The sequence below is a fragment of the Pelophylax lessonae genome (genome assembly GCF_965119305.1).
Source record: "Pelophylax lessonae genome assembly, chromosome: 4".
Lineage (NCBI taxonomy): Eukaryota > Metazoa > Chordata > Amphibia > Anura > Ranidae > Pelophylax > Pelophylax lessonae.
Window position 1 is genome coordinate 568,970,514 of NC_138771.1, and position 144,179 is coordinate 569,114,692.

The 144,179-nt window shown below is 44.4% G+C and overlaps 1 protein-coding gene across 3 annotated transcripts; it reads left to right on the top strand.

Moving 5' to 3' along the window:
• Window positions 1–21,778: 21,778 nt before the first annotated feature.
• On the top strand, window positions 21,779–106,778 carry RHOBTB2 (Rho related BTB domain containing 2). Of its 3 annotated transcripts, XM_082254559.1 has the most exons (11): window positions 21,779–21,898; window positions 21,984–22,047; window positions 72,952–73,153; window positions 73,272–73,375; window positions 75,807–75,992; window positions 76,204–77,108; window positions 82,669–82,787; window positions 86,533–86,683; window positions 92,163–92,251; window positions 95,531–95,636; window positions 106,106–106,778. In XM_082254559.1, exons 2-11 carry the CDS (start codon window positions 21,995–21,997, stop codon window positions 106,309–106,311), a joined length of 2,121 nt encoding a protein of 706 aa, XP_082110685.1. In that variant the 5' UTR covers window positions 21,779–21,898; window positions 21,984–21,994; the 3' UTR covers window positions 106,312–106,778. The 3 variants fall into 3 exon arrangements, with proteins under 3 accessions (XP_082110685.1, XP_082110686.1, XP_082110687.1); XM_082254560.1 differs by lacking the exons at window positions 21,779–21,898; window positions 21,984–22,047 and adding an exon at window positions 64,385–65,015; XM_082254561.1 differs by lacking the exons at window positions 21,779–21,898; window positions 21,984–22,047 and adding an exon at window positions 64,386–64,993.
• Window positions 106,779–144,179: the final 37,401 nt, after the last annotated feature.

Here is a 144,179-nt window from a genome sequence, read left to right on the forward strand (position 1 = left end):
CACTGCTCCTCCACTCTGTTAACCCCGCGCTGGAGCCGCCCGAGCAGTAGCACACGATCATCTCCAGTACCTGACATGTGCAGCTCTGCGCTGCCAGCACAGCGGCCCATTTACAGGGAATCCAGGCGGCCCAGGGGGAAATTGCCACCTTTCCCCCCAGGCCAGTCCGCCCCTGCCTCCACCCCAGATATGGGTGAGTGTGCCCCTTTATGCAGAAGAATTTTTGTCTGCACGAATGGAAGATCAGACAAAGCCTTCTTATGGGCCATACACACTATAAGATTTTCTGAATACTTTTTCCTTTAGATTTACCAAAACCATATAATATGAGGTCAAACCTAAACACTTTCAATTTGTATGCAATCTGGCAGGCCCTTGCACTACATAGAAAAGGTAAATCTGAAGGAAAAAGTCTTCAGAAAATCTTATAGTGTGTATGGCCCTTTAGAAGCCTGGTCCACAGACCAGCATTTCAGCCAGATAATGCGCTGCAGGACCACTGCTGAGACAGTCTAGAAAGCAGAGAACGGCATCCAAAGAGGCATCAGACAAACTGTAGCCCTTGGACCAATGGATCTGCCAGCTCCACCAAGGCAGGGGGCAGCTGCTTCTCCTCCAGGTCCTGGGCTAAAAGTTTAGCCAACTCAGTCAGATTTTGCGACACCATGGCAATAGTAATTACGGAAACAGCCACATATGGCGGGCCAGAGCCTCCACTCTCTCATTACCTGGACCTGCAAAGACCGGGGACTCCTCAACCAGAATGAAGGTAGCTCAATTTAACCTGGAAACTGGCAAATTCACTATAGATGGAACCGTCCACCTGTAACGCAGTTAATCCTCATAAGGATACTACAAAAACGCTTAGCAACCACTGCATTTTGGATAACCCCACTGTTTGGTGACAATATTGTGAGGGTAAGCGGAAAGAGGAACACCCTTGCAGCTTTGAAGGGCCTGTGGGTGCCAAAAGGAACTGGTTCCTCTGTCGCGGCATCAGCTGCAACCTCCATTTTTAAAGTTTCACGCACTGACACAAACAGTGCATCTATCCGCTCCAATTTAAGCGCGACTAGAGGCGCAGAGGAATCATCCTCACTATCTGAGCACACGGGGTGCGTGGACGCAGACCCAGTAGGGTCGCTATATACTAAGCTTACTCCCGAAAAAACATAATCGGGGGAGGTCGCCAACTGCGATCCCGCAAAGAGGACGCCGGCCAAAGGCCCTTAACGGCAGCGCCCGACTTGGCCGCATGGCCTAGGAGGCCACAAGCCGGGGCCTAAATTTTTGAAGGCGCCCAGCCCCCAGGACAGGAGCCCCAGTGGAGCCGACCACCCAGGGGCAGCAGAGGGGAAGGCGAATGCCCAAATGGGAGGCAGTGGCATTAGCCACCCTCACAGGGGCCACCTCATAGTTTCCAGCGAGTAGGCCGCAAAGCCCAAATGTTTGCCCGGATGCGGCCGTGTGAGGCGCGTACTTGTGGATGCTAAAACATCTGCTTTCCCAGCCCAACAACCACCGCAGGGAGCCCGGAGGACATCCCTTCCCTAGTCATCAACCCCCAGGGTGGCTCGGTCAGCCCAGTCAGCAACAACTTCAACCAGCCTCCCTTAAGAGCATGTGGCAACAGCCAGCTCATAACCTCACCCAGGGAGGGGAGGTGGGGGGCCCAAAGACCCACAGTGACTGAAATTTCAAAGGGGCTGGGGGGAAGGATGGGAACCCAGGGGTCCCACCATGCCAGAGAAGCCCACATCCACCTCAAAACACTGAGAACCCTCCAGGGGTAGTGGGTTGATAGGTGCCTTCCACACCAGGAGCAGGATGGGCACGGCTCCCTACAGGACACTGCTGCATCGCAATGTGGGTGCTGTCGGCAAGGAGGAAACGCTGCGACTCAGGCAGAAGCTAGTTCATATGCGCCCTCACAAGATGTTTAACTCACAGGCCAGCCCCTATCCAGTGGGGCTATGTCGCGGCCGATCTATTTTATCCAGTTCATCGCCCAGTCTAGCACTTGATTGTAGCTCTCACAGAAACAAAATAATAAAAAGAGGAAAAGATTCCATATAAAAAGGAAAAATTGCCAGGACCAGAGATCCCAGCAAGGGACTAGGCCCTTACTCCTGGCTAGGCAGAAAAAAAAACTGAATACCTATAGCAGGAAGTGGGAGTATACCTCCAGGGACTGCCCCATAGGCGTGTTCAAGCTTTTTCTCTGCCTAGTGTCCTACTCCTATAGGGGGCAGTATAACCCTACTGTCAAGAAGATGAAGGGCAGTGTCCGTCAATGAACGAAAGAGAAATTAAGTTTTGGGGTAACCCTTTAAGTGATGATAATAATACCTCAAAAGTCTAATGTGGATTCCCATGGCCCCTTATGTTTTTCCTTTATAACCCGTTTTATCCATCCATTATATTGGCTACCCTACTCACTATGTGGGGCAAAAAAAAAAAAATGTTTAAAGGCTATTTGATACCCGGTTGTGGTATTTAGGTTGTTTTTACATTGTCAATTTTATTGGTGAAAGATGAGGGCTTTTTTTTTTTTTTTTTTGAATATAGAGAACTATTTTTTTTTCATTATAAATTAACAAATTTATATTTTTTTTGCTAAATTGTGAGTGGATATGTGTCATTAACCTCCCTAACCGTATTCCCGAGTGTGGCTCGGGGTTAATTTTCAGTACCAAAAGCGGTAACCCCCAGCCACACTCGGGATACCCCACAATCATCACCTTCCCTACGATTCCCCCGCCGTCCTCCCCGCCATTATCCAGCCATCCTTACACTCTCTCCCCGCTGTATGCTCGTCAGATGCCGGCACTTGCCTTCCGGTTCCCTTCCCTGCGAGCGTTGCGACGAAGGGGGGTGGAACCGGCTGCAAATTCAAAAATGTAAATACACTAAATGACATGATACAAAGCTGTGATCCTAACGGATTACACTGTATGAGGCCATTTCACCACAGGATTGTACCTGGTGACTTTACCAGTGCCCTGCCTGTGCTTTTCCAGTTCTTTGTGCCTCGAAAATTGGGAACGATCATGGCATCCAAAAAGCGTTCTTTTTGCGCAAAAGCGCTTTTAGATGAACTGTAAAACAGCGACAGTGAAATGTAGTTACTTGAAGAACTGAGCGATATCGATTTGTGGGAAAATTTGTCATCAGGTACGGAAAGTAACGACAGCGACGATTCTGATGTCTCTTTCTGGGACATCGCTGAGTTGGAAATTCTGAAGAATCATTTGATATACTTCCAAAATTCCACAAGCTATGTGCCAGAAAGAGACCTCAGAATCGTTGCTGTTGTCACTTTCCATACCTGATGATGAATTTTCCCACAAATCGCTATCGCTCAGTTCTTCGAGTAACTCTGTTTCGCTGTCGCTGTTTTCCAGTTCGTCTAAAAGCGCTTTTGCGCAAAAAGAACGCTTTTTGGGCGCCATCATCGTCCTCTATTTTCCAGGCACAAAGAACTGGAAAAGCACAGGCAGGGCACTGGAAGAGTCACCAGGTGAAATCCTGTGGTGAAATGGCATCATACAGTGTAATCCGATCACAGCTTTGTATCATGTCATTTGGTTTTTTTACATTTTTGAAATTGCCGCCGGTTCCACCCCCTGCGTCATAACCTCTCAGGGAGGGGACTCAAAGGCAAGTGCCGGCATTGGCCGAGCACACAGCAGGAGGACAGCAGGAGGATGGCTGGAGAACGGCGGGGGGAGGATGGCAGGGGATCGCAGGGGATGGTGAGTTTTAAATAATAAAACAACAGATTTCCATGCAAAACAATGTACCGCTTTTAGCACAGAAATCCTGACATAATCAGACCGCCAGGGAGGTTAAGATAACCTTCTAATTTGCTACAGTGGGTTTGCTGCAGCAAAAAGTTTATTTGTTATGTCTGCTTGCTGCACCTTATAAGGTGAGTTTGCATTCCCCCCTTGGTTGTTTTATTTTTCTTTAGTTAGTACAAAAGTCATAGCAGCTTTAAGTGATTGCCATTTTTGTTAAATGGGCAAATTTTTGGAGTTATGCACATTTGTGGTTAGACCAGACCTAACCAGATCTGACTGATCACATGTATGTCTGTACTGTAGATTGGGACCCCTAACCTTTGCTTGCTGCAAATGTGAGATAAATGTGGAAAACATGCAGGCACTCTAGTATGGTATGTGCTCATTAATTATACAGAATGTACCTTGGGGGAACTTGTCACTTCAGGTGTTTAATGACTTCTGAGGGTGAAAAAGGGATGCTAGAGACTGATGACAGTTTAAGGAAGGGTATATACTATACCGTATTATCATACAAGGCTAGAATAGTTTTAGGGCAGGTCATTAGGCAAGCCAAATTGATTCAAAATGTTGACACCACAGCACTAATGTGTAACAGAGAATGGAGACCCTCCTCAATATGAGGGCCAAACCCTAAGTCTTCAAACCTTGGCCAGATCTGTGCCTTGCCACAATTCTGTCTTTGAGCTCTTCAAGCAGTTCCTTTGACCTCATGATTCTCATTTGCTCTGACATGCATTGTGATCTGGAAGGTCTTATATAGACAGGTGTGTGGCTTTCCTAATCAAGTCCAATCAGTATAATCAAACACAGCTGGACTCAAATGAAGGTGTAGAACCATCTCAAGGATGATCAGAAGAAATGGAAAGCACCTGAGTTAAATATATGAGTGTCACAGCAAAGGGTCTGAATACTTAGGACCATGTGATATTTCAGTTTTTCTTTTTTAATAAATCTGCAACAATGTCAACAATTCTGTGTTTTTCTGTCAGTATGGGGTGCTATGTGTACATTCATGAGGAAGAAGAATGAACTTAAATGATTTTAGCAAATGGCTGCAATATAACAAAGAGTGAAAAATTTAAGGGGGTCTGAATACTTTCCGTACCCACTGTATATATACACACACACACACACACACACACACACACACACACACACACACACATACATATATATATATATATATATATATATATATATATATATATATATAATGCATGAATTATATAATGCATGAATTATAATCTAATCAATAATATAATTTTATTATATATATTATATAATAAAATTATATTATTGATTCGATTATAATTCATGCGTTTGTGTTTCAAATTTATCACATCTGGGATGTCTACTAGACTCTTGTTTTGGTCAGGTTTAAGTCAGTAATTACTAAGAATTGTAGGCCTATAATACATAACGCCAAATTTCCATGAAAACAATTGTACCTCTTTTGGTATGTAATTCCTGACATAATCATACCGCCAGGAGGTTAACTGATCTGACATGTGACATGTGCTCCTAAAGCCCTCCTGGTGTATGTTACGGTGTGTGCAATGTTATCAATGCAAAATTTATTGGAAAAAGAAAAACAGCGTGAGTTCTACCCAAAATCCATACCAGGCCCTTTGGGTTTGGTATGGATCTTGAGGGATAAACCATGCCAAATTGTAAAAAAAAAAAAAAAAACAAAACCACTTGGGGCCCCCCCAAATCCATACCAGACCCTTTATCAGAGCATGCAGCCCGGCAGGTCAGCAAAGGGGTAGGGAAGAAATCAAGCCCTTCTTCTCCTAAACCATACCAGGCCACATGCCCTCAACATTGGAGGGGTGCTTTGGGGCAGGCTCTGCCCCCCTCCACTCCAAAGCACCTTGTCCCCATGTTGACAGAGACAAGGGCATCTTCCCCACAACCCTGGGCAGTGGTTGTTAGGGGCTGCAACCACAGGGGTTATCGGCTTCAGCAAGGGGGCTCCCAGATTCCACCCCCCATGTGAATGAGTATGGGGTACATAATACCCCTACCCATTCACCCACAAAAAAAAAAAAAAACTGTATAGTGTAAAATAATACAGGAGGTAGTTTTTGACAAGTCCTTTATTATAAATTAATAATGTTCCCGTGGAAGGTCCAACATCAACCACGATGGCCGTCGTCACCGAAAAAGAAAAAAAAATCCTCTCCCCCGACTAAGACTCCCACAGTTATGGCAGCTAAAGGGTCAGGGACTGACAATTTCTTGTATAATTATGGGGCTTGGCCATCAGGTGATGTCACCAAGAGACCCCGCCCCCTTGTGACATCCTGGACCCATCATGCCTGGGGCAATGATGCAAAAAGGGGGCAGGGTCTCTGGGTGACATTACCTGATGGCCACGCCCCATAGTTATATAGGAACTGTCAGAAACTTAAGCTTCCAGAACGACGGAAGCATTGGTTTGTGAGGAACATTTTTTTTTTTTTTTTATTATCGGGTTGGCGGCAGCCATTGTGATTGACATTGACACTGGACATACCACGGGAGACATTATTAATTTATATTAAAGGACTTTTCAAATACTACCTCCTGTTTTTTTTTTCTTTATTGGGTGAATGGATAGGAGTACTACCCTATACGCATTTACATAGAGGAGGCCAAGATCTGGGGGCCCCCCTTGTTAAAGAGGGCTTCCAGATGCTGATAAGCTTCCTGGCCACAGACCCCCAAAATCACTGCCCAGGGTTGTGGGGAAGAGGCCCTTGTCCCCATCAACGGGGACAAGGTGCTATAGGGTGGGGTTTGGAGCCCCCCCTGCTCCAAAGCACCCCCCATTTAGAGGGAATGTGGCCTGGTATGGTTCGCTCCCCCCCCCCCCCCATTTTTTGACCTGTCAGGCTGCATGCTCGGACAAAGGGTCTGGTATGGATTTTGGGTTGGACCCCACGCTGTTTTTCTTTTGGCGTGGGGTTTCTTCTCAAAATCCATACCAGACCCAAAGGTATTGTTTTGATTGGTCAAAGGACAAGTCGCACTTATCTCAAAAGTCGGATCAAAAACGGAGCATTAAAGTCGGATCAATGTCGGACCGAAGTCGCAGGGCAAAGTCAGATCGACAGTCATGCGACTTTCGTGTCACACCAGTGTGAACTGGGCCTCAACATAGCTGTAGCTTCTGAAGAATCTAAAGAGTAAAAGAATCTGGCATTGAATTGTAAGTATACATTTTTTTGCATTGGAACTCACTATATACCCAGTGTAATAGAACAATCTTCTGAATAATTCCAATGATGGCCTTCATGTCAGTGAAGCCACACAATTGCTAGCAGGCAATTGAACACCTATTGACTAGGTAAAAGTTCATGTTTATCCCTATGAAGAAAGAGAGGATAATGTAAGAGGACTGCCAGTGTAGAGTTTGCATTTAAAAGCCCCTTATGGGGAGATTTACTAAAAATGGCACAGAGAATCTGGTGCAGCTGTGCAAAGCAAACAATCAGCTCCTAACTTCAGCTTGTTCAATTAAGCAATTAAGGCCCGATTCATACTGGTGCGACATACTCTCCGACTTGTGTCCGACTTGTGGGACACAAGTCGGTCCGACTTTGAAAAAAGGTTCCTGCACTACTTTGGTCCGAATTCAGCCCATTTAATATCATTGAAGTCGGATCAAAGTCGGATCATTATCTAAACTGACCTGACTTGTGGCATGCACCCCCAATCCCAAAGCACCTTGCCCCCATGTTGATGGGAACAAGGGCCTCTTCCTAACAACCCTGGCCAGTGGTTGTGGGGGTCTGCGGGCAGAGGGCTTATTGGAATCTGGAAGCCCATTTTTACAAGGGAGCCCCCAGAATCCAGCCCCCCCCCATGTGAATGGGTATGGGGTATTGTACCCCTACTCACTCACCCAAAAAAGTGTCAAAAATGAAAATAAAAACAGTACACAGGTTTTTGACAAAGTCCTTTATTAAAGTAGATCCAAAGTGTCTTATTTTTTCGGTGATGTCTCCTCCCTTATAGAGCCATGGGGCGTAGCCATCTGGTGATGTAATTCAGAGATCCGCCCCCCTTGTGATGTCACAGCCCTTCATGCCTCGGATGGTGATGTCACAAGGAGGCGGGGTCCCTGAAGTCGTAGAGCAAAGTCAGAAGTTGTCCAATGTCTGAGAACCTGGCCTTAAAACCTAGCAGCTGATTTTTTACCATGCACAGCTAAACCAGATTCTATGTGCACCTGTTTTAGAAAATCTCCTCCATAGTGTCAACAGATATATGGTTGATATTCATCTTAATTGTTAGCATCATGTCAATTTATTAATTTATTTATTCATCAGTTATTCCATGGCAGTGTTATTTTAACAGAACAATACTTGGAATATAATCCATCCTGCTGTATTTGTTTCTGGAAATCTGTGGGATGAAAGTGTCTGCTGAGATGTGAAGTACCCACAGATGTCTTTGTCATCCTCTCATTCTGTCACCATGGACAGTCGGGTGTCAGTGTCTTTAAGTATATCTTTTCTGTACTACAATGTGATTTCATTTTAGAGATTAGTTGTTTATACTGCAAAAATGTCGGTGTGCATTTTTGACATGTTGCATCTTTGGCAGATAGTTTTTAATGTGATATCAGCTCTGGTTTTGGTGTGATATTATACAGCTGGTAATGGTTCAGTTTGAGAGTTAGGGTCTCGATTACAGGTAAAGTGTACAGATAGGTTCAGGTTTTAGAGATAAAGTAATGTGAATGTTAAAAGAATTACATTAATTTGCTAAAGAACTGTGCATCATGAATATTTGCCATTTTTTAATGAGATACTCTTTTAACCTTTTGTCATCCTTTGTTGTATATTGGTGCTGCAATCTTCTTCTCCTCCTCCTCCTCCTCCTCCTCCTCCTCCCCTCCTCTCCCTTCCTCCTCCCTCCTCTCCCTCCTCTTCCCTCCTCTCCCTTCTCCTCCCTCCTCTCCAGAGATCCTGTGGTATCCTCACCCAAGCGAATTCTTGAATTGGTGTTCAGGTGCTGGCACAGCCATCTTGGGAAAGGGAAAGGGCAGAGAAGCCTTGAGGCTTCACAGCCGGTTTCCTACTGCGCAGGCTCGATTCGTGCTGCGCTTTCCCAATGGGCTGGCTGAGGCAAAGGATGAACTCCTGGCTGAATTGACTCCGCAGGAAGTGGGAGTGAGTACTTCTCAAAACCAGGTACCCGTTACCCCCCTCCCCCCCACAAGGTGCCAAATGTGGCACTGGGGGGGGCAGACCAGCGGAGCTTCCCCTTTGGTGGAGCTCCGCTTTAACAGAGCCAAGGTAGCAGTAAAACGTTAGTTCTTACCTTTGCCACTCTACAAACAAAAAAAAGCTAGTCATACACTTTAAATGCATAATTGATTTCTACCAACCAACATAGATGCCAACTGTCCCAGTGTCCCAGATTTGCCTGGACAGTCCCACATGTTGGACCTCAGTCTTGATTCTGTGTCACAGATGATGTCCCTCATACCTGCCAACTGTCCCATTTTTGCAGGGACAGTGCCGGCAAATACGACCCTGTCCTGAGTAATTTAATTTGTCCCAGCTGTCTGTAAATGTCCGTTACAGGCAGCCGGTGCCCGTAAAAAAATGGTTGCGGCCCAACATTGTAACTGCACATGCGTCGTTCCGACGCCTGCCGAGCTTGGGAAAGCTCGTACAAGCTCGGCCAGGCGGGCGAGTGCGCAGTTACGTAATGGCGCCGCCTGGTGCCATTTTTACATCAAAGGCATTCTTTCTCGGCAGCGCCTCACCAGTGCAAGCCGCCACAGTCAGCTGCAGAGCGAGTGAAGGACCGTCACCCGGGAGTGCTGCTGGAAACTACTTGCCCCTTGTAGGGGACGAACATATTCTGTGGAAGGTGAGAAAACCTTTAATTTTTAATGGGTTTGGGGGCCAAACTCTGACAAGTAGAAGCATTCAAAGGAGAAAATGTAAGAGATAGGCAGAGGCACTTCCTGGAATTAAACAACAGGACTACAAGGACCATTGGAAACCTATTCTGCACCTACTACCCTTCATCAAAAATAAACATAGGATTTATGTGTGCAAGGTTTCGCTTACAAAAATAATGGTATGCATTAAAACTTGGAAAAACATATATTGAAAGAACCAGTTTAAATTACAATTTCAGCCTTAAGGGAGGGCAAATGTAACCAAAGTGTTTTCAATGAGCATGTGTCACTTATGATATAATTAATTTTATGTGCACCTCCCTTTTCAATTTCCTGTAATTCTCTCTTTATTGAGTAGGCGTAGATTAACTATGTGGAGTGGGCCGAGCTTCAGGGAAGTGGGTGTTGTAAGTAAGTGATAGCTGTGCTGCAAAGTGTCCCTTGAAATTTTTTTCAAATGTTGGCAACTATGGTGCCTGGATCACAGTGTCACCCTTATTTGAGTTACTGTGTATGCATAATACATCTACAATAAAATACAAAGCACCAGCATTGAAGAACCTGCAGCAGTGAAACTGATCTAAATGCCTGTGTGTATAAGCTCCGAGAGTCTGTGGAATAATCACAGACATGGGAATTGAAGGCTAATAGTCAACCATATTCTTGTGTCTCCAAATGTCCAGGATATCCGGCTTTGTGCTGACTGGATGTGGCCTGGGAATTTATGTAGCATAGGTAGTCAGATTTTTGTTTAGTGCTGCCCAAAGCCACAAATCAAGGATCTTCTTTGAATTAATTAAAGGGTATTTAAAGTCAAAACTTTTTTTGGATACAGTGGTGGGGTTTTTATTGCTGTATTTTGCCCCACTGGGGAGATTCCTCTCTTTATTTATCCTGGTGGCTCCTCTCTGGACCTTGACAGTAAAGCAGTACATACATTATGCATTTTTTTTTTTCTTCAACCAGCAGGTTGAATAAAAGAAAATGCTTAAATTCCCCCACCTACACATTCAGTGTGAATGGGAAAATCCCTCTTTCCTGCCATTAGAAGACAATGATCACTGTTGCCGGCCATAGCCGGCGGCACTGACCTTCCAGGAAAAACCCAACAGGCTGCCCATACGTGAATCAAAATTCGGATGGTCCTAGATGAACCAGCCCAATTCAGATCCATGTATGCCCAGCTTAAGGGAAAATGCAAAATGTATCACCAGAACAGGAACAGAGGAAACATTTTCCACCTTTCCCGGGCATTGCTGCCTAATAGGGGATGTACTTTTTTTTTTTTTTTATATATTTTTATAGTTTATTAATACATCATTACCCTGGTCTTTAAACATTCATGAATAAATACTACATCAAAGATATCTGGTACTAATAAAACTAGATTTATCTTTTGTCATACCAATTACAATGTTATAGTTTTTTTAAATAGGCAATCCCGTATCCCTTCCCCTTTTCTTTGTTCTGTATCCCCAACTTTAAGTGAATCACATTTTTTCACTAAAAACAGATTGAGTAAAAAAATGTTAATTTTCAGGCAGATAGAAGATGTTACAAATTCCATAGTGTTAAATTCCTGTGTTGTGAAAGGTTTGAGTGATTAGGATAACAACTCCCATGCCCGAGGCTCTAAAGTGACAGACATATTCTACTATACTGCAAGTTTTTCTTTTTTTGTTATTGGAACATTGACATGCCATTTAGTCACTTGATTGTTGTATTTTTACATTTTAGTATTTTTTTTTTTTTCTTTTTTTTTCCCCCTACTTTACCCAAGATGGTTACATAACATTAAGGCTTCATTCACGCGTCTGTAACAAAAAAACTTATATGCAGGTGAATTTTAATTACAGATCTGAATGCGACTGCATTGTTTTTAATGGAGCCATTCACACAGGTACGTAAACATGAGCTGCTTTAAGAACTGTAATACAGAATCAAAAAATCTGCGTCCAAGAACATGCACTTTACGCGTTTATGCGTAGAAACGCCTATATATGCGTTTGTAGGTGCAAAAAATAAGTGATTGTAAACCTTCCTTTTCTTTTTTTTTAAATAAAAGTAACAAACATGCCTATACTTACCTGCGTTGTGCAATAGTAATGCACAGAGCAGCTCTGACCCTCTTCTGGGGCCCCTCTGCCAGTGAATCAGGCCCCTTCTCATTATTGGGTGCCCCCACGGAAAGGGAGAAAACAAATGCAAATTATTCACACATATAAATCTTATTGTGTTTAAATTCATCTATACACAAATAATTTAATGATCATAACGCGGGAACTTTTATCCTAAAAAACACCGGTAGTACCATTAGAAAAATGTTTACAGCCATGTGAATATGGCCTAAAAGGCAAATAACAAGGCATCACAACTAACAGAAAGATTCAGATCTGATGAATGACAGCCATGTAAGTTTTAAAAAAGTTTAAGAAAGTGTACAGTGACAGTAGGAGCACTTAAAGGGTAAGTTCGCCTTTCTAAAAAAAAAAAAAAAAAAACCCCAATATGCACCCATACAACATGGTTATGCCATTCTTTCCCGAGAACCAGGCAAACGCCCAGTGTGAATGAGGCCTTATAGTTTGGGTCTTTAATGTTAAAGTGTTATAATTGTCCATGCTATTGTAACTGCCATTTTGCGTAGTCTGCATATAAATGTAGATAAATATAAATAAAGACATAAAATACTACAGGCTGCCTGCAGAAAACTACTGGAGGGGGCAGAGACAAGACCAGTCGCCCTGAACAAGGAGAGAGAGACGCAGTGACTAGTCTTCTTTATTACAGGAATCTCCTGCACAGAGGGAAAGCTTCACATTGGATTCCTACACAGATCTGGAAGAAATACACAAAGCACACCAAGAATCAAGTAAGAGAATACACGACTCTTGTGTTTAGACAAAATTTGCATATTCTGGAGTTCAGCTTTAAGACTTGGTAGATGTTGGAATTCCATGCCAAGCAGTCAATTTTGTCCATGTGAAACTAGCCTTAAAAAAAAAATCATATCTTGTAAACATTGCTGTCATGTGATCACAAGAATGTTTGCAAGGTCTACAATCACAGAACGTTCTTCTCTGGGATCTGTAGATCTGTATCGGTCATTCTCAGGTGAAATAATAACTCAGATGCAGCAAGACACAGAAGGAATGCCTTATTTACATAACCAGCAGCATTACATAAATGCATTTTGCATTACAGGGATGCTTTGTTCATACCTGTAAATCAGACTGCATAGGGAGTTATGGTAGGATATGGGGCCTATTCTGTAGAGGAAATACAACTCCCAACATATCATACAAACACAGTCTGGGGGAACTCGTAATTCACCAGACAGGTTTCTTTTGGAAGGTGTAAGGTTTTAGGGACTTATTTATCAATGTTTCAATCTTTCCGAAACCTTATGACATGATATCTGTGTAAAAAATGCCTCGGAAACAGGTAAAGTCGCAGTAGAATTTAAAATAAACTCTGTGGCATGAGTACAGTAAACCCCCCTCCATTGCGGGGGTTACGTTCCGGACCCAGCCGCAAAAAAAGTGAAAATCCGTGAAATAGAAAAACTCTATTAAAATGCATTGTAGGCATGTTTTTCTTACTGTCACTGTACGTGTAAAATCATTTTAAGGTCTTTAAACACACTTTTAAAACAATAGAAACTCATTTAAACACATAAAAGATACGGAGAGACATAGCAAGAGCTATGGAAAACACAAACATATTTCATTTTTAATGATTTATATAGTAAAATAACATTACAAAAAAAACGCAATATACCGGGACCGCAAAAACTGAACCGCGATGGAGCTGGGGTTTACTGTATATTAAAAGTGACATGAAGGTTAACCTGTCCATTGTCTTACAGTCAGTTCATTGTGCCAGGGAAGGACCATGTGCCCAGCCTTTATACAATGCCTCAGCTTCTCTCCAAATGGAGATTACCCACCATGACCTCATTACGCTAAGCCTTCAATATGTTAAAGCATGAGAACCTCCACTGACCATAGGGGCACTGGCATTTGAAAGCTAAATTCAAGTCAAGGTCCTGTATATAGCCTGAGTCTAGTATCCTGGGTCCTCCCCCGACACAAAGAACGGATGTGAAGACATTGGCATGTACTTGATTGCCCCAAAAAGTGTTACAGTTAATATTACTTTATACACTTTGATGGACATGATGGGTTGCTTTAAACACTAATAACCACTATAAAGCTATCAATAGACTGGAGTAACTGCCATTCATTGCCCTGAATGGATTCCCTTATCCACACAAGCAAGGTGGATAGGGGAGTCTTTCCCGCTGCACTTTTGTATTTTGACAGCGGGGACTCCTCTGCTGTTAGAATACATTGATTAGTGCTGCAGCCAATTGGTTGCACACATTTTCCTACAGGCCCTATCATTAGATCAACTTCTCATGAATAGGCCAGCTAAAATGTTTAATATTGATGATAATATTTTCACATTAATAAATATTGATGATTTTATCTCGTGTGACACTGAGAGTGTCATATATTTATTGCAATAGTCTCGCTGGGATTTATACTCCACCACCAGGAGATGGATGTCTTTCTATTCACTATCTTTTGGCATTAGTTTGATATGGTCAGCACATGTACTACTCAGTTCGTGGGTAGTAGACACTGGGGGTGAGCTCAGGCGTGTTCGGACACGAGTGAGAACCTGTCAAAGTGGTCAGCCAATCATAAGCAGTGGAGGCATTCCGTGCTCCATAGCTGCATGTATGGAAGGGGTTAGTATATGTGTAGCTTTGGGGCAGGAAACGTCTTGAACTGCCGCTTTGACAGTTTCCTAGCAGGATAGTTCAGGTGGGTTTGGGTTTGGGAGACACTGGCTGTAGACCTTTTATAATTTTAAGGTCTAACACATCAGGTGAGAGTGTGTCCACTAGGGAGTATTTTGTGTTTTCCATAGCTCTTGCTATGTCTCTCAGTATCTTTTATGTGTTTAAATGAGTTTCTATTATTTTAAAAGTGTATTTAAAAACCTTAAAATGCTTTTACACGTACAGTGACAGTAAAAAAATCATGCCTACAATGTATTTTAATAGGGTTTTTCTATTTCGCGGATTTTCACTTTTCGCGGCTGGGTCCGGAACGTAACCCCCGCAATGGAGGGGGGTTTACTGTATTTGTGGTAACACTCAATATCGTTATTATACAGCATTGTACATTATTATACATTATTATTATTATACATTATTATTATAATTATTATACAGCACTCCTGAATTAAGAAAATTGTGGATTGATTTTTTGCAAATTTTGGAACTTTTATTGTATTCTTTGCTTGTTTATAATATGAGCACTTTGCACATGTCTGTAATAATAATAATGTTGCAGTGTTTTTAAGAATTTGAAGCAAGACTTCTAGCTGCATCCATACTGCCAGAAATGTATTTCAAATGCCTTATGAATCGCCCGCATTGTCGTTCGATATGCGCTGGCGGCACATGCTGTTTTGGTAGGAATAAAGATAAAATGGGCTCAATAGCCCATTTTGTTTATGGGGCTGTGGCAGGCGTAGAGTTAAAACAGTCATGGCTTTTAGCTTGAGCTTGTTGTCAGGCAGTTTCAATGATAGATATGAATTTAAAATGATTGGCTGTTAACATAACATTATATGTCACAGTATCTGGGGAGAATAACTTCTTTACTTGCCTAAACCGGTTTCTCCCGCCGGGAGGCCAGGATTTCGATTGGCCGGGGGTCTCCAGCCAGGTCATTTAAGGAGTCTCCTCAGGAACAGATCTTCACACATCGCCTACAGAAGAAGAAAAGAAGACTTCTCAACTTTCCCCAGAGAGGACATCGGTGTCGGTCAAGCCTGCGGGATTCCGGTCTGCACCTACAGCGATATCGGTCAGGCCATACAGTCCTCGGTCAAGTCAGCGGTGTCGATCAAGCCATCCAGTCCCCAGTCGGGTCAGCGGTGTCGGTCAAGCCTCCCCCTTTCTGATTCGGGTCATCGGTATCGGCTAATTGGAGTCGGGTGGATCTGCGGCATCGGTCAAGACTCGGAGTTCTTCGGGAAGACTGCAGTCCTTACCTGTCGGCGTGCGAAGATGAGCCTCCTCAGGAGATTGATCGAGCGTGCAGGTGAAGCGGGAAGCGAGGAGTGGCTCCGGAGGTGCCTCGAGCTGCCGCTCGCCGCGGAGGACGGAGTATCGTCGGGCGGAGACCGGACCGGGATGACATCGCGCGAAGAAGCCGGCGGAAGCGGAGGACGCGGACCGGGTGACGCGACGGTTGGAGCCGGAAGTTCGTCATCGGCTGCGGGACCGGAGAACGTCAGCGGACGGGGTGTGCGCACGCGCGTCACACCCGGAAGAGCCGGTACGGACGCAAGACCGGCGAAGAGGAGGCGCACTCCGCGCCGTCGGTACTCGCCCCCGGCGGACACCGGGCGCACCGGGGAAGCTCATGTTGCCCCCGCTTCGAATCGTGCGGCCAGGAGGCCGGCACCGGCAGCTGCATCCGGGTCGCAGGCGGCGACCGACCGGAAGATCCCGGACCAGAGGGACCAGGGGACAGGTGAGAGCGATGTGTGTCACCCTGTCCCGGCCCATTCAATTGTTATTCAGCCCTCTGTAACCTCCCTAGGAGGTCCCCCTCTTATTCAGGATCTAGCTTTGGAGGGTGGGCAGCCAGCTGAGAGCTCCCGAAGGGGGGATTCATTGTTTTCTGCTCAACCCACTGAGATCCCCCAAAGGGGCCCCCCTATGTTAACTGATGAGAGCAGATTGAGTGGCACAGCTGTTGCTGAGGCTGCACTCCAGCCATTAGCTGGATTGCTCCATGGTTTCCTTCATGAGTTTAAATCCTTGTTTGATAGACATGCTGTTGCCACTCAACCTGCTCCTCCGCCTGATGTGTGTACCAATGTTCATAATACTGCTATTCATCTTTCTCCTTCCCCAAGAGATGTGTGGGCCCCCGCTGTTGATGTTCTGGAAGTTCAAAACCCCACTAGGCCTCAGAGCTTGAAATCGCAGAATCTTCCTGAAACTTCTTTGCGGGAGGCGATTGCTTGTGAAGTCTCCCCTTTGGGGTTTCATTTGTCTGAGTCCGTCAAAGAGAGGATTTGGCAGGGCAACTTTGTTGACCTGTTGTCTCTTTTGCCCTCTGTTAAAGACTTTATGGCTAAGTCAGACAAAAAGGATGAGGATGAGAGGAAACGCCCTATCTCCAGATCAATTAACAATTGGCTTCAGGGATTTTTCATTTTTGCTTCTGTGCTTTGTGAGAGATTCCCTGAGAGAAGCATCAGGCTTTTTAGACATGCGGATATGATTCTGGAGGCTTATAAGAACTTTGGGGGATCCGCTTGGTTCCAATATGACGTGGCTTTCCGCCAGAAGCTGGCGGTTCAGCCAGCGTTGAAATGGGGAGTGAAGGATGTCGGCCTTTGGTTGGATCTTTTTCTTCCTCAAAGGTCGATATTCTCCAAACAGCCCTTTACCAGTCAGCAGACCCAACAATTATCCGCCACAGGCCTTCAACTTCGCAAAGGCGTCTGTTTTAACTACAACGAATCCGTGTGTAGGTGGCCTGGATCGTGCAAGTATAGGCACGAATGCGCCTTTTGCTCTGGGTTTCACCCCATTGCAAAATGTTTCAAAAGGCATGGGAACTTGCCTACGGGTACTGTGCAAAAAAGCGGTAACCCCGGTGAAGCTCACCGCCATGCTCCTGTGGCTCCAGCGTTATCCAGACAGGGGGAAGGCCACCCTCCTAATTGAGGGTTTTCGGGATGGCTTCCCCTTGCCTAGATTTTGCGGCCGGGGTTGCACATTGGTAGATAATTTGAAATCGGTTTATGGCCTTGAATCGGTTGTGGCAGAAAAGGTGAGTAAGGAGTTGGAATTAGGAAGGTTTGCAGGCCCTTTTGATTTTCCACCTTTTTGTGACTTTAGGATCTCTCCTTTGGGCATTGTCCAAAAGAAGGAGCCTAATACTTACAGACTCATCCATCATTTGTCATTCCCTTTTGGGGAGTCGCTGAATGATGAGATAAGTCACGATTTGGCCACCGTACAGTATTCGTCGTTCGATGATGCTTTGGGTAAGTTACGGAAGCTCGGGAAGGGAGTCCTGATGACCAAGACGGACATTAAATCTGCTTTCCGTTTGTTGCCAGTGCATCCGGACGCCTTCAATTCCCTTGGATTTGTATTCGCAGGTAAGTTTTTTACTTTGACAGATGCCTCCCTATGGGCTGCTCTCTGTCATGTTTTTATTTTGAGTGTTTTGCCACTTTTTTAGAATGGGTCATCTCCGATTATTGTGCCTCTAATGACATTGTCCATTATTTGGACGACTTCTTATTCCTAGAAACGGCCAATTCTCCGAACTGTTTGCACCTTTTGGAAAGTTTTCTCACGATGTGCAAAGAGTTTGGTATCCCTTTAGCTCAGGAAAAGACGGTTTTCCCGTCCACTTGCGTCCAATTTTTAGGCATCACGATTGACTCTGCAGCAATGGAGTTCAGGCTTCCCATGGAGAAGATTGTCAAGCTTACGGTATGTCTTTTGAACTTGATTCGTAAACGTAAGGTTACCTTGAGGGAGATGCAATCTCTGCTAGGTTTGCTGGCATTTGCTTCCAGGGTCATACCTCTGGGAAAGCTATTTTCCAGGAAACTATATGCAGCTATTTCAGGCCTTAAATCTCCCACTTCCCATGTCCGTTTGACTGCCGAAATCAGGGAGGATATGTTGGTGTGGTACCAATTCTTACTTGATTTCAATGGGAAAAGTATTTGGCAGGAAGAATTCATCCTGGACAAGGATTTCTGTCTTTTTACAGATTCGGCTGGTTCAGTCGGCTTCGCAGCTATCTGGCGCACACATTGGTGTGCTGATCGTTGGTGCCAGCGTTGGGTGGAGTTGGGCTACACGCGCAATAGCGTGTTGCTTGAACTGTTTCCCGTAGTTCTGGCACTGGAGATCTGGGGGGACTGCTTCCGGAACAAGCGTTTAATGGTTAGAACGGATAACAAAGGGGTTCTTTTTGCGATTAATTGTCTGTCGTCGAAGTCCCCCCCTGTTATCGCTTTGCTGAGATACTTGGTATCTAAGTGTTTGTCACTGAACATTTGGATAAAGGCGTCTTTCGTCCCTGGCAGAGATAATGTATTGGCCGATGCTTTGTCTCGCTTGCAGATGGAGCGCTTTTTCGCGTTGTTCCCGGAGGCAGACGAGTCGAGCTGACCGTATCCGGCCCATCTGTGGACCATTGCTTAGACTTAGTCGCAAGGAATATCGTTAATTCTTTAGCTCCCTCGACCATGGCAGGATACCAATCGGCGTGGTCGCTTTGGTTAGCACACTTACAATTTTTGAGCGAGCCTGCAGATAATTTTTCCGAAAATTTGGTATTATCCTTTTTAAATTCTTTATTTCAATGAACGGATGGTAGCCATATTGAATGATAAGATGAAAATATTTGACAAGACCTGGGAACCGTGGATTCGCTATTTGGCAGGCCCCTCTTAGGGGGATTTTTTCCGGCTCTTTACTATTGCCGGACCGCACGCTCCGGGGACTCGTTCCCTGGGAGGGTGCTGAACCTGGATGTCGACTTTTTTCCTTCTTAACCAGCCGCTGCCGCTCTCCTTGACTTCCCTTCCTTTCTTTCCTTTTCCCTTTCCCTGCTTTCTCTTTTCTTTTGTTGTGTATTGATGGCGGGATGTCGTATTTTGTAGTCAGGTCCATGAGACTGCGGGTGGGGGTCGGGTTCCGCTTCCCCCTGGGGGCGCAGTGTGTTCCCGTAGGGGGCGCCCGGGGGGGGGGGGGCCTGGACGGCCCGCTCCTTTAAGCACTGAAGAGAGCGATCAGTACCTGCTTCACACTGGTTTGACTGCCATTGTTATTATTATTTGTTTTTTTTTTTTTTTCTCGACTCCTGCTATCCACAATATTTACTTGTACACATTTAATGCTTTCTGCACCATGTGCTCCATGTTGTTTTCAATGTCTATGGTTGGGCCACTTTGGCTCGTTACACTCTGTTGTACTTTTTCTAAAAATCAATAAAAATGATTGAAAATTAAATTCTTTATTTCAGAGGAGGTATGCTTGGACGCACGTTAACAAGATTCTGGCGGGTGTGTCCTTTTTCGTCAAATTAAAGAATTTTCCTTCCCGCCTGTCATTTTTCACGGTACGCCAAGCCTTGAAAGGTTACCGGAAATCCACCTTTCGCACTGATTCGAGGAAACCCATTACGATTTCTATTTTGACCAGGTTATGTGCCATTACGGTTTCTGTTTGTTTTTCGGTTTATGAGTCCGTTCTTTTTAAAGCAGCCTTTTCGCTAATGTTTTTTGCGGCGTTGCGAATTTCCGAATTAGTTCCCTCAAGTAGATCGTCGACCTCAGGTTTACTTCTTTCGGACGTCGTTTTATCGGCTGAGAGCTGCAGTGTGCTGATTCGTTTTTCTAAAACGGATCAGTTGGAGCGCAGGGAAGCGTCTTCGTTTATACAGCTTCCGGAGCTCGGCGGTTTGTCCAGTTCGCCTGTTGAACGATTTCTTGTCCATTCGCTCAGCTGGCTCCGATTTTTTGTTTACTCACACCGATGGTAGGCCATTGACTGGCTATCAGTTTAACGCTGTGTTTAAAAAATGCATGATTAACTTGGGCCTTGCTAATGAAAAATTTACGTCTCATTCATTTCGAATCGGCGCCGCTACTGAAGCGGCGAGGTTGGGATTGAATGACCAGGTGCTTAAAAGGATTGGTAGGTGGAAGTCAGGGGCTTTTCAGTCCTATATTCGTCCTCATTTTGTTTGTTGATATTTTTAGGACGGAAACTGGACACTTGGATCATCGGGCATTCCTTCGTGCACTGGGCTCGTGCACGCGCCAGGAGAAGACCTTATGGCGAAAATGTTGGCCTGAATCCTGCTCACTTTAGTGTCCAGTGGTTTAGCAAAAGAGGGATGCTCTGGTCCGAGTTCCGACCAGAGGTATTTAGGTTATTGCAGTTTCTTCCCCCCCCCAGATGTACTAGTCGTCCATCTTGGGGGGAACTATGTGGGCAGGGCAAAAACGCTCAATCTCATTTTCGCGATTCGGGACGATTTGCAGCTGTTGAAGTTATCTTATCCACATATGATAGTGGTTTTTTCGGAGATAATTCCCAGGCTTGCCTGGTTCAAGCACTGTTTTTTAAAGCCGTTGGAAAGAATCCGTAAACGAGTTAACAGGGCTCTGGCGAAACTCCTGCGCTCGGCGGGTGTTCTCTCTTGTAGACATAGAGAATTAGAAGGTGGTACCAGCGGTTTGTACCGTTTTGATGACACCCATTTGTCCGACATTGGTCTGGACATTTTCAATGTTAATCTGGGGACCTGTGTGGAAGAGGCCGCGCGTTGGGGATGTGCCAGGCGGGCGTGAGCCGCCTGCCTTTTGGATGATTTATTTCAATATTGAATTCTGATATGACAACCTGGGTCGTGCTGACCGGGTTGTTTTGTGGTTTTTACGATGTTATTAAAGTTTAAAGAGTTTTCTGATTTTATGATTGTTAAATAATAAACGGCCGCGGCCTCTTTCATTCCAAAATTATATAATTGGGTGGTCTCATTTCTTTATAGTTTAGTAAGGTTAAGGTGGAACAGTCCTGCCTACTGCCCCATAATATTTATAATACTGTAGTTAAAGGGAATGTGTGTGCAATCAATATGTAATACAGTAAAAGTAGACAGTGATCTGTGTTTTTATGTAGGCTTAATCACTATATTTTAATAAGTGCTTGTGTACTGTATGTGAACTTTGTATTTTTGTTATGGATTGAACAGAAAGGACCCTTTGCCTGTAATATTTTACTGCTCACATGGTAATAATTTTAGAAACATCTGATCGGAGACGTGGAGCCATCACCTGCATGTCTGAGATTGTGGCAGAGCAGGTTAGCTATATGGGCTGTTCACGCCCTCCACATCCATTGACCAATGGGAGTGACTTGCACCTGCATGACGTTTAGGGAGGAGGGGGAATTGTATACAACACTAGACCCAATCCACCTGTTATTCCGTCTGCTGCATACACACACCTGTATGCATCTGTGGAGCTCTGAATACAAACAACTGTCTGCACAGATTTCTGAGTACAAAGCCACCAACGTCAGCCAATTCCTTGAACATTTCGGAACACCCAGGTATAGTGTGTGAGCCACTCTGAGCTTCTTAATGCATTGCATGTGTTTTTAGGTGATTTCTTCTGATGATATGTTCTCTGTACAGGCTCCTGTAGGATGGAGGAAGGGGTAACAGAGCTGATGGAGTTAACAGACTTCCAGTATAATGAGTGAGTATTTTACCCTGCAGCATTACCAACTATATTGACTCTGATGACCTGTGATAGTCCTATTTACTTGCACTGAGCAGGGTCACCACATTGCATTTCAGTGCTATATTTTACCCTGCACAGTACTCGTACATTGTGCCCTGAGCTCTGGCAGTTCAATCTTCCCAGAGATGTGATGGTGCTTTCTGCCCTGAGCAGCTATCATATATGTACCCTGATCTGTGATGGGTAATTCTGCCCCTGAGAGGTAATGCCATAATCCACCATGACCAGTAATGGTGCTTTTTTTCCCTGAGCAGTGATGATCCATTCTTACCTTAAGCACTGATGGCAAACTTTATAATGAGCAGTAATGGCACACTACCCTAAGCTGTCATGACACAGTCTACCCTGAGCTGTGATTTCACATTCTACCCTGAGCTGTGATTTCACATTCTACCCTGAGCTGTGATTTCACATTCTACCCTGAGCAGTAATGTTGCATTCTACCCTGAGCAGTAATGTTGCATTCTACCCTGAGCAGTAATGTCGCATTCTACCCTGAGCAGTAATGTCGCATTCTACCCTGAGCAGTAATGTCGCATTCTACCCTGAGCAGTAATGTCGCATTCTACCTGAACAGTGATGGTACATTCTACCCTGAGCAGTAATGTCACATTCTACCCTGAGCAGTGATGGCACTTTATACCCTTAGCAGTAATAGCGCATTCTACCCTTAGGTGTGATGGCACATTTTACCCTGAACAGTAATGGCACACTATTCCCTGAGCTGTGATTGCACCTTTTTCCCTGAGCATTAACAGCACATTCTACCCTGAGCAGTAGTGGCATATTCTACCCTGAGCTGTGATGGCACATTCTACCCTGAGCTGTGATGGCCCATTCTACCTTGAGCTGTGATGGCACATTCTACCCTGAGCTGTGATGGCACATTTTATCCTGAGTAGTAATGACACATTATGCCTGAGTTGTGATGGCACATTCTACCCTGAGCTGTGATGGCACATTCTACCCTGATGCAAATATAAAGGGTTCGCGCTTAGGATAAATAGGTGTTAATGCTCCAAAATCAATAAAAATAATTATATAATAATTGAATAATTAAATCAATATAAGCTGCTGCAGGTAAAAAAGGTAATACCTCTCAAACAATAAAACAACTATGTACCTGCGCTGCTTATGTGTAAACACCTCAAAATATTGTGATTATATAAAGTGCTAGTGCAAAATTATACTGAGTGCAGCCTTAAAAAATTATATGTATATTACACAAGTACACACAATAAATATCAGTTATGAATACCATATATGAAAATACCACATAAAAAAACTTGTGCAAATAAAAAACTTATAAATACAAATATGTATTATATACTATATAGTCCATGATAATGTTAAAGTGAAAAAAGGTCTCTGTGCTTAATTTAAGTGCTTCGTGCTCCAATAATATTAAAAAGTGCTCGTGCTCAATCCAGGTGAAGTGGTGCTCCCCTCTCAGCTCCCCACTCACCAGAAGTTGGATGAAAAAACGCCTTATCAATAGATAAAATGGAGTAGATCCCTCACTGGATCGCCAACAGGAACAAGGTACCGCACCACAAGCCTCTCACTCTATCTCCAGGTTATGTTCTTGTTGCAGCAGCCGATGTTCTTGTCTCTCCCTCTGTCAGTGTCTGGCTGGCTGTCTGCGGTGCGGTGCCGGCGACTTCCTTCCCGCTTCTTGCCGACAACAAGCAGGGGGTCCCCGGCCTCTAGCTCCACCCCCTTCAGCAGGTCCGGACTTGTTGCAGCAGCCGATGTTCTTGTCTCTCCCTCTGTCAGTGTCTGGCTGGCTGTCTGCGGTGCGGTGCCGGCGACTTCCTTCCCGCTTCTTGCCGACAACAAGCAGGGGGTCCCCGGCCTCTAGCTCCACCCCCTTCAGCAGGTCCGGACTTGTTGCAGCAGCCGATGTTCTTGTCTCTCCCTCTGTCAGTGTCTGGCTGGCTGTCTGCGGTGCGGTGCCGGCGACTTCCTTCCCGCTTCTTGCCGACAACAAGCAGGGGGTCCCCGGCCTCTAGCTCCACCCCCTTCAGCAGGTCCGGACTTGTTGCAGCAGCCGATGTTCTTGTCTCTCCCTCTGTCAGTGTCTGGCTGGCTGTCTGCGGTGCGGTGCCGGCGACTTCCTTCCCGCTTCTTGCCGACAACAAGCAGGGGGTCCCCGGCCTCTAGCTCCACCCCCTTCAGCAGGTCCGGACTTGTTGCAGCAGCCGATGTTCTTGTCTCTCCCTCTGTCAGTGTCTGTCTGGCTGGCTGTCTGCGGTGCGGTGCCGGAAGTCGCCGGCACCGCACCGCAGACAGCCAGCCAGACAGACACTGACAGAGGGAGAGACAAGAACATCGGCTGCTGCAACAAGTCCGGACCTGCTGAAGGGGGTGGAGCTAGAGGCCGGGGACCCCCTGCTTGTTGTCGGCAAGAAGCGGGAAGGAAGTCGCCGGCACCGCACCGCAGACAGCCAGCCAGACACTGACAGAGGGAGAGACAAGAACATCGGCTGCTGCAACAAGTCCGGACCTGCTGAAGGGGGTGGAGCTAGAGGCCGGGGACCCCCTGCTTGTTGTCGGCAAGAAGCGGGAAGGAAGTCGCCGGCACCGCACCGCAGACAGCCAGCCAGACACTGACAGAGGGAGAGACAAGAACATCGGCTGCTGCAACAAGTCCGGACCTGCTGAAGGGGGTGGAGCTAGAGGCCGGGGACCCCCTGCTTGTTGTCGGCAAGAAGCGGGAAGGAAGTCGCCGGCACCGCACCGCAGACAGCCAGCCAGACACTGACAGAGGGAGAGACAAGAACATCGGCTGCTGCAACAAGTCCGGACCTGCTGAAGGGGGTGGAGCTAGAGGCCGGGGACCCCCTGCTTGTTGTCGGCAAGAAGCGGGAAGGAAGTCGCCGGCACCGCACCGCAGACAGCCAGCCAGACACTGACAGAGGGAGAGACAAGAACATCGGCTGCTGCAACAAGAACATAACCTGGAGATAGAGTGAGAGGCTTGTGGTGCGGTACCTTGTTCCTGTTGGCGATCCAGTGAGGGATCTACTCCATTTTATCTATTGATAAGGCGTTTTTTCATCCAACTTCTGGTGAGTGGGGAGCTGAGAGGGGAGCACCACTTCACCTGGATTGAGCACGAGCACTTTTTAATATTATTGGAGCACGAAGCACTTAAATTAAGCACAGAGACCTTTTTTCACTTTAACATTATCATGGACTATATAGTATATAATACATATTTGTATTTATAAGTTTTTTATTTGCACAAGTTTTTTTATATGGTATTCATAACTGATATTTATTGTGTGTACTTGTGTAATATACATATAATTTTTTAAGGCTGCACTCAGTATAATTTTGCACTAGCACTTTATATAATCACAATATTTTGAGGTGTTTACACATAAGCAGCGCAGGTACATAGTTGTTTTACATTCTACCCTGAGCTGTAATGGCACTTTCTACCCTGAGCTGTAATGGCACTTTCTACCCTGAGCTATGATGGCACTTTCTACCCTGAGCTGTGATGGCACATTCTACCCTGAGCTGTAATGGCACTTTCTACCCTGAGCTGTAATGGCACTTTCTACCCTGAGCAGTGATGGTACATTTTACCCTGAGCTGTGATGGCACATTCTACCCTGAGCTGTGATGGCACATTCTACCCTGAGCTGTGATGGCACATTTTATCCTGAGCAGTAATGGTACATTTTACCCTGAGCTGTGATGGCACAATCTACTCTTAGGTGTGATGGCACATTTTACTCTGGGCAGTAATGGCACATTTTATCCTGCGCAGTAATAACACATTCTACCTGAACAGCAATAGTACATTCTACCCTGAGCAGTAATGGCACACTCTTTCCTGAGTTGTGATAGCACCCTTTTTCCCTGACCAGTAATAGCACATTCGACTCTTAGTTGTGTTGTCACATTCTATCCTGAGCTACTATGAAATATTCTGCCCTGAGCCACGACGGCACATTCTGCACAGAGGTGTAATGGTGCATCTTCCTTGAATTGCATTGGTACATATTTGTCCTGAGCTGTGATGGAACTTTCCACCCTGAGCAGTAATAGCACATTCTTCCCTGGCAGACTTTGCCACCAGGGGAAATGGCACACTCTATCCTGAACACTGTGAGAAGTAATGGTACATGTCGCCCTGGACAGTGATGGTACAGTCTACCCTGAGCTTTAAGCCATTTTGCCCTGAGTTGTTATGGTGTATTCTCTACTGCAGGGATTCCCAAACTATGACCCTCCAGTTGTTCAGGAACTACAATTCCCATCATGCCTAGTCATGTATGTGAATGTCAGAGTTTTACAATGCCTCATGGGATGTGTAGTTCTGCAACAGCTGCAGGGCCGTAGTTTGGGAATCCTTGCTCTACTGCATGGAGAAGGGAGAAACCTCTGTTAGAGAGGCTTTTTTTTTTTTTTTATTAAGTCTGCATAGTGTATCTGATTTCTCATCAGTCTAGCCCATGAACATTTTTGCTTGGGGACAGAAAGGGCATTTTTTCCAGCCCCAGTAACAGCACAATTGTCCATTGTATACTGGCTAATATCCATAGCTGGCTGTGCATGCAGACATTGGGTCACCTGGGGTGACACAAGCCCAGTACATTCACACAGTGCTGTTATTGGGTGACCAGATTAAAGTATGTAAAGTCTGCCTGAACAATATCCAATAACTAATGAGTAGAAGGGTTAAAGCTGAATGTGCCATCACTGTTTAGGGGGGAATATTCCATCACAACTTAGGGCAATATGTGCCATTGCAGCTCAAATGCACAAAAAATACATGTACAAAGGTGGCAAAAAAAATGCTTTAAAATCGCCTGAATACAATCAAATGTGAACGGGGGAATAAAGTGTGCATGGATGCTTTTAATAATTTATAAATGGATATCCTCTTTGACAGTCCTTCCAGTGTTGGGATTGCTTGTAAGTAAGTGATTTGTTTAGGGTGATATTTTTACAAAACTTGTTCTTTTGCTGAGCAGGTTGTGTAACAGGATTTCCAGTTTAAATAGAAATGGTTTAAATGCTTTAAACCCCTTATGGTAGTGACCCAAGAGGAATTCACCTCTGCAGTTTCCCCGTATACTGTAACTTGAGCTGAAGTTCCAGATTGGCGTGTTATGGTGGCCCCCTTAGTCATGTGTAATGCTGCAAGACAAAGTTTTCTAGCACACACAGATGCACACAAAGCAGCATAAATACCAGCAGAACCAGAATTCCTGGGACAGTTAAAATAGAAATTCCAATTTTTTTATTTTTTTTGTTTCATGTTATGAGTGAATCATTTGGGATTTCCCAGGTAATAGTCTACCAATAATTAAACCCTATTAAACACTCTCCCAATAATTTAATTGTAAACCCTAACAATGCACTTCTCCTATTTGCTCCCATTTAGTATGTTTGAAAAACCATTGAAAGGAAATTCCTATATATGTTTAATCATTGCAAAATATACCCATTGGTCCTGCCAGAATAACAGAGCTGTTCTGTGTCCTTTGCATACTTCCTGTGTTATCTGAAAGAGCTCTCCTAGTTCTTATCATGGGCTACAGATGGATTAGCGTTTTACGTTGTAGGGAACTAAACTGGAAATGGTTGAGTAGTTTAGCAAAAGGCACTGGGCAGAGCTGACACCACTCAGTCCACAACAGGTACTGTACAACAGATTGATAGGCATTTTTCTGTACTTGCAGGGTCTGTAAGTCAGAACTAAACCCTCCTCTCCTTTACAGCCAAGGAAGCTGCCATCTTGGCCTCTGTTTGATCAGCAGTTGCCATGAAAGGAGCAGGATGGAAAATGTTTTTTTCTAATTAACAAAATTCTGATTGTGAATGTGGTTTTTGTGGTTTTTGCGAAAAATAATACTTCTTATAATGATACCTGTTTAATACATCTGGGGTTTTATTGAAATAGCAGGTCTGGGTGAGATTTTAAGGGCTTTCTGACAAAATTAATTGACTCATTGAGGGGCCATCAGAGAGAATCTAACACGCAGAACCTTTGGGTTTCATACAGTACATGTCTGCATTCTTAAAAGTGGTGGACCATTCCAATGACACAAATTACCTGGAACAAACCCTCAATGTCTGTTCCTGGAAAGTAAGGACAGTTTTCAGCTTGATGACCTCTCTTGTGATTTGCATTACATTTGCCTGCCAAAGCTTCACAGGCACACTGATCTATCACGCAACACCTTTTAAGCTTAACAACGGGCATTCCTTGCTGTTCATATTTACCCCTTAATTACCGATTTATCCCTTTTAATTGCTGTGTAAGCACATATTCATATTCTGCAACATTTAATTTTATAGTTTTTATATTTATTTATATAGTTTTACATTTTTAGACCTTTGCTATTTCATATTTTAGTTATTGCAATGGGAGTAGAAATGTGTAGATTAGCCATTAGAGCATGGGTGTCCAACCTTTTGGCTTCTCTGGACCACATTGAGTGTAGAGAAATATTCTCGGGCCGCATATAAAAAATATACTATAGTTAAGGTTTATAAGTAATGAAATGCCGCCCCGCCCTTCTTGCGCCGCCGCACCCCCAGCACTAATTTAACACAACTAGAGGATGATCAAATGAAATGGAATCAGTATACAGAGGTTTACATCTGAGAGGTATTAAAGGAACACTCTAACCACCATGACCACTTCAGTGATTTGAAGTGGTTATGGTGGAAGGAGTCAGAAACACTGCACATGCAAGCCGCTGTGGCCATGCCCCCGACTCAACTTCCTTCCTCCCCAGCAAAAAAAAAATTGTCAGGGGGCAGTGGGCCGCATTGCCTGGGGTTCCGGGCCGCATGTGGCCCCCGGGCCGCAGGTTGGACATGCCTGCATTAGAGGGACCTGTCAGTGGCTTAGTGCCTCTCATTGACTTGCATTATGGGAAAGAGTAGTAAAGCATAACAATTGTGCAGCACTGCAAAAATGGAATTGGAGCTTGTGTATATAATAAGCAAAGTTGGATATCCCATGTACTTAGATCATTACATATTAATTACATCAGGGGTGCTCATCTGGTGGTCTACGGGCCACATGTGGCCTGTGGAGCCCTCTGATGAGGTCTGGAATCTACTCTGTGATGGCGGGTTGGAAAACCCAGATTGCAGGTTGCCGACCTTTCCACCCGGAGCATCAGAGTGGATGGAGCCAGTGCCAGAGGAAGCAAGCAGCTGCATGGGAGCAGAAGCCACATAAGCTGATGATTCCTCTATAGCGCCAGCTTCTGTCAATGGCGAAGTGTATTTGGTATCACTCTGCCTGGTACAGGAACCTTTCTAACAGCCAGTGATGCCGCAGAAACTGAATGATAGGAAGCCAAATTATTAAACCTCACATCGTTTTGCAATGGACATATTATGTATTAAACATCATAGTTTTGCAATGGGCATTTATGAGCACTTTTTAAAAAACAAAAATAAAGGGTTATTTGGCTGCTTTTACACTTGTTCTCAAGTGCAATGCAGTGCACCTGCGGCTTTCTTGTGGGTTAGCTGCACTGAGCCATAGACTTCTATTATATTTTGTGGGTTTGGTGCGCTTTTTGAAAATACACCACACCTGCAAGATATAATAGAAGTCTGTGGCAAAGAGCAGCTAACCCGCAGAGAAGCCACAAAAGCACTGCACTGTATCTCCGGTATGGGTAAACTACAGGGCATGAGCGTGAAAGCAGCTTTATAGGGGGTTTAGGACAGTAAGGGCTTATTTACATTTGCGATTTAGGGGGCATTAAAACCACGAAGTTGAGATTTGTTTTTACCACAAACCCCAAACTACTGATGTAGCATCAGGGGTCGCAATGCCGACCCCGCCCTATGCTCCAGGGGGCCTGTGCGGCCTCCCTGTCATATTATGTTGTAATTTGCACTTTGACAGGAGGGACAGTGAGGGCGGCATGTACAGGAACTGATCCTCTCTTCTTTTCCCCTGAAACCACTCAAAGCTGGCTTCTCCTCCTCTCCCTCCCGCCGGCATTCAGCAGCTGCAGTAGCAAAATGTTCATTATGTTATTCAAAATAAAAATTCCATTGTGACCTGCGGTTACCAAATTGGCTAAGTGGCCCTTGCTCTTCACAAGGTTGAGCACCCCTGATTTAAATGAAGCTGATCACAAATTAACTTGTACCCCCTAAAAGTTCCCGGTCTGTGTCCAATTTCAGTACTTTATGATGCTAACAATGAACTAGCATGCAGGTCATTCACAATAAAATCTTGCCAGTCTAAAACGTACTTGGATCTTTGGCACATTTCCCACCAAAGTTGGCTTTATTTTAAATCAGAAATCCGGGTACATATATATAATAACACACAGTTATTATATGCACCTATATATACTTAGAAGGAAAATAATAAAAAAATATATTTTACATGTAACTAGTGTAGGTATTAAATCTAACTTGGCCTATGTGTGTGTGTGTGTGTGTGTGTGTGTATATATATATATATATATATATATATATATATATATATATATGTATATATATATATAAAATATTTAGATATTTGGGTTGAGTTAAGCACCAGACATTGGACATTTTTATAAAAGGATGCTAATAAGATTGCATGTTTCTGTTTGCTGTCAGGGCACCATTTCTGTTTTATTAAAGGTTTTGCTAGAATATTATGCAAAAGAAAAAAAAAAAAATTGGAAGTGGTTACTCAAGGGCACCTTTCCAGGATTCTCAGTAAGAATGAACTACACAAATAAACCCGGACTTGCTTTTTTAATTTACTGCCTTCAGGTGTAAAAGCATATTTATGCACCTAGTACATTGAGGGATCATTCACTTAATAACTGTGATGTGCATACTGTCCCAATAATGTGCAAGGGAAAGTTGTGTAGTGAGAAATTGGCGGTGTCTTGAGCTGCACACTCTGCACCCGTACCTCCCAAACTTCTGAGATAGAGGAACAACTTTTAGCACAGATTATTAAAACAAAGAAAACACCCCTTCCACAATCCTCCATCACTCACACCATGTTGAACTGAAGTACAATATTATTCATTTAAGCCTTACTTATGCCTTAAAACGGCCTTTGTGTAGCCAATTGTTGTCTCAACCTGACAATTTTTGGAAGATTGAATGACCGGGGGTATTGAATTAAAATTTAAGCAGGTCCAGTCTGTAAAACTTCCAGCAAATGTTGGAATCTTACATTTGTGCTATGTCTCAGATCCTATCATCTCCCTAGCATTTCAATACTATTAATGGCCAATATTCCCCTTACATCCCGTGTCCCCATCACAGTGCCCTCTTACATCGGGTGGCCACATCACAGTGTCCCCTTATATCGGGCGTCACCATCACAGTGCCCCCTTACATCTGGTGTCCCCATCACAGTGCCCCCTTACATAAGTTTCCCCGTCAGAGTCCCCGCCACACTGTCACCTTACATTGGGTAACTTCATCACAGTGCCTCCTTACATCGGATGTCTTCATCACAGTGCCTCCTTACATCGGGTGTCTTCATCACAGTGCCTCCTTACATCGGGTGTCTTCATCATAGTGCCCCCTTACATTGGGTGCCACCATCACAGTGCCCCTTACATCAGGTGTCCACGTTACAGTGCCCCCTTATATCGGGTGTCCAAATCACTGTGCCCCCTTCTATCCGGTGTCCCCATCACAGTGCTCCCTTACATCGGGTGTACCCATCACAGTGCCCCCTTACATTGGGTGTCCCCATCACAGTGCCCCCTTATATCATGTGTCACCATCACAGTGCCTGTTTACATTGGTATCCCCATCAGAAAAGGTCCTCTTGTGATGCTGGACATGGGGTACACACATGACATTATTTATTGTTAGGACACTGGCGGTCATAGCATCCAATGACTTCTGAGGGGTGTGAGGGAATGCACTGGTGAAGAGCTGGCTGATGGTCTTGCCTGGAGTGTCACACAGTCCTCAATTTAGTGATGTCTGATTTATGGGCACCCTGTGAGTGGTATAATACAAACATTATACATAAAACTCTGGCTGATATAGTAGAGTATTTACTACGATGTTAGTGATAAGCACACCAACTCGCTTGGTCCTTTGTGGGAATTACTTACATTTCTAGGACTAAGCTCTTCAGATCTAGTATGAGTTCACATACCAGATGATGACCTCATGGTGTCTTCAGGGGACAGCAAAGTTAAATGACTGGCAGCAAAAACAGGTTGTAAATTTGGCATGTAACAGAATGTCGCCCAGCTGCTTCTGATTCCTGATAAGATCAAGCTGAGGAAAATTAGTTAATGTTGTACTCCTTCTATCCTTGTCCATGGATCCCCCCCCCCCCTCCTCCCCCTCCAGCGTATTATTGTCACCACTCTTCTACTGTACCATGCTTGCGTCACACACAGGAGCAGACTGGCGAATTCTGGACAGACATTCTGGACAAAGCTGGATATGGGTGCTGACTGCGCAATGCTCACACAGTCATGTATGTTACAAGAAAAGAAACACAATGTATTTAATAGAGGGTGTGAACACCTGGCAGTAAAATGATCTCATTTACATTTATGTTACGTGTTGTACAAGTAAGTATTCTAAGAGTAGTAAGTAGTAAGCATTCCAGCTTCCTAAGATCTGCAAGAACAAGCATACATGGGTCATACTATCTGGACATGCTGGTACCTGTAGTTACCCACAGGCAAAAGAGCAGACAGTTTACCTATTTAAAGTGAAGCTATAATTTCACTTTCTGTAAGAGGGTGGCGCTATATTCGTTCTCTATGGTCCCACTGTATGTAGGAACCTAGCCACCATTTTTTCCTTACTAATTGGACTGCGGAGTATGGGATTTGTAGAGTGCATAGAGCAGTGCATGTGACCAAAACTGGCCTTCGTTGCTTGTTCAAGGAAACAAGTGAGAGGGAATAATAAAGGTTTGGGAGCTCATGGAGAACATTACAAGTAGGCAGATAAATGCAGGAAGAAATGATTTATTAAGAAAAATTGATTACGGGTCATTACTTTAGTGAATGTGTATGGATTATCCTTGGCAAATAAGGATATCTTTATGTGTTACTTTAATTAGAAAATTAGATCAAATGGGCCAGGCAGAACTTTTATGCTCGAGCAAACAAATCAGGTTATATGTTGGCCCATCTCTTAAATACCCGCCTCACTCTGCTCTCATTAGATTAGGTCTTACTAATGGTTTTATTACAGCACATCATGCTACTATTGTAAAACACTTTTTATTAACTGACTTATACAAAAAGCCTCCATCTTTCTTATCCACTTTGGCAGACAAACTTTCTTTCCTTCCAACCTTAACACAGGAGATGAAGGACAAAATGGAAGCAGACATTACGATCCCTGAAATACTCCTTGCCATTAAATCTCTTAAACCTTCTGGACCAGATGGCTTTTCGGCCCTCTACAAAACATATGCCTAAATCCTGTCTCTGTATCTAACTAATCTTTGCAATCACCTAAAATCTCACCAAGATCTCCACCCTACCTCCCTTAAGGGCACACATAGCAATGCTGCCAAAACCAGGCAAACTGGTATCCAAAGTGCTAGCTACTAGCTGAAACACCTTCCTCTTCACCTTGATCCACTAAGATCAAGTGGGTTTTATCCCAAATAGACAGGCCCCCAACAATACCCATAAGGTGATTCACTTGATACACTTTCTCCATCAAAACAGATGCCAATGCTATTATCACTAGATATACATAAGGCTTTCAATGCTATCTCCTGAGACTATCTGCACTACGTATTACAGAAATGGGAATTGAAAAACTGCTTTCTATCCTGGTTAAAATTCTTTATTCTCGTCCGTTAAGCCTAGTACACACTGGACGAATGTCGGGTGGCATCGGCCGGTTCAATAGACACTGGCTGACATTCGCCCCGTGTGTGCTGCAGCCGGTCCGACAGAATCCAATGGCTGAGAGCGCTGACTGGAGTGTTCTGGTGGGGGGGCCATCCCCCTGTCAGAACACTAAAGAACAGCAGTGGAGATCGCTGTACTAACTTCTCAGTTAGTACAGCAGCCCCGACCTGAACTGTCAGTTTTTTCACGTTCAGCCCGCTGGGTTTGAACGAAAAAAAAAATAGTAGTGTGTACAAGGCTTTAGCTAGTGCTAAATACTTAAGTTAATATTCCACCCCTTCCCCATAGATAGAGGAATCCACCAAGGCTGTCCTATTTTCTCTAACTCTGTTCTCTCCTTGGAACCTTTGGCACACTTTGTCAGGATAAACTCTGGCATTCATGGCTTGAACTCTTGTCCACATACTTAGAAAGTTGGTCTCTTTACAGACGACCTATTATTGACCCTGACCCAGCCTCTTATATCTCATCTCCCCCAACTTACTAATCAATATGCCCAGATTTTTAATCTATAAATAAAAGAGGAGAAATCAGTCTCTATTAACATCTCTTTGTCCAATTCGATGCTTGAAACACTTACATTTTCTTTCAAGTTCATGGAAGGAGAGAGACAACGCCTAGATAAATTCCCCAGGGAGGCAGGCAAATGGTACATTAACTCATAGTGTCTTCCTAGCACCCAAGCACAACATGGAAAAGTAGAATGGAAGGCCAGAAATTTGTTCTTTAAAATATGGAACTTTTATTATTACAGACCGAGTGTACAAAACACAGAGGCTTATGCGTTTTGGCAGCCAATGACTATGATTAGGGCATACAGTCGAAATGCATAAGCCGCTGTATTTTGTACACTCCACCTGTAATAATACAGTATCACATTTGGAAGAACAAGTTGCATACGCTCCATTCTACTTTTCCATGCTCTTTCAAATTCACTTGGGCCGACAACCAGATGGAATACCTAGGAATCAACTGATTTCTTGTTATTTTTTACTTATGTTGAGCTAATTAAATCCACATTATCTGTAATCTAAAAGCTAAATTAACGTCCCGGGCCCAACACAACATATCTTTGATGAGTAAAATCAACCCTATTAAAATGTATGTTCTATCAAAACTTTTATATATATTTTGTACCCTTCTGATTCCTGTGCCCTCCTTTGCTGTTATGTCTTTTCAAAATCATGTCATGTCCTTCGTCTGGCGTGACCTCACGCCAAGGATTTCCAAATGGACCATGTACATTTATAGATGTCAACGAGGTCTGGGCGTCCCAAATTTTCTAAAATATTATTGAGCCGCCTAAGTTACTCCCCTCACTGCTTTGTACTTATCCAAAGAAGCTCCTCTGTGGGTGAACTTAGAGGCCAATTCTTTCTCTTCCATCATCCTGGGTCTCCTATGACCTAAGGCCACAAACTATAAGTCCTTTGCTGAAACCCACACTAAAACTGTCGGGCAATTTTGAATACTCTAGTAAGTTACTTTTTTCTCATCTCCCCCTTCTTCCTGTTTCCACTGGGACTTGAATCACCAACCACCTTCTCTTGGTGGACAACACACAGCCCTACCACAGTTCACTCATTTTTTGAGAATGATTCAGTCCTTTTGTGATGACGTACTTCCTGGCAGACGGCAAACCACACGACGTCACTTCCTACATCCCGTGGAACGCACGCCGGCAGCGCTCCCGGAAGTGGACGCACTGTATGTTCTATGTGGTTTTTACAACGCTGTCACAACATATACTTTTGTGAGTAGTTTTTAAAGATATTAATTTAAAGAAATATTTTGCGGGATTCACTATGTCTGGCTCCTTCCCTTCCTTTCCGAGTGCCTGACCGAGAGGGGGCTATTACTAAAGGTTGGAGGCTTGTTTGGAGGTTTGCTGACCCATCCACCCTCATGGGCTGTTTTGGAGAACCACTGCTCTTTGAGGCTTGATTATCCTTATTATCTGGTGAGTGGATCCCCAAAAGGGTCGTTTGGAGCACCTTTTTCACTGCGTTGAGCACTTTAAGCACTTTTTGTCCTGCACTTTATTTGATATTTTCAGTGGACTAATAATTCTGTTTGGACTGCACTTTATCCAGCACTGTTTCACTTTAGCACTGGAATTATCTTTGATATATTGCACCTTTATATATACTAATTGATATATATATTTATTTCCCATCACTAGTGCACTTTATACATTTTGATATTTATGAATTGGATCATTTTGTATTATTTATTTAAGGATTGCATTATTTATTTATTCACATTCCTGATGGCGCTGTCTTTTATAACGTTTCATTCTATATTTGAACATATTTGCAATTACACTCTCTAACACCCAAACTAATTGCTATAGTTTACTCCCGCCTCAGTTACTTGTCATGACCAACCATGCATACTTATGTAACAAAATTTGAGAATTTAAAAAAGCTAAAAAGCCTGAGAATGATTAGCTTGACACCTGAAACAATATAGCAAATCGCACAATCAATGTTTTTCCATTCAAAGTTTTAACCAGATGGTACTTGGTACCTTCTAGACTCACCTACGTGTATCATGGGCAAACAGGTCTTTGCTTTAGAAGCTGCAAGACTGTAGGTGATGTCATTCACAGAAATTGAGCTTTTTTTTGGATGTATTTATTCACCACTGCGTTTTTTTTACTTTTTGCTAAAGAAACAAAAAAAGACCGAAAATGAAAAAAGGAAGAAAACACATTTTTCACAGTTTGTTATAAAATTTTGAAAACAGGTAATTGTTTCTTTTTTCTTTTCTTGCACTGATGTGCACTGATGAGGCTGCACTGATGGGCACTGATAGGCTGCACTTATGGGCACTGATGAGATGGCACTGAAAGGTGGCACTGATGAGGCTGTACTAATGTGCACTAATGAGGTGGCACTGGTAGGCACTGAGAGGTGGCTCTGATGGGTGACACTGATGATGAGGCACTGATTTAGCAGCACTGATAGGTGGCACTGAACACTGATAGGTGGCACTAGTGGGCACTGATTAGCGGCACTGTTGGGACCAATGTCCCTGTAACAGAAGCCGGTTATCCACTTTCTACTTTTTTCCTCACGTGAAAAAATCCGATAACCAGCTTGTGTTTACTTCCATGATCAGCTGTCATTAGCTGACAGCTGATCACATGGTAAAGGGCTGCCGTGATTGGCCCTTTACCCCGATCTGTGATCAGCCGAGTACGATAAACTTGTTGATCGCAGAGCATGCCGCCCGCGCACCAGCATTGGAAGCCCACGATGTGACCGTCTTTTGGCTATAGGGTGGGCAGAAAGTGGTTAAACGACAGAAGTAAATCCTGCTGATGTCGATTTGAACTGCTGCCTTCAGTCTTGCGCAGTTGTACTGGCTTGTCTCCTCAACTTGCTTACTCTGATTTCACTGCACACTGTAAGCTTCTAACAATGTGCATTAGAAGCTGCAGCAAGTCAGAAAGAGCCTGCCTCATTTTCTTTCAGGATGACATCCAGCGTCCTCTAACACTTTCCTCCCAGCCGGGTCATCCCTGGCCCGCCCCCTTCATTCATTGGCTTTCAGTTCCTTCAATCATGGAGGCTCAGCATTACATGTACAAGTTACCTCGGACAGTTTGCTTGCAAATGCAGCTTTCTGAGTAATGGCCACTCCTCCAGACTGAAAACTACCTATGAAAGCATTTTGCTATTTGCATAACCTCCCCCCAAATGCCAGCTCACTGCTTTAATCAGTACTGAGGACTTTTGATAGAAGCATTGAAGCAGGGTGCTGGGAGGATTTCAGGAAGCTATGTACAGCACCCTGCCAGGCCCTCCCACCAGCCATTATCTGCCTGCACTGCATAGAGAAGCACAGGGACAATGTGATCACATCACTGGGTTTAAAATAGGGTATGTTATGGAAAGGGAAAGGTTTTATTTAATAGTTTAATTGGCATGTTAACCACTTGCCAACCGCCCGCTGCATATATACTGCGGCAGGCTGGCTCGGCTGCCCGAATCGCTGTACCTGTATGGCGGTTCGGGAGAGCGCTCCTGGGGGCGGGCGTGCGGCGGCATGCACCTGCCCTCACTAGGCAATGAGGATGCCGATCAACGGGGCCAGCAGCCCCGATTGCCGCCGGGCACCCGCAATCGCTCCCCGCTGGGAGAGAACACTGGTCATCATGTAAACACAGCAGACCGTTGTTCTCTCTGAAATGATCACAGAGCGCCTGTGTTCCTCCTATTTAGGATCACAGTTCTCTGTGTTCATTTCTCAAGTCCCTACCCCACACAGTTAGAAAACACTCCCCTAGGCTCACAATTAACCCTTTGATCTCCCCTTGGTTAACCCCTTCCCTGCCAGTGTCATTATTACAGTGCATATTTTTAGCACTGATTACTGTAGTAATGTCACTGGTGAAATGTCAGTTAGGGGTCCGATCTGTCCGCCGCAATGTCGCAGTCCCGCTAAAAATCGCAGATCGCTGCCATTACTAGTAAAAAAAAAAAAAAATGACATAAATCTTTCCCCTAGCTTGTAGAAACGATAACTTTTGCGCAAACCAAACAAAATAAGCTTATGGGGATTTTTTTTACCAAAAATATGTAGCAGAATACAAATCGGCCTAAAAGGATGAAAAAAATTGATTTTTTTTTTTAAAAAATTGTGGGAATGTTATATAGCAGAATGTGAAAAATATTGTTTTTTGTTTTTTTTTTCAGAATTGTCGCTCTTTTTTTGTTTATATCGCCAAAAATAAAAATCGCACAGGTAATCAAATACCACCAAAAGAAAGCTCTACTTGTGGGAAAAGAAAGAACATACATTTTATTTGGGTACAGCATTACATGACTGCGCAATTGTAAGTTAAAATAATGCAGTGCCGAATCGCAAAAATTGGCCTGGTCATTAAGGGGGCAAATCCTTCCGGTCCAGAAGTGGTTAATAAGAGAAAAATGAAGAACTAGGAAAGGCACATTATAAACAGATTAAACTTCAATTTTGAGGCTGCATTTATACTTGTGTAGTGTATTCTGTTCATTCATTATTAATGGAACCCAAAATGCAGCAAGAAAAACGTGCAGTTTTGATGTGAAGAAACAAGCAACTAAAAATGATTAAAAAGCTGATTGAGCTTCTTTTCCACATTTGTCGCATGTAGAGACGCTCATTGAAATGAATGGAATGCACTATGCACAAAGTGCAACAATGAACAGTAACACACTTATGCATGAACGGGGCTCAAGGACCTACAAGGTTACTATGTTTCATGGTGTCATCATTACCAAGTTTCTTATTTTCTAACGCAGTGCAAAGAGCAGCGATGTACAGTGAGGGAAAATAGTATTTGATCCTCTGCTGATTTTGTATGTTTGCCCACTGACAAAGAAATGATCAATATATAATTTTATTAGTAGGTTTATTTTAACAGGGAGAGACAGAATAACAACAAAAATATCCAGAAAAACACATTTCAAAAAAAGTTGTAAATTGATTGATTGAACATGACTTAGTACTTGGGGGCAAAACTCTTGTTGGCAATCACCGAGGTCAGACGTTTCTTGTAGTTGGCCACTAGGTTTGCACAAATTTCACGTCATCAGGAGCCGCCCTGATGACGTCAATGGTGACGAAACGCGTAGAGCGTAATTACGTCATTTCCGCTTGAGTGAGACGCAGGTCCGGTCACTGGAACGCATAGCGTCCTGGAAGTTACCGCCAGCGAGGGGTCTGGGTCCCTATTACCTGTATGCACTGTTTACCTGCTTTTAAATGCGAGTACTTTGATTTTATACTAATAAAGAAGCAAGTTTATGCAGTACTTCACTATATGAGGTTCTTCTTCTTTACATTATCTGGAATCTGCCTACACTATTGATGGATGTGATACTTGTATAAGGGCCATATCATTTACATTATATTTACTATATCTATGAGAGAGCTGATCCATGATTAACCCCTGAGGAGATTGGAATACGGGATTTACCTTGCTGAGGGAACTACCCTATTTCACGCTGGTTACCCCTGCAGGGGTGCCTATCTCTGGTGAGTGCGGGAATTATCGAGAGGTGAGCACTGGTTTCCTCACCCGGCACCTGTATACTGGACCACCTCGGCATTCACCCATTAAGCTTACCTTGAAGCCTCATCCCCTTGTATACCACCTATGAACTTTCACTGCAATTTTTTATAGAAGATCTGTTTTCATACATATATTTTATATATGGACTTTTTTATTGGATCTTTTATACCATTTTTATACATATAGTTTTATATGTTTTCCACTTTTATTCACTATTTCACCTGCTAATTTATATTGGCACACCTGAGATTTGTTCTTAGATCACTTTATATTATTTATTCTATCTAGCATTCCCTTGCCAATTGGACAATTGGCTTCACCTAGCAATAGCTAGTTTGCACACCTTGTCCCTCTTTATCATTCCTGTTTACAAGTTTGTTCACTATATTCATATTTTCACTTGTTGCTCACCTAGCACTTTAAATTAATTTTATTCATTTTTCACTCGATTTATATATTTCATACATTTATATATATTAATTATTTTAATACAGTCACTGTCACTTTACTGCACTTATTCACTTATATTATTTATTACAGTATTTATTATTGTACTGTACTATCATCAATATTTTTAGCCATTTGTTGATTGTATTTATTACCATTTACTATGTATTTTCAATGACATACCGCATTTAACTTACCACCACTATAGACTGCGACACTATTTTGGCAGCGCCACCTCACCATCCCTACACATATTTGAATATAGACTCTAGACTATATTTTGAGGTAGGCTGCAGCCATTGTTTATCTTAACCGTAAGCATGGAATTCCCATTTTTTCAAACATACAAAATCAGCAGGGGATCAAATACTTTTTTCCCTCACTGTATGCACATACAAGACCGAAAGTTTTGTCAGAAGCTGAGATCTGATGGTAGTGGGTCACTGCACACCTTTGCCCATACAGTGCGGTATTTGTAGCCCAGGCAGTGTGTAGTACCACTGTATGTGCTGCCTTTTCCCAGCCAATCTAACCCTGGTGGCTAGTGCTGAAACTAGTAGAGGTTCTTTTTATAGTTCAGATTCATATTACGTATAGGAGCTTTTGGCACCATTGTGCATTTGAATGAAAAGTGATATGTACTACCGAATCTGTAACTGGATTAAAAAGCTTTTACAAGATGTGCCACTGATCTAATTTCTATCTGTAACTAGAGCTTGTTCTGGGTCACCCACACAGCAAAAACAAGACCTTATATAACATCATTGTGATAGGAGCTGGGATGTTCAACCCATGGCAGCCAATCAAAAGTCGGCTTTTAACACTTTGACGTAGGCCAGCTAATAAAAGATTTCAGATTGTCTTCTGTGAGTTACAGTACTTTGTACACTTTGCCAACCAAAGGATAAGTCCACCTAAAACAAAATTATTTTGGAATTTTAGCTTCAATCTTTGCTCTTAGTTGTAGTTATACCCTTGAGATGGGACACAGAGTCAGAAGGCTGACTTACTAAGGGTTCTTTCTCATTTGTAGTGCCTTCGGAGGAGTTTTCCACATTGGAATCCCTTGGCAGAGGGCATTTGACAGGTAGTAATGAGGCAATAGAACTCCTGCCCTGCCTGATAAGTCCCTACATTGCTGCACTATCATGCCACAACCACCTGCATCGCAGGCAGTTGCAGCACAGCCCCAATGAACTCAGTGGGGGAGTTTGACAGGCAGTGTCACTTGTCAAACTCTGCACCCCAAGACTCAGCTGTGTCTGAGCGTGTGAGATGGGAGAAAACGGAGAGAGCTGCTGCTCTCGGGTACAGTGCTGGATCAAGATCAGCCTCGGGTAGGAATGTGGCTTCTGTGTGCAGCCCCCCTAATACTCACCTGAGTTCCCTCCTGATCCAACAATGTATACAAGAGCCTTGGTCACCGGCGAGGGACCCGAGTAGAAGAGGATCAGGGCTGCAAAACCACTGCACAGAGCAGGTAAGTATAACATGTTTGTTATATTTTTTTTATTTAAAAATCAAACCTTTAATACCACTTTTGTGAGAAAATGAAGTCCTGCTGCATCACTTTAGATTGGCCCCCTTTTGCAGGTAAAGCTATATAAAACATTAAAAATAAGTGCCTATACTGTATGCAATGCAGTAACATACGGTCTCACCCTGCTCTGCACATGCTCAGTTGCCCTATAGTTTTAGGCTCTGTCGAATTTGTAGAGGCCAATCTGCTGACAGCCTTAAAGCAGAATGAAACCCTCCTGTCCTTCATAAGCCAAGGAAGCTGCTTCTGTTTGATCCTCAACTGTCATGGTGCTGCATATGTGATCAGTTATGATACCAGCCATTTGATGGTTTGACAGTTTGGTTGAGGAGGAAATGTGACAGCAATCCTGGCATTCCAGGGGTGTAACTGTTTTTTTGAAACTGTTAAATCGATGGGTTTAGTTCCGCTTTATGATTTACTGCTATTCAGGGGCTCTGGGCTTCAGCAAAATGGCAGCCTCCTGCAAGAAGAAACTGGAGGCAATTTACAGCGCAAACTAATTTTGGTAGCGTAATTACTAACCACTTGACCACCGGGATTTAACCCCCTTTCTGACCAGGCCATTTTTTGCGATACAGTGCTGCCTTACTTTAACTGACAATTGCACGGTCATGCAATGCAGTACCCAAATAAAATTTATGTAATTTTTTTCCCACACTTAGAGCTTTTTTATGGTATTTGATCACCACTGCGGCTTTTATTTTTTTGCTTTATAAACTAAAAAAAAAGACCAACAATTTTGACTTTCTGCTAAAAAAAAAAAAAAAAAACATCCAGTAAAAAAAAAAAAATTGAAAAAATCTAATTTCTTCATCAATTTAGGCCAATATGTATTTTGCTACATATTTTTGGTAAAAAAATTCCCAATAAGTGTATATTGATTGGTGTATGCAAAAGTTATAGCGTCTTCAAACTATGGGATATTTTTTTAGTAATTGGCATTGATTTGTGACTTATACTGCGATATTGCAGTGGACAGTCAGACACGCGCTGACACTTTTTGGAGACCAGTGACACTATACAATGATCAGTGCTAAAAATATGCACTGTCACTGTACTAATGACACTGTCTAGGAAAGGGTTAAACATAAGGGTTGAGCAATCGGTTAATTGTTCCTAGCCTGTGTTTTAGTGTACAGTGTGGGAGGTGCTTTTACTAGGGGAAGACATGGATCCGTGTCCCTGGTTTGCAGGATCGCAGGATCCATGCCTTCCTTACTAACAGCATGGCAATCTGCCTTGTTTACATAGGCAGACAGCTATTCTGCCTCTGTGCTGGATAATCGGCGGGTGCCGGTGGACATCGAGTCCACGGTAGGTGCAGATCAACTCCCACTGTGTGTAATCTCAGTGGGAGCAGACCGCCAGCAGCGTACATGCGCGCCCCAAACCCGGAAGTTTCGGATCACGTGCTGCGTATGTGATCTAGCGCGGCAGTGTCACCTTGCCGCCGTACTGTATATATAGTTTATACTGTTGGCAAGTGGTTAATATGGAATGTATGTTCCTTGCTAAAGAACATTATTTTTATCAAGTTATGAGTTGACACTGAGCGGATACAGGTCAGCGTAGAACTAATTAATCTCTACTGTTCCTGCAGAGCCTGTGTTGACCTAAGCATTCATGCTCCATTTCTACACATTCACTGCAAAAAAATAATGTGTACACACATCACTTGTTAACAAAGGGATCCATAACCACTTGCATACTGGGCACTTAAACCCTCTTGCTACTAGGCTTGTGACGGTATCAGATTTTCATGCTGCGATTAATTGATTAAGGTTTTGCCACGGTATACGGTATTATCACGGTATTCTATTAAATTTAAATTATTAAATTTCCACCTCACTTCAATTTCATTGCTGAATTTAGGGGCTTTGGTTCACTTATGCACATTATTATATAGTCAGTCAGTACAGACTCTGTGAACCAGGCCTAAAATAGGTCATCAAGCAGTGTCTGGCCTAACTGGTGATAACTGGTCCTGGCGCTCGGCTACGATCCGATGGCCTGGTCATTAAGAGGGCAAATCCTTGTGGTCAAGAAGTGGTTAAACCTGAAGGAGGTGTTGTTTATAAATGACTTTACTATTACTTTAGGCCTGGTTCACATGTGTGCTGGTTGGCGGTTCACATGTATGCGGGTTGGTGGTTCACATGTATGCGGGTTGGCGGTTCACATGTATGCGGGTTGGCGGTTCACATGTATGCGGGTTGGTGGTTCACATGTATGCGGGTTGGTGGTTCACATGTATGCGGGTTGGCGGTTCACATGTATGCGGGTTGGTGGTTCACATGTATGCGGGTTGGCGGCCCACATTTGCACAGGCATAGCAGCCCATTGATTTGAACGGGCTGCTATGCCCTCATTTTCCGCAGAAAAAAGGTGCATGCAGCATTTTTTTAAAATTCAGTGGCCTTGAAATCCATCCTGCTTTTGCACCATGCGACTAACCTGCAGTTCCTGCTCTGGCAAGCTTTCTGCATTTTTTGTATACGTGGGCACGGCATTTAAAAACAGTTTGCGTGTGCAGCAACGGCAGGTAAGTCGCATGGTGCAAAAGAAGGATGGATTTCATGGCCACTGCATTTTTTTAAATTCTGCATGCACCTTTTTTCAGCTGAAAACGCAGGCATAGCAGCTCAAGCCCATTCACATCAATGGGCTGCTATGCCTGTGCAAATGTGGGCCCCCAACCCGCATACATGTGAACCAGGCCTAAAGCAATAGTAAAGTCATTAATAGATAAAACCACCGGTCCTCCTGCAGGTTTAACCACTTCTGGATCGCAAGGATTTGCCCCTTTAAAGACCAGGCCATCGGATCAGAGCGCCAGGACCAGTCATCACCAGGTAGGCCAGACACTGCTTGATGGCTATATAATAATGTAATGTGGGCTGCTGTGTGTGTGTGTATATATATATATATATATATAATATTAGAGCTGCACGATTATGGCCAAAATGAGAATCACGATTTTTTAGCTTGGAATAAAGATCACGATTCTGTCACGATTCTCTGTGTAACAAAAAAAAAAAAAAATTGGGATAACTTTACTGTTACGTTTTTTTTTTTTTTTTTTTATTCATTAAAGTCTAATCATTGCGTTTGAAAGACTGCTGCGCAAATACAGTGGGACATAAAATATTACAACAATCGCTATTTTATTCTGTAGGGTCTCTGCTAAAAAAATATATAAAATGTTTGGGGGTTCTAAGTACTTTTCTAGCAAAAAAAAAAACTGATTTTAACTTGCAAGCAACAAGTGTCAGAAAAAGATCCAGTCTTTAAGAGGTTAAACTTCCTTTCTCCCTGGCAGAGGGAAGGAAAAGATACAATGTAATCATTTTTGTTTATAGTTAGGAGACTTAATGCTGCAAGGCATTAGCTGTGTGAGTGAATGAGTCATCCAGCTCACTGAAATGTATCAATTCACAAGTCAGGCAGACTTGACAGAGAAACTCGGTATTTTAAAAATGCCACAATAACAATACCGTGGCTATGCAATACCGCGATATATCGAATTACCGAAAACCGGCATAGGTCTACTTGCTACCCATCCAAATTCTCAGCTTTCAGCGCTGTCGCTCTTTGAATGACAATTGTGCAGTCATTCAACACTGAACCCAAATGACATTTTTATAATTTTTTTCAAACAAATAGAGCTTTATTTTGGAGGTATTTAATCAAAAATTGGGTTTTTATTTGTTGCTGAACAAACAAAAAAAGACCGAAAATTTAAAAAAAAACAAACAGTTGTTATAGTTTGTAATAACATTTTGCAAACTGGTATCTTTTCTCCTTCATTGATGTGCGCTGATTAGGCGGCACTGATGGGCCCTGATAGGCACTGATAGGCTGTACTGATGGGTACTGATAGGCTGCACTAATGGGCACTGATATGTACACAGATGGGCACTGATAAGGCGCCACTGGTGGGCACTGATAGGTGGGACTGATTGGTGGCACTGAAGGGCACTAATAGGTGGCACTGATGGGCACTAATAGGTGGCACTGATGGGCACTGATAAGTGGCACTGATGGGTAATGATAGGCACTGGTAGGTGACACTGATAGTCAGCACTGATGATGGGGCACTGGTAGGCATTGATAGGTGACACTGGTAGGTGGCACTGGTGGGTACTGGTAGGTGGCACTGGTGGGCACAGTTGCTCTTTCTCTTTGGGACCGATGTCCCTCTGACAGCAGCCGCCAAAGGCTCTTTTTCAGCGTGAGGAGAAAAAACAAAGCTGATCGCCATATGCTGTTTACATCACGTGATCAGCTGTCATTGACTGACAGCTGATCAGGTGGTAAGGGGCCATAATCAGCCCCTTACTCCGATCTGTGATCAGCTGCGTCTCATGGACTCGCTGATAACAGAGCGAGCCGTGCGTGCCCCGCAGGGAGCGAGCAGGCAGCTCATGCATGAATGGACGTAAATAGACGCCCTCCCGGCAATTTAGGTCCGTGCTGTAGCCGTCTTTTGGCTATAGCGTGGGCATGAAGAAGTTAAAGTGGTTGTTAAGCCACTATGTAATCTTTACATCATCCCCTCTGTTGGATTACAAACTGTATCCTAGTGCCTGTGCTTTATAAAAAAAAAAAGCAGATTTCTACCTGTTTTCATAGCTCACATCGGCGATCACGTGACTCCCGGCTCTCTTCTCTACCCGTCTGATATCTCCAGGGGGCGGGGCCAAGAACTTCCTCTGACGTCAGCTGGGGAGGAAAGGAGGAGAGAGCCGGGAGTCACGTGACGGCCGAGCGGTACTATGAAAACAGGTAGAAATCAGCTTTTTTTTTATAAAATAAAGCACAGGCACTAGGATACAGTTTGTAATCTAACAGAGGGAATGACAGAGGGAATGATGTAAAACAGAGGGAATGATGTAAAGATCACATCGTTTTGTAGCACCTGGCAGAGCCATCTTACCGAATGGGCACACTTGGCAGTTTCCTGCCCAGCGACCCAGCCCCAGCCAAGCATTAGTCCCGACACCCATGTGCATCCTGCCGCCAAACTTAGCAGGTGGCAAGCGCCTGTCAGCCCTGCGCTGCTGTTAGCCCACTTGGGCTGTAGAGGGGAAGCCCACAACTGCAGGAATGCCCATCTGCCTCCACGGGAACATGCACACATAGGACAGTCGAGTCTGACTCCCGTCTGTGTGCATGTTCCCTGGACCCAGCTGCCAAACTTGGAAGCTGTCATTAGCCTAGGGCGGGGCCCCAGTGCACTGCATAGCCCAGGGCCCTTTCATGCTCTTAAGATGGCCCTGGCACCTGGGAGGGGAGCAGAGTGGCGCTAGTGAGCTGACGGGGAGGGGGGAGGAGGCCAGAGGGAGACAGAGGAGAGCTGCAGATAGCTGCAGATGACGGAGACACGAATGCTGACCACAGTATCAGGGCAGCCATAATATACCGTGGTCAGTGTACAGAGGGGAGGATAGAAACTGGCAGGATCAGCCAGGTATTTTAGGTGATAGAAGGGGCCAAATTGCACAAGCACTGTGCTGTATAACATGCTTTAAGGGAACAGGATCTGTTTTTTCTAGCTTGTTTTTTTAGGGTAACAAACCCTTAAAGCTCTATAGTCACCAGTGGTAAACTGCAATAATAAACGTATCTTGATCTCTCCAAGGTGAAGCAAAAATTGCATTTGCACTGTGAAAACAAATGCGCTTCTGGAAGAATGGTCAAACATTCCCAAAGACACGCTCCTAAACCTTGTGAACAGCCTTCCCAGAAGAGTTGAAGCTGTTATAGCTGCAAAGGGTGGGCCAACTCAATATTGAATCCTACGGACAAAGTCTGGGATGCCATTAAAGTACATGTGCTTGTAAAGGCAGGCGTCCCAATACTTTTGGTAATATAGTGTTTATGGCAAGATTTTCTATGCGAGCAATACTATGCAGCACTTTGTTGTGAGAACATACAAGAGACTTCTGGTTTGCTGTTGGAATTACAGCAGAACTAAAGGTGACAAATGAATAACTGAAAGCATCCGGATTTTTTTGCAGAAGAGATGCAAAGATTTTTTTCTGCAATAACAAATACTTACCTGCCTGCTCGCAGTCTTCTATTGAATGCACACGAGTTGCACATGCTCAACTCAGGGTGTATTCTCAGCGCACTCTAGCTGTGCCAGAATGAGGAACTCCTGTGTGCATCAGTGGGATGACATCATTCCGTCACTGGCCAATCAAGAGGCAAAAACCCGGCACCCAGAAAGGGATTTAATCGCAGCATCGCTGGAGTAAAGAAGTGAGTGTTACTTTTAGTTTAGCTTTTAACCACTTGCCGACTGCCGCACGACTATTTACGTCGGCAGTCAGCCCCCTCACAGGCAGAGCGACGTAGGGCTACGTCGCTAGCCTGTAAGGGTTTTGGGAGCACTCCCGCTCGGTCACGGGACCCGGTGTCTGCTGGGCACTCGCGATCGTCCGTGACAGTGGGAGAAAGGCAGGCGGCTAATGTAAACAAAGCTGCCTGTCAGTTCTCCCTGTGTAAGAATGATGATCAAACGGTTCTACTATGTAGGACCGTTTATCACTGTTCTTACACACGCAGCCAATCACAGTTAGAAGCACGCCCCTAGGACATACTTAACCCCTCCCTCTCCAATACAGTTAACTCCTTCACTGCCAGTGTCATTTTTACAGTAACAGTGCATATATATATAGCACTGATTACTGTAGTAATGTCACTGGTAACCCCAAAAGTGTCAAAAATGTCAGTCAAGGGTCCGATCTGTCCGCCCCAATGTTGCAGTCCCGCAAAAAAAAAACGCAGATTGCCGCCATTACACGTTAAAAAAAAATTACAAAAATCTTTCCCTTAGTTAGTAAACGCAACAACTTTTGCGCAAACCAATCAAAATACGCTTTTTGCGATTTTTTTTTTTTTTTACCAAACATATGGTAAAAACAAAATTGGCCTAAAATGTTAAAAAAAATTATTTTTACATTTTTTTGGGGGGGAATTCCATATAAAAAAATGTGAAAAATATTGTTATTTTTGCAAAATTTACGCTCTTTTTTTGTTTAAAGCGCATGATCAAAAAATCGCACAGATGATCAAATACCACCAAAAGAAAGCTCTGTTTGTGGGAAAAAAAGAACACCAAATTTTTTTAGGTACAGCTTCGCACGACCGCGCAATTGTCAGTTAAAGTCACGCAGTGCCGAATCGCAAAATAGGCCCTGGTCAGGAAGGGGGTAAAATCTTCCGGGGCTTAAGTGGTTAAAGGAGCTGAGGTGAGTGCTTCTTCGCCACTCAGGAGAAGCCTTGTCATTTTTATCAATGAATACAAGGTTTCCTCTGATTGGCTGATTTGGTGAGGCAGACAGATGACATCACTATCTCCACCTTGGCCAATCAGAGGAAGCTTTCTATTCAGTGATAAAATTACAAGGCTACTCTTTAGTGGGGAGCCAAGTCTGGGAGGGATTATATCATCAGGCAGCATTCCAAATGACCTGTTAAGAATCATCCACCCATGTACCCATTTAAATTGGGTTATTTATTGTTTCTACAATATGCAGCCTGAGGCTTCCTCATATGCACAGGGCAGTCACGTCTCAAAGATCCCTTCAATGCAGTTTGTCCTTGCTTTCCACTTTCTTATTGTCGTTACTTCCTATTTATAGCTGGTAGTTTTCCTACATTATTTGGCCTTTGTCTATTTCCCACAATACTCTTTTATCAAAACAGCTGTAGGCACCTTTCTACTTTGTAAACTTCCACCGCCCTCGTAACGCATACGTGCGGTGGCAACGGGGGTGGGCTTTCACGCTCACATGCCACACATATGCATCCATGGACGGCCAAGGTTTCCCAGCACAGTGACTAAACTATTGTAGACAGCTCTCAGTCTCTAGTCATGATCGGGAACTAGCTGGATGGGCACCCCATCATGTGACCAAGGTTTCCCAGCACAGTGACTAAACTATTGTAGACAGATCTCAGTCTCTAGTCATGATCGGGAACTAGCTGGATGGGCACCCCATCATGTGACCACTTTGATAGGCAATCACAGAAGTCATATGATCTAGAAGTCCATCACACTCCTTGGGCATAAAGACCCCTTTATAGGAACACCAGGCTGGGCTTAAAGTTCCACTTATAGGAACACCAGGCTGGGTATAAAGTCCCACTTATAGGAACACCAGGCTGGGTATAAAGTCCCACCTATAGGGATACCAGTCTGGGTAAAAAGTCCCACCTATAGGGACACCAGGCTGGGCAAAAAGTCCCATTTATAGGAACACCAGGCTGGGCATAAAGTCCCATTTATAGGAACATCAGGCTGGACATAAAGTCCCACTTATAGGGACACTAGGCTGGGCATAAAGTACCACTTATAGGGACACCAGGCTGGGCATAAAGACCCACCTACAAGAACACCAGGCTGGGTATAAAGAGGTTATAGGAAATGTGTACCCCTCAGTGCTGTAGTACAGGCACCATGGATTCCCGTGTCCAGTGCTGGTCCACAGTGCCTTGACTTCTTAGCAAGTCGAGATTTAGCCCCATCCCATGACAAATGGCTGAAACCCAGTGTGCAGCATTAACAGCAGTTTAATAACTGGGACAGGGTTGTGCAGGCCTTAACATTGACTTGGTCTCAGTAGGGATCATTTAAAAGACTAGAAAGGCTCAGCGCAGGTAATCCTAGCAGTGGGGTGTTCCAAAGGTTGAGTGCCCACAGTAATGGGAGTATGGCCCTGGTATTAGTAAGCCATAACAAAGGTTAGGTAAAGGCCTCTTTTCAGAGAGCATTGCCTGAATCTATACTTCTACACATACTGTATACTTTGTACTGTAGTCAGGTCATTAGAGTTTACTACAAGTTTTAGGTGATCCGTTTGGAAAACCTATAGAAGGAGTTAAGAGCTCTGCTGTATACCCACACAGTTTGAGAATGGTAGCCCTTCTCATTCTGAGGCCTGGTTTATTGTATGCGAATCAACTGATGTGATGTGGCACCCGTATCATCAACAAATACATCGTTATAATGCTTAACTTTACCCTGTTGGGTAGATGAAGAGACAGAACTTATATCGCCAAAGGCCCTCTGCAAACAGAGTGTAAATCCACCCCTGCTATAAAAAATTGTGACATTTCCAGGTCACCCATGACAATTATTGAGACACAGATCTGTCATGTCATTCTAATGTAGCTGGGTGCAGAAGCTCACATAGTCTTATAGTAAAGAACATTATGTAACTGAATGTGACCCTGAAACAAAAAGAAGTCCTTTATGCCGGAGGGATGCTGCCTTTTCTATCCAGGCATCAAGCGTCAGTTTGGCATCGTTCTAGGATACCAAAACTGCACAACGGGCTGAACGAAAAAAAAACCGACAGATTGCTGTACTAACGCAAGTGATGTTGGTGCAGTGATCTTTCCTGCTGAGCTATTGGATTGTTCTAAGGGGACCGCCCCCCCCCCCCCCCCTGCCAAAACACACAGATTATTGCTCTCAGCCATTGGCTGCAAGCACTGATCAGATTCTGGTTTTCCAGCCTGCCCATTGGACAGAAGATGGTCCTGAGACAGGTTCTGTCGGACGGGGAATTGTACACACAGGCAGAAAGTCTGCCGGTTCCTGCTGAACTGACCGTTATCAGACAGTTTTCAGCCCGTGTACCCAGCCTGGGATAGCATGAGGGGGGCTAAGGGACACCATGAGTTTCATGCTATCTCTTGTGAATGCCTGGCAGCTTCCAATGCTGATTGATGGACAACCAGAGCTTGGATTTAGTTGAAGTGATTGTAAATGGTCACCTTGTAAAACAACTCATTCTATTTAAAACTGACATGAAAAGCAAAACATTTCTGTATAGAGATAAAAATAACATTATAAATACCCTTTTCAAGTTTTTAAATAGGATCACATAATCCCTGTTCTCAGCTGCATAAAAGCTGGGGGAGTAGAAACAGCAGTATACTTAACTATCCAGTGAATAGGTGTGCAGTGGGGGTGTGTCAGGACAAGTCTGATCATTGGAGGAGAGTACACTGAGTTCCCAGCATAACTAGAGAAATGACCACCGTGTGCTCTCCTGCTTAGTGTGGTCAGTTTCTAAAAGGAAAGCAGAGGGACTTGAAGGATCACCAGGTATTTAACACAAAGGAAGAAACACAAAGAAAACACAACACTTTTCCATACAAATACATGGTACAGCAGACACATATCAGTAATATGAAATGCTGGGGTAACAAACACTTTAAATAAAAAATGGTGCTATACAAGGTACATGTGTTATATGACTGTTTAATATTCATTGAGTAATAAAAATAATTTAACCAAAAAGAATATTAAGTAATTCTAGGGTGAACTTGCACTTCATGTCCTACTCACATCTGAGCATTGTTAAGCGTGTTTTGGTCTACATAGATTTCAATGAGAGTGCATTGAAAAACGCCTGAAAAATGCATTAATTTGAATGTAACATCCGTCTCCTCCTCCTCCTCCTCCTAGTAACAGGATGTCTGTTGGCTAAAATGAAACACTCAAGCCTAAAAACATGTAAAAAAAAAAAAAAAATGAAGGACATGGTATGCTAGGCACATGTGAATAATGATATACAGAACATTTAGAACACTCCCCACACCTTTCTTTAACAATGGTGAAAGGGTTTTCTTTAGATTTTTAAAGAACATTGGACCTGACAACCCACCGATCTGAACTTTTAGAAAAAGAGGAGATATTTCCATCTTACCTTAGATTCTTATTATCCCCGAACCTCAGTTCACCAGTTTTGTAAAAGTTGGTCCAAGAGGGCCAACACTGCTGTAGCAATGTGCAGTGTCCATGCAGACATTTTATAACAACAGATAGGAATTTTTAGTATAATTTTTCCTTCCCTAGAATTAAGTTTTGAGATACACTATCTGGTCAAAAGTATTGGGACCCCTGCCTTTACACGCACATGAACTTTAATGGCACCCCAGTCTTAGTCCATAGGGTTCAATGCTGAGTTGGCCCACCCTTTGCAGCCATACCAGCTTCAAATCTTCTGGCAAGGCTGTCCACAAGGTTTAGGAGTGTGTCTATGGGAATTTTTGTTCATTCTTCCAGAAGTGCATTTGTGAGGCAGGCAATGATGTTGGATGAGAAGGCCTGGCTCCTCTAATTCATCCCAAAGGTGTTCTATCGGGTGGAGGTCAGGTTTCTGTGCAGCCCAGTCAAATTCCTCCACCCAAACTCGCTCATCCGTGTCTTTATGGACCTTGCTTTGTGCACTGGTCCAAATCATTTGGTGGAGGGGGGATTATGGTGTTTGGTTGTTTTTCAGAGGTTGGGCTATGCCCCTTAGTTCCAGTGAAGGGAACTCTTAAGGCGTCAGCATACCAAGACATTTTGGACAACTTCATGCTCCCAACTGGCCCCTTCCTGTTCCAACATGCACTTGTGCGCAGTCATGTTGGAACAGGAAGGGCCAGTTGGGAGCATGAAGTTGTCCAAAATGTCTTGGTATGCTGACGCCTTAAAAGTTCCCCTCACTGGAACTGAGGGGCAAAGCCCAACCCTAAAAAACAACCCCACACCATAATTCCCCCTCCACCAAATGATTTGGACCAGTGCACAATGCAAGGTCCATAAAGACATGGATGAGCGAGTTTGGGGTGGAGGAACTTGACTGGCCTGCACAGAGTCCTGACCTCAACCTGATTGTACACCTTTGGGATGAATTAGTGTGGAGACTGCGAGCCAGGCCTTCTTGTCCAACATTGGTGCCTGCCTTCACAAATGCACTTCTGGAAGAATGGTCAAAAATCCCCATAGACACACTCTTAAACCTTGTGGACAGCCTTCCAAGAAGAGTTGAAGCTGTTATAGCTGCAAAGGGTGGGCCAACTCAATATTGAACCCTATGGACTAAGACTGGGATGCAAATAAAGTTCATGTGCTTGTAAAGGCAGGTGTCCCAATACTTTTGACAATATAGTGTATGAGCATAAATAATGGAGTAGTAGAGCCCATATCCATGTTCTGTCTTGGGTTTTTCTTTTGTGGGCTCCCCCACTGGTGCAAACAATATATACAAAATAAAATATAGGCCTAGTAAGGTTGGGTGTGGGGATTTTTTGTTTAAAAATGAACCTCACATACAGAACATAAGAAGTGGCCCTGTGAAATATCCTTACATACAGAACAATTACTAATACTGAGAATTACATCCAGCAAAAAGAAGGGAAGTGGTACTACATAGAATAAGGACAGATACTGAGAATTACACCCAGCATCTACAAGAAGGAGAGTGGTCCTCCAGAGAATCCTTCCGTATAAATAAGAACAAAGACTGAGGTTTACACCCAGCATATAGAAGTAGTGGAATGGTACTCCTCTGCATTATTATGTACAGAACAATAACTGATACTAAGATCTAAATTCAGCATCAGAAAGTAGGAAAGTGGTATTACTGCGCATCCATACATACAGAATAAGGACAGATACTGAGAATTACACCCAGCATATAGAAGTATTCAGCATTAATAAGTACAGAACAATAAACAGGCAAAACATTTTTGGGGGAGCATACCCATGTATTTCTAAAGCTGCTACAGCCATGAACCAAAAGACATGTATATTAAAAAAGAATAGCGCGCAAATGCAAAAGAAATTACTACCAAATCTGAAGACAATCCATAAATAAAAATGGGGGTTTGGTCCCACCATATGGCCATATCGTGCTCAAGCCCACTACTGCGTCAAAGTACCCCATTATCAGTGGGTCCTACACTATCCATGAAAAAGAGATGAATCCAGCCTTTCTAACCCTTGGAGATAATACTCCTTGCTGGGAAGGATGTGCAAATGCACTACAGGGGGACTCCTCCTATATCCACTTGATGGTGGACACTGATTGAGTACAGGTGTGTGTGGGGGGGGTGGGGAGGGTTGCTCAACCTCGATAGTCTGGTCAGACCGAATACATAATAAACAAATTTACATTAATAAAAAAAAGTACAGAACAATAACTGATACTATGATCTACATCCAGCATAAGAAAGTAGGAAAGTGGTACTCCTAATAGTAATCGACCGATATCGGTTTTTCGTTGCCGATGCTGATCCCGTTATTTTTGTCAATGCATATCGGTATCGGCCGATATGGGGCGATATTTTCGTACATTTACCAATAATAATTTTTTTTTCTTTGACAGGTACTCTTGTGGAGGGATCTGGGGGTCTAAAAGACCCCAAACCCCTCCTCTGCACTCTTAAAAGCATTCAAAACGCCAAGTTTGGCTGTTTTGAATGCTGTAATTTTTTGAATCTGTACATGACATCACTTCTGGGTTTTGCATGGAGACCCGATCAGAGCCAAATGCGGCTTTGATTGGGTCTTCGCCAGCCATGCAGGCTGGTTGCCTGGGTCTCCCGGTGGGACGGCGAGCCACGGAAGGTGGCGGGAAGGTGGCCTTGTAATGACAGCTGAGCGGCTATTCAGCCGCATTGGTTGTCATTACAAGACAGCCGACCGTCGGCTATGGACGCCGGTACTGGGGTGATGCCTCTAGCTGCAGGCATCACTCCGGTACAAGCACTTTCCCGAAATATCAGCAATATCGTTAACCTCAGGGGCCGATTCCAATATATCGGGGAAAGTGCAGATTGGCCCTCGATATATCGGCTTTGCCGATAATCAGTCAATCCCTACTCCTTAGCATCCCTAAAGACATGCCCAGTGTTAGGAGGAATGAACTAAGTAGAGGGCATACATGACTGGGTGGATGGTGAACCGAGCTGCAGGAGTTAATTGGGAAAAAGTAGGTGGTCAGTGCTTGACCCTTACCTTTTTGGTCAGTCGTACGGGGTGATGGGGTGGAGCTGTAGAAGTATAGCTGCAGGGTAGGAGGGGTCCTGGTCACTCTTTGAGGAGAAATCGTGGAAGAACGTCCCTCCCGCCCTTTTTTCTATGGGGGAACTTCGATTGTTGCGGTATTTAAAGTTTTTCCTATGCTTTCAGTGTTGTGGCGGTTTGGGGTCCTTGACAGGGGTCTACAAGCTGGTCTTTTGGGAAAAATGTTGTTGACCCATCCGAGGTATGGCATCCTCTAATTGGTACAGGTGGGTGTCTGAGGTCGGCTGTGTTAGTCTCCGAGGCGGTGCTTAGCGGCTGGGGGTGTGACTAAGCCAAATGGTGACCCAGACACAAAAGTTGGTGGTAATATGGTACTGTCAAGGACCTGCAAACAAGTTTAAACTGGATTATTGTTATATTTGTTAAAAAGATTTGTTGTTTAATAAAAGGCCATGTCGGCCTTTTTAACTCCAAGTATGAGTAGCGTGATTTTTTAATAGGGTGGGATGGTTCGGTAGTTGGAGTGGGAACAGTTGGTTTAGAATATGTTTAGGGCAACACGGGAGCTCTGAACTACCCGGGTCAAGAAAGATGATCCGCACACCGGCAGTTGCTCTTAAAAGTCGTTCATAAAAAGTTGCTCATAACTTGACTAAGGCCTTATAGGCTGAAATGTGTCAACTGATCTTGTCAGCAGTTGTGCTATGTGGTTCCTGAATAAAGATGAAGATTTTTTAAGAGCAACTACCGGTGTGCGGATCATCTTTCTACATATGTACTCAGCTAAACAATCAAATAAACCATTGGTGCAAAACACCTGTCCCCTGCGCTCTGAGTGGTGCAATCCAGCTTGGCTATAAACTTGAAGATTTTGAGAACTATTGACACGGCAACTTTGGAATGCTTCAGCCTTGCAGCTCTGAGGAAGAGGCGCCGCCTCAAAACGCGTAAGCCTATACAGCCTCGGGGTTGATCGGATCCTGATCGCGATGCTGAGGATTTTATATTTTGTTTGATGTGTTTTTATCAAGAACTCGTTTGTGAGTATTTTTAATCTATTTCTTTTAATAAACCTGCCTAAAGGATAATGCACTAGGCCGGTGCGCCCTTGCCTTTGTCTGTTGTTTTAGAGTACTCAGTTAAACGGCTGTGGATCGGGCACCCGGGACCTCCTTTATTGGTGAGCTGTATGGGTAGTAGCATTGCTCCTTCTGTTTGCTCCATAGCATCCATACATACAGAACAATAACTGATATTGAGAATTACATCCAGCATATACTGTAGAAGTAGGGAAATAGTACTTTTACATGAAAGGATCAAGAAAATTATATCTAGCATGTTTAAAGTGGGCAAATTGGCAGAAAGTTGTTTTTTTTCATCGAATGCATTCTCTGAATTAAAGTAAAAAACCTTACATGGTCAGCCATTTGCTCCTGCTGCTGTCAAGCTAATCTTGTGAGGAGGGAATGGGGGGTTGAACTGCCAGGGCCGTGTGTGTCAGGATTGAGTCTGCATAAGTGCCCCAGGGCTGGCCCAAGATATTGTGCTGCCTCGGTCCAAGAATGAAATGCTGCCCCCCCCAAAAAAAAAAAATCACGCCCAACAAAAGGCCCCCAAATAAAACCTTTAGAAAATATTATGTATACTGTTATCTTCTTCCATAACTCACCACCGGACCGGTCCACCAAACATCCACTGTCTGTCCTCAGTCCCCTTGTCACTCCTGTGTCTGCAGTGCCCACCGTCCTAGAAGATCCAGCCTGCCCTGCAAGAGATGTAGTGCGCTGATGTCTGACGTCATTGCACACACCACGATCACGTGAGGGAAGTTCCCTGAAGGAGACACTCTGCCTCCTCATTCTCATCAGTTTGCACTACTGGCGACAGTATGAGATGGGAAATGCCACCCATAACACGCCGCTAACTTATGACGCCCAAAACTTCTGTAAAAAAAAAATCTTAGGAGGTCAATTTGCTGCCCCTCTCCAAGTGCTGCCTGGGTCCAATGGACCCAGTGGGACCCATGGTAGGGCCGGCCCTGAAGTGCCCCCATATCAAGCAGCTTGCCATAGGAGCATTGAAAGGGAGGATGAGCCAGGAGCGCCGGCGGGGGACCATTACACAGAGCAGGTGAGTACACCATGTATCAAACCTTTACAATCACTTTAACCAAAGAAGTAGTACCCTCCATATTGTGTGAAACTCCAGGTGCTCAGCAGTTTCTGTGGCACAGCAGCCACCAGGTCTGGAACCAACAATCATTTCTAAGTCAAATTCACTTCAGGTCATGCATCTTCTCCGGTCTAATCAGGGAGGATTAGATGAACCTGGAGAACTGGCACTTCTCCCGCGGTTGCCAACAACTAAACTTCTTGACCCTGTCTGCACATGTTAAGTAATGAGCTGCAGCTAAATGATTTATTGTTTAGCTGTCTACAATAATGAACTAGTGTGAAAAAGCAGAAACTGAATACGTGTCTGTATATACTTTGTGTTTGTAAAGACATATTTAGATATCAAGATTTATTTTCAATGATAAAAAAATAAATTCACTTTAATATCAAAATGAATATACACAAATAGTTCAATCAACACAGTGCTGGCTGCTTAGGGTCTTTCATGTTTAATCCCATCTTTATTGAATTGGGGGAAAAATCAGATACATGTTAGCAGTACATAGATCTGGCATGAAGCTCCATATCCAAAGAATACTCTTAAATAGAATACTATCTCTGTAATAGATATATATTCATGTACATATCCACAGAAACACCAACTGCCATGTGGTCACCTGATGTCTGAGAGTGTAACCGAGGGAAAGATGGGGAGAGGAGTACAAAACCGTGTCTATCATTTGGAGATATCCTAACCAAGGGTGTGAGCTTGTAGGCCTCTGCGTCTATACAGGTACAGTTAAAGCCACAGTCAAACTTAGATATAAGGCTACACATTCACACAGCTGCAGGGGTGCCGATAGTTTGCTGCATTCAGAGGTGGCTAAATACTGTCTGTGGATTCAGCAAGCTGTGGTCAGTTTGTGTGCGGCCACAACTCCACAGAAAGGACAACATTGGGCATGCAATGTCTTAAGGCTGCTGTTAAAAATCCTGGGGCCCCGTACAGCTTTCCTGACGGCCCCCCCTGGAGTTGCAGCGTAACAGCAGCTTTGACTTTATCCACCTACACCCCAAAAATGAAAATAAAAAAACTCCCTCCTCTGCCACCACCTCCTGGGCCCTTCTGTTGATGTGATGGGACCCATGGAAAAGTACGGTAATTTAGGCACTGGTAAAAAAAAGTAGGATCTGTGTTCTAGTAAAATCAATTTATTCATTAAGGCAGAAAAGAACACTAAAGCTGCCCCCCCATTTAGCTGATAAGGCCTGGGCCCAGTACATCAGGACCAGTTGTACTGCCTTATCAGCGGCCCTGCACTGTCTGTGTCCCGGGTCAGCCAGCGGCTCTATTCGTTCAGATGAGCAAATACATGCAAGGAGCAGTGGTGCTAGCCATTGATTTGTAAAGAGTAAACATCTTACTGGAGGTGCTGGTCACACACCCATTCTGTGCAGGCAGCGTTTAATGCCGCCAGCAAGAATCAAATAATTCTGCCAGTGGCCGCCCCTGTGTATTAATCTAGTATTAGAGTACATAGGGAGGGATAAGAAACCAGTCATCTGAGAGGAAAGGGGAAGGTATTTGAATTCAAGGAAAAGTAAGGGAGGTTAATGCAGCAAGTGTCCAAAATGGACCAGCCCTTTAGATCTATGCATGCGCGCAGAGGTGCGTCTTTTGGTAGCGCTAACTTGGTATATTGACGTGGTTTCAATGCATTTTTGATGTTAGGATTTGGAATGGGAAGGGTTAACAACCATGGACCAAGACTTCCTTATACCTGCTGCCAATGCATCAAAATGCATGTCGAATACATTTTTATTTGTTGCTGTGGACTTCTGTGGGCCTCCCAACACCCTAAAATGCAGAAACAAAACAAACATGTTGCATTTTTCATAAGGCACTACAGTGCTGAGATTTGAACATACATTATTTTTATTTTAAGGAAGTTGATCACATGCGTTATAATGCATTGCAATGCATGCATTAAAATATATATATACAGTATGGTGTAAATGGACCATCAGGGCTTATTCATATTAGGTGTGGTGGGACTACACTGGGCAGCTATTCCAGCGCAGTCCCAACACAAGACAAGGCAGAATGTCTTGTCTTCTACCAGGCCAGTTCACACCACTGAATCATGGTGAAAAAAAAACTACGGCATGCAGTGCTTTTTTTTCAGCACAGCACAACGCAATTCACCACCTTGTCCTGCGCTGTGACCAATAGAACTTGAGGAAATGTCACTTTGTGACGCTTCAATAAAGTTCACTTTAGATCTCATTCACATGGGGCATTTGCCCTTCTCTCTTAGATGGCGTTTCTCCTGGCAACAGCGTTTTGGTGGAAATCAAGTGCTTGGGTGTTAATTCATTCCATTGGACAGAATAATCATTTATTCTGACCACTAAAATGAATTAACGCTCAAGTCCTTGTTGCACCTAATGTCAACATGTGTTTAGACATGTTTACATGCATCAAGCGTCTTTACTGCCAAAATGCTGCTACTCCTAGATGCACTGGCTTTAGGGGGTTTTTTTTTGCCTCTAAACACCCCTGTTTTTAAAAGCCTCTAAACTCCAATGTGTGCAGTGTCACATAGGCTAACATGAAGGGGCATTTAGAGGCAGAAAAACAAAACCCCAGATGCCCCTAACATCAGCATTAAAAATATCCAGTGTGCAAAAGGCCCTAAAGAAAAAAAGTGAACGGAATGATGAGCTGCAATTGTTGCATCGGCACCACTGTCGTCTTACTGCATACCAGTGTCTGCATTCTAGCACAGCTGCCGGTCTGAACCATCTCTTAATCACTTAAAGACCGCACTATAGCCGAATGACAGCTACAGCATGGTCGCGCATTGCCTGGAGGACGTCACATGACTCACACTTCCCACGTGTCCTCCTGCGGCGCAAATTTGCAGGGATCTGTGATCGGGGTAAAGAGCCAACCACGGCGGCTCTTTACCACGTGATCAGCTATGTCCCATCACAGCTGATCACAGTGTAAACGTGATTTCCTTTTTATCGGCAATCCTCTCCTCACGCTGACAGAAGAGAGGAGAGCCCATAACCAGCAAAGCTACACAGGGGACATCTACACTGATTATCAGTGCAGCCCCAACAGTGCCCACCAGTGCTGCCAACCAGTGCCCACCAGCGATTCCTGTCAGTGCCCATCAGTGTCGCATATCAGTGCCACCTATCAGTGCCACATGTCAGTGCAGCCCATTCAGTTCACATCAGTGAAGGAGAAAAATTACCAATTTACGAAATTTTTAAAAATACATTTCAGCATTTTTTGTTTGTTTCGTAAAAAAATAAAAAAAAAAACAGTGGTGATTAAATACCGCCAAAAGAAAGCTCTATTTGTCTCAAAAAAAAATCATAAAAATGTAGTTTGGGTACAGCGTTGCATGACCGCGCAATTGTCATTCAAAGTGTAACAGTACTGAAAGTTGAAAATTGGCCTGGGCAGGAAGGGGATGAAAGTGCTCAGTAGGCAAGAGATTAAGCTGCCTACAATTTTCTTACTCAATTTCCTTTAGATTTATCTTTTTACTTTTTCGAAAATCTTTTTTATTGAGTTTTTCAACAAACATAAAACAAGTGCCCAAGCAGGGGCATTAAAAAGCCCATTGTATAAAACCAATAATAAAAAAGAAAAAACTTAAAGAAAAAAAGAATCAAAAACCCCAACAGAGGAAGGTGGGGCCTATTCAGGTACATCAAGGCTCAAGCAGCATAGAATGGGACATTGCTACTCTTATGCAAAGCACCGTGTCGGGACTTACACTGTAATTTACGTCATTAGACACTGTTGCGGCTGTAGAAGTGTCTTCCAGCCAACAGAACCAAATCTTTTTGAATTTACGAGGGCACCCTCTCTCTGTTGGCATATGTGGCTCTGTATAGATAAATTGGTCTTAATTAGCCGCATCCAAAATGCCACAGTGGGAGGGGATGTTTGCTTCCAGCAAATAGTTATCGCTTTGCGAGCATGGAATAACAAAAGGCTGATAAGGGTTCTCTTGGATACCGCCACTACCAGCTGTTCTATTATCAGACAGTACCTCGGTTCATGTGGTACAGATACCTGTGTTGTGTCGTTAATCACTTCTAGAACATCATGCCATTATTGTGCTGTAGCTGGATAAGTCCAGAAGATGTGAAAGAAGTCACCTGGTTGGCACGGACAGCGCCAGCATATTGGAGAATATTAGGTAGACATCTTATGGAGCCTGTGCGGGGTATAATATGCTCTATATAAAATCTTAAATTGGATCACCTTGTTCCTGGCTGAGACTAGAGAAGGAAAGGGAAATTCCCGAATCTCCATCCAGTCGTCATCATCCAGTCCCGAAATATCCCTGGACCTTTTCTGGTGAAGAGAGGATAGCTCAGGACTGGCTACCACAGACAGGTAACCACACAGATGAGAGGTGGGTTTCTCCAAGCCCTCCACCTGGAGAATGGCCTACAGCTCAGAGTATGAGAGAGAAATTGGTTGACCCAGAAATTGGCATCTGAAGGCATGTGAGACCTGGAGGTACCAAAAGTGATAATGAGCAGGTAAACTAAATTTAGACTGGAGAATATGAAAAGGGGACAAATCAGAGATGGTTACAATATGCTCTAACATTTTAATGTTAAACTTTGCTCATGCTTGTGGGTCAGGAATAGTGCAAAAGTGTGGATTAAAACAGAGAGGGGTTTGGAGAGATAAATTGCTAGTGGGGAGGGACTTCAATGCTGCACCCACTTTCCAGGCCCAAATGGTGGTATGCATGGAGGGATTAAGAGGGTGGGGGGTTTTTGGTCCTCTAAACCAGTATTTCTCAAACCTTTTTTCAGTTGCGGCACCCTTTAAAATTCTGCACAATCTCGAGGCACCCTGTTCCAAAATGTAAAAAAAGCCTAAACTAATAGTTTTATATACAGCAGCAACATCTAAAACATGGGCCGTCCAACATTAGAAGTGATTTTTTCCTGGTAAACTGGTACTTACTAGTATTCTAGCGTTTCTTTTCTCCTTCAGTTTCTCTTCTTCTACTTGCCAATGTGACCCCAGTGCTGATGGAGAGGGGAAAAGTAAACCAGTATGCTGTGCAAGCACCCATCCATTGTCAGCCAGTGATGTAATTGGTTGTCAGGGTGCCAGTGGCTTGACCTGCACAGTGCCCAAGGTTGTCAGGATGTCAGTGGCTTGACGTGCACAGTGCCAAGGGTTGTAATGCTGCTAATTAAAAACCTGTGGCAATTTGTTGCCGTTTTTAGGCATTTTGCCAAGGCACCCCTGAAGAACCCAGGAGGCACACCAGGGTGCCACGGCACCCTGGTTGAAAAAGGCTGCTCTAAACCACAGATGCTGTACAGCCTCCAGGGAGTTAAATATCGCCGTCTCCAACATAACTGAGGAGTTGGTAAGGTCAGGCTGCAGCCACCAGCGGGCCGTCACAAGCTGTGTCGCCAGGAAGTACTTAAAGCAGTCTGGCATATCAAGGCCCCCTCTGTCTATTGTTCTAGTGAGGGTAGTATATTTGTACCTGGGCAGTTTGGAACCCCATATAAATGACCAAAAAATCAGTTTAGGTGAGTCAAAGAAGGTACGAGGTATGTGGCAGGCATTGAGGGGAGTTCCTAAAAATGTACGTGAATTTGGGAAGGATCTTCATCTTAAGGATGCGCCCAATCAACGAAAGTGGGAGATTACTCCATGCCTTAAGTTTAGACTTAATGTCAGCCAATCTTTAGATTTCTCTTTAACTATGTAATGCAAGGGCCTGCTTGATTGCATACAAATTTAAAGTGTTTAGGTTTGACCTCATATTATATGGTTTTGTTAAATCTAAAGGAAAATTGTACAAGAGAATTGTATAATGTATGGCCAGCCTTAGGCTTTGTTCAATTTATGCTATGCTATTTAAAATGAAGTGTTTCCCCATGCAGGCTAGTGAAGTGCAGGCTGCGGCTGGGAGCAGCGTGACGCACGTTTTGAGCTTGTTTTTTTTCTTTTTTTTGTCAACGTTTCGCTGCTGTGCGGTGACACGTGGTGTCATCCAGTGAGATGGTGCATTTTTATGCACTGCATATTTCACCAACATTGCGGTATGAATGGGACACACATGGCAATCAATTGTTTTTTATGTGTGCTGGCAGTGACCTGCGTTTAACTAGCGCAGAAAAATGTAGGTCACTGCAAATAGTGTGAAGAAGCTGTTATAGTAGGAACACATTTTAGGGTCAAATTGTGAATGTAAAAAAAAAAAAGATCATGCAACCAAATTTTCTAATGACATTTGGCTTCAGGCTTGGGTGAATGCAGTGTGATCGCCCTCGTCATCAGCCCCTATTCAGCAGCTGCTGCATCTGCAATCTCCAGCGCTTGTACTTATGCAATAGGACCTGCAGGCGGTGCTGAAGACTCACTTTCAGCTAAAAATAATTTCTCCCTGTCATTAGAAACACACACACACACACACACACACACACCTCCGTGCTGGGAACCAGGAGTCGCAACCGGCAACCATCACTGCTAGGGATCCACGCTCAGGATGACACAGGCAGCTCCATGCTGTGGTACAAAGGCATCAACACTGAGAAGGACACACTGATCTCTATGCAGGCAACACACACAGGCACAGCATCTGTGACAGAGGAACACTGACGATGTGACATAGAGACCCAGCACAGCCATGCTCGCTCACACCGCAAAGGCAGATGCACATGCAATCATACATTAACATAAATCAGTGTATTCAACACGTCACTGGAGAGGCTAATTTTAGCACCAGTTTGCATTAAAAAAAAAATCACAAATTCATGCACATGCTAAGATTGAGGCTCATAGGGAAAAAGACACATATACCTATGGGACATGTTTAACCCACACAGATGAGGACACGCACACATTCCAGCGTATAGATGGAGATAAAAGGCACGCACAGCATAGTGTTAGACTGTATATTCATAGCTAGGCACCTATATACTTCGCCTCGGCCTTTCGATTTGAAACCTACCGAGAAGATGCACCAGTGATGACATCATGGCGGCAATGTACGGGACAAGGCCGGATTGGGTGTAGTATAAGCTGTGTGTGACTGCGGTTGATGGTTGCAGAATTGGGGCTGATTTCCACTTGTGGGGTATTAGCGGTGTACATGTACCTGTATTTGTGTATTTATACCGTATCTTATATCTCTACTGTATTGCGTTACATTTTGCTGATATAATTGCCCCTTTGTGCAGAACTGAACTTTGATCTCTGGTCTTATGACCGCAGCCTGATTTGCATAGATGTCTGACTGCAGTTAAGGAATAATCAAAGATTAATTTTTAACATGGCTTCTTGCCCTGGAGATACGACACTTCAAAGTGTGTTATGTCCTGGTTTACAGTAATTGGGTTGTAGCGCCGATCATCGCGTTATGGATGCGGCAGGCTTTTTATTTGTCCCACTTACAGTACTGCATTAATGTGCATAAAATCAGAACCGTTGTTTCCTTAATGGAAATCTGTACTAGAACTTAGAGAAATACAGAGGATTCCATTGCTGGCTTCTGTCTAAATATAACAGTTCCCTGGCTTTCTTTGGCCAACCTGGAACAAGGAGGCAGAAAGAGAAGTAAGAGGAAAGTCAGAGCTATTAAAGCCTTTGGATCAGCATAACAGCCATGCAATGAGTATTTTTTAAAGGTGTTGGCTGATCACCGTGTGTACTCATAAACGAACATACAAGTCTCTAAGGGGCTCTAAAGGGTCATTTAAAACCGCATGTACCGTAAAAGTGAAAAAGAGTATCATATAAATAATGATAAAGGTAATAATAACACAAATTGAAAACAAAAAATAAATAAATCCAATGTGACTGTGCCCCACGCCAATAATAAAGTGTCTCTGGATGTATACGTCTTCCAATTGCTTCACCATGGGTGCTCGGAAGGTAGATTGTAATTCACCAGAGATGTTTGAACCCTTTTTACAGAAGGTCAAAATCCACTTTTTAGAAAACCAGATTGGTTTCTAAGCTCACACCATTTCACTCCAATTATCCCTTGGGTTGTAGCTAAAAGGTAAGGATGTACTCCACCAGGGACACAAAGAAGGACTTTATAGAGTAGTATGTTTATTAACGTTAAAAAGGATTAAAAGATATATATTGCACTCACATGTAACAGTGCCTGAGCCTGGCACTGGGGATCTACAGCATGTGCGGATTTGGCCTGGCAGTTTAATGCCGGCGTGCACTCCATGCCTTGTTCTCAACACAGGGCCTTGGTAGAAAGAAACTTCCTAAAGACGCTAAGTACAGTGAAACGTACATTGGAGCGGGGATTCGTCACTTTCAAATTCCCATGTGACCTTCTACCAAGGCCCTGTGCTGAGAATGAGGCGTGGAGTGCACGCCGGCGCTATACTGACAGGCTACATCCGCGTATACTGTAGATTCTGAGTGCCAGGCTCAGGCACTGTTACATGTGAGTGCAATATATATATTTTATGCCTCTTTAACATCAGTAAATATACTAGACTATAAAGTCCTTCTTTATGTCCCTGGTAGAGCAAATTAATTAGTAGTTTAGTATTTTAAAAAGAGGTTCAAGAAGTTAATCATAGGCCAGTAGACTTAGACAGTACCCAGTTCAAAAATAATATTCAAGTCTTTGGTAGGTTAAAAAATAAGTAAAATGATCCTCACCTCCAGCACCCAGTTTGTCACATATAGTACCACCTCATTCATTGATCACCAGACACTTGGCCAGTGCTAAAGGTTACTATACTGCCAGGTGTTTTCGGCTCATTTACTTAGTGTCATTTATCAGAGTGTGTTAACAGGGCCATGCCAAGGGGAGGCAGAAGAGGTGACCCCCTTGAGCGATTCAGCAGTAGGGGGAAGCAAAAAGGGACCTGCAAGGTATGCACCTGAAGTATTGCAGTGCAGCTTATATAGGGGGGGTCACATTTTGGATTTTTTGCCTTGGGTACTAAAGAACCTTGTCCTTGCTGTGTGTGGTAAATGGGAACTGTGTTGCTCACAGTAAAAGGTGTGGTTCCAACTATTATACTAGAAAAGGCTAATTGTTGACTGGGGGACTATAGGATTTGTGGTATTATTTAACAAAACCTAATACATTTTAACATCTCATTTACACTATATAGTCCAAATTTGGTGGACACCCGGTCATATTATCTATATGAGCTTGTTGGACATCTCTTTTCAAATCAGTTTGAAGGTGGGCCCTTGTGTGGCTGTAACAGCCTCCACTTTTCTAGTAAAGCTTTTCAAATCAATATGAAGATGGCCCTTTGTGCAGCTGTAAAATGTAAAACCTCCACTTTTCTAGCAAAGCTTTGCTCAAAATTGTGGAGTGTGTCTGTGGAGATATGTGCTCATTCAGCTAAAAGAGCATTAATGAGATCAGGTACTGATGCTGGATAAGCTTGCGATTGATGTTCCAGCTTATCCCAAAGGTCTTCAATAAGTTTGGGATTAGGGTTTTGTGCAGGCCACTTGGGTTCCTCCACCCCAAACTTGTCATATCATGTCATCATAGATCTGGTTTTGTGCATCGGGGCACAGTCATACTCTAACAGAAAAGGGCCTTCCATAAGCTGTTGCCACACATTTAGTAGCAAAAACAATCCTACTCACTGGAAATACCAGATCTCAATAGTTTTGAGGAATATCCATTTACTTTTGACCATATTTTTATTTATTTGTATTATGAGAGATGTAGCTATTGCCCTGAATTTGATTGCTTGTCTTTCAAGTGTAGTCTAAAGATACCCACAGAGAGAGGATGGCATTGGGCCTCCTTCTGCGGTTTTTAACACACCTATGTTCATTTGGCCTGCAGGTGGTAGTTGTCTGCCTTATACAGTAGATATGAGATCGACTGTCATGTCAGTGGGCAACTTGAACAAAGAGGACATAAATCCTAATCTTCTGATGATCACAGCAAATAAATGGTGCAGTCGGGCTGGAACTACACAGGAAAGGCTAACCACGTTTGTTGTCCTGTTAGGTGAAATTGTCCTTTAGACACTGATAAATAAGACTTAATGTAACCTTGAAGAGTAACTGTACACAGAATACCACGTTAGCCAGTAAGGTTTATCTGCAAGTATACAGTCTACTCACGCTTTATAACAAGAAGGGCATCTTGATAATGTCCTCAGTGGCATTTAGTAAAACTAAAGGGAAGAATGCATGCTTGTATAACAGTGTAATTTGCTGTCCCCTCAAAATAACTCAACGCACAGCCATTAATGTCTAAACCGCTGGCAACAAAAGTGAGTACACCCCTAAGTCAAAATGTACAAATTGGGCCCAATTAGCCAATTTCCCTTCCCGGTGTCATGTGATTCGTTAGTGTTACAAGGTCTCAGGTGTGAATGGGGAGCAGGTGTGGTAAATTTGGTGTTATTGCTCTCACTCTCTCATACTGGTCACTGGAAGTTCAACATGGCACCTCATGGCAAAGAACTCTCTGAGGATCTGAAAAAAACTGAGCTGCAGCACGGTGGCCAAGACCATACAGGGGTTTAACAAGACCGGTTCCACTCAGAACAGGCCTCGCCATGGTCGACCAAAGGAGTTGAGTGCACGTGCTCTGCGGCATATCCAGAGACGTATGAGTGCTGCCAGCATTGCTGCAGAGTTTGAAAGGGTGGGGGGTCAGCCTGCCAGTGCTCAGACCATACCCTGCACACTGCATCAAATTGGTCTGCATGGCTTTAATACCAGAAGGAGGCCTCTTCTAAAGATGATGCACAAGAAAGCCCACAAACAGTTTGCTGAAGACAAGCAGACGAAGGACATGGATTACTGAAACCATGCCCTGTGGTCGGATGAGACCAAGATAAACTCATTTGGTTCAGATGGTGTCAAGCGTGTGTGGCTGCAACCAGGTGAGGAGTACAAAGACAAGTGTGTCTTTTCTACAGTCAAGCATGGTGGTGGGAGTGTCATGGTCTGGGGCTGCATAAGTGTTGCCGGCACTGGGGAGCTACAGTTCATTGAGGGAACCATGAATGCCAACATGTACTGTGACATACTGAAGCAGAGCACAATCCCCTCCCTTTGGAGACTGGGCCACAGGGCAGTATTCCAACATAACGACCCCAAACACACCTCCAATACGACCACTGCCTTGCTAAAGAATCTGAGGGTAAAGGTGATGGACTGGCCAACCATGTCTCCAGACCTAAACCCTATTGAGCATCTGTGGGGCATCCTCAAATGGAAGGTGTAGGAGCGCAAGGTCTTTAACATTCACCAGCTCTGTGATGTCATCATGGAGGAGTGGAAGAGGACTCCAGTGGCAACCTATGAAGCTCTTGTGAACTCCATGCCCAAGAGGGTTAAGGCAGTGCTGGAAAATAATGGTGGCCACACAAAATTTTGACACTTTGGGCCCAATTTAGACATTTTAACTTAGGGGTGTACTCACTTTTGTTGCCAGCGGTTTAGACATTAGTGGCTGTGTGTTGAGCTATTTTGAGGAGACAGAAAATTTACACTGTTATACAAGCTGTACGCTCACTTCTTTACATTGTAGCAAAGTGTAATTTCTTCAGTGTTGTCACATGAAAAGATATAATAAAATATTTCCAAAAATGTGAGGGGTGTACTCACTTTTGTGATATACTGTAACACTAAATAATGTTCTTCAGCTCTTCTGTGAATAACATTGCAAACGTTCTAAAACCACATTTTTACAGTAAAGTCCCAGAAACAAATCTGAGGTATGTTTTTTTCCCTCAAGATATTCAGAAATGATGGACTCCAGCTACTTTAGTAGATTTTATAAAATAAAAAAAGTTTTTTTGGACATGGCAATATGGGCAAGAGCAACATCCCCAAGTAAACTGGATTTCATACTCTAGGCTAGGCCTCAGTCTCTTGAGGTCTTTCTCTAAGGTTTCTTGTTGTTACCGTCTCCGTGTTTCTCAACCTTTTTTCAGTCAAGGCACCCTATGGACAATCACAAGGCACCCTCCAAAATGATGGACAGTCTTGAGGCACCCCATTCTAAAATGTAAAAACTATTCTGATAGTTTTACATAATGCAGCAACATCAATACACATAGGAAACCCAACGTTAGAGGTGATTTATTCTTCCAAAGCAAATACACTTTTGCAAACTGGTACTGACTAATATTCCAATTTTTTTCTTCTCCCTCCATCACTTAGCTTTGGAGATGCCAAAGGTGATGGAGACAGGCAAGGGAGGGCCAAACAAGGAGGGATATGCAGGCAACTGACATCCTTATCAACTGATGATGTCATTGGTCGTTAGGAAGTTGCCAGCTAGAAGGTTATAATGGTATAGTATGAAAACCCATGGCTTTGTGTAACTAAAAGGCAGATTTCATCCTCTCACTGGCTTGTATACAATTTTGGGGCAATTTTTAGGCATTTTGCCAAGGCACCCCTGAAGAAACCTCAAGGCTTCCCCTGGGTGCCTAGGCACCCTGGTTGAAAAAGGCTGTTCTAGATCACAGGCTGCACTGGCTAGAATCATGCAAACCTCTGGCTTCTTGACAATTGAGGTTTAGGTTGTATCCAAATCTCCACTACCAAGGCAGGACTGCATGGAAGGGTTCCTTTGTATAACTTCCAACTGATTTATACCTCAGCACATGTCCATATGTGGGGGACAGACACAGCTATTTTTTTCCCAAGGCCATGCGCTCTTTTCGAGCAGCCAAGACCTTGAAGGGTTCCTCTCAGAAGGGGAGATCCCTGCATCCCTCCATGTGCTTGGCCCAAGGCCTGAGAGAGACTGACTTTTAAGCTGACATACTTAGAGGGCATGAGTCTAGGAGAGAAGAGAAAGAACAGGAATTGCCTTGGATATTTTTTCTTTTCTCAGCATGCCTCAGCAGATTCCCCAGGCCCACTGATTGACTAGGCTAGCAAACATCCATAACTCAAAATAATATCTTTCTGGCACAAGTATAAAAAAAACGTGGCAGATAAAATGCATTCTATACCTACAAAGGAAGTATGGACAAAGTTTTTTTGGGCCATTCTTCTATTGTGGAATAATAAGTGCAGCCTGCTATTGGCTGACATCACCGAGCCACTCCAGTCTCTGGATTATTCCCAACAATATTGTCGGTATCCTCCCAGATACATGATCATCAACTGGGCTAAGCTTCTCAGCGTGCCGCTGAGAGCCTGAGCCAGCCGCTCCCACCACAGTCCGCCGCTCCAGTGGGCAATGGTGGAGCAAAAAAGACCAGAGCAGTCACTGACTGTCACCACTCTGTGGTCAGAGCGGACCTGAGAACTGAGTGATCAGTGGTCACGTGATTGCTCAGTTCACAAACTTAGAGTCAGTGGCGAACAGCTGCAGCATCACGCCAATGCCCTAGCTATATAGATGAGTGTGTTTTTGTTTTTTTTTTGCTTCCCGTAATTCCACTTTAAAGTGTAAGTTTACCTTTACAGAAAATCTGTTATGTGACCTTACACTGAACCCCCTCCCACCCGGTCTCGCTGTACCAGATGGCCACGATCCCCCCTGTCAGACACTGACAAGCCACTTCACCGGTCTGGGGATTTGAAATCCCGATGGCTTTCTTTCCTCTCAGTGCTGAAAGTACGGGCAAGACTGCTTCTGATTGGTCAGCCCCATCCATATAATGGTGCTGACCAATTAGAAACCCAGTAATCTGTACTGGCTAAGCAATACGGACCAGGGAAGCTGCTTTTTGATATCTGAAAGCAGGGGAACACGGCAATATGTTACAGCAGGGCAGGGTGGGGAGGTGGTCCATGGTAAGGTGAGCTTATTTTCTGTAAAGTTAAACTTACAATTTCAAGAAACACTCCTGATCATGTACGGTTTAAAATTTAAAAGTTTAAAAACTGCAAAAATACTACACCCCTACACATTCATACTGTAGGTACACCTATGAAATTCTTGTTACTATAAAATGATGTGAGGCTGTATTAGTAAATTTGATTGACTTCATTAGATATCATTGAGGAGCCAATATGTTGAAAGAGACACTGGTTATTTAGATGCTTCTTTGTCTTTAGAAAATAATTAGTAAAGATCCTGTCTTCCATTTTTGATCTGCAGACCGATTTTCCAGCAATGTTTTTTTTTTTCTTTTGTTTGTTGAACAAAATGTTATTGATTTTTCTTGCTTTTGTTACATCTCTAGTATTATATGGGTCTGTAACTTTCGCAAAGCATGCACACTGCTGACAGTTGGTGAATTAATGCACTTTGATTCCCCCTATGAGTAAGGAGAAGGAGGGTCTTTGAAAGTGACTGGGATTGTTCAATACTGTTATCTGCTCCTGAACTGGAATAGTAACTGCTGGGTATTCATTGTTTGTAGCAGTTACAACTTAAAGTTATACTTTACTTATAGTTGTTACTTTCTCATGTGGTTTATCCTCAGCAAATCTAAGTTCTCTTCAACCCTTTCCCAGGGCTTTATACCAGCTAGAATGAGGCGGAACGCCACCTGCGGCAGTCCTCTCCTTTTTCAGCCTGTCACTTAACCTAGAAGCCAGTAGAGGAAGTTTTCTATATTACTCACTTCCTCCACTGGCTTCTGTGTGCTAGTGCCAGCATCCGGGGCACCTGTCCCACATCTGTTGATAGGTGCCCTGGGTCCAATCACTGTTGGCATTTTCTTTATGGGGCAGCTTCTGAGAGTGAGCTATGGATGGGGGAGGTGAGCTGAGGATAGGGGGGAGATGTTTAACAGTGGATGGAAGAGGAGACATGAGAGGGTGAGCTGTGAAAGGGGGGGGGCTGAGTTGTGGATGGTGTGGGGGTGAGCTGTGGATGAGGGAGAGAGGGTTTGCTGTGGATGGGGGGGGGGGGAGATGTGGATGGGGGGGAGTGTGAGCTGTGGGGTGGGATCTGGTAGGGGGTTGGGGGCGGGGAGTTAACTGGGGAGAGTGAGTTCCTGCACCTATTCCCTGAGAAAAAAAAGCCCTTTCCTTTCCTCAATTAATTTCCCTTCTTTTTACTCTTGCCTAGATCCCAGCTGTTGGACACTGATATGGATTATGAGCGTCCCAATGTTGAGACGATAAAGTGTGTGGTAGTTGGAGACAACGCTGTTGGAAAGACACGCCTCATCTGTGCAAGAGCATGCAATGCCACTCTCACCCAATATCAACTCCTTGCTACACATGTACCAACTGTGTGGGCCATAGATCAATATCGTGTGTGCCAGGAGGTGAGCTTACTTTGCATTTACATGACCATGTTCAGCTAAGAATTTTGGGTAGAAGTGTAGATTCTCTTAAAGGTTATCCCTTTTTATTATGTTTTCTATATGTTATTTTCTGGTTTAGGTGTTGGAACGTTCCCGGGATGTGGTTGATGATGTCAGTGTGTCCCTCAGGCTTTGGGACACATTTGGAGACCATCATAAAGATCGGCGATTTGCTTATGGAAGGTAGGCCTGCCACGTTCATGCTTGTGTAGCTCTCACCCTCGAAGTGACAGCTGAGAATATTCCCAGGTCTCCCACAGTAGTAGAGAGGCTGCTAGTCACATGCATAGTCTCACACAAGCTGACAATAAAGGCTTTGTCTAGGGGATGCATTTTTAGAATTTAATGCTGAAATAAATGAACAGGAGAAGGGTTTGGGGTCACAGGATACTCCAAAATGATAATAGCAATCAATAGGAGGACACATTTCTTATTAGAAAATCCTTATAGGAGCATCCGACCAGCATCTACAGATAGATTTTCATTGAGGGAGATAAAAGATCCTTCTCCCGAACAGTACTTCAGGACAGTTCCCTCCAGCAAAAGTCCATTAGCAAACTCCTCCAGGCCCTCAGCCTAGCTCCAGCTGAGGACCAGATTGCAATTCTTGTCTTAGTAGCTCTCTCCGAGAGGCAGAAGCCATTAGGAGAACTGTAACCCACCGTGGAAAGGAAAGGACACTCTGGAAAGGCCTTCCAAACATTTATTATCCCCTGTGTAGATGCCTTCTTCCAAGGACTGGCTTGAGCATGATACATATTCATGCAGGTCATTTGACTCTCCCTGCCCGATGTTATGGAAACTTCTTCCAGAAGCAGGTGAGAGGAATCAAACACCCAAGCTTGGAGACCCTGACCAGACTAAATCACTTCAGGTGGGAGGAACCACAGTGTGCAGTGGAGGGACGCAGATATTTGACACTCCTGCAAGTGTTGAAGGAAGAGGATTTTTCAGGAGACTGTAGAGCTTGATCATAGCGAAATTCAGATTCTCCACCCGCTGGAATGGCAGGCATTCACTGTCTTCCATTGCAGACGAGTCAAGCTTTGGATTTTTGTTTGCAAAGAAACAGAAAGTGTTCAGTCTCTTCCCCAACTGCACTTTTAAAATGATCTGCAATGGTAAAAATGTAAAAAAAAAAAAAAAAATTAGGCAGATATAATAATACAAAATATTTAGCTCTGTATTTATTTATATGTAAATGTATTTTTATAAATGCGAGCAGAGTGAGTACATAGGTGTGCACAGCCTATTGCAATTGGGTGTGCACCTCAAAGCTCAAACACATATGTGTGTGTGCATGTGTATTTATCCTGACAGTCAGTAGGGCAGGGATTGGTGTCGGTAGGGCAGTGGATGGTGTCAATAGTTTTTATTTATTTATTTATTTTTTACAATTTTATTTTTTAATTCGTTTTTTTTTTTTTTTAATTGGTTTAGGAGCCCCGTTAGGGGGATTTGATGAAATATCAGGGGTTTAAATGGGGAATCAGTATCATACAGGGTGATTAGGGTGTGCCCAGGCACACCTGGCACACCCTGTTCGCACGCCTATGAGTGAGTACCTGTATTTGCATTGGAATCAGTCTTTTGTAAGCAGACCTCAGGCAGGCGAGGGAGAAGTAGTACAAGAAACTATACAGTTGTGCTGCAGGGTAAGGAGCATACTAATAGGAAGAGAGAGCAGAGTGATGAGTTTGTCAGTCTGCTGCTTCTCCTTTCGCTGTATGGTCACAGGGTTGGGGCAGGGAGGAGGCCCGTAAATCTTATGAACCTGCAATAGAGAAAAGGCAGAGCTCCTGTCCTGATAGACAGGTTGTGCTGTGTTTCCGTGCTGTAAAAATCTCAGAGTTGGATGGATGGACATATACATTTTTGTCAAGTAAAACAGATCCTAGATATGTATTTCATTTGTGTGTTTGGCTGTTTTTCTGGAGTTTACCTCTAAATATGAAATATTTTATATTTAATTACAAATGTGTTATGTTGGTACCGTTTGGTTCTTCCTTTTATTATTAATTGCCTTTGTTGGAGAAAATATTTAAAGCTGCTCATCAATATATAACCAGCAAGAAAGGTGCAATAGGAAGATTCTGCAGCTTTGCCAAACAGCAAAAGTAGCCTCATTGATGTATATATCTGATATTGTAACTGTTACATTAAATGAGTTCCTTTTTCCCCATCTTCTTCTTTTATTTTTTGCTTTGAATGTTCCTATTTAAAAAAAAAATCTTAACCCAAATTTGATAGTTTGTGTTTGCATGGTTGATGGTGAGTGGAATCACGTGCACTTAAATCTCTTGGGTGCAATGATGAGATATTCTAGTTCTACCATATTGCTAACTCAACACCAAAGGATGGTGTCGGACTCCCCTTATGGATTCTCAGGAATGACAAATGAACGAATAATTGGGTAGATTCGGATACACCTTCATTATGACCTTATGGATATGAGTGGAATGCAATCTAGGAGTCTCCAGGGGTACAAGAAGCCAGGTGATTCGACCCACCACTGGCCAACCAAGCATGAAATACCAGTTTAAATAGGATTACTTCTGTATGCCTTTTACCAATGTCCCCTGCTCATAAATTTCATTTATCTCCCTTTTTTTAGGTCTGACGTGGTTGTTCTCTGTTTTTCAATCGCTAACCCCAATTCCCTTCAGCATGTTCAAAGTATGTGGTATCCAGAAATAAAGCACTTCTGCCCTCGTGCCCCTGTTATTTTGGTTGGATGTCAGCTGGACCTGCGCTACGCCGATTTGGAGGCTGTAAATCGTGCTCGCCGCCCTTTAGCCAGGTGTGTTTATGTCCCTTAGCCTGCAATTTTTTTTTGTATTGATATTAATTTTAATAGGGCAATAGTTTTCAACCTCAGTGCCAGTATCCAGAAGAGGATCCAATGGTTTCAGTGCTTCTAAAACATTTATTTGTAAAAGGTATGTCCTCTTGCTAATTTGAACTAATTTACTGCTCAACTGCTTCTGATATTTGTTTCTTCTTTGTAACAGGCCGATCCGCTCTCAGGAGATTCTTCCACCTGAGAAAGGTCGAGAAGTAGCCAAAGAGCTGGGCATTCCATATTATGAAACTAGCGTGGTTGCGCAGTGTGGCATCAAGGAGGTTTTTGATAATGCCATCCGTTCAGCACTTATTTCCCGCCGCCATTTACAATTTTGGAAGTCACATTTACGAAGTGTGCGTAAACCTCTACCACAGGCCCCTTTTCTTCCTCCACGGCCTCCTCCACCCGTCATTGTTGTTCCAGATCCCCCAGCACAAAGTGAGGATCATCCTGGGCATCTTCTGGAAGAGGCATCTTGTGCTGATGTGGTGCTGGTGGTCCAAGAAAGGATTCGTATCTATGCCCACCGCATCTACCTCTCCACTGCTTCCTCAAAATTCTGTGACCTTTTCCTCATGGAAGATGGAGACCCACCTGCCCAAGCAAGGGACCCCCTTCTGCGTGCCTCCAGCTTTGATGCTTGTGAGGCTTCAGGAGAAACTGAGGGAGGTGGAATGAGAACCTCAGCCAGTGATGGTACATTGGGCAGGGAAGGGGACAGAGACTTATCTGGATGGAGCAGGGCCTTTGAGAGCATACGAAGTGGAGTTCTAGAAGAAACACCTGGCTACAGGGCCAGAAGAGTGACTGTTGTAAAGATGGACAGCTCAGTGAGGTCTGGACCATTCAGAGCAGTGCTTAAATATTTATACACTGGGCGACTAGATGAACGGGAACCAGAGCTCATGGAAGTTGCCCATATTGCAGAACTGCTGGAGGTGTTTGACCTGCGAATGATGGTTGCTAACATTCTGAATCGAGAGGCCTTCATGAACCAAGAAATCACCAGGGCTTTCCATGTCAGGAGGAGCAATCGCATCAAGGAGTGTCTAACAAAGGGGATCTTCTCTGGTGAGTTGATGAACATACAGTAGAATAGCTTGATAGGCCTTATGGCTGCACTGTGCAGGCTGGGAACAGACAGTTGTAAAGTTAGCATAGATATAAAATGGCAGTTACCCAATACCAATGTCTTTTGTAAAATAGCAGGTACCACAAGAGACTTTTGGACAACTATTTTTAGAGGAAAAGATCAGATGGACAGGCTTGAAAACTTTGTCCACCCTCCTTCCCAGTGTGTTGATTCAGGCTAGTGTACAAATTCATGGAACAAGCAGGCTGTAGACCAGAGCTGTTTAACCCGTGGCCCCGGAGCCCTCTGATGTGGCCCGTGACCTAAAAACCAGAGAAGGACATGCCTATGCTTTTGGATGGCTGGTTGGCAAGCCCAAACCGCGGTTAACGGCCATCCCAGAGCATCAGATTGCATGGGGCCGGTGTCGGCATGGGAGGAAGCAGGTGGCCGCACAGGGAGCAGGAGCCACTTAAACCAATACTTCCTCTGTAGCTCCGGCTCCTGGGACCTATCTAGCAGCCTGGAGAGTGATGCCAGCAGAAACTGGAAGAGGAAAATGCCAGTGTATTAAACTTCACATGCATTGCACTTTTGCAATGGGCATATTAGCACTTAGAAAAAAGGGTTATTAGGCTGCTTTTGCATCCTTTTATATCCTGCAGGTGTGGTGCGCTTCAGAAAGTGCACCAGACCCAGAAAATGTAATAGATGTCTATAGCAAAGTGTCTGTAGGAAAGTCGCAGGTGCACTGCAATGCAGATAAACTACAGCTCATCAGTATGAAAGCAGCTTTCTAGGGGGCTCAGGACAGTAAGGGCTCGTTTTACATTTGTGGTTTGGGAGTGGTAAAACCCCATAGCTCATTGTGGCCTGCGACCGGTTACTGGTTACTTAAGTGGCCCTCATTTTTTAGAAGGTTGAACACCACTGCTGTAGACTAATTTCAGATCCTGCTTTTACTTAAATTCCACACTCCCAAGTGTTAACTGCATGCAAAAAATGACCTGATAATGCTAGATCTATGCTCATATAAGCTGAATTTTGAAATTGGTGATTTAGTGTGGTTCCATTTTTTAACACATTTCTCTAGCCTCCACATCAAAAGCAACATCAAGAATTCCTACCTCCTTGTAACTTTCTACTATGAATACAGAAATGATAAAAACCCGCTGATAACTTGTAACTTGACACAAGTGTAAAACGTAAAGGCAAACTTTGTTAAAAAGTGTTCGACAGCTTTAAGATCCAAAGCCTCCTATTATTTTAACACATAGGAGCTTTTACAGGCAACACTGAGAAATCTGCCATTGATATTTTAGGCTTTCGGCATATTAGTAAAGCAGCGAATGATTGCTTTCGCTATCATTTTGCCATAGTTATAAAGCACTTTCACTGCCAGCACCTTGGCTAGATCAGGTTGCCTTCACTTGACATCTAGGTTTCCCATCCTGCAATGAATGATGTCTTGTAGGCTTTAATATATTAAATGTGACACTTGTACAGTTTATAATATGACAGCTGTTAGGTCTGACTCGTTTTTTTTTGCATATTTTCAGTGAGCAGGTCATTGAATTCATCACAGATTTGCTTGTTGCTTTGTTGGGGGAATTCATCAGGCTTGATCCTACAACAAGCAGGGGTTAACTTGATTTACTAAAACTAAACAGTGCAAAATCTTTTTTGAACAAGCTGAAGTTAGAAACTGATTGGCTGCCATGCACAGCTGCACCAGATTTTGCACTTTCTCTCTCTATTGTCATAGGAGGAGAGGCAGGGGCGGCTGCATACATTGAAACCAATCTCTCAATTTACCTCCTGCAGCCGCTGAATGCCTGCTTCTCCTCATCTCCCTCCTGCAGGAGGAAAATCAAGAGATTGGTTCCTCTATATGCAGCCATTCCCACTGCTTCTTCTTTCCAGGTGTATAGGGGAGGGGGGGGGGGCGCACGGGCCCCCTGCAGCAAGAGGCTGGGTCACAATTGCGACCCCTGCAACCCCTGTATGTACGTCCCTGCTCAACACTTCCTGTCCTGGTGACCAGAAATTGTTCTAAACATCTTCTTCAGGAACACAAGAAGCAATAAAAACCTGACAAAGGTTTTAACCTTTCCCTTCTCTTGTCATAAATGTGCTCCATTGCTAACTGTATCCCCAACTGGGGAGAAACTCCTTGCCTCTAGTCCTGGTGACACAACCATCTTTAAAGTGTAAATATAGATAATACAAAATTGCGACAAGTGTTCTTTTGCTTCTTCATTTTGTCCAAAGTTCGATAATATTTTGTCTGGAGCACTACTTAAAGTTCTTAAATTTTAATTTGCGTTTATTCCCAGTTCCTGCCACAGGGGAAATCATAATGGACAATTGCAGTCAGATATAGGCAAGAGATTGTGTCCACAACTTTAATAATTAATTTGCCACTGCCAAGAATGCTGATGTATAAAATATAGATAATATTTCACATACTGTACATGGGAGATGAGCTATGCTACCGATCTATATGTTACTTCTTAAAAACAATCAGGAGTTTGTGTGTGTGTCCTGGGAAACTTTTTTAAAGCCACGGTAAGCTGGTTCGGTGCCAATAAATTGGCTACTCACATGCTGATAGATAGCCATGAATATTTTGCATCAGCCAGGAGCAGGGGTCTCCAAAGATTCTGAACTAAAGGCAAGTTCACACTCCTTCAGACCTTAGGGGGACTGGACTGTAGCCAGTTGGAGTAGGAAACGTCCTGGCATCAGTGGAAGGAAACATTGCCCCAAATTTGGTTTCAGTGGGAGAAATTGTGCCCCATCGTCTGTGTTATTGAAAGGAAATGTGACCCTTCATTGGTGTCAGTGGGAGGAAGTGTGCCCCTTCATTGGTGTAAGTAGGAGGAACTTTGCCCCTTCATTGGGGTCAGTGGGATGAATTGTGCCCCTTCATTGGTGTCAGTGGAAGGAATTGTGCCCCATCATTGGTGTCAGTGGGAGGAATGGTGCCCATTCATTAATGTCAGTGGGAGGATCAGTGCCCCATTCATGGTGTCATTGACAGGAATTATGCTTAAGTTTTTGTGTCAGTGGAAGGAATAGTGCTCCAAAGGCTGGATAAAGGCAAGCAACGGGCAACATCTGGCCCACAGTCACAGTTTGGAGACCGCTGGCCTAGAGGATAGAGAGACTTAAAAAAAATGACCATTAAACGACTGTAACTTGTTAAGGGGTCCTAGGTTTACAGGGGTTTTCTTCTTCACACATTGATTTATCCAGCCCCCAGTAAGAGATAAAGATGCCATCTTCTGCAGGAATTAGGTTTTCATGTTATCTCTCCCAGTGGCGGCTGGTGAAGTTTTAAGATGGGGGGGCGCAAGACCCCGCCCTTCTATTTTGACCCCTCCCATTTCTCAGAAGCCCCACCCCTTATTGACTCCATTTTGTCCCCTGTATTTTGCTTGCGTGAACAAATTCTCCCAATGTATCACATATATTAAGGAGTCTCTCAGTACTAGTATATCCAATAGGGAGCAGGGGCCCTATTATGGGATATACTGTGAGAGACACCCTATTATGGGATACACTGACTGAGAGTGGCACAAACCCCATAGTACAGACCCCCTAGCACAAGCCCCACAGTACAGACCCCCTAGCACAAGCCCCACAGTACAGGACCCCTAGCACAAACCCCACAGTACAGGCCCCCTAGCACTAATCCCACAGTACAGGCCCCCTAGCACTAATCTCACAGTACATGCCCCCTTTCAATGCATTGACCAGCATACAGGCCCCCTTTCAATGTAGTGACCAGCGTACATGCCCCTTTTCAATGTAGTGACCATCGTACATGCCATGCCCCCTTTCAATGTAGTGACCAGCGTACATGCCCCCTTTCAATGTAGTGACCAGCGTACATGCCCCCTTTCAATGAAGTGACCAGCGTACATGACCCCTTTCAATGTAGTGACCAGCGTACATGACCCCTTTCAATGTAGTGACCAGCGTACATGACCCTTTCATCCATCCATGATGATATATATAATGATATCTGCACACTCTGGTCATGGCCCGGCCTGGGTAACTTGATATTATTCTTGCACCGTGACCTGCCTGTACCTACCTGTTCTGGCCTGGGTCCATCCATCCATCCATCATGGATGGATGGACCCAGGCCAGGCCAGAACAGGTAGGTACAGGCAGGTCACGGTGCAAGACCAGACTAGTGCTGTGCTTCATCATGGATGGCGGCAATGGCATTGGCAATTTGGCATGGCAATGGCTGCTGGCTGGCATGGCAATGGCTGGCATGGCAATGGCTGCTGGCTGGCTGGCATGGCAATGGCTGCTGGCTGGCTGGCTGGCATGGCAATGGCTGCTGGCTGGCTGGCATGGCAATGGCTGCTGGCTGGCTGGCTGGCATGGCAATGGCTGCTGGCTGGCTGGCAATGGCTGCTGGCTGGCTGGCTGGCATGGCAATGGCTGCTGGCTGGCGGAGGCCTTAGGAGGAGGAGGAGGACTGAGGACTCACTTACCGGGCTGCTGCTGCACAGGGCTGGACTCCTCTCTTCCGACCCAACCGGCGTGACCGTCCGTCACCTCCTCACCTCACGCTGTGTGCCTTGCGGCCTGCCTGGATCCGAAGGCCCGCCGCCGCCCGATCCAAGTCCTGACTGGCTTCCGTCTCCTCCTGAAGAACCGAGCGGAGCGGTCGCGTCGTCTTCTCTCTCCGCATGCTGCTCGGCTGGAACTGAAGGCAGAAGCGGGGATCGTGGTGCCGGGGCGGTGCACCGCTCCACACGTCACGTCGCCAGCTGATGTCCCACTGTGATTGGTCCAGGCTGGAGACTGGACCAATCACAGCCAGGATATCACGAAGGTGGGGGTGGCCAAGCGCTCCTTCCAGCGCCCAGGTTACGCCCCCAGAAGGCAGCCAATCGGCGCTCTTCTGGGTCGTAAACCCCACCCTCCCTTTAGCCACCAGTCGCAACACCACACAGGTCGGCAATTCCGGCGAACCGATTTTTTTTTTTATATAACTTTATTGTTCTTTTTGTCTTTTATTTTTTTTCCTTTTTTTTAGGGGGGCGGCGCCCTGGCGCCCCCTATGCACGGGCCGCCACTGAAATTCTCTCCTCCTGCATGGGCCCCCTTCTTTATCAAATCCATATATCTAGATCCAAGAATTACTTTATTAGCTTTGAAAGTCCCATGCTCCTTGATAGAGGTGGTTATAGGGGGCTGATCTGGATAATTACAGTCAGGAATAAGAGAACATATCCCAATAATAATGGTCCCCTGGTGTGTAGTTAATTTCTCTCCCCATAGCTTTACTTCATTGACTGCAGTATGAGCAGGACTTTGCCCATCATACATAGGATTGACTGGGGAGTAAAGTGGACATTTGTCATGAACTATATGTATTGCAGCTGCTATATGATTCATCATATCTATAACTCAGACTGAAATATAAATATAGACCTTTTTTCAGTTTTGTGAAATATATTCTGCTTAATTTGGAAGGGATTTTGTTTTTTCTTTCTCCTTTTCTGCCTACTGACCCTTTCTTCCATTTATCAGATGTCACTTTCGTGTTGGATGACGGAAGTATAAAGGCCCACAAGCCTCTGCTGATCTCCGGCTGTGACTGGATGGCAGCCATGTTTGGGGGGCCCTTTTTGGAGAGCAGCACAGCTGAGGTGAGCATCTGTAAAGCTGTGGATTATATTCATGCCAAGAGGAAGATGATTTAAATTGGTAGATGTTTGATTTACAGTCAGGTCCATAAATATTGGGACATCGACACAATTCTAATTTTTTAGGCTCTATGCACCACCACAATGGATTTGAAATAAAACAAACAAGATGTGCTTTAACTGCAGACTTTCAGCTTTAATTTGAGGGTATTTACATCCAAATCAGGTGAACGGTGTAGGAATTACAACAGTTTGTATATGTGCCTCCCACTTTTTAAGGGACCAAAAGTAATGGGACAGATTAACAATCATAAATCAAACTTTCACTTTTTAATAATTGGTTGCAAATCCTTTGCAGTCAATTACAGCCTGAAGTCTGGAACACATAGACATCACCAGATGCTGGGTTTCATCCCTGGTGATGCTCTGCCAGGCCTCTACTGCAACTGTCTTCAGTTCCTGCTTGTTCTTGGGGCATTTTTCCTTCAGTTTTGTCTTCGGCAAGTGAAATGCATGCTTAATCGGATTCAGGTCAGGTGATTGACTTGGCCATTGCATAACATTCCACTTCTTTCCCTTAAAAAACTCTTTGGTTGCTTTCGCAGTATGCTTTGGTTCATTGTCCATCTGCACTGTGAAGCGCCGTCCAATGAGTTCTGAAGCATTTGGCTGAATATGAGCAGATAATATTGCCCAAAACACTTCAGAATTCATCCTGCTGCTTTTGTCAGCAGTCACATCATCAATAAATACAAGAGAACCAGTTCCATTGGCATCCATACATGCCCACGCCATGACACTACCACCACCATGCTTCACTGATGAGGTGGTATGCTTTGGATCATGAGCAGTTCCTTTCTTTCTCCATACTCTTCTCTTCCCATCACTCTGGCACTTCTGGTTCCAGAACTGTGAAGGCTTTTTTAGATATTGTTTGGCAAACTCTAATCTGGCCTTCCTGTTTTTGAGGCTCACCAATGGTTTACATCTTGTGGTGAACCCTCTGTATTCACTCTGCTGAAGTCTTCTCTTGATTGTTGACTTTGACACACATACACCTACCTCCAGGAGAGTGGTCTTGATCTGGCCAACTGTTGTGAAGGGTGTTTTCTTCACCAGGGAAATAATTCTTTGGTCATCCACCACAGTTGTTTTCCGTGGTCTTCCGGGTCTTTTGGTGTTGCTGAGCTTACCGGTGCGTTCTTTCTTTTTAAGGATGTTCCAAACAGTTGATTTGGCCACACCTAATGTTTTTGCTATCTCTCTGATGGGTTTGTTTTGTTTTTTCAGCCTAATGATGGCTTGCCTCACTGATAGTGACAGCTCTTTGGATCTCATATTGAGAGTTGACAGCAACAGATTCCAAATGCAAATTGCACACTTGAAATTAACTCTGGACCTTTTATCTTCTCTTTGTAAATGGGATAATGAGGGAATAACACACACCTGGCCATGGAACAGCTGAGCAGCCAATTGTCCCATTACTTTTGGTCCCTTAAAAAGTGGGAGGCACATATACAAACTGTTGTAATTCCTACACCTTTCACCTGATTTAGATGTAAATACCCTCAAATTAAAGCTGCAAGTCTGCAGTTAAAGCACTTCTTGTTTGTTTCATTTCAAATCCATTGTGGTGGTGTATAGAGCCAAAAAGATTAGAATTGTGTTGATGTCCCAATATTTATGGACCTGACTGTATGCCTCGTACACACAATCAGATAATCGGACGACTTATCGTTCGCTGTTGTTGCATGTTACTAGTATCGAATTCAACAATGCGTATTAAATGTATGATTTGTTTGTACGATTCTGGAAAAGCTTCCGTATCGGATAGTGCACAACAAAAACAATGGCAGTCAGGCTTTTTCCAGGTTATTTTTGTGATTCTGATCATGCGCGGTCTTTGTCTATCGATTTTTAGCGAACGCATACTGTACTGATTAAATGATTGTCATTCTCTAGGCTGTCATATGACAAAAGTTTTCGTTTTTGTCCCTTTGAATTTTGTTGGACAAAATATCGTAATCGGCTGTCGAAAGCTGGTTGCTAACGATCAAATTATCGTGCGATCAATTCAAAAGCGATTTTTTTTCGTACGATTATCTGAGGCATTATGTCTGGTAAAGGGTGTGTCGGAGCTGGAAAAAGGAATGAGGGTGGAGGGCAGGATTCCTACAGTTCATGAAGGAGACTGATGATCGCTATCCCGCCTATTTATTACAGGTATTAAAATAGCACCAATAATTTACAGAGCACTTTACATATTTATTATACATTCACATCACTCCCTGTCCTCAAGGATCAAATAATATAAGGCCCCTAACTCACATTCATACATACACATATTAGAACTATCAAAAATAAAGTGAAAAAGTCAGCGCCCAAATATCAAAGTCAGCAGCATGCAAAAATGTTGGAATACACATATTAGGGCCAGTTTATAGAGGCACCAATTAGCCTACCAGCATGTCTTTGGAAACCCAGTCAGGCACAGGGAGAACATGCAAACTCTATACAGGTAGTACCACTGTTGGGATTTGAACCAATGACCCTAGTGCAGCCAGGCAGAAGTGCTAGCCACTGTGCTGCCATATAGTCGTATTTTTCATTTCCAGATGCGCTAAATATTTTTCATTGGTGAAAGGTCTGGACTAGAGGCAGGCCATTTAAGCACCTCTACTCTTCTATTACAAAGCCATGCTGTTGTCATAGATGCAGTATGCGGTTTAGCATTGTGCTGCAAACACCTCCCCCTCATATCTTCTCCATAACATAGAGGGAAGGGTTTCTGTAGTGCTTAGAGATAGCTGGGAATAACATAAGTGAAAACATAGCTCCCAACTGTCCCTAATTTGGAACTAAGTCCTTCTGTCCTTTTGTCCATCTTTCCTCCTCATTTGTCCCTCATTTTGGTCTGATCTATATAGTTGTATGGAAAAAGCACATTTATCTTTTAAAAAGTGTTTCCTAAACCTTTCATCCAATTTCTAAATTGCTACATTTGTAAAATTCAAAAGCCAATATAAAGGAATAGTAGTGATGAATATAAGTACTTGTGGGTTTAAAGAGTTTGTTACCCCAAGACTTCATATTCTTTACAAGTACATGGTACAGCAGGCACATATATGAGAAAGTATCCTGTTTTCTTTCTGTTGCTTCCTGAATGTGAAATCCCTGGTTTTCCTGTCAGTTCCTCTGCTTTCCTATTAAAACTGACCACACTAAGGAGGAAAACACATCATAGTCAGTTCTCTAGCTATGCTGGAACTCAGCCTGCTCTCCTCCAATGCTCAGACTAGTCCTGACATGCCCCTGCTGCACAGCCATTCACTGGGAAGCTCAATGTGCTGCTGCTTCTCCTCCCCCAGCTCTTATGCAGCTGAGAAGAGAGGGAATGTGACCACTTTTTTTAAAAAGATATTTTTAATGTTTTTTTAAATCTATACAAAAAGGTTCACGGAAAGTTATCTGCTCATAAGTTATCTGGCAAAATCACCAGTAATTTTAGCACGTATTGAACAAATATAACAAAACAATAATGATAACCTATTAAAGGCCCACTGTTAGGGTTTCCATATCTTTAAGGTAGCATTTGAGTATAGGTCTACTGTAAATGGGCCTTTACTGTATCTTCAGTGTGATTGTATACATTATATACTGTACACTTTATAACAATATGTATGGCTACTTTGGTCTGGGTAGCCTGTTTCTTATTCTTTCATTAAACAAGGTTGTTCTGCATCTGCAGGTGGTGCTTCCCTATACCTCTAAGGCCAGTATGCGTGCAGTGCTTGAGTATCTCTACACTGGGCAGTTCACCGCAGGAGCTGATCTTGACCCACTGGACCTCGTCATACTAGCAAACAGGCTTTGCCTGCCCCATTTAGTGGCTCTGACAGGTGAATATTGTGCTTATGATGAGTAACTTTAAGGGTCTGTTTGCACCTAGACAGTCTGTTGCCATGTGTTTAATGCTCATTATGTTGCATGTTTACATGTGTTGCATTAAAATGGTTGTAAAGCCCCTCTGTAATGTACATACAATCCCTTGTGATAGATAATGTTCTATGCTCCAGTGTATGTTCTTTGTAAAAATATGACGATTTCTACCTTATTTCATAGCACCGCTCACGTGATTGCCCGCTGCTCCCTCTCCTGATCTGACAGCAACAGTGGGAGGGGCCGAGAATCCTCTGCTGATGTCAGGAGAGGAGGAGAGCAGCGGGAAGTCACGTGAGCCCCGATCGGTGCTATGAAATAAGGTGCAAGTAAGGTACAAGTCGGTATATTTTTTACAAAGAACATACACTGGAGCATATAATGGTATCTAACACAAGGGATTGTATGTACATAAGAAAGTTATTTTAGCTGCAGGAGGGGAGGGGCGGGCACTGACACAGCTGACAGGCAGGGAGGGAGGGGGAGAGAGGGAACAGTGGATGACGGAGGCATGTAAACTGACCACGATATCAGGGGCGCAGCAGCCATGATAAACGTGGTCAGTTTTACAGAGCGGAGGGCAGACCCAGGTAGGATCAGCAAGGTATTTTAGATTATACAAGGGTCCAAATTACACAACACAAGCACTGTGCTGTTAATAATGCTTTAAAGGAACAGGATCCATTTTTTTTTGTTTGTTTTTTTGTTAGGGTTACAACCGCTTCAAGGCAGCCAATTCATCAGCTGCTAAGGCACCAAAAATTGGACAAGCACCAATTTTTTCAATTGCAAATATAATAAACTCAGTTAAATAAATGTAAACACTTCTGTATGAGTAATTTCAAGCTTCTTGGGAGGGGCATAAATGTGTTAAAATAAATCTCTAGGCTCTCTGCCAGGCTGCAGGAGGCAGCCAGTTATAACCTGCTTTGAAAATCAATATAAAATCAGAGAGTTCTGTTTTGCATCCAGTAACTTTGAAAAGGCCTGAATCATAGGTCACACGGTAACCACATGATACTGTTTTTAGGTCCTTCTGCACAGGTAATAATGTATGATATGTTTCTTATCAGCATTACCGGCTGTGGGAAATATTAATCTTTAGACCAAGTAAAAGGCAAACAGCCAACAGCAATGCCGGTTATACCCAAATAGACTTTTTTTACTTCGGCCAGCAAGATAAAAAAAAAATCAGATTCCTCCTTCCATGCTAAAGCTGGCTATACTTTGATCCAAATCTGGCTACTTCAGCAGGGATTGGACGAATTTCAATTGATGTGTGGCCGTCCCCACTCAACGGGTCCCCCAAGTATACAATGTCCTGGCAGGGACACACAAAAGTGGTGGATAGAGGAATCCCACTGGACGAACGAAAAAAAAAAAAAAAATCATCTATGACCAGCTTTACAATGCAGATAAAAGCAGGATTATTGTATTCTGACAGCTATCTCCACCAGCTCTCAGAATATCTAAACAGTGCCTGCACCTGATTGGATGCAGCCTCTGTTCAGCTGACAATTTTCCACCTAGAATTAGAAAAATATTCAGGTTTCAATTGCCCCACTGGGGAGAATCACCCTGTTTGTCATTATTACCAAAGTCATAGTATCAAAAATTATACAGTTGCAGACATCCCAACCTGCAAAAACTCATTTCAGGGAGGTTAGGCCCCCCCCCCCCCACACGCCGCCGCCCCCCCCCCCCACGCACGCGCCGCACCCCCCCTTTCCAATTTAACACTACCAGAGAATAATGAAATGAAATGTAATCAGTATACCTGGTCACTGGTGCTGGTACTGGTCACTGGTGCTGGCCTGGTCACTGGTGCTGGTACTGGTCACTGGTGCTGGCCTGGTCACTGGTGCTGGTCACTGGTGCTGACTGGTGCTGGTCACTGGTACTGGTCACTGGTGCTGGCCTGGTCACGTCACTGGTGCTGGTACTGGCCTGGTCACTGGTGCTGGTACTGGTGCTGGTCTGGTCACTGGTGCTGGTACTGGCCTGGTCACTGGTGCTGGTACTGGTGCTGGTCTGGTCACTGGTACTGGTACTGGCCTGGTCACTGGTGCTGGTACTGGCCCGGTCACTGGTGCTGGTACTGGTACTGGCCTGGTCACTGGTGCTGGTACTGGTCACTGGTGCTGGTACTGGCCTGGTCTGGTCACTGGTGCTGGTACTGGCCTGGTCACTGGTGCTGGTGCTGGTCTGGTCACTGGTGCTGGTACTGGCCTGGTCACTGGTGCTGGTACTGGTGCTGGTCTGGTCACTGGTGCTGGTACTGGCCTGGTCACTGGTGCTGGTACTGGTGCTGGTCACTGGTGCTGGTCACTGGTGCTGGCCCGGTCACTGGTGCTGGTACTGGCCTGGTCACTGGTGCTGGTGCTGGTCACTGGTGCTGGTACTGGTGCTGGTACTGGCCTGGTCACTGGTGCTGGTACTGGTGCTGGTCTGGTCACTGGTGCTGGTACTGGCCTGGTCACTGGTGCTGGTACTGGTGCTGGTCTGGTCACTGGTGCTGGTCACTGGTGCTGGTACTGGCCTGGTCACTGGTGCTGGTACTGGCCCTTGTCACTGGTGCTGGTACTGGTACTGGCCTGGTCACTGGTGCTGGTACTGGCCTGGTCACTGGTGCTGGAACTGGTGCTGGTACTGGCCTGGTCACTGGTGCTGGTCACTGGTGCTGGTACTAGCGCTGGTACTGGCCTGGTCACTGGTGCTGGTACTGGCCTGGTCACTGGTGCTGGTCACTGGTGCTGGTACTGGCGCTGGTACTGGCCTGGTCACTGGTGCTGGTACTGGTGCTGGCCTGGTCACTGGTGCTGGTACTGGTGCTGGTACTGGCCTGGTCACTGGTGCTGGTACTGGCCTGGTCACTGGTGCTGGTACTGGCCTGGTCACTGGTGCTGGTACTGGTGCTGGTCTGGTCACTGGTGCTGATACTGGCCTGGTCACTGGTGCTGGTACTGGTGCTGGTCACTGGTGCTGGTACTGGCCTGGTCACTGGTGCTGGTACTGGCCTGGTCACCGGTGCTGGTACTGGTGCTGGTCTGGTCACTGGTGCTGGTACTGGTGCTGGTCTGGTCACTGGTGCTGGTACTGGCCTGGTCACTGGTGCTGGTACTGGCCTGGTCACTGGTACTGGTGCTGGTCTGGTCACTGGTGCTGGTACTGGCCTGGTCACTGGTGCTGGTACTGGCCACTGGTGCTGGTACTGGTCTGGTCCACTGGTGCTGGTACTGGTGCTAGTACTGGTGCTGGTCACTGGTGCTGGTCACTGGTGCTGGTACCGGCGCTGGTCATTTGCTGGTACTGGTCTCAGGTATTGACTCTCTGGTGCTGCTCTCAGGTTAGGTCACTGTGTCTGTCACAGAGTGGGGTGTCACGATGATTGGTCCCCCCGCGCGCCAAAATGCCTCCTGGAGTATAAGATGTGGCTGTAGTAGAGAGCAAAGCCTCTGCTTGCTCGCTGCAGCTCCTCCCACAGGCGGAGTGCATGACTCATATCACTCCGCCTGTGAGCCGGATCTACTTCGGCTCCGTGCAGGCTTGCTGACACACTCTTCTGCCTGCATCGATGAGTCATCTGACTCACACACAGAGCCGGGACATTGCTCTGAGCTCGCGGGTGTCCGTGAGCTCAGGGCGGAAAGCGGGAGTCTCCCGCGACTTGCGGGAGACTTGGGATGTCTGCAGTTGTTACCAGATCAGGAAGTGAGCAGAAATCTTCTGATGGGGCATACTGGTGACAACTAAGAGAGGATTTTTCCTTACTTTGTGGAGGTTTCTTCTTACTTCCTGTTGTGTCTCTGGGACACCCAGTGGGTATAAAAACAAAAACCTATAAAAGGGCCTTTGTGACTGGCTAGAATTTGCTCCAAGAGCACAAGTCCCTACGCCCTGCTTGAACACTGTCCTCTCCTGCTAAAGGCTGAACCCTCCCCAATCGTGTGCCCCACTCCTTGCCAGAGGCCTAAACTTGACTATCCTGGCCATTGACCTTTACATCCCCAAATGAAGGAATGTCCACACATAAAGTTGTTTGCTGCACTTCATTGATTAAATTTAGGGAATGGCATAACACTCACATCACATCAACATACTATCCGGAGTCACTTGACTATACATAGTCAATCACATTCAGTGGACAGTCCGCGGCAGTCACATGTGAAAGCATATGCAGCACTTTTAGCAGCCATCTCTGTGTGCTTTGTAGTCAGAGTAATAGGAAAATGTTGACCACATTCCAGGATGTAGAGGATAAAAAGCATTCCTTTATTCAAAGTAAAAACAAGCCATGCCAACACCCATTCAGTAAGGGTGACGCGTTTCACGAATCAAGTTTGCTTAATCATGCTCTGTACTCACCTCCTCCAAAGGTACACTTCTCCCAGGACCCTCGAGGGAAGCGGTATCACTCAGGGAACTTTTGGCCTGTCCTAAAAGGCCTTTTGCAATCTGCCCTAGCCCCTCTCTTCATAAGGCACAGAAAGACTACAGCTGGCTCTTCTTGGGTGCAGGTCTGCTCCTTCCCGGCCTCCTGCCCTGGCCAAGACCTATACACGCTTCTCACTTCCCATGCCCCAAGTGTTGTTAGAGTTCCTCACAACCTAGCTTATAACTAGGCACTGATTCACCACTGACACCACTGAAGGAGGGCTCTACCTAAAAGGGACCTGGCAACTGATGACACTATCTGCTGTGACCGGACACTGTTTTGCCACAAAGCCACCTAGTGGTAGACTAGCTAACTGCACCTGCCTACAAACCTGGCAGGTGTTTTAACCCTTCTTTACTAATGCTTCGACTTAAATCATGGGTGTCCAACCTTTTGGCTTCTCTGGGCCACATTGAGTGTAGAGAAATTTTCTCGGGCCGCATATAAAATATATACTATAGTTAAGGTATATAAGTAATAAAACGCCGCCGCGCCCTTCCCGCACTGCCGCGCCCCACCCCAACACTAATTTAACACAACTAGAGGATGATCCCTTCCGAGGCAGCCTCTGCCTACAGTTAGCTGGAAGCCGCTGCGGCCGTGCCCCAGACCCGCCCTCCTTCCTCCCAGCAAAAAAAATATTGTCAGGGGGCAATGGGCCGCATTGCCTGTGGTTCCGGGCCGCAGGTTGGACATGCCTGACTTAAATTAAGCCTTGTTTAAAAAGGTTCTGGCACCCGCACTGCGTGCAGGAAGAATGTATTTTGGTGTCTGTAGCCACCCCCAGCAGCGTGCAGGCAACCCATGGAAGCGGATGTAAATTCAGCGGCTGCATGGACTCTTTGCGTTTACATCCGCTTCCATGGACAGCTTTGCAGGAATGAGTGCATGGCCCTGAACACACACTGTCTTGGGGCATTTACAGACACCATACTGTTTAACAGATACTTTATTGTTGTCAGTATTGGAATTTTCTTATCTTATGTATTCCTGTTTTGTAACAGAGAAACACACAGTGTCGGTGATGATGGATGCCACTCTGAATAACAAGGACATAGATGGAGACGCTCTTACGTTACTGGAGGCGTCCCAGGTAAATGACTGCATTTTGTAGGTCATCTTCTCATAGTGTGAATACACTATATTGCCAAAAGTATTGGGAGTTCGTCATTCTGGCACAGCCGGAGTGCGCCAAGAATATACCTTGAGCTGCGCATGTGCAACTCAGTGTACATTCAATAGAAGACTGCCAGCAAGCAGTATTTGTCATTGAAGAAAATAAATTTCACATTTCTTCTGCAATAAAAAGCTGTCTGCTTGCAGTTTTTTATCCGTCACCTTTAGTTCTGCTGTAATTCCAAGAGCAAACAAGAAGTCCCTTGTATGTTCTCAGAATACAGTGCCGCATAGTGTTGCTCACATAGAAAATCTTGCCATATATACTATATTACCAGAAGTATTGGGACGCCTTTACACACACATGAACTTTAATGGTATCCCAGTCTTAGTCCGTAGGGTTTAATATTGAGTTGTCCCACCCTTAGTAGCTATAACAGCTTCAACTCTTCTGGGAAGGCTGTCCACAATGTTTAGGAGTGTGTCTATGGGAATGTTTAACCATTCTTCCAGAAACGCTATTGTGAGGTCAGGCACTGATGTGGATGAGAAGGCCTGGCTCGCAGTCTTCGCTCTAATTAATCCCAAAGGTGTTCTATCGGGTTGAGGTCAGGACTCTGTGCAGGCCAGTCAAGTTCCTCCACCCCAAACTCGCTCACCCATGTCTTTATAGACCTTGCTTGTGCACTGGTGCACAGTCATGTTGGAACAAGAAGGGACCATCCTGAAACTGTTCCCACAAAGCTGGGAGCATGACGTTGTTCAAAATGTCTTGGTACACTGATGTCTTAAAAGTTCCCTTCACTGAAACTAAGGGGCCAAGCCCAACCCCTGAAAAACAACCCCACACCATAATCCCCCCTCCACCAAATGATTTGGACTAGTGCACAAAGCAAGGGCCATAAAGACATGGATGAGCGAGTTTGGGGTGGAGGAATTTGACTGGCCTGCACAGAGTCCTGACCTCAACCCGATAGAGCACCTTTGTTTCGATAGAGCGCGATTTGTTTCTTTACCTCCCCCGTGAGGCCTCCTCTTGGGTTCAAACCCTGCCACCACACCGCTGAATGTATGAGAAATTGATCGAATAACCTAATTCTATTAGGAGGTTACCTAATCTATTCTAATGTCCTACTTTTAGCCTAGTAGAGTTTATTCTCCACCCTTCAGCACCGTTATGTCAATATGTTTAACAATTTTCTTCACTTTAAGTTTTGTGCCCCTGCCATGGCAGGCGATTGCTTATGATTTTGGAACTTCTGTTCCTTTTGGATAGGGCCGCCTATGGTTTGCCCAGGAGTACTTCGCATACATGCTTGTGACTAAATTTGCCGAATAGTTTGCCAGCACCTCCATTGATTTAAGGGGGCTTATTTAAGTGAGCTGTTCCACCTGGCTCACGCCCCTCTGCTTCTGCTTTAACAGACCTGTTGTCTGGTTGTTTGGGGACTTATACACTCCGGGTCACTATGCTCTCGGGGGGTTGGGAGAGGTTGGGAAATGTTTTATGTTATGTTTTAATTGTTTTATTTTTGATTTGTTTGGTGCTATATACTTATTCTTATGACTTGTGCTATATTCCATTGAAATATCTGGTACATAATGCGACAACACCTGCTAAGTATTTTATCTGTCTACCATCCGGATCCTGTCCCCGAACGTTGTTGGCCTACACTGCTTTGGTTTTAAGCTTCACTATATATACTTACCTAAACTCTCATGTCCCAACCTAACGTGAATCAGGGAATGTCTGGGGTCTTAATTCGGTAGTGAGACAGTTGCTAGTATTTAAATTCCTCCAAAAATATAATCCACATATTTGCACACTGCAGGAAACTCACCTTCAGGGCTCCAGAATTAAAGGTCTCAGGCGATCCTGGGTTGGTGAGCATTTCCATGAGACAAATTCCAACTACGCTCGGGAGTAAGTGTTTTACTATGGGGGTCCCTGCCTTTCAGAGTATTGGAGGTGTGCACGGATCCGGATGGGAGATACGTTATATTGCATGCTTGTATATATGACAAAAATGTGGTTATTGTGGGACTGTATCTACCGCCCCAGGCTTCGACCCCCATATTGAATGACATTATGGAAATGGTACTACGGTATGATACTCCAGCCATATTTTTGATAGGTGATTTTAATCCTTGACAGACTAAGGGGAGTGACTCGGGAAGTGTCTGCTTTAACACAATGGGCCACAACCTTTGACATGGTGGATGTCTGGAGACACCTGCACCCAGACCTTAAGGAATTTACATGCTTTAAAACCCTGGGTGGATTTGGCATTCACTTCAGCCACTGCTCTCCACTGGGTCACAGAGGCACGCATACTCCCTCAGGGTGTGTCTGACATGCTCCACTTAGTCTAACCATCTCCCTCTCCAGTCCCCCAGATTCTAGGCTGTTGCGTCTGTCCAGGTTCTGGGAAATGGATGATTGCCCACAGGAACCTCTTACTACATCTTTCTGTAACTACTGGGTTCTGAATGGAGACACTGAATTTCCCTTGGAGTTGTGGGACTCCTTCAAGGCATGGGTTGGGGGTGAATATATTTCCCAGATCTAGGGAATTCAGAAGGAGGCGTCTTGCACGCTGACATCTCTGGAGGCTGAGGCAGCTAGGTTGGAGGCGGAGTGTGTTTCGTCTCTGGTTTTGGATGAGTATCAGCCCTGGCAACATACCCTGATACAAATTTCACTTCTCCGAGTGGAGAATACCAAAAAAGCCTGGCTAAGCTCCCAACAGAGGGTGTTCGAGTATGGTGACAAAAACAGCCATTTGTTAGCCTGGTTGGCTAAAGGCCAAAGCCCTTCGACTCACATAGCTGGCATTCGAGCTGCAAACGAGCATTTACCCCAAATCTTATTACTAATCGTTTTATGCAGTTTTTTTCACGATCTATACTGGTCTAAAGTGACATACACTCATAGCGAGCTAAATAACTTTTTAGACTCGGTAAACTTTCTAACGTTGGCCATGGCAGATAGAGAATGCTTGGATGCTGACATATCTTTTGAGGAGGTCCAGACAGCTATTGGGCGGTTGCAAGCGGGTAAGACACCGGGCTCTGATGGCCTTCCTACTGAATTTTACTCTAATTTCAGAGAAATTGTGGCCCATAAGCTCACAGCCCTGTTTATCTTCCTGTTGTCATATAGTGTATAGCTGACTCCTGGCTTCTTCCGCCTTGCTCAGATCTCATCCACCAGAATAATGTACACTGACTTCCTCTTTCCATCTGATTCTTTTAGTTCCATGGTGCTCAGCAACTGGCAGCCTGGTGTTTACATCACATCTCTACGAACTACAACCGTGTCTGCAGAAAATTCCCCCGGGAAATTAAACTTGTCTCCTCAGGTGAGTCATTTGGAACATCTAACATGGTAAACATCTTACCGATATATTGCTTGTAAACTTAAAGAGCACCTATCCCTCAGCAATACATTCTGTGAAGGATTTATGTATGAGCTGTTAATGCTAATGGTGTATTATACACTGTTGTGCCCTTCTGTTTTGTTCTTCTTTATTTAAAGCTCAATACAACAGAATTAAAAAGAACACTTAAGTGGATAAAAAACAGCTGGTTTTGTTTCACAGATTTGCAATTGTGAAAACTTCCTGCTGCCCACCTACGACATATACTGTATGTATGTATATATATATATATATATATATATATATATATATAGTATACAGTATCTCACAAAAGTGAGTACACTTCTCACATTTTTGTAAATATTTTATTATATCTTTTTATGTGAGAACATTGAAGAAATTACACTTTGCTACAATGTAAAGGAGTGTTTGTACAGCTTGTATAACAGTGTAAATTTGCTGTCCCCTCAAAATAACCATTAATGTCTAAACTGCTGGTAATAAAAGTGAGTACACCCCTAACTGAAAATGTCCAAATTGGGCCCAATTAGCCATTTTCCCTTCCCCAGTGTCATGTGACTCGTTAGTGTTACAAGGTCTTAGGTGTGAATGGGGAGCAGGTGTGTTAAATTTGGTGTTATCGCTCTCACTCTCTCATACTGGTCCCTGGAAGTTCAACATGGCACCTCATGGCAAAGGATCTGAAAAAAATAATTGTTGCTCTACATAAAGATGGCCTAGGCTATAAGTAGATTGCCAAGACCCTGAAACTGAGCTGCAGCACGGTGTCCAAGACCATACAGCAGTTTAACAGGCCAGGTTCCACTCAGAACAGGGCTTTCCATGATCGACCAAAGAAGTGGAGTGCATGTGCTCAGCATCATATCCAGAGGTTGTCTTTGGGAAATAGACGTATGAATGCTGCCAGCATTGCTGCAGAGGTTGAAGGGGTGGGGGGTTAGCCTGTCAGTGCTTAGACCATACGCCGCACACTGCATCAAGTTGGTCTCAGAAGGAAACCTCTTCTAAAGATGTTGCACAAGAAAGCGCACAAACAGTTTGCTGAAGACAAGCAGACTAAGGACATGGATTACTGGAACCATGTCCTGTGGTCTTGTAAGAATATTTAATAATAATATCTCGCGCTCGTACTCCATTATGTCAGAATATTTATACTGCTCTGAATATAACAGTGTCTATTTGTGGTTAACAAGCAAAGATCTATGAGAAAGGAGAATCTTCACTTATTTCCACAAATCAATATGTAGTGAATTCTTTTTAATTAATTAATTTATTTTTAAAAGCATATACCAATCTTAGTGAGTACAGTCTACAGTAAGGAATATATATAAAATATTTATTCACAAGACATGTAATCACAATATATGATCAAAAATGGAAATGACACAAAGAAACAACTCTACATAAAATACAAACTTCAAACAATCAATGCAATGTGATGTTTAGCTCAATAATGAAAGTGAAAATGAAACAAAGTGAAAGCAAAACGAAAGCAAGATTACCATTTCTCCAGGTATAGCATAAACCATAGGTAAGTATTCTTTATAAACAGACCACAATTGTCTGCGAATCGCATAGCCGAAAGTCACTTCACTGCAGATGAGTGAGAATAAGCCATGCAAAACGGAAGACTTAAAATTGCAAATAATGCACTAAATCTGATATTAATAAAAATGTATAAAAACAAAAATCAGCTTTTTAGAGAAAAATCTACCATGGTTCATACGGCTGGGATTGTAATCTTATTACCCTTAAATATGCAATATAAAACATATAAGGAAGGAATAAACAATATTGAATAAAATCAAATAATATAGCAAGGCATATTTACCACACTTAAGATGGCGGCTAGCTTCAAATGGTCGTTACCAGAGTCCTAAGATGGATGCCAGTGAGGGAGGAGTTTCGTTTGGCGTCCCTCAAAGTTTCAGATGAATGATGGAGCAAGATGGAGTATGTCTGGATGAGTATATCAATGGATGTAGTAGTGTGTGTAATGTATGTGTGATGTCTGTTGGGCAATGTAATGTGATGTGTCATCTCTCATATCTGGGCTATTCTTTTATATGGTATGAACAAAGGGCTATAAAAATTACCATACGTTAAACCCAGAGGGATGAAACATTATCCCCATTGGTTTGGATATTCTATACCTTAACTGGTGAGGTCATAGACACACCTCTCCTGATAATTAACCCATGTTTGATAATAAAATTAAAGGATGATTTCTCTATATTTAAGATTAACTATAAAAGCACAACATAAAACTTTGTTCATACTCTCAGTACATACATAAATGTCCATCTGTATCTCCATCATTCACCTTGGCAAGCAATGCCATTTCAATAATTATATTTTTAATACAATATATATACTTATATTGGAAATATCTAAACTATCCCAAGACTGCACCTGGTATTATCTCCAAAGGAGGAAGTATTATACTGTTCATTCAATTTTGTGTATAAAAATACATCACAACATACAATGGCCTACTATTAAAGATGACCTTTTGACCTATGGCCAGTGAAAATCCATTACTTATTTGAATATGCCATAGGCTGTCAGACATCTCGTCTGGTTTGTAGAATTTATATCACTTTGAACACTTAAACACAAACTTCTCTGAAATGAGGTAATTAGTGACGAGATACACATGTTCTTACACTTATTAAAAAAAAGAATTCTGAGTAAGATTACTACTGTAAGAATATAAACCCAAATTGTGATATAACATTCCTAAATATATATGTATATGCCTTGCATAATATAATGACATAATTATGGCTAATATCTTCTCACACATAATAATGTATCTTTAAAAACTTATATATAGTTCATTTTAAATGTCTGCTAGAGTATACCGGGGTATTGTCCATTGTTAAATAATTACAGAAAGACTGGGATTACCATTATGTCTTATCTGTAAATCTTATTTACGATCTTAAAAGAAATACAAAGACCTCTGTTGAAACTCTATTCTCTCTTGTAAGCTTGTAAGAGACATTTTGAAAATGAACATATATGAACTCTCATTCACCTTGAACAAAATGGACACTATACTGTTCAGAATCTTATATGCATAATATGGAATATACATGGCTTTTTAAATCCATTTTTTTTGTTCTATTATTATTTTAATCACCCCCAATAATCCCGACAGTCTGATGAGACCAAGATAAACCTATTTGGTTCAGATAGTGTCAAGCGTGTGTGGCGGGAACCAGGTGATGAGTGGAAAGACAAGTGTGTCTTGCCTACAGTTAAGCATGGTGGTAGGATGTCATGGTCTGGGGCTGCATGAGTGCTGTCAGCACTGGGGAGCTACAGTTCATTGAGGGAACAATGAATGCCAACATGTACTGTGACATACTGAGAGAGAACATGATCCCCTCTCTTTGGAGACTGGGCCATGGTGCAGTATTCCAACATGATAACGACCCCAAACACACCTTCAAGACGACCACTGCCTTGCTAAAGAAGCTGAGGGTGAAGATGATGGACTGGCCAAGCATATTTTCAGACCTAAACCCTATTGAGCATCTGTGGAGCATCTTCAAACGGAAGGTGGAGGAGTGCAAGGTCTCTAAAATCCACCAGCTCTGTGATGTTGTTATGGAGGAGTAGAAGAGGACTCCAGTGGCAACCTGTGAAGCTCTGGTGAACTCCATGCCCAAAAGGGTTAAGGCAGTGTTGGAAAATAATGGTGGCCACACAAAATATTGACACTTTGGGTCCAATTTGGACATTTTAATTTAGGGGAGTACTCACTTTTGTTGTCAGCGGTTTAGACAGTAATGGGTGTGTGTAGGGTTGTTTTGAGGGGACAGCAAATTTACACTGTTATACAAGCTGTACACTCACTACTTTACATTGTAGCAAAGTGTAATTTCTTCAGTGTTGTCACATGAAAAGGTATAATAAAATATTTACAAAAATGTGAGGGATGAACTCACTTTTGTGAGATACTGTATGTACTATATATTGTAATGAATACATGAAGAACAGTCTTAGCTTGGAGATTACCCAATCCTTTTTGGACCTCCACGTTGTTTTGTGCCTATTACCATGACAGCATCAACAAAATAGTCTGTACGAGAGTGCAGTGTAATGACTGTCATTCACCACCTCCGCAGATCATAATGAGGAACACCCAACTCTTCCACTGTCTAACATGTTTATAGCATTCTTGCTCAGTGTACGTATGTGAAGCTATAACTTTTTTTTAATTTTGGATAGTATGTAGATGGATTAGAATCCCTGCCAGAATTTTATTCTGCAGGGATTTCAGTCCATCTACTGCTGGGGAGATTCACCCTTCCTATTGATCCCAGTGACCATTGTTTCTGATATAGTAGGTATAGTTGTCGCAGAAACAAGAGGTGACTGGTCATCTTCTAATTGGGAAACCTGCTTTGGTAAGAGGGGATATCCCCTTGCTTTGATGAAATCTCCTCTTTCTGCTGTATCTCTGGGACAGGAAGTGAAGGGAAATCTTCCTGACAGGACACAGACAGCAAAAAAAAAAAAAAAAAAGAGAAAAGAAAGTAGTCTTAAGCATTTCCTGCTTTATTTTTTAACTTTAAGATTTTTATTAATTTACAATGCAATATACATGTACAAAGATCCACCTCATATAAAAAACATTGTTTTTTCAGTTTTATGGAATAAACATACCCATGGGTCATCAGTGATATCTACCCCTGTAATCTCCCCAATACTTTGTTGCACCTTCTGCCAGTAGTTACGAATTTTCGAGCAGTCCCAGCAAAATTTGAAACAGCGTGCCCTGCATGCCGCAGCCCCTCCAGCAAAACGGAAAATTGTTATCAAATCCTTACCATAATTTTCCTTTCCGGGCCTATCCTCACGTCAGCACACAATGGGTTAACATCTCCTCTGGAGCCCACAGGACCACCGTTTCCTAGCTAAATAAAAGACAGTCCCTATCCCAACTAAATTGTTCAATAACCTAGCCTTCGACAGGCCATGAGAGAGGGAGTCCTGTGCTGAAATAAGGATAGGCCAAGAAAGGAAAATTACGGTAAGTATTTGATAACAAATTTTCGTTTTCCTGGCCCACCTCACGTCAGCACACAACGGAATATACCATAGCTGAATATAGGGCAGGAGAGAACACATGTAAAGAGACACTGACATCAAGGAAAAGCTGCTAAAGCCAAAAAGAATTGATCTCTCTTGCCCCAAGCTTGCTGACCGCACATATAGTTTGAAAGGTTAAATGAAGGCCGCACAAGAACTTCAAGCTAGCGGTCTTACATAGATCTTCCAAGCAATCCTGGCATAACTGCCCCAAAGGCTGCTGCCCCTCCTGTCAAATAATCTTGCAAATGTTTCAGAGCAGAAAGGCCTACTTCCTGCAAGCCAATCTAATTACCCGGGTAATCCAACAGTGGATGACTCTTGAGGACCTGATGGCTAAATGAAAAGATTGTCCACTTTCCTCTTTGACCGAGTACACTGTTAGTAACTTGACCATGTGTGAGGAACTGAAGTCTTCCTGCTGTGTACCCAGTGACTCTCATGCGAAAACTCGGATGGACTACTTCCCAGTTTCACTGGAAACTCGATTCCACTTTAAAATTGAACTTTGGAGATAGACGTAGTATTGCTATTTCTGGTAAAAAAAATAGACACAAAAGGGCCCTTGCAGGAAAGTTTTGCAATCTTTAACATCCTTCTGTCTGAAGTAGTTGCTGTCAGAAGAACTAGTTTACCGTGAGGAACTTCAATAGAAATGAAACCATTGGAGAAGTGGATGCCAGCATCAGTGCTTTCAGATCTAAGCCTGTCCTGCAGAGGGAACAAGGATTTCCTTCAAGGTCTTATATAGATTGCCGCTTGCGAGAAGCATCTGGTCATACCAATCTGCAGCCTGTGAAAGAGAAGGTAGAGATCTGTACCTTAAATGGAGTTGTATGGCAGACCAACCTCTAGCACTGACTGTAAAATGTCCAGGTTATCGGTTAGAACAGGGGACGCAGGAGAGAAATCTTTTACTGAACAAATAAAACAAACTTCTTTCATATCCTCTCTTATGTAGTGTTCATGGATAATCTTCTGATATTTACCAAGGTCTGAATAACCTTAGATGAGAATCCTTGCACCTTTAGGCCCTGTTCACACCTGAGCATTTTTCAGCTAGTAAAATGCTCAAATCTGAAATCTCAAAAAAAAACCAGCAACCAAAATCCTGTTCATTTTAATGGCCCCTGTTCTTATATGAGTGTTTTGTCACCTAAAGCAAAACGCCTGAAGCGCAAAAAAGTACATGAGCTTCTTTTTTGACAGATTACAAGCGTTTTTGTTAGATGTCAATGCCTGCCTCCAAACACCAACAAAAACCGCCTGAAATAAACGCCCAAAAAACCGCCAGAAAGACGATACGCTCAGATGTGAATGGAGCCTTAGTCTGGCCTATTCCATAGCCAGGCTATTAAAGTAGTCTTATTGGATTGGGGTACTGTCACTGACCTTGCCATAAAAGATTTCATTTGACCAGAAACCAGTTTGGTGTTGCTGATGATATCTGGGGGAGCAGTGAAAGCCAAGGCCTTCTCGGTAGGTGGAAAGGACCTGTATGTCATGTCCAAATTTTCAGAAGCACCTTTATATCCAAGGATACCTGAGATAGACAAAGATCAAACAGAAAATTCCATGGAACTGTGAACCTATCTTGAATGATGGAGAGTCTTTGCATTGGTATCCTGTTGCAGATGTCAGAAGCTGCGTGTTCAGTAGAGTCTCCCTGAGAACTACTGCTGGAAAGCCTCATTGGGCCAATATTGGTTTGAGGTACTTGTTGAAAATATTCTGCCTAACCGGAACCGATAGTTGATTTTGCTTTCCTGGCAAGAAGACCAATGTTAACCACTTGCCGACTGCCGCATGACTATATACTGCGGCAGTCAGCCCCCTACAGGCAAAGTGACGTATGGGTACGTCGCTCATCCACGAGCCTGTAGGGGGCGAGCGCGCGCCCCCGGCGGCGTGCTCCCGCCCCCGCTCGTTCCCTGCCTAGCCTGTGCATGTGAACGGCGGCTTCGATGTCCGCCGGCCACTAGCGATCTCCCTCAGGATGTAAATACAGCCGTCTGTCATTCTCCCTTAGATTATCAAAGAGGCTATGCGCTCCTGTTATGTAGGATCGTATGTCTCTGTGATGATCTAACAAGCCACACCCCTTGACAGTTAGAATCACACCCCTAGGGACACACTTAAACCCTTACCACCAATAAAGTTAACCCCTTCCCTGCCAGTGTCCTTTTTACAGTAATAGTGCATATTTACAGCACTGATTACTGTAGTAATGTCACTGGTACCCCCAAAAGTGTCAAAAATGTCAGTCAGGGGTCCAATCTGTCCACCACAATGTCGCAGTCCCGCAAAAAAAACGCAGATCGCCGTCATTACTAGTAAAAAAAAACAATAAAAATTACATAAATCTTTCCCGTAGTTAGTAAACGCAATAACTTTTGCACAAACCAATCAAAATACACTTATTGCGATTTTTTTTTTACCAAAAATATGTAGCAGAAAACAAATTGGCCTAAAATGTTAAAAAATTTTGATTTTTACATTTTTTTGAGAATTTCATATAAAAAAATGTGAAAAATATTGTTATTTTTTCAAAATTGTCACTCTTTTTTTGTTTATAGCGCAAAAAATAAAAATCACACAGGGGATAAAAGTGGCTTAAGTGGTTAACTGGCTGTAATTGGCTCTCTGCCCACTGAAAAGTTTCTGTTGCAAGATGTAACAGGAAAAGGCTTCTAGTGACCCATTGGCAGGCAATGTAGGCTACTGCTGTCAATCAACTTCACTCAGGCCCCCTTGAAGAAGATCCTGAAAGGCTTGCAATGCTTGAAAAGGCTTCCTTTTATTTAAGATAATTGGGGAGTCTGCATTTCACTGCGCTTCAATGGCCTTGCACCCGTTTCTTCAGATTGTGGACTCCCCAGCATCAGAGACTGGGATCTGCCGTCAGAATCATCCTAGCACCTGGGCTGAGAGACATGCCTCAAAAGAATCACAGTGGTGATGTCTAAAATTCAAGTTCTTGCTAAATTTGTATAGGCACAAAGAGGTTTCTGATTCATAGACAGCGCAGTTCATAGACTAAAGATGGCAAATAGAAACGCCCTCAATGTGCCACCTGGCCCACGGTACCACCACTGCCAACAAGATCTTCAAAAGATTCCCAAGGCTGTGCCAATTCTGTACAAGGCAGACCTCTGAACTGAAAGTGACATCTGGCCACTGCAGATCCCACATGCCTCTGGTGCTCGGCATTGATTGGTACATGAAAGTATAAGTCGACAGGTCGATTGACACTAACTGGTCCACCAGCTGAACTATCCCTGTGACTCTCTGCATGGACTCCATCTTGAACCTCTTGGTGTGTATGTACACATTTGTTTCCCTCAAACTGAAACAGGCCAGAAAGCTCCTGCCTTAGGTACTAGAAAAACTGGTGAGAAAAGCCCCCAGATGATTCTATGTTTCTGGCATCACTGGCATGATAGCCTTATAGCAGTATAAATTCTTAAATGTAATCTTGCAAAAATTTTCTCTTCTGAGATCTGTGGGTCATAAATGTAATGAATTCAGTGGTCAACTTTGGAATTCTCCATTGTACTCCCACCTAACCATCTTCTGGACCCACTGGTCTTTGATGATTGTCATCCAAACCCTCCAGAAGGAGGCTACAATCATCAACTTCACTCAGGCCTCCTGGCCCCAACTGGAAGAGACTATTTGGGTGCACCTTCAAAAGACTTTCCAGCCATCTTGGCAACGTGCTCTGGGCTTTATTTCATGTAAAAGTAACTTTGAGGCACCTCCACTGTGATCTGTTAAATCTGCAGCATGTCCTATAAGTTTTGGCCTCCTGCACCCTTCTAAAGTTCAATAGGCTTGAGTCAAAATTGGCTGGGGTAACCACAACGCTCTCATGGCTGTGACGGAGTTTGCCAGCGCTTGTACTAGGTCCATCAAAGTATTCACCAAAAAAGTCAGCTGCAAGTTTCAACACCTCCAGAAAATGTGCCAAATATTGCAGTTTCCAGTCTTGAACTTAATGCCATTTCTAAACAGTTTACATATCAAAGTTAACACTGTTGCTGGTTGGCAGGCAAAACCTGTCACTGTATAGATTTTCTACAACCCTGATGGCCAGATCACCACAATTTCTGTGTTTCAGATGTGTTTCTGCATGAGTGTTTGTTTTTCATGCATTTCAATGCGTTTTGCCACTATCCAGATGTGTTCCATACAGAAACAATGTAACGTATTCTACTTTGTTGACTGCACTAGAATGCGCTGCACTGGTGCGAATTAGGTTATTGGAATCCAAATTAAACACTGTCCATGCGTTCTTGATGCAGAATAAAAACGTACTGGACTGCATCTGGTGTGAACAAGTTCACTTTCCCATCCATAGGATCTTCAACAATTTCCCAATTTCTCTTTGGGGTTATTAAAGTATTCTGTATTCTGTAAAGGCAACTGAGTTATAAAAAGGCAAAGACACTTGATGCGCCAGACTCTAGAGGGCAGCATCCACCAGTAGAAGTACAGTGCATAAACATGCATCAGCCATCTTTTATGGAAAAAGCTTATAGAGCTTGTTACTGTAAATTGATCTTCTGATGAGGGCTCTGCCATTCTTCATCAACGAGTGCATTACGCTCTGTCATATGGGAAAAGAAGGCCCTTGGAAATATCTGCATGCTTTTTGCGGTGGTAGGGTATCTGGCCCCCGGGAACCAAAGGAGCCAATGAGATTGAAATCAAAAGTATGTGCACCTGACCTTTCTTCATCCATCCTTCAACTCATACGCTCTTTTTTTGTGTTGCTTGTGGCGTAGATATTTTCAGCATACTTTCTGCTATAGACTCCTCAATAGGGCTTAGAATTTTGCACATCCACATCCTTGTGAGGCAATCTGTGCAATTTCATATAATACTTACCACTTTTTACTTTAATAAAAATTCAGTCTTGGATAATGCAGTAGGTCGGTGCGCCTGTGTTTCTTTTGTGTGGTTTTAGATTTTAATTGCCGCATGTTCTTGGGCAGCTATCTGCCTGTAAATGTGTTTTGTACAGTTAGTGCTGTCTGTGCTGTATGTTTTGGTTTTTATTTGTGGTTGTTTGTTGTTTTTTTTATTTGTACATCTTGTCAGTAGAACTAGTTGTGGTCAGGTGCATAAGATCCAGAGGATTTTGCTTCTCTGGTCTTCTGCCCTGTTTACCCCAGGAGAACACAGGCTTCCTTTCTCACATTGCCACACGGAAAAAATGGACAAGTGGAGAGATGGAAATGAAACATAAAATGCATTAAAAAGGTGAATGTATAAACTGTATTGTATGAATAGTGCATTATTTTATATTTTTTTTTTATCTTCAGAGAATCGGCAGATTCTGGAGGCTCAGCGATGGCCCCCAGTATGGTACCTTAAGGAGGAAGACCACTTTCAGAGAGCTCAGAGAGAACGTGAGAAGGAGACAGCTCTGCATCAGAAGAGACAACCCAAGAGACGCTGGTTGTTCTGGAACAGCTCCAATACAGAATCCCCATCATCCTCTACTACTTCCTCCTCCGCAGTGGGTTAGGACGTGCTGCCGTGTCTCCATTATCTCCCTCTGGCAGCTACGAGTGCAAGCTGGGATGAGAGCACGTGTACCCTGTGTCTAATTCTGAGTGCTTGTGAACAATTGTTTCTCCTACTAAACACATGAGGGCATTTATACAGTTCATATCTTAGATTTAACTAAAATAAGTCCTTATCTGTAAATAGAATGCCTGAGCAATGCAACCACAGCTAAATTATCAGGAATGTTCCCCTTCCAATACATATAATTTTACTTTATCTGTATTACAACGCCACTTTTCCCAGATAAACCCAACTTGCACAGTATCATCACTTGTCTATAGACGGAAGTGGAAAAGACAAGTCCCAATCAAATATATCTGATAAATGCTGATGGCCAAACCCCTCCAGAGACATAATGTGATTACAAATGACAGACAACAAGCCTTAATTGCAATTTAGCAGTGTAAATCTTTATGGATTCATTCAAAATGTATTCAAGTACAAAACAATAGAGTTTTGGAGTGCCATATATCATCAGTCGCTCCCCACCATATCTTTTTTGGCAACAAGCTATACTGTAGTATAAGGTTATATTTCTATAGCTAACTTGGTAAGATTAAACTTTTCACCATGAGCAAATTTTACCTTATTTTTTAACTTTTATTCCCAATGTAATTACAGAGATTTTTAGGGACTCTTCACACCAAAATTTGCGTTAGCTACTTTTTTTTATATGTACAGTGTGGTACAAAATGTTTTTTTTTTTTTAAAGGTTCCTTTTAAATTGATTTGACTGGCAGAGGTAGGTGGCATTTCCAAATTGCAGCATGTGGGACTATTTTTAGCACACTAGAACGTAGTGCATCCTTGGGGTGAACCCTGTTGAAGCCATTTTTCCTGCGTTGAAAAATGGGGTAGGAAGGTGCCAACTCATCAGGGTAGCAGGTAAAAGTTCTAACTGAAAGCAATTTTACCTGAAACTGTGCTGCAACTTATATGGGGTTATATATCACTCAGTTATGATTTTTTCTTGAAAAGGTCACCCCAAAAATGATCAGCTGAGTTTGACATCCTAAAATGAAAAATACTTGATATAGAGCCATCAGCCAGGATTATAGTGATTGATTACCTATTTTTAAATAAAGGGCCAGTTTACTGTCTTTGAGACTTTAAGGGGGCAGACTATGGCCAGTGGGAGTAGAAAATGCGCCGGCATCAGTGAGAGTAAACCATGATCCATCATTGGTTTTAGTGGGAAGAATAATTGCCCCATCTATCATGTCAGCGAGAGGAATGGTGCCCCATCAATGGTGTCAGTAGAAGGAATTGTGCCCCATCGATGGTGTCAGTAGAAGGAATTGTGCCCCATCGATGGTGTCAGTAGAAGGAATAGTGCCCCATCAATGGTGTCAGTAGAAGGAATTGTGCCCCATCATTGGTATCAGTTGGAGGAAATGTGTCCTAAGGGCTTTATAAATAAAAGCAAAGGGCCACATACGGCCCCTGGGCTGCAGTTTGGAGACCACTAACCTATTGTCAGTCAATTATTTAGCCAGACTGCAGGTATATAAAATGTAATCACAATAGGACCTCTGATTATGGCTTAGTTTGCCAACTGGATGGTTGATGACACCAATTCTTTGTGCCAGCAAGTTGGTGCAATCAGAGGGTAGCAGGATTTGCATTCTAAAATAAGTTCCATGACATGTAATATGATTTATCAGTTTACAGTTAAGGTTTTTGTAATGTTGTCCATAGCCAAACATGCATGCAGCTTTATTACTTCTGGCAATGGCTGGTGATATTTAATCCAAATATGAACAAGAGAATTCTCGTGTCATGTAAATCCATATTCTTGTAAAAAAGAAGGATCCGGACACCTGATCATTATTACATTTCTTTTACAGCATTAATATTTGTATCTGAAGTTAAGGCAAATCAGCCACATGCCTGATATACATGGAAGATGAATTGCCTCATGCATGACAATTTTAACAAAGGGAAAGTAAAGGTGTTGTCTGCAGCAACAAATGTGATTCTTGTTTTAATTCCCCAAACTGCAGTTGGAAGATGAGGGCCTGAATACGTTGCTATGTCACTTTTTGTTAACTTAGAGCTGTTAGGTGTAAGGCTCGTCGTTTACAGGAGCCTAACCTGTGGCTTGTCCCAACCTGTCCTTTCTGTCACAGGGTGGCCCCGGTCTGTATTTACAGAGCCTCTTGGGACCTTCCTTTCATCATCAGCCACAAATTTCCATCCCCTCAATACCTAACCTTTACTAATACAGGGTTTCTTGCACACCTATCACTAGGTGCATATCTTTGTATATAGATGTACAGCAAAATGTGTGTGTACAGATAAGTAAATGAAAAGTGTGGACGTGGATGGTACATACTGGCAGTGTTTCTTGACTTGTAAAGGATGGCCAGGTTGCCTTCATGGACAGACAGAAGTTAAGACATTTTATTTCTGCGAAGTACCAATCACAGTAGTCCCAGCCCTAGAGGAGCTTATATGTGTCCTTACACAACGCTGCCTTCCTGCATAGCCACACAGTAGGGTGATTTGGGTGAAAGTGGAAATTATTCTGCCTGTATATTTTGGATTTTGTGATTAAACTGGATAAAACACACACACATTTAGGCTGGGTTCACATATGCTGCCGCTCACAGCAGAGGGTTCCGGTGCGTCCCTGTTCACTGATTCAGGTGTAAATCGGGTCCGAACTTTTGCCTAAATTCGCACCTGAATCAGAAGCAAAGACGCACAGGACCCTTTCTAAATCCGGACTCTGGCCGCCCCGAAGGTGTGTGAACAGGCTCCATTGCAAGCCAGGCACACGCTCCTTTCATGCGAATCGGATGCATGGAACCCAGGGGTGAGGGTGAACCCAGCTTTAAAGAATGTACCTACTCCATGCAGATATTTTCCATTGTGGAAATAATCCGAAGACGCTAGCACAGCAAAAAATAAGTGCCACCAATTAACCAACACGGTGTTCCTAATATTTCAATTTTAATCCTTCATTTTTAAGGATGTTTGGGAATCTCTGTGCCAAACACCGGGGTGTTTAACATAGATATAGTACTTACTTAAATCCCCTGGTTGCTTTCAGTACTCAGCTAAAATGACATAGGGTTTGGTTTACTAAAGGAAAATAGACTGTGCACTTTGCAAAGTACAGTTGCACTCTGCAAGAGCAGTTTCTCCAGTTGCCACATTAGATTGAGGCTTGAAGATCCAACTATTAAAAGTCCTTACCAAAGATGTTTCATAAATGTGCAATTGTTGTACTTACGACAGTTTCCCCATTCCAGCATCACAGATTTACTCAGTGGACATACACCAGCAAATAACTAACAAAGTAGATATTTGTTCAGTGTAGTGCAATTTGTTCCATATAATATGACATAATTATGTTAATGCTGTCTTTAATAAAGGCCTTATTGCATTCCTGTGATTCCAGTCAAACTATTACTTACGTGATGCAAGAGTAAATTTTATGGTAGGACATGCTGGAGCATAGGTTGCCCTAACCAGTGCGGGGATAAGGCCATCCAGCGCCCAGGGCAAAGATGCCAAACTGCACCTCTCCCTTCCCTTAGGGTTAGGGAGCCCACATCTCTGCAATAAATCATTGCACCCAAGGCAGCTGCCCCTCCTTCTCACCCCTTGTCTTGGCCATCACATGGTCTATGTAACCTAGAACTGATAATTCAGTGGACACTGGTAGGTTAAAGCACTGTTTAGTGTTTTGTGTCTCTCAAGCACTGCCTACAGAACTTTTAGGCGCTGCCCAATGCACTACAAGGATCTTATTTCTAATGCTGCATTCTAATTAAATTACAGAAAGTCCAATGGAAAGTATGGATTTGGGCTATAGCTATTGGCCAGCCGATTGCATGTCTAGTGATGCTGATCATTGGGCTGCATTCAGGCATGGACAGTTGAGGATGTGGCCTGGGCTACATTTGCTTCTCAAAAGCAGTTTTTCTTTGAGGAAGCTGATCAGCGCTCTTAGTACATATTGGCTGCCTTACCTTACTGTCAATGAATACATTCATATTTCTGATTTCAGGATCAGAAGTGTATTACTCAGGCAAAGTGTGGTTCAGCCTACTTGAATCCCCCAAAACAGAACTAGCAGCTTGTAGTGGACTTGCCCTTTAGGGATCTGTCTGTCCAGCCCAGGTGAAAGGCTATAGATGTTACATGTAACATTGCTACCGAAATACATATACAGTAAATGGAAGTATATAGTATCCCATCACTTTTTATACAGTAAATGGAGTCTGTTTACTTCTTTGTTTAGGTCTTACAGGTCAGATCCTCTCAGTATGTACCGATCTGGTGTATGAAACTCTGGAAATGTACATACCTCAAGTACTGTTAAGCTGTATGTGTGTGAGTGTGTTTGGTATAGTTTCTTTTTTGCCTCCCTTGGAGTCACTGGCTGCTGTATCCGGGAGGGCTGCTTCTATATAAATAAAAAATATATATAAAAGTTATTGTATATTTTCGGTTACTTGGACTGATATTTCTGTTTACAGAAAGGCAATGTTTCCTTTTTATTTTTAAATAAAGTTACAAACAACATCAGTTTGTTTTCATTATTATTATTATTATTATTATACTGAATCTGTGAGTTGCATCTATGATATATTTGTTATGGAGCTATAATCTGAGACAAATTAATGCTAATGCAGAGTTCCACCCCTATTTTGAAATTTGCTAGAAACAGAAAAGAAGGAGGGTGCAAACGTCTAATGCATTATATTAGAAAACATTTTGAAATTTGCACCTGCCTGTTAGTTATTTTTAATACCGCATTAGACTTTTTTCTCTTTCGTTCATTGACACAGCTCCTTATCTTCTTCACTCTTGGGTTATGCTGCCCCCTACAGGAGTAGGACAGTGATAGTGCATCTGTTCTGGGCCTTGTAGTGCCACCAGCGAGGTTGGGGTGTCTTTAGCAGTGTTAAACACTTTTTTGTGTGGATCCCCCTGTTCCTTAATGGAGTCGCTAAAGCACATTTCCCCACCTGATCCCCTCTGAGGCTGCGGGGCCCTCCGGGTCCCAACAATCACTGGCTGCACTGACGGCAGTCCTTGAGTCCTTAGTGTCCAAGGTGGATATGGTCCTGGGCAAACGAGCTAGCAAAAAGCATTCCCCACCTTTACCTGCCTCATCTGTCTGATTCTGAATCGGATTTGGCTGCCGCGGGCTCGAGTTACCCTCCTGGGTCCGCGTCCACACACCCTGTGTGCTCAGATAGGATAATTCCTCTGCTCTCCTCTAGCCGCACATGAAAAGGCGCTGGTGGATGCACTGATTGTGTCAGTATGTGAAACTTTAAAGATGGAGGATGCAGCTGATGCTGCGCCAGAGGCGCCGATCCCTTTTGGCACCCACAGGCCCTCCAAGGCGGCAAAGGTATTCCCCTTTCCCGCATACTTTGACAATATTGTCACAAAACAGTGAGGCTGTCCAAAATGCACTTTTGCGTTCCCTAAGCGTTTTGCGCTGCGCTATCCTTATGAGGATTCCCTGCTAAAAAAAGTGGACGGTTCCACCTGTAGTGGACTCGCCAGTTTCCAGGTTAAATAAAGCAACCTTTATTCCGGTGGAAGAGTCTCCGGCCTTGAAGGATCCAGCTGATAGGAGGTCGGAGGCTCTGACTGGCCATATGTTCACAGTGGCCGGGTCGGCACTTAGGCCAGTTTTTACTATTGGCCTGGTGTCGCAAACTCTGACCGAGCCGGCCAAACTTTTATGCCAGGACCTGGAGGGGGAACAGCTTCCTCCTGCTTTTGTGGAGCTGGCGGATCAATTGGTCCATGGGCTACAGTTTATCTGTAATGCCTCTTTGGATGTGGCTTCCTTGCTTCTAGACTGTCTGTCTCAGCAGTGGTCCTTCAGTGTATTATCTGGCTAAAATGATGTTCGGCAGACCAGACCTCTAAGAAGGCCTTTTCTGATCTCCTATTTGTGGGGGATCGCCTGTTTGGAGCTTCCTTGGATGACATCATTAAGAGTATCACAGGGGGGAAGAGTACTCTTCTTCTGCAGGCTTCCAAGGGTAAGGAGCCCCGTCAGAGGCTTTTTCATCCATCAGGGTCTCAAGACAAGGGATCTAAGCCCTTCAGGGCATCCACCGGAGGTTACAAGCGGCCCTGGTCTGGCAAGCCACGAGCCGTCTCTTCCAGACCTGCGGACAAGCCTTCCTCTGCATGAAGGGGCGCCCTCACTCGTATCTGGGGTGGGGGGACGTCTTCGCTGGTTTCTGGATCCGTGGACCTCCCTGGCACAGGACAAGAAGTCATGCGGTCAGGTTACAAGATCGAAATCCGGTCTTATCCTCTGAATAGGTTCTTCCCTTCCAACCTGCGCTTGTCCCCAGATCGCTTATGGGGTCTCTTTGGGGCAGTGCGAGACTTGTTACTCCAAGGGGTGATTGTCCACATTCCAACTTTGAAATATTTTCAGGGGCTCTATTCAAACCTGTTCTCAGGAAGGAAGGCAAGACCTCAAGGCGCTAAACTGCTTTGTGCAGGTACAGAAGTTCTGAATGGAGCCCATTTACACTGTAGTGCTGAATTGCAGGAGGCAGTTCAACTTCTGTTGACCAGCAGAGGATCATCCCTCCGAAATTACATGAGGGCACTGGGCCTGATGGTCTCTTCCTTCTGTTTCTGTTTGCGCAATTCACATGAGATCTCTGGAAAAAGATCAATGTACTGGAACTCCAAGCGCGATCAGACTTTGTCTGGCTCATTGGACAATTCATCTTCACGGGTGTCCAGTACGTATTCAATCGGACAATGCCACGACCATGGCCTATGTCAATCACCAAGGGGGCACAAGAATTCTAAGGTGGGCAGAACGATTAGTTCCAGTTCTCTCATTCCAGGGGTGGAAAATTGGCAAGTGGATTACCTCAGTCGTCAGGCGTTGGACCAGGGGGAATGGTCACTTCATCCGGAGGTGTTTCATCAGTTGCGTCTTCGGTGGGTACTCCGGAGGTGGACCTGTTGGCCTCTCGTCTCAATAGGAAGGTACAGAGCTTTGTGGCGCGGCTCGGGATCCTCTAGCCGACGCCACAGACGCCCTAGTGGCTCCTTGGAGACAGTATCGTCTGATTTAGGAAAAAAAGAAAAGCGCCACTCTAAGTGCAGTAGACTCGGTAATTTATTTGACATTTACCATACTGGGTACTCAAGTATGGTAAATGTCAAATAAATTACCGAGTCTACTGCACTTAGAGTGGCGCTTTTCTTTTTTTCCAGTATCTTGCAAGTTTTCTTCTCCACTTGAGATTAAGCTGCCTTCAGGAGTGCACAGAACGGTTCCACTTATGGACTCAATGGACTTTTCAGAACACCATTCAGGTCCGTTTATCTTCCCATATGATTTATAGGAGGCCATTGAGGTTCGCCTTTGAGTCCTGTTGCGCCAGTCTATTTATGTTTGTTTTTTTCGTCTGATTTAGGCCTTTCCTCCTCTCAAACTTCTGCCACGACTCCTGCGCAGGCTCGAGGCAGAAGGGATTCTGGTCGTTCTAGTGGCTCCAGATCTGGTACGGCTGTTTGCTGACATTCCGTGGAGACTTCCTCTCAGGGAAGATGTGCTGTCCCGAAGGCTAATCTTCCATCCTGCTTTACTGTCACTGGCTTTAATGGCTTGGCTGTTGAAAGCCAAGTGCTAAAGGATAGAGGTTTGTCAGAATCGGTGATTAAAAGCTAGAAAATCTACCTCTAGGAAGATCTACCATCGTATTTGAAAGACGTACATTGCATGGTGTAAATCTCTTGGGGTTCACCCTCGCTTCTTTTCGGTGCCTCGGATATTGGCTTTCCTCCACCGGGGGGGGGGGGGGGGGGGGTTGAGCAGCGCCTGGTCTTGAGTACCATCAAGGGCTAGGTTTCTGCCTTGGCAGTTTTCTTTCAAAGACCATTGGCCACACATTCCTTGCTGTGTACCTTTATCCAGGGAGTTTGACACTTGGCTTCTCCATTGCGACCTCCATTGCTGCCGTGGGACCTCAATTTGGTGCTATCTGTCAGGGTCCGGACTGGCGGCAGGTGAAGGCACTAGGGGTGGATCCTCTGTGTCAGTGAGGGATTGGCGTGGACCGTACTAGAGGACCGGTTCTAAGTTGCTACCGGTTTTCACCAGAGCCCGCCGCAAGGCGGGATGGACTTGCTGCGGCGGTAGCAACCAGGTCGTGTCCCCCGGTAACGGCTCAACCTCAATGACAGCTGAGACAGGCGTGGTACAGTAGGACAAGGCAAAGGCAAGGTCAGACGTAGCAGAAGGTCTTACTGGTGCACAGGCCCCTTAAATTTCAAACAACCAGCGCGTGCACACCCTAGGGTGCAGGGGCACACGCGCCGGGGACCACGTGAGCGGGGAGCGGAGGAGGGAGCCGGAGCGGGCACAGGTGAGTGGATCTGGAACGAACGCCGCGAGCGCTCCGGTCCAGAAGCAGGGACCGGAGCGCTCAGCGTTACAGTACCCCCCCTTTGGTCTCCCCCTCCTTTTGGTACCCAGAAACCTGTGGATGAGCTCCTTGTCGAGGATATTGGACTCGGGCTCCCATGACCTCTCTTCGGGACCACAATTCTCCCAGTCAACAAAAAAATTTTTTTTACCTCTGACGACCTTGGAGGCGAGGATCTCTTTTACCGAGAAGACGTCAGAGGACCCAGATACAGGAGCAGGAACGGTGACCTTGGGGGAAAATCGGTTAAGAATGAGGGGTTTGAGAAGGGACACATGAAAGGAGTTAGGAATACGGAGAGAGGGAGGAAGATGAAGTTTGTAAGAGACAGCGTTAATTTGGCTTTTGATTCTAAAAGGCCCGAGGTAACGCGGACCCAGTTTGTAGCTGGGGACCCGAAACCGGATGTATTTGGCAGAGAGCCACACTCTGTCACCAGGGGCAAAGACAAGAGGAGTTCTTTTTTTATCTGCATGTCTCTTCATGCGAGAAGAGGCCAGGGTGAGCAACTTTTGAGTGTCTTTCCAGATGGAGGAGAAGTCCAGGGTCAACTCATCAACGGCAGGAACTCCAGAAGAAGTGGGAATGGGGAGGGGGGGGGGCAGTGGGTGACGGTCGTACACCACAAAAAATGGAGATTTGGTGGATGACTCAGAGTCTCTAAAGTTATATGAGAATTCGGCCCAGGGCAACAGGTCGACCCAATCGTCCTGACGGTAGGAGACGAAGTATCGCAGATAGTCACCAAGGATCTGGTTAACCCTCTCCACTTGCCCATTGGACTGAGGGTGGTAGGCGGAGGAAAAGTTCAATTTGATTTTTAATTGGGTGCAGAGTGCTCTCCAAAATTTTGAGATGAACTGAACGCCTCTATCAGAGACGATATGTGTTGGAAGACCATGGAGACGGAATATGTGCAAAAAGAATTGCTTCGCCAACTGTGGCGCAGAGGGGAGACCAGGAAGCGGGACAAAATGTGCCATTTTGGAAAACCTGTCAACAACCACCCATATGACTGTGTTGCCATGGGATACGGGAAGGTCAGTGACGAAGTCCATTGCTATGTGGGACCAAGGCTGTTCGGGCACTGGCAGAGGGAGGAGAAGACCCGCAGGCCTTTGGCGGGGAGTTTTGTCACGTACGCAGACAGTACAGGCCCGAACGAACTCAGTTGCATCTTTCTCAAAGGAAGGCCACCAATAGTGTCTGGCAATTAGCTGACTAGTCTTTTTAATTCCAGCGTGACCCGCCAGGTGAGAGGAGTGACCCCATTTGAGAGTCCGGAGGCGAAGACGTGGAGGAACATATGTTTTCCCTGGAGGAACTGGTGCAAGTGAAGCAGGGGCAGCTGAAATCAGACACTCAGGAGGAATGATGTGTTGAGGAACGGTTTCAGCTTCGGAGGCATCGGTGGAGCGTGATAGGGCATCCGCCCTAATGTTCTTATCAGCAGGACGAAAATGGATCTGGAAACTGAAACGGGCAAAGAACAATGACCACCTGGCCTGGCGAGGATTAGGGCGCTGGGCAGACTGAAGGTATGACAGATTTTTGTGGTCAGTGTAGATGGTGATAGGATGAAGGGATCCTTCCAGGAGATGTCTCCATTCCTCTAGTGCCAACTTAATGGCTAGTAGTTCACGGTCTCCAATAGCATAGTTCTTTTCTGGAGGAGAAAAAGTTTTAGAGAAGAAGCCACAGGTGACATTTTTTCCTTTAGCGGACTTTTGAAGAAGAACCGCTCCGGCTCCCACAGAGGAGGCATCTACCTCCAGGAAGAATGGTTTTAGCGGATCGGGCCTAGACAAGACTGGAGCGGAGGCGAAGGCGGTCTTAAGGCGAGTAAAGGCTTCTTCAGCTTGGGAAGGCCAGGATCTCGGATTCGCTTCTTTCTTGGTTAGTGCCACAATAGTGGAGAAGTAGGGGATGAACTGGCGGTAGTAATGGCAAATCCGAGGAAGCGCTGGATAGAACGAAGTCCCGAGGGGCGTGGCCAATTCAAGACTGCGGAGAGCTTGTCGGGGTCCATTTGAAGACCTTGTCCAGAAACTAGGTATCCCAGAAACGGAAGACAGCTACGTTCAAAGAGGCACTTTTCAATTTTGGCGTAAAGATGGTTAACAAGGAGACGCTGGAGCACTTGACAAACATGGAGACGGTGTTCTTCCAGAGTGGAGGAGAAGATTAGTATGTCGTCAAGATAGACCACTACGCAGGTATACAACAAGTCCCGGAAGATCTCATTGACAAAGTCTTGGAAGACTGCAGGGGCATTGCACAGACCAAAAGGCATGACAAGGTACTCGAAGTGGCCATCTCTGGTGTTAAAAGCGGTTTTCCACTCATCTCCTTCACGGATTCTGATGAGGTTATAAGCGCCCCTGAGGTCAAGCTTAGTGAAGACCTTTACTCTGCGCAGACGGTCAAAGAGCTCCGAGATGAGAGGCAGAGGGTAGCGATTCTTTACCGTGATTTTGTTGAGACCGCGGTAATCAATACAAGGGCGTAGTGACCCATCCTTCTTGGCAACAAAAAAGAATCCTGCTCCGGCAGGAGAAGAAGACTTCCTGATGAAACCTTTCTTGAGATTCTCCTGAACGTACTCCGACATGGCCTTGGTTTCAGGAGCGGAGAGAGGGTAAATCCTGCCTCGGGGTGGTGTGGTACCAGGAAGCAAGTCAATGGGGCAGTCAAAGGGTCTATGTGGTGGTAAGACCTCTGCCTGTTTTTTGCAAAAGACGTCAGCAAAGTCTTGATAGGCCTTAGGAAGGCCAAGCAATCGAGAGGAGATTTGTCTAGTAGGTACCGACTTGAGGCAACGAGTGTGGCAGGTAGGGTCCCATGTTTTAATGTCCCCAGAGGTCCAGTCGAGGGTAGGAGAGTGGTGCTGGAGCCAAGGCAAGCCAAGAAGGATGTCAGAAGTGCAGTTAGGCAGAACAAAAAATTCAATCTTCTCTTGGTGGAGAACCCCTATGGTCATGAGCACGGATTCTGTGCGGTAACGCACGGTGCAGTTCAGATTCTCTCCGTTAACTGTAGAAATAAAGAAGGGCTTGACGAGACGGATAACGGGGATGCTAAACCGGTTGATGAAGGAGGCTTTAATGAAGTTTCCTGCAGAACCAGAGTCCAAGAAGGCCTCCGCAGAGAAGGAGACTTTAGCGGCTGGAGAAATTCGTACTGGAACGATCAGGCGTGGAGAGGAAGAATTTACACCCAGTGACGCCTCTCCCACGTTCACTAGGTGCGAGCGTTTCCCTGAGGCTGAGGACGAAGAGGACAGTCCTTTAAGAAGTGTTCAGAGCTCGCACAATATAAACATAAGTTCTCGTTCCTCCGGCGAGACCTCTCTTGCTGGGTCAGGCGAGACCGATCCACTTGCATGGCCTCCTCGGCGGAAGGCACAGTAGCAGGCTGCAAAGGATGCTGGAAGAGAGGAGCCAGGCGTGGGTATCACCTGAGTCGAACAAGATCTTTCTCCTGGCGGAGCTCCTGACGTCTTTCAATGTAGCGCATATCTATGTGAGTAGCCAACTGGATGAGTTCAGTCAGGGAGGCAGGTATCTCTCGTGCGGCCAGACAATCCTTGATATGGCCGGATCTACTGTCAGGGTCCAGACTGGTGGCAGGTGAAGGCACTAGGGGTGGATCCACTGTGTCAGTGAGGGATTGGCGTGGACCGTACTAGAGGACCGGTTCTAAGTTGCTACCGGTTTTCACCAGAGCCCGCCGCAAGGCGGGATGGACTTGCTGCGGCGGTAGCAACCAGGACGTGTCCCCCGGTAACGGCTCAACCTCAATGACAGCTGAGACAGGCGTGGTACAGTAGGACAAGGCAAAGGCAAGGTCAGATGTAGCAGAAGGTCAGGGCAGGCGGCAAAGGTTCGAAGTCAGAGGCAACGGCAGAAGGTCAGATACACAGGCTGGGCAAAACACAAATCGCTTTCTCAGGGCACTAAGGCAACAAGATCCGGCAAGGACAGGAAGGGGGAGTGGGTTTATAAATAAAAACAGGAAACAGGTCACAGGAAACAGGAAGGGAGGTTTGGACCAGGCACCAATTACTGGTGCACAGGCCCCTTAAATTTCAAACAACCGGCGCGCGCCCTAGGGTGCAGGGGCGCACGCGCCGGGAACCACGTGAGCGGGGAGCGGAGGAGGGAGCCGGAGCGGGCACAGGTGAGTGCATCTGGAACGAACGCCGCAAGCGCTCCGGTCCAGAAGCAGGGACCGGAGTGCTCAGCGTTACACTATCTGTACTTCAGAAACCTTCTTAGAAAGTCTTCAGGAAGTTCCCCTGCTTACATTGTCCCAGAAGGTGACCTTTTTGGTGGCTATTACTTCTGCACGCAGGGTGTCAGGGCTGGCTGCGTTGTTCTATCATTCACCTTACCTGGTGGTTCACAGAGATAAGGTGGTTCTTCGTCCCTGTCCGTCGTTCCTTCCAAAGGTCGTCTCTGATTTCCATTTGAATGAAGATATTGTGTTGCCTTCCCTGTGTCCCAGTCCCAAATATCCTAAGCAAATTGCCTTGCATTTCCTGGATGTGGTTCGGGCAATTGGGGTGTACCTGGCAGCTAGGGAGTCTTTTAGGAAGTCAGACTTACTATTTGTACTCACGGAAAGACCTCAAAAAGGGTTGGCTGCTTCTGGTGTTTCCATGTCCCAATGGATCAGACAGACAGTGGTTCAGGCTTGTTCAGTTTAGGGTCAGGTTCCTCCTTTCCCTGTTTAGGCGGACTCTACTCGGGCGCTTAGTGCCTCCTGGGCCTTCCGTCATCAGGCGTCAGTGATGTAGGTTTGCAAGGCAGCCACCTGGTCTTCTGTGCACACTTTCACAAAGTTTAACAGGGTGGATGTGTTGGCATCTGCGGATGCTTCCTTTGGCCGCAAGGTTTTGCAGGCTGCTGTTTAGAGGACCTGGTCCTTTTTTGAGGGTGTATTGTTTTTTTCACGTGCGCTCCAGTTGTTTATGGTTGAGCTCCATATTACTTGCTTGGCTATGGTTTAGCCTTGGGATTTTTTTCTTGCTGTTCCCGCCCCTCATGTTTGACACTGCTTTGGGATGTCCCAATGGTGAAGAAGATAAGGAGCTGTGTCCGTCAATGAACGAAAGAGAAAATGGGATTTTTGACTTACCGTAAAATCCATTTCTCTGATGTTCGGTGACGGACACAGCACCCACCCCTCTATGGAGTTGGCTTTCTTCTGACACTGTAACAAAACTGAGTGGCTATACCGAGAGTGGGAGTATACCACCAGCGACTGCCCACAGGTGTTGTCAAGTTTTTTTCCTGCCTAGTGTCCTACTCCTGTAGGGGGAAGCATAACCCAACGGTGAAGAAGATAAGGAGCTGTGTTGGGACAATGAACATCAGAGAAATGGTTAGTAAGTAAAAAAAACTATTTTTTTTTTCTGTAGTTTTTTTTTCTGTAGTTCTCGCTGCGGCGAGTTACATCATTTCCAACCACCACATTGGCTCCTGGGATATGAGTTTCATCGATCCCAGGAGTCAATGGGCATTCTCCGCTGGTGGCATTGAGTTATTTCCAAACAGTATGTGATGCAAGGCAATAATGAGTGCGCCATGCTTTGTAGTTTGTGCACATGCTCAAGATCAGGAGGTGCATGCTGGATATCCAGCAGCACTGTATCCCGGAAGAAGATACCAGTGGGCTTCACATGCCCACACTGAAGATGGAAAGCACGCAAGGAAGGGGGTAGCAAGGTCAGTTTGAAAAAAAAAAAAGCAACATATATACAAACATCATAAGGGAGTTAAAAAAAAAAAAAATCCAGCTTGAACTCCGCTTTGAGATGTTGTCTATCCAGCCAATACAATGCTTGCTTCTTTTGTAACTTACATTCGAAAAATTATTCCTGAAATCAAATTGGCTGCTGTTGACATCCCAGAACAAAGTTTATACTTGAGACCCCGCTAATAACTTATTTAAATAGGAAGCGTTATGAAGGCAGTGGAGCAGGCCATATTCACAGTTGGAGGAGTTTTCATCCGTATTGCAACTATCCATGGATGGATGACATTTCTTCCATTGTCAGCACAGCCTGAGCCAACATGCAGTATATTGCTAGTCCCCATTCCTGCTTAGAAAATATAGTCACAATACTTTTAGTGGATCAGCATAAGAAAACCTCTTTAGAAATCCAAACAACAAAAATAAATGTTACTGTTCATCTCTTCCCATCCTTGAGTTGCTGCATTAAAATTGTACTTTAGTATGGTGACCTATTTTCTGTAGATTAGTAGGGGGCTAAGCAATAATATGACACTACAAAACTACAAACTGTAAACAAGGCAGACGGCTGTTCTGTCGCAGAGTAAGAGTGAGATCTTGTGTTTCAGCTAAGCTGAAACACTGATCTCTCTTTTCCTCTAGCACATCCATCCCCACACAGTTAGAAAGCACTCCCTAGGAGCACACTTAACTCCTTGATCACCCCTTGTGTTAACCCCCTCCCTGCCAGTGTCATTTATACAGTAACAGTGAATTTTTTTTCTAGCACTGATCACTGTATTGTGTCAATGGTCACCAAAAAGTGTCACTGAGTTTCAGATTTGTCTGCAGTCCCGCTAAAAATCGCTGATCGCCACCATTACCAGTAAAAACAATAAAAAATAAATAAAAATGCCATAAATCTATCCCATAGTTTGTAGACGTTTTAACTTTTGCGCAAACCAATCAAAATACACTTATTAGGATTTTTTTTTTTTTTTTAAACAAAAATATGTAGCAGAATACAAATTGGCCTAAACTGATGAAAATTTTTGATTTTTAAATTTTTTTTTGAGAATGTTTTATAGCAGAAAGCAAAAAAATGTGTTTTTTTTTTTTTTTTTTTTTTTTTAGAATTGTCGGTATTTTTTTGTTTATAACCCAAAAAATAAAAACCGCAGAGGTGATCAAATACCACCAAAAGAAAGCTCTATTTGTGTGAAAAAACCCCATCAATGTTATTTGGGTAAAGCGTCGCACAACTGCACAATTGTCAGTTAAAGCAACGCAGTGCTGTATCGCAAAAAATGGCCTGGTCATTAAGGGGATAAAACCTTCCGGAGCTGAAGCTGTTAATTAGTGCAGGTGAGAAGACACCCATTGGTGGGGTGAAGGGCACTGTGGTGATCAAAAGCAATTACTGAAGAGTTTCTGATGTATGGGACTGAACATTTTTTCACCGACATTGAATAATTGATTGATGGACTGTATATATATTTACAAGAAATATGAACTCTCTTAAATGTATTAAATGTATAGATGATTTTTACACTGTTTTCAGATATTTATTTATGCACTATAATTTGTTTACACTTTATTGAAGGAGAGGTCTGCACTTTTTTGTGACTGTATAATCGTAAAACAGCACACAAACTCTGATATCCCACGGCTGACGAAAAAAGAAGAAAATAAATGCTCCTGTGCTTGAGAAGTGGTAATGTGACAGATGGAGGCTGAAGGTCCACTACCACAGGTGCCACGTGGGCTGTGCTGCCACTCTCAGCAGGTCAGGGGGAACCCAAATGGCACTCTGGAAAGAAAAAGTAAAGAGGGCGCATTACCTTTGCAAAAAGGGAAATTTTATTGAAAATATACACATCATACTAACAATTGTGATAGACAATTTAAGCAGATAAAGGTATAGATTAACCCAGATGTCCACCTAGCAAGGCCTGCTAGTGAACGACAGTCATGGAATGGATATCTCCAAAGGAAGATGACGCGTATCGAGGGGTAGCCTCTCTTTCTCAGAGCTGCAGCTAGGTGGACATCTGGGTTGACCTATACCTTTATCTGCTTCAACTGTCTATCGCAATTGTGAGCCCTCTTTACTTTTTCTTTCCAGAAACCCAAGGCTGCCATCAGATGTCAAGGATGCAAACCCATAGCGACTCGCTAACAGGGGTGAAGAGGTTTGCTAGGTAGAGGTGGAATGAAAGAAGAGCTTATTTTGAGCAGCCCGCAATACCTCTGGCTACCACTGGATGGAGACATCACCCAAATCTAAGTGGCTTGTCACACACATACATAGAACACACACATAGAAAAATACATAAATAAACAGAAAATCTCTTTATACAGAATACTATACCCACAATTGAAGTAGAGGAAGGCAAAAAAATAAATAAATAAACCTTATATAAGTATGATCCAATTCGCTGCAAAATAAATTCCTTCCTGATCCCCCAGAAGCCAATCAGATATTTCCTGGATCAACAATCTCTGGGTGTTATTGCCTATCAATGTTAATATCCAGTTATATTTTGTGAGTTTAGGATTGGATCACGCTCTTTTCTTTTTTTTTTTTTAAAACAATCTACTGAACTGGCCAGAAATAGTTCTAGGAGTTCTGGGAGGAGTCTATTCGACATTTTTACAGCTCTTACTGTGAGTTCCATGAGTTCCATGTTCCATGTGTGTGTGTGTGTGTTCCATATGTGGAGGTTAAATCTCTTTTTCTCCTGATGTAAGAGTGCTGCCTTTTCCTTTGTACTGAACTTAAAGTGAATAACTCTACACCAGGTTCACTATATTGATCACTTATGTATTTTTAGTGCTATCCTCGTAGGAGTCACTTAGGTTTTTCCCAAGTCTTCCCCACTCTTGCTTCACAGCCAGGCACAAAGTAAATTCACACAGCCAGGTGCACACACTTTCTGAAGCCGATCAGTGTACCTAAGTACCTGTCTGCAGCCCATCAGAGTACCTGAGTACCTATCTGCAGCCCATGCCTCCTAGATTATGTGTTGGGGTGTTTGCTTTCCGAAATAGGGTAATTTTGTGGGTAATTCCATTGTCCTGGGGCTCCAGGGCCTTCAAAAGAGTGATAGGTTGTAATGAAATTATATGTGTAATTTATGCTCCTAGAACGCCTGAAGGTGCTACTTGGATGTTGGGACTCTGTATGTGGCCAGGCTGTGTAAAAGTCTCACATGTGGTATCGCCAGGGCCGCTGATAGGGGGGGACCACCAGCTCTCTTGTAGGGGACCCGAGCACACAGGGGGGCCCACACAGAGAGGGGGATTAGTGTTAGACAACAAATACAGAAATCTTCCTCCAGCACCTGAATCTGATCTGTCCCTCTCCCTGCTATCAGCTTTTATCTGTTGAGAAAGAGACAGTCGTCCCTCACTAATCCCCCTCCCTGTGTGGGCCCCCCCCCCTCCCTCCCTCCCAGCACTTATCTCTGCTCAGGAGTTTATTTGTAAATTGTTACTTTGTTTCTCTCTCTCTGTCTCTCTGATCACTGAGCTCCAACTGCCCAGCCTGTATATTTTTCTCATCTCATCTTCTTTTTTATTTAACATAGTTTTTTTTTAGATTTAGCAGGAATTATGCGAGTTATGTTATATTTGTGTCTGATAATAGTGATTTTGTTGTAATTTTAGCTAAATATATCTTTAATATTTTCTTGGGGGGGCCCTGCCAGGTAGTCTGTATGGGGCCCCACGATTTCTAACAGCAGCCCTGGATATCGCCATACTCAGGAGGAGTAGTAGAATGTACTTTGGGGTGTCATTTTTGCTATGTACATGCTATGTTTTAGAAATATCTTATAAATGGACAACTTTGTGTAAAAAATATATATATATATTTGCATTTTCTTTCCACATTTTCCAAAAACTTGTCCAAACCAGCTTTCTGGCCGCAACTTTACGCACAAATGTTTTCAGACACTCCTTAACCAGTTTAGGACCGCCCGCCGCAGATGTACAGCGGCAGGCAGCCTCTCCCAGGCAAATCACCGTACGGTGCTTGCTCTCGGGAGCCTAGGGGGCGAGCTCATGCCGCCGGCGGAGCACTCCCACCCCAGCTCATCAGCGGGGAAGCCGATACAGCGGGCAGGCGACTCCGATTGCTGCCTGACACCCGCGATCGTTCCCCGCAGAGAGAGAAGAGCGGTCGGCTGTTGTAAACACAGCTGACCGTTCTTCGCCCTGGGTTGATCATAGAGCCCCTGTGATCCTTCTAGGAGGATTCCCTGTCCGGGCTGTGGGGATTTTTTCACGGCTTCAGCCAAATCTTCCAGGAGTTTTCTTTATGCTTTCGGATTAGACAGCAATGTACCGTTTCCAGTTTAGGACGGTGTTCAGGAAATGCCTGACGTCCGCTGGTTTGAGTGCAGACAACTATTCTTCTCATTACTTTTGGATTAGGGCGGCAATGGAAGCGGTCCGATGGGGACTTAAAGCGGAGTTCCGGCCACAAAAAAATATTTTCAATGAAAATACCCCCGGGACAGTCATGGCTAGTACATTCCACAATGGCTAGCCTCTGATCTGTCCCGGTTCGCACTTACCTTTTAGAAGAAATACTTACCTTGAAAATTTCTTCTCCAGCGCTGCCATCTCGGATGTGGGCAGCTGAAGCCAGCGTGCTCTCTTCTGCGTCCTCTTCCGTGTCCTCTTCTCCCAGAATGCGCCTGCACCGGCCCCGCTTGTCACTTCCGGTGCACGCGCGTCATCCCTCCACAGCTTCTGGGCATGCCCAGAAGCTGTTTAGCAGGGAATGAGGCGCCGCACCGGAAGTGACGAGCGGGGCCGGTGCAGGCGCATTGATTCCTGGGAGCGATGACGTTCAGCTCCCAGGAATTAATGCGAGGAAGAAGTGACGGCGCGGGCAGCGGCCACAGAGGGAGGAAGTGGAAGAAAGGTGGGTATATTTTTCTGCAATAACAAGATAAGTAAAAAAAAAAAAAATCGTAATTATCCATTTCTTTCTCAGGTGACTAGAAGCAAGCGGATGGTCCAAAATGTTCAACTATGTTGATTTTGTGGCCGGAACTCCGCTTTAATGATATAAAGTTGTTCAGCGCATTGGGTGGTGGGAATCAGTCAGATTTTGGTCATATGAATGCCTTTATTTATTGTAACTTCTAAAGTGTGCTATCTGTTGGGTAAAGCAAAGTTTTGCCGTCTTAAAGGGTACAACCTGTCTTATTTTATTTAATGTGTTTCCTATCCTCTTGTTGTTGTCTGTTGATATGGTTAGGATTCTTGGGGGTGTTGTATTTTCCCCCTCTTGTTTCCTTTTCTCTTGCTGATTCTGAGCTGTGCTTGGTCTGGATCCTGGGTCACTCGTATGTTTTTTGGGGTGCCAGGCAGACAGAGGTTAGGACAGAGGGTAGGCAGTTAGGTTTGTCCAGGAGTGAGGTCAGAGTTCGCTGGCTGGGTATACGAGGAATCCTGTGGTCTAGGATCTTGTCCGACATGCATCTTGATTCTAGATTGGACAGGCCCCCTGATGTGGTCCTCTTGTGGTCCTCTTGTATGTCAGGGGCAATGGCCTTGGCTTGCGCTCCATGCGTGATCTAATACTGGATATTAAGTTAGATTTTTTTTTTTAAGAATTCAATCGTTTTTTCTCAGACACCATATTTGTGTTGTTGATATAGTTGCCAGGTCTGCGTGGCATATGGCTCACTCTGTTGAAATGATCAACAAAGCATGGATAAAGGTGAACAAGGAGGTAGAAAGGTTTTTTGTCTGAAATGGGGACCTGGCAATACGTCATTGAGAATACAAAGCAAAAAAGGGCGCACCAGCCTAGCGCATTATCCTTAGCAAGTTTATTTGGATAAAATTGTTTAAAATCAAATACTCACAAACAAACAAGAAGTTTCAGGCACATCAATTCCATACACCTGCCTCCTACCAGAGGATCAACGTCTTTACTGGAAGCAGAGGGCTGACGCGTTTCGAGGCTGTGCCTCTTCCTCAGAGCCTGAGGCTCTGAGGAAGAGGCACAGCCTCGAAACGCGTCAGCCCTCTGCTTCCAGTAAAGACGTTGATCCTCTGGTAGGAGGCAGGTGTATGGAATTGATGTGCCTGAAACTTCTTGTTTGTTTGTGAGTATTTGATTTTAAACAATTTTATCCAAATAAACTTGCTAAGGATAATGCGCTAGGCTGGTGCGCCCTTTTTTGCTTTGTATTTTCAGTGTCTGGTCGACCACCCTGGTCGTAAGGGGCAGCAAAGCCTAGCCATCATGGATGCCTAATACCAGTACGAGTTCCAGGATTGTAACAGCCTGAGGACCAGGTTCCGAGCGCAGGAAAAGGGGGTGCTGTCCAGCACCTATCTTTTTTGGAATAAATACGTCATTGAGAGCTGGAGGATGAGACCTGGCAATATCTAAGAAGAGATGGTGTGCATCCAGTGCTTTAAGTGGGCCGGTATGCACTGGTACTCAGTACCGCCACTTCCAAATATGGCTCTTGAGCATACTGCCACCTCTCCGTGCGCCTTAGCGCTCATTTTGGACATCTGCGCCCTCAATTCCCCCCCCCCCCAATAATATTTCCCACTCCAGAGGGAGACCAGTCACCACCAGTGAGTCCCCCTGCTCCCGAGTCCATTGATTTGTGGCATCTGGGGTTGCAGGAGGGTATTCAGCGGGCCTTCCGGGTTTGGGGGGAAAAAGGGCGTAAGGTGTCAAGCTCGTGTGCTGTGGCAGGAGGTCTAGAGGGTCTTTGAAGGCGATGCTGATTAAATAATTGTGGAAAATTGTGGGTTGGGCCCATCTGAGGTATGAGTGTTCCTTCCTAACAATACGGTGGTAACATCGGGGTAATAATTAGGTTCTATCTGGTAGTACGTAAGTAGTTATTTGTCCCTGAGGTGTAGTTGTGGCTGGGGGCCTTTGATTGGGTAGCAGATACAACCGGTTAATCATGAGTATATAGGCCTTCAAAGACCTTAGCATAAGCTGAGGTTGGTTTATTTGGTATGCATTGACTGTAATATATCCATTAAACTTGTTTTTTTGTTAATGTTGTATTTATTGGTTTGTAATAAAAAGGCTGCTATGGCCATTCGACTCCAAATAAAATGTGTTGTCTGGTCATTTTGGAAGGGGGGATGGGTCAAGTGTTTAATGTTTTGTATATAACCAGAGCCTCGGCATTCTGCAGGTCCTTAGTCAATGTGTTTACTCAGCTGAGGTTTACCTACTTTGCTGGTTAATATTGACATAAAAAGTTAATCAGTTTAGAAGGTGAAAGTCGGTGGCGAGTGAAGACTGCTGTGCTGTGCAGTTTACCCACAATAAAATATATGAGGGTTCTCTTTTTATACCCAGGTACTTTCCGACAGATCATTAAAAGATACACCAGGGAAAACGTAAAGGGTGTCATAGATACACATTAGAATTTCGTCAGGGCGCAGCACAAAAAGTGTTGGTGCTAGTCCCTGATTCATATACCTTAACCAGGGCCGGGACAAGGGGTGGGAAGGGGGGGGGCAGCTGCCCTGGGCACTGTGGTATCATGTGAACCACAAGGAGATTGTGGGTGAGGGGATTTGTGTTGGAAGGGGCATTTGAGGGGCAAGCAGGGTTAAGTATTGTTTTAGGAGAGGAAATTAGGGGGAGGGGGGTTGGAGTAGTCGAATTTAGGGGGATTTGAGTCGGAAAGGGGGGGGAAGAAGATTTGTGCTAGGAGGGGGGATTTGGGGGGAATTTGAAGTGGGGAGAGAAAATATGTACTAGGAGGGTAAATTTTTTTTGGAGAGGCATTCGAGCCGGGGGGGGGGGGGGGGGCAAAGTTTTGTGCTGAGAGGGGGGATTTATGCAGGGTGTGGATTTGTACTGGAAGTAGAGGGAATTTATGCTTAGGGGGAGAGCATACAGATTAGTGCTCAGTATTTTTGTGGGGGGATTTTGTCTGACACGTAATGCTCATACAACTTTTTGGGTGGGGGCAGTTTGTCCGAATGTTTTATTGTAGAATGATCACATCATAATGGACAGGGTGCAACATTTTGGAATCCTGCACAACTCTGAAACACTGCACCTTGGCCATTGTGCTGTGATTATTCTACAATAAAACTTTTGGACGGTACTTGCTGATCCCTGGTGTGCTGGCAAATATGTACATTGGCCTGCAATGCCTCCATTCTCCAGCAGGCTGCAGCATCACTACTTCTAAACCTAATCCAGGAACATGTGCAATGAGAATATTGACACGGTTTATACTTGTCAGAGACTAAACCTATCATTAGGTGTGCTGACTGCATTTGTTTTCTTTTTTTTAGGCTTTTCCCATATGTTTTCACCTGATAATCTGGCCAGTAACACACCTCCTGTATTAGAGTGCCCCCACTCTGAATGAAATGTCAGTTTGGGGGGGAGGGAAGCGCTAGACGTACTAGCAGATTCAGATACACTAACAAATTGAAGCCACGCTCCAGCCCACACTGCAGTTATACAAGCAGTTATAGCAACAGTTTTTTTTCTTTTAGGATAAAGGTTTTACATAAATAAATAAAAGCTGATCATTGTAAGCACCCCTGTCACTAGTAAATGGTTTGTCTCAACAATCTGATACATTTTCAGGACAGCTTGTTCTGCTGAAAAATAACAGAATTTCTGTCTGGATCACCAGGTGAAAATAAAAGAAAGCTTAAAAAAGGAAACGAATGCAGCTATCACATCTAGGAAATGGTAGGCTGCAATATAATAAATGCTTTTGGGTTTAATACTGCTTTCAGAAAGCGCAGTGCGTTTCGAGAATGCGTAGTTAGGCGCCGGTTTTAGGCCAGTAAGAAGTCACAGCCGGCTTCTCACAGTCAGCGTTGGTGCCAAGAAAGTGAAAAACCGGCTCAGATGAAGACAGTGCTGGATCTCTGGGCTGGTAATCATCTTTTTATTGTCCTATCTGTCCTCCTCCCCCTCTCCTCCCTGCCTGTCTGCTCATCAGTGCCCGCCCCCTCCCCTCCTGCTGCTCTCATATTTATTGTAAAATGATTTAATCCCCTCTGTAATATAACACTAACTGCCCCTGCGTCTGTGTTATAGAAAAAATATGCAATCTGTATCTAAATCCGAGCGGCTCCTGGGGATCACGTGACCGCTCGGCTCTCTTTTTTTCCTCTCTTCCCCTCCTCCCTAGCTGTCGTCAGCGGCAGTGCTTGGCCCCACCCACTGGAGCTGTCAGCTGGGCAGAGGAGAAATCTGAGGGGCAGCTGAGCACCGGGAGCCGCTCGGGTTTGGGTACCAATCTGCATATTTTTTCTATAACAGACACAGGAGCACTTAGTGTTCTATTACAGAGGGGATTATATAATTTTATATAAGTGGTTAAACAACCACTTTAATGGCATCCTAGTCTTATTCTTTATGGTTCAATATCGAGTTGGCCCACCCTTTCCTTTTTTCCAGAAGCGCATTTGTGAGGTAAGGCACTGATGTGGACGAGAAGGCCTGGCTCGCAGTCTTCGGTCTAATTCATCCCAAAGGTGTTCTATCGGGTTGAGGTCAGGACTCTGTGCAGGCCAGTCAAGTTCCTCCACCCCAAACTCGCTCATCCATGTCTTTATGGACCTTGCTTTGTGCACTGATCCAAATCATTTGGTGGAGGGGGGATTATGATGGGGGGTTGTTTTTCAGGGGTTGGGCTTGGCCCCTTAGTTCCAGTGAAGGGAACTCTTAAGGTATCAGCATACCAAGACATTTTGGACAATTTCATGCTGCCAACTTTGTGGGAACAGTTTGGAGATGGCCCTTCCTGTTCCAACATGGCTGCACACCAGTGGCGGGCCGTGCATAGGGGGCGCCGGAGCGCCACCCCCCCTAAAAAAAAGAAAAAAAAATAGAAAAAAAAAATTGACAAAAAAATAATAAAGTTTTGAAAAAAAAAAAATTGGGTTCGCAGGCCTATGCACTCGGCCTGGTGGATATGGGGGGGGGGGGATTATGACCCAGAAGAGGCGCCGATTGGCTGCCTTCTGGGGGCGTAACCTGGGCGCAGCAAATAGCGTTGAGCCACCCCACCTTCGTGATATCCTGGCTGTGATTGGTCCAGTCTCCAGCCTGGACCAATCATCATCCAGGACATCGCTGACTCGCAATGGGGGCGGTGCCGGTGCGTGCGTCAGTCACGCACCGTCACCGCCCATCTCCTTCCCGCCGCCCGGACCGGAACTGAAGACAGGAGACTGAAGATTGAAGAGGAGGACGTCCACGCCGCTGCTCGTCTCGGTTCCCGGAATCCCGCCGCCGTCAGAAGGTAAGTGACTGAAGCCGGCCTGTACCATCACTTGTGCCATGCCTATGCCATCACCTGTGCCATGCCTATGCCATCACCTGTGCCATCACCTGTGCCATGCCTATGCCATCACCTGTGCCATGCCTATGCCATCACCTGTGCAATCCCTATGCCATCACCTGTGCCATCCCTATGCCATCACCTGTGCCATCACCTGTGCCATGCCTATGCCATCACCTGTGCCATGCCTATGCCATCACCTGTACCATGCCTATGCCATCACCTGTGCCATCCCTATGCCATCACCTTTGCCATCACCTGTGCCATGCCTATGCTATCACCTGTGCCATGCCTATGCCATCACCTGTGCTATGCCTATGCCATCACCTGTGCCATGCCTATGCTATCACCTGTGCCATGCCTATGCCATCACCTGTGCCATCACCTGTGCCATACCTATGCCATCACCTGTGCCATCCCTATGCCATCACCTGTGCCATCACCTGTGCCATGCCCATGCCATCACCTGTGCCATGCCTATGCTATCACCTGTGCCATCACCTGTGCCATGCCTATGCCATCACCTGTGCCATGCCTATGCCATCACCTGTGCCATCACCTGTGCCATGCCTATGCCATCACCTGTGCCATGCCTATGCCATCACCTGTGCCATCACCTGTGCCATGCCTATGCCATCACCTGTGCCATGCCTATTCCATCACCTGTGCCATGCCTATGCTATCACCTGTGCCATCACCTGTGCCATGTCTATGCCATCACCTGTGCCATGCCTATGCCATCACCTGTGCCATGCCTATGCCATCACCTGTGCCATCACCTGTGCCATGCCTATGCCATCACCTGTGCCATGCCTATTCCATCACCTGTGCCATGCCTATGCCATCACCTATGCCATCACCTGTGCCATCCCTATGCCATCACCTGTGCCATCACCTGTGCCATGCCTATGCCATCACCTGTGCCATGCCTATGCCATCACCTGTGCCATCACCTGTGCCATGCCTATGCCATCACCTGTGCCATCACCTGTGCCATGCCTATGCCATCACCTGTGCCATCACCTGTACCACGCCTATACCATCACATGTGCCATGCCTATGCCATCACCTGTGCCATGCCTGTACCATGACCTCAAAGTCATGCAATTTTTTTACCGCGTTTTTTGCCGCGAAGCAATACCTATTACATTTTTTCTTTTTGCGCCCCCCCCCCCCCCCCCCCAAAATTTTGAGCACCAGCCGCCACTGCTGCACACCAGTGCACACTCCCATAGACACACTCCTAAACCTTGTGGACAGCCTTCCCAGAAGAGTTGAAGCTGTTATAGCTGCAAAGGGTGGGCCAACTCAATATTGAGCCCTACGGACTAAGACTGGGATGCCATTAAAGTTCATGTGTGTGTAAAGGCAGGCGTTCCAATACTTTTGGTAATATAGTGTGTATGTAGATAGGAAATGTCTGCATAGAGGCGGCATGATCAGCAGCACTACATGGGGATTTCTGCTCAACTGGCCAAAATTCAAGGCTTGGGTGACCCTGATGGAACCACCTGGCTTGACATCCGATCTGAAAATCAAAGGAGCCCGGTGGAAAATTCTCTCCCGAAGAATGACTGCAGCCAGTCAGATGCAGTCATGGTTTAGGTAATCTGAAAGTAGCAGATAGCAGTAGTTCACATAAAATAAATCAAATCTGATCATTGTAAGCACCCCTGTCAGTGTTAAATGATTTGCCCCATCCCTGTAAACTGATAAAACTGGAAGAGAGTTTGCTCTTTTGAAAAACAACAGAATCACTGGGCGGATCACCAGATGAAAAAAGAAAGCATAAAAAATAAAACAAAGGCAGCCTTCACATGAAAGAATCAGTAAGCTGCGATGTAATACAATATTGCTTTTGGGTTTAATACTGCTTTAAATAATACAGTGGTGTCATCATCCACCATCCCCACCCCCACGACCTCTCATCCACCCCACAGATAGTTGATGAAGGAACAGTGGCACACTGATAAGTTATCAGCTCTGCTCAGTCTGCTCATTCCTCATGTCATGATCTCTTCAGCACATGTGCATGTTTAAAAGCTGAATAGGTCCTTAGTTGTGCCCCTTCTTCTAGTCTAAGTGCTGCTGTACAAGGGATGGCATGAAGCCAACATTAAGACAAATTCAGGCACTTATGTTAGTTGTAAATAAAAACAGAAATATACTGGTTATAGTGTGAGATAAGAGCCCCATAGGTCCAATGGACTCAAGCCATGGCGAGCACTATCCCAATATATCGATATATGGTAAAAAACACAAAAAAAGAATATATATAGAAAATGGGCATTTTAGACGGTGATTCCCATGGCTACATCACAATATATCACATAAATATATATCTGCTTATTTGTAGTAAGGCAACTAAAAACCCACATACTGTAAAACCTTGGATAGCAAGAGTAACATGGTTTGAGAGCGTTTTGCAAGACGAGCAACATTTTTTTTATAAACTTTGACTTGATAAACAAGTGATGTCTTGATATACAAGTAGTGTCATGTCACAACTGAGTATAAAAGAGAAGAGGGGCACCTCTAAGTGTAGTAAAATGGTTACATTTAATGAAGGTTCAACATTTAGCAACTCACATGGTTGATGATTAAAAGAGGCACACCTAAGAATGCAGGCATCTGGGGTAAAGCTGCCCACATAGAGCGTTCCCAGTACCGCCATCTACGTCATCCCATCGACGCTGCGTTCAATGAGTGCTTCAAGGTTTACTTTCAGATCACTCTACTGCAGGGTAGTCTTCCCGGCCATGATTGCAGCAGTGAGAACCGGTGGTGAGGAGGATGGCCTATGTGGACAGCTTTACCCCAGTTGCCTTCATACTTAGATGTGCCTCTTTTAATCATCAACCATGTAAGTTGTTAAATGTTGAACCTTCATTAAATGTAACCATATTGCTACACTTAGAGGCGCCTCTCTTCTTTTTTATACTCTGTAGTTCCTGCTGGATTTTGCTTCTAATCCCCTTGTGAAGGCACCATTTGTGAATGGACATTTTATGGTTACACAACCTATCACACTGCTATAATGTTTTTATAAGGACTATAAACTGAAGGACTTATGAATAAATGGTTGTGGAACGAATCATCTGAGTTTCCATTATTTTTATGGGGAAATTTGCTTTGATATAAGAGTGTTCCGGATTGCAAGCATGTTTCCGGAATAAATTATGTTCGCAATCCAAGGTTTTGCTGTATATAAAAAAGAAAACATATGTGTGTCAATAAATTATTAGCCATACAATAGCATGTATCATATGGAGACTGCCAGTAGCATGTATCACACGAAAATTGCCAACATGTTTCGTGGTGTGGTCCGCTTCTTCAGGGCTTCATTATCCATGTCTGAGTCATAAAGATCTAGTCTCTGAAGAGCATGTTGGATGTGTTCAAGCTAAGGGGAGACCATAGTTAACACTTCACCTTGCTGATACTGCATGAAAAGATGCAAACGCTCTCAAACTTTAAGGAACAGAACTCCAAAATGTTGTCCACAAACTGTGTCAACCATCAATCTTTAAAAATAAGATCACCTAGTTTGTAGGTGATGGTTGTATTCAGCCCCGGTTCACACTGATGCGAGTGCGGGGTTCGCATGTAATGTCGGAGCGCACTGCTCCTTCATTACATGCGATCGGCTGTGCGGTGCGAGTTTAGCCATACACTTTGCACCGCACCCGCAGCAAACACGCACAGGGACCCTTTTTGGCAGCCGCATCAGGATCGGATCGCACAGCGGTTCACACTTGTGCGATCCGATCCTGTGCGAACTGCAAGATCGCACTGCGATATGCGATCAAACTGGGGGTGTCGTTAAGATTACATTGACACCCCCAGCGTATCGCATATGGCAGTGTGAACTGCTGGGGGTGCGTGTGCGATGCGGGAACAGGCTGCGGATTCGCAGCCTTCCCGCATCGCATAAGTGTGAACCGGACCTTAATCAATTATCATCAGAGCTATTGTAGATAACAGATATATTGTGATGTAGCCATGGGAATCACCGTCTAAAATGCACATTTTCTATTAATATTCTTTTTTTTATGTTTTGTAAATAAAAATACATTTTATTTGTTGGGGCATACACAACCACATTAACTGCTTTTTTCTTTTTTTTTTTTTTTGCAGATCAGTTTTAAGCCATGGAAGTGGGAATTATGGAAAGTCGTCTAACCAAGAAATGTACAAAATGTAAAGGCTTGACTAGTGCTGACGTCATCTGGTCTGACTCATAACCTGTTATAAGGAAGCAGATTTCAGACATGTTGTAAACACGGTGCTGCTGTTCTGTTGTCTTGCCAGGCACAAGTTAACCATTGCAATGTACAGATACTATATATACTGCAACTGTCCTTATCAGAACTCTGTTATCACTGGCTGAATGACTAGTAGGTCATAAAAAAGTGAGATAGGAGGGTCATAATACCAAGACTGAGTGGGCAGCCTAGAACACAGCTACATTGTGGCCAGGAGCCCGGTCATAAAACATTTAAACAAGCTTGTTTTAACCCTTTTAGGCCACTTAAAGTGGTTGTTAAGCCACTTATATAAAATTATATAATACCCTCTGTAATAGAACACTAATGCCTCGTTTCCACTGAGCGGATCGGTTCGGTTCGGTACACTATTTTTAGTGTTTCCATTATGAAAGTGGCCCATACAACCGAACCAAACCGAACCATTCCTGGTCCTCCTTCAGATGTAGGGCCATAGGAAATGGTACAGTACGGTTAGGGCGGAGCTACTGGCGTCACACGATACATTCCACTGATTTGCGGACAGGGAAACGTCAATTCTCACGTCAAACGAAAAGCTCAGTCCAGATATTCCGGACTTGCAGTGGAAACGCTCACCTGAATAGGCCGGACCATTATATCCCTTCCAAACTGTACCAACTCGAACCGTTCCGCTCAGTGGAAACGAGGCATAAGTGCTCCTGTGTCTGTGTTGTAGAAAAATATGCAGATTGGTACCTAAATCCGAGCGGCTCCCGGTGCTCAGCTGACCCCTCAGATCTCTCCTCTGCCCGGCTCCAGTGGGCGGGGCCGAGCACTGCCGCTGCCGTCAGTCGAGGAGGAGGGGAAGAGAGGAGCGAGAGAGCGGAAGCGGAAGCTGAGCGGAAGTGGGCTTTAATTTTTTGAGCAGTGTATATTATATATGTAGCTCTACTCTCAAGGGAGCTGCTGGTGATGGGTTCCCCTTGGTTACTATTAGCAACAGTAGAACATTCTGATATGTTTCCAAGTGTTTTTAACTCAGACAAGGACCAGTCTGGTTTCTTTGGTTTTTATGTTTTATTAGGAACTTGGATAGGAGAAGGGATGAGTGGGACGCTCCAACTGAACTGAACTTTGCACAATAGGTGAGACGATCAAGAAAAATGCTGATTGAGCTAGTCACGGCTAGGCCGCTGCTTCACTTTGCCCTTGGCTGTGAAAGGTTCTCTTTAAGCTTTCTGAGGTAATTCTGTCCTAAGGCAAGCTATTACTTGAGGTAGACTGTACTGCTGAACAACTTCGGGGCCCTTCCTAGCACGCCCTTTATCCCTAATTTTCAGGGCTTAACAACTTGGCACCCCCTTTACTGTAACACTCTGGGTTAGCTGGCCCGGTTATCCCCTTGACCGCTCTGGAGTGGTCCCCTCTCTTAGGCAGACCGCTAGGCAGATCCTTGAGTACCCACTAACTGTTTTTCCTGAAGTCTTCTGCCCAGCAGCTCCACTGTTCAGCACACTGGATCCTCTGCAGCACAGCTCAACCCTGGGTCCCTAGGCCGACTGCCTGGACCACCTTCCTCACTTCAGCATGAGGAGAGACAGCCGTCCACTTCCTTCTTTGACTTTGCTCCCGCCAAAAGACACCCTGTCACATGCCCCCTCCGGATTTATTCCCAATCCCAGGATGCAATGCGGCAATGCCCACCCACTGGGACAGTCATAAACCTTGGTGTGCTATTGGCTAGGTTTCCTCCACTGTCCAACAAGGTCCCTCATTGGATACAGTGGGGAGACTCCCCAGACTCAACAAGTCACACCTGGAAGCATGTGATAGGCTAACTAACAGATCAGGACCTCCTGATAAGCAGACAGGGCCACTCTATGCTTTACCTAGCACCTACCTAGGAGGGTGCTAAATATATATATATATATATATATATATATATATATATATATATATATATATATATATATATATATATATATACATACCAGTGCTGTATCCTGGCCTAGGCCAACAAGGCCCAGGCCTAGGGCGGCACTTTGCAGGGGGGCAGCAAAAAAATATTTAATTATTTGTATAATGACTATGGACTTCCTATTTATTATACAAATAAGTGAAATAATCTTATAATTACAATCAGTGGCAGCAAACACAAGTCCAAATATCTTAAAAGAGTAATCTTACTAATCCTGTGACATAAGGCTGTACTAATGGGCACCGATAAGGCTGCACTGGTGGCCACTGATGGGGCTGCACTGGTGACCACTGATGAGGCCACACTGATATGAGTAAAGAGGCATTGATAAGGCTGCACTGATGAGGCTAAACTTATGGGAACTGATGAAGCTATGCTGATGGGCACTAATAGACTGTGGTTATGGTCTGTGGTTTACAGATGACAGGGTGGGTCATACACAGGAAGGGGTGTGGCCTTTACAGGAATGGGTGGGTCATATTTAAATTAGAGGGTGCACAAGTTTGTCAGGCCTAGGGCAGCACAAAACCTAAATACACCACTGATACATACAGACAGACACATTCACACCACTGCTTGCCTGCACATTTCTCCTTTATGGATGATTACACATGGATCTCTGCAGTCTCCTGTTATCTCTGTCCTCGTCCAGCCCCCTCCAGCTCTGCAGCTCTCATATGACTAATACCTCCTCCCTTGCTGGCAAACTCTCACAAGAGAGATAGAGCTGTGCTTGATGTCATTAGCTTAGACCAGGTATCCTCAAACAATGGCCCTCCAGCTGTTGCAGAACTACACATCCCATGAGCCATTGTAAAACTCTGACATTCATAGACATGACTAGGCATGATGGAAATTGCAGTTCCTGAACAACTGGAGAGACACAGTTTTTGGAGACCCCTGGCCTAGACTAATGACCAGACAAGAAAATGGAAGTGGGCTATATAAGATATTTATTGGCAGAAAAAAAATGTTTTACTATCCAAAGTTAAAGGGCAGGGGATTTAATAGATGGAAAGATGAAAAAATGACTGAAGGTCCGCTTTAACAAGACTTACAATTCAACACTGCCACAAATTTGTGGCAAGTTATCCTTGCTATCTGGGATAGTGCACCTATCCCAGTGAGAAATGCGTGTGAATGCTATAAATACTTTGTTTCTATGGGTAAGTTTGTAATTATATAGGTACAAGGGAATAATGGTAACCATTTTTGCTTTGTGCATAAGCAATTTATTAATTTTGTACAACAGAAGGGCCTTAAAGGTATGATCCAGTCAAAACTAAAAATTGAACACTCAGATACCCACAGGGATTATAGTCTACCTGGTCTGTACTTACATTTTTCATCCAGGCATTGCTGAACGGCAATAATTCCACCCACTATTTTCTAGTGTTGGCAGTCTGGTGATGCTGGACTGTGTCTGCTTGTAATGCTGGAAGACCTATTGCACACTTGAGGTCAGGCCAGTCAAGTTCCTCCACCTCAAACTCGCTCATCCATGTTTTTATGGATCTTGCTTTGTGCACTGGTCCAAATCATTTGATGGAGGGGGTATTATGGTGCGGGGTTGTTTTTCAGGGGTTGAGCTTGGCCTCTTAGTTCCAGTGAAAGGAACTCTTAAGGCATCAGCATACCAAGACATTTTAGACAATTTCATGCTCCCAACTTTGTGGGAACAATTTGGGGATGGCTCCTTCCTGTTCCAACAAGACTGCGCACCAGTGCACAAAGCAAGGTCCATTAAGACATAGATGAGTGAGTTTGGGGTGGAGGAACTTGACTGTCCTGACCTCAACCTGATAGAACACCTATGGGATGAATTAGAGCGGAGACTGCGAGCCAGGCCTTCTCTCCATCATCAGTGCCTAACCTCACATATGTACTTCTGGAAGAATAGTCAAACATTCCCATAGACGCACTCCTAAACCTTGTGGACAGCCTTTCCAGAAGAGTTGAAGCTGTTATAGCTACAAAGGGTGGGCCAACTCAATATTGAACCCTATCAACTAAGACTGGGATGCCATTAACGTTAATGTGAGTGTAAAGGCAGGTGTCCCAATACTTTTGGTAATATAGTGTATATGCCATCATATCTTTCATACACCTGGACTGTTGTTTTCTCTTAGTGAATGTCTGACCATCATTGTTCATTTCCACATATACATGCTGGCAGAGCAGAACTGCCTCCTGTCCACCTGTTCTTTCAGAATATGATGGGGATAGGATCGTTTTGCAGGCTAGAAGCCAAGGAGCAACCCAGAGTAATATGATAATACCAGACAATAGCGTTGAGCGAACAGTCCTGCCCGAGCATGAGTTTGGGCCGTTTGCCCGTTCAACGGACACCCAAATTATCGGGGCGTCCGACTGTTTGTTCAGCCTACCGAACTACCACAATGCACTGTGCCGCCGCACTGCATTGGAAACCGTGATTGGCTGAAGCAATGAAAGCTTTGCCCAATCAGGGCACAGAGCACTGTCAGAGCCATGAATGGAGAAAGTAATGATGACTTTATCCAATCATGGCTCATTGCTCTTAGTCCCGGCCCACACTATAAAAATCTTATTTCAATAGCGGCCATTTGCAGTGTGATATCGGCGTGGAGAGAGATAGAACAGTGCTCTGTTCAGTGCTACTAGAGATTTAGTGTGCTATAGTGATTCTATTCTCAGTGCAGAATATCAGTTTAGTGTATATCTATTGATAGTGAGCGTGAGTGTAGTTTGACTCTTCATTTTTACTTTACTGTCACTTCAGTGAAAATCTAGTGATAGTGCAGTGTGAGTGTGGTTTAATCATTCATTTTTACTTTACTGTCAGTTTATTTTGTCAGGGCAGGATTCCTGCAGTAGATTTCAGTGCATTACTGCACGTTTAACGCAGTATATTTTAGTGCGTGTAGCACCCTCCTAGGTAGGTGCTAGAGAGAGAGTATAGTTTTGAATCCTGTCTGCTTGCCAGAGGGATTACAGGTAAATCTATATTGTTCTCTGCTTACCAGAGAGCAGGATCTGCTAGTGAGGTCTGTTCAATGTGCTCAGGTGTAACTCAGTCTGTCTGCAGAGTGTTTTACACGGGACCAATAGGGAGGCATATTGGACAGTGGGAGAAAACCTGACAAATGAGTGCACAGGCGTTTAATACAGCTCTGGTGATTTGGCAGAGGAGAATGCCTCAGTGCATGCTGGGATACTGTAGTAAAGTCAGGAGCACATGTGCTCAGGGTCTTTCGTCTGGATAGCAGAGTCCTGGAGGGAGGGGGCAGCTGCCTCCTCCTCTGTAGAGGTGACATGTGGCCCCAGGTAGTCAACCTATGGGCCTATAGAGCTAGAGAGGAACTGAACCCGGAGATCCTGTAAAGCTGACTGAAAGGGGAGACACTAAAGGATCTGATTTTGCAGTACAGTGAGTACAGATTTGTGTCACGGAGCCTGACCTGAGGGGGGCTACCCCTGCAGCTAGAAGAGTCAGTGGACAGGTGTCAGTATAGGGGATGCTAGTGAGTGTCCTGAAGAGAAAAAGAGCAAGAGACTTAACCCTTTCCATACATGTGGCAGTATGGTTTAAGCAGTGAGACTGCTTCCACATGCAACCTGGTGAGGCCAAGTGAGAGCTGTCCCTATCCAATGCAATCCAATAGTTCCAGATGGAGTATCCCACTATTCCCTTCTCCCATCCAAGTTCCACAATAAATACTAAAAACCAACACCCCTGTACTGTTTATTGAGCAACGAGCCATTGGAAGTAAAGATGACTATGTGAACTGTACCCTTAGTGACTGTTTGCTGGTAATCAGAGGAGGCCCAACAAGTCATCATACAGCAAGCCCTACGGGGGCAGTGCTACATGCGTTACTGCACGTTTAATGCAGTATATTTCAGTGTGTTACAGCATGTTTAATGCAGTATATTTCAGTGCGTTAATTCCCCTCAAGAAGATCAAATCAATTGAGGACTTCTTAACCGGTTGCCGACTGCGCACAGTATATTTACTGCGGCAGTCAGCCCCGGCCAGGCAGAGTGACGTAGATCTACGTCGCTCGCCTGTCACTCCTTTTAGAGCCAATAGCGGGCGAGCGCCTCGGCTCGTTCACAGAGGAGTGCGGTCACACTACGATCGCCGGTACAGCGGGAGAAAGACAGAGCGGCTTATGTAAACAAGCCGCCTGTCATTCTCCCCTGTGTAAAAATGAAGATCAGATGGTTCTACTATGTAGAACCATTGATCTTTGTTTTTACACTAGGAGACCTGTCCCACTACAGTAAGAATCATGCCCCTAGGACACACTTAACCCCTCCCTGTCCAATACAGTTAACCCCTTCCCTGCCAGTGTCATTTTTGCAGTAACAGTGGATATATATAGCACTGATTACTGCAGTAATGTCACTGGTACCCCCAAAAGTGTCAAAAATGTCAGTCAAGGGTCCGATCTGTCCGCCGCAATGTTGCAGTACTGCAAAAAAAATCGCAGATCGCCGCCATTACTCGTTAAAAAAAAAAACACCAAAAATGACAAAAATCTTTCCCTTTGTTAGTAAACGCGATAACTTTTGCGCAAACCAATCAAAATAGGTTTTTTGCGATTTTTTTTACCAAACATATGTAGCGTAAAACAATTTGGCTGAAAATGTTAAAAAATTTTGGTTTTTTACATTTTTTTGGGGGGGAATTTCATATAAAAAAAAGTGAAAAATATTGTTATTTTTGCAAAAATTACGCTCTTTTTTTGTTTATAGCGCATAATCAAAAAATCGCACAGGTGATCAAATACCACCAAAAGAAAGCTCTATTTGTGGGAAAAAAAGGAAGTGAAATTCGTTTAGGTGCAGCGTTGCACGACCGCGCAATTGTCCGTTAAAGTCACGCAGTAAAAAATCGCAAAAAAACCCCCTGGTCAGGAAGGGGGTAAAATCTTCCGGGGCTTAAGTGGTTAAAGAGCAGTTTATGTAACGCCTTTCCTGATTCTGGTAGGTTACAGTCTGGTAGAAAATGTAGTTTTGAGGCTTCTGTTGGTCAAGAGAGGAGCGATGGAGAAGGGGGCTGCCTCAGTGATGTGAAGGCACCACTGACACCCACAGACCAATTTTTCCACACCTGTTTGACAGGTGCATATCATTAAAATTTTTGACAGCAAGGCCAATTCTTGCTTTCATCAAGAAATTCTTCCAGTTCGAGTCCCATAGACTTCAATGAAGTTTGTTATTCGGTTTAAAACTTTTGCGGTGTTCGAAAGTTCTACTGTGAACAGAACAGGGGGTTGTTCGGCCCATCTCTACCAGACAACTGTGAGAATGCATAAATGAGCTTCAAGTTTAAATATTCTTTATTATGTTATAATCATCTTTCTAGCCTGGAAACCATAAGGCATGTCTTTTCTCACTATTAAAACTGAAAATATTTTGCACTGTGTTCAGAGACCTTTCAAGTAGTATCATGTACTTATTTAGAACAGGAGAAATCCTGTCTTCAAAGCAGGAAGGATGTGTCTTGGAAAACTTGCACTCCTCCAAACAGCTTTTCCTGCTTTAGTGGAAAATATTTCACATTACGATATCTCTATCCTATTTCCATAAGTGTTATCTGACCTCACATTTCATACTTAAAACACAATAGTAGTCCTTATCTGCTTCTGCTGAGCTAAATACTATAAATGCGACACACAAACTGGGGATGTCTGTTTTCCAGTCCTTGTTTTCGAGTTTCCTGTATTTTTAGAATGTTAGACACAAGTTTTCCGAGCTCTTTGCATGGCATTCTTTATTAAATATAAAATAAAAGCTCCTGAAAACTTAAATCAGGTATTTGTTATATGTACAGTATATCTCAGAAGATTTCTTGATAAAATATCTTCTTTAAAAATTCTTGCCTCTTATAAAGCAAAATGATGTTCAGCAGGAACTGGCTGAGATTCAAATCATGTATGGGCAGGCTAAATGTACCCAATTTGATCGATCAACTTGGGTACAACCAACCTGATGGATTTTGCATGGGATTATTGCTAGCGGCTATTATAGCCAAACTTCTGAGCAGGTAGACCAGTGTTGGTCACCTGAAAGAGAGAAGATTTCCTTGAAATGCGTCCTGTTGCGACCTGGATCCTCTGGTTGTGTCATCGCTGTGTTGGACCTTTTTTTAACTGGGTCATTAGGTGGCCAGCTCAGTGCTAAGGAAGAGGCGGCACATTCTCAGTGGTCCAGATTAATTACCGCATACTAGCACAGTATGAAAAACTTACCTTGAAACAAAGCCCTTAAGCGATACGCTGTCACCGCTGACAGGGCTTCCATCTTCACCCAGTCTTCCTTCCGGTTTCTTGAGCTGTAGTCCTTTGAGTGGCTGAGCCTCCATGATGCCACTCTCGCACATGCACGCAGGAGTCACTGTTTATGGCGCAGGGCTCTTAAGGAACGGCACATGTATGTTGTTCCTTCAGAGTGTATGTGTTGCTGACCTCACCAGCTGCAGGGACGCTAAATATCCACTAAACAGTGCATGTATGGGAGTAATATCTTGTAGCTATAGGTAAGCTTTATTAGAAGCTTACCTGTAGGTAGAAGTGTCCAGAGGGACTTTTACTACCACCACGTGCCCCCTCCCAGACTGGAACTCTCTTTTCCAGGAAAGACCTAGTGCTCAGTGTGTCCAAAGAACAAATACCCTCTCCCAGCATGCCTCATGGCCACCCTCCCTGGAATTGGCTGGAGTGGCATTAATATTCTTGCTGTGTTCTGCATAGTGTCCACCTATTCACCCAGAACCTTCCTTGGTTACTTGGATACAGAAGAGGCCAGGGCAGACCTAACAGCAGCTGAGCACACTAATCCATCACAGCTCTCTGTTAAGCAGACAGCTAAGTAAATGTCCCCAGCAACTCTCCTGTTAAGCAGAGAACAAAAACTATATTACACTAATCCTAGCACTTACCTAGAAGGGTGCTACCGTTATAAATCGGTCTTTAGGCCCCAACAAACTAGCCATAGTACACTTTAATACTGTTTTATACAAACGTAACCACTTTACGACCACTCACTGTGCCTCCACTGCGGCACAGTGGCTCGTTATCGTCCAGCGACGTAGTACTATGTCAATGGACCCCTCCCCGCTGTATTCATTCACA

Bases quoted from the DNA above. Each gene is read 5' to 3' on its own strand.
- RHOBTB2 (XM_082254559.1), top strand. From the start codon at position 21,995: ATGGAGGAAGGGGTAACAGAGCTGATGGAGTTAACAGACTTCCAGTAT. The intron at 86,684-92,162 runs GTGAATATTGTG...GTTTTGTAACAG, and splicing joins CCATTTAGTGGCTCTGACAG to AGAAACACACAGTGTCGGTG. The intron at 95,637-106,105 runs GTGAGTCATTTG...TTTTATCTTCAG, and splicing joins AATTAAACTTGTCTCCTCAG to AGAATCGGCAGATTCTGGAG.